Source organism: Scomber scombrus, chromosome 17 (genome assembly GCF_963691925.1).
Source record: "Scomber scombrus chromosome 17, fScoSco1.1, whole genome shotgun sequence".
NCBI lineage: Eukaryota > Metazoa > Chordata > Actinopteri > Scombriformes > Scombridae > Scomber > Scomber scombrus.
Window position 1 is genome coordinate 23009232 of NC_084986.1, and position 121896 is coordinate 23131127.

The window sequence follows — 121896 nt, forward strand, 5'->3', positions numbered from 1 at the left end:
GACTTAAAGTAAGGTTTTGGTGAAGAAGGGTTATTTGAAGGTCTTGTTGGTCTAAGGAGCATTCTTTAAAGTTGTGAAAATAATTGAAAATGAGCCAGCAGATGAAAACTTGTTTCTACCATAAAAATCTAAGTTTTCTATCAAGCATTCAACCCTTTGAAGCTTGAAAGGTGTCTTCATTGCCTTCTGAAAGCTAAAACCTATGACCTAAAAATAATAAGTTCACAAGATGGGTTCTTAAGTCTGCCCCAAATGGATACTGAAACATGTTTTTCCTGCTGTAATCATTCCTCCTGTTCATACTGACCATTAGAAGATCCCTTCATAATGCACTTTCAGTGTAAGTGATGGAGGCCAAAGCTTCAGTCTAGTCTTTTTAATATAAAAAAGTCCCTCTTTGTGTCTCGATGGACAGTTTTCCCTCTTCAGCTGCAGGATCATAACAAAAATTGGGAATTTGGCACATTTTGGCATAAAACAATAAACTTTTACATTTTTGTAGAGAGGGAGGACTGTGGATTTTGTCCCCTATCACTTAACTGAAAGTGCATTATGAAGGGATGTGCTAATGGACTGTATGAACAAGAGAAATGATTACAGCAAGACCTTACATTACATTTGGGTATCTGACTGTTAATTTAATACAGGTTTGGAAAATGTTAAACCCTTCTTATAATGCATGTTCTTTTTAGGCAGGTGTTGCCAAACTCCTCCATAAGAGGATACTACTGTACCTCCACCTTTGCTTTCGAAAGACACAAGATAGATGCAAGAAGTCACTTCAAGTATTTGAACAAATGGCTGATGCTGTGATTTTTCTGGTGATGTCAGTCTCTTCTCAAAAGTTCATAGCCTGCTCATATGTTACAACTAAAGCCTGACCAATAATAGATTTTTTAAATATATATATATATATATATATATATATATATATATATATATATATAAATATATATATATATAAATATAATATATATATATATATATATATATATATATATATATATATATATATATATATATATATATATATATATATATATATATATATATATATATATATATATATATATATATATATATATATATATATAATGCTGCCTATATAACTATAACTATAACTGAGATTTGTTTTTTTTTAAATAGACAGATATCGGCCAACATATACGCCAATATCGATATATCTGTGGTAGACCAATATCGGTCGATAGTATCGGCGGACCAATATATCTGTCTGGCTCTAGTTACAACATTATAATGCATTTCAATGGTGAGCTGGTTTTGTGTCATAAAATACAACAAAAATCTTCACAATAAATGTCATCACCAGTCCTAGAGCATAATCCACTATTGTGCTGTTCAGTTATACACTCCTTCCATTCAGAACACTGAAACTGGGCTTTTTTATTTGGATCTCCAGCTGTCAAGGCATGTTTTCTATATGTGTTTATCTCCCATTCCATCTCTGTTCCCCTGTTTCAATTAAACTGAGGCAAGTGTCTTAATGATTTGTCCTCTCTGTTTGATGTGCAGTAAGCTTGCAGTTGAGATTTGGATGTTTGGGCTTCTTTTAAGGAGAACGTACTCTCTGGAAGTAAGCCCCTTTTATAAATATGTGTGTTTGGTGAAAAGAAACAGATAAAGGTGCACGTATAAAGCACAAATAGCATATGGATACCTTCTTTGTCTGCCTCTGTTCCTTCTGAATATGATGGGAGCTGGTGAAGCACAGAGATTCTACAAAGAGCTGTCAACAGGGTGTCCAGACTATAATAATATCTTACAGACTGTTGCTCTGCTGCAGACTTTTTTATCTTTTCAGTGCGAGGCCCACACACACACACACACACACACAAACACACACACCATACACATAAAGCCCTCCTTTCTGTAAGGACACATTAAAAGGTCTTGTCTCTGTGATCAATACAGGTCAGCGTTAGTCATTGGATGTGATCATCCATGGGTTCCCTCAGGAGGAAACTAAACCGCTTCACTTCTCCCCTGGACAGAGAACATGGATCCATGTATTGCTGCTAATGTCAGGTGAAGCCAGGCAGCACAAAGAAACATGAGAAAATAAATCTGACAGGGGGGAAGCATAAGGCACAGAAGGCTTTTAAGTGACATAAAACATTGTCTAAAAGTGAAATTCGGGTTCCCCCCGGTATCCAAGACGTCTCCAAACGATCAGTAGTTTTATTCCACCATTGGGTCAACCCTTTTAGGGGATATTTAAAGGACCATTTTTATGGCCCTTTTTCATAGAAATTGATTTTTATTTTATTTTTTTAATTAACTAAATACGAGGCATTTTGCTCCACTTAAACAGCAGCATTCGTTTTACTGAGGTTACCCTGAAGTGGATCTTCTACTGTTTCTGTTGTGTTAAATTAGTTTCCAATAGAAATACTTTTGAAGCAACAATTCACCCAAATCATTTTACATTTATTTGCGACACGTATAAAAAGGGCAGTTACAAGTTCAGCACTTGTAAATCACAGGTCAACAAAGTACTTTTCATCAAGTATACGTACAGTTTTGAAGTACTTGTACTTCATATTTTAACTGTATGCTACTTTAACCTCTACTCCACTAAATATTACCCTTTTTACTCTACTGCATTGCCTCTACAGACTGAAGACAGTTTAACCCTCATATACTGTTCATATTGTACATCCTCATAGTATGTTTGGTGTAAGAATCCCCTCATTAAAACTGTCTTTACCCAATTTTAAACCACAGATGTGTTTAGAAAGCATCAATAGTCGATCTGACTGATCAATAAATATGATTAAACCTTGATTCATGTTTCAGAGAGCAGAGAGAGTGTATTTTTAGGTGATTTTTGGAGAAAAACCAGCTACTATCACACAATATCATGTCCTATTTTACCTAAGACATGAAAATATAATATAGCAATACTGATTTAAATGTATTTTATTGAAACTGAAAATTAAAGGAACTTTTTTGGAACTGTGGGGTTTATTGTAGAGCCACCAGAAATCTTCATAACTGCTATCTTATTAAAACTATTCATTTATTTAACAAAAAGACATGTCAGTAGTTACGGGTCAAATTTGACCCAGAACAGCCCCAATGAACAAACATGTAGCACCTATACAAAAGAATAACAGTTCGAAATATTTTCATTTTTGTGCATTTTGGGCCACTTTAGGAGAAGTCATTACATTTCAGAGTAAAAGACATTTGGGGTGTTTTTACAGCTGTCAAATATCAAAACGGGTCAAATTTGACCCAAACACTATGTAAAGGTTAAACCAACACACAATATACAAAGAACTTTAACTTTGGATACTTTTTTAAAATTTTGAATGCAGGACTTTTACTTGTTACATTTACTCAAGTAAAGGATGTGAGAAACGTGTTTTCTAAATCTTACAACTCACAATAAGGAAGAAGAAGAAACAACACTAGCCAATTGAAATAAATGGGTGATAACAGCCTCCTGAAGCTAATAGTAGGTTCTATAGGCTGCACATAGCCCATATATTTGGGACATATATGTGATGATAACGCCTATTGAACATCAATTCAATATTCGCCATCATTGCCAAAATGTTAACTTATCTCATCTCAAAACATTATTAGTTATGTAATTAATTCCATCTGAAGAAAAACAGATTGTTATTTGCACCAAAATATAAACTTTTAAGACAAATTGCAGCTTTTATCCCAAATCCAATCTTTCCAAAAAGTCTTTAAAAATGACTGACTGAGTGCCCCACCCTCCTAAATAGTGTCAATACTTTAAATTAGGACCCATGGCAAATATGAACTCAATAAACAGTTCCATCTATTAAAACTTCATAGGCAGAATTGGGCACTTTTGAACTGGGGTATTCCAAGGACTCCAATACATTGGTATTTTTTAAAAAGCACGAGTTAAACAGAAACAGAAAGAAATGATATGAAGTCATTAAGAACAAACTGATTGAGAAACTCGTGAAAAATTGGAACGATAGAATAAAGAACCTAGGAGATATGACAAAAAAATACCCAAGTCGGTTATCAAGTGATACCATTTTAGAGTTTCCTACCAGACTGAGACAAACAAATGTCTGAGATTAAGATGAAAAAGAGAGTGGCTCAGATGACTCAAGGTATACGTCTTCAGTCCTTAGGGAGAAAGAAAACTGTACATCCTTACATCCATCTCGTCTTTCCATCAGTCCATTTGACTCAATCAATCCTGACAGCCGGCCTCTCCTTTCCCTTTCATCTCCCACTCACTCTTTCTTTTTTTTTCTCCCTCCCCCTTTTAAAGCCGTCAGCATCCATCTCATTCGTTACAGCTCTATTATGCAGAGCTGCCTCAATAAAATAACAAACGCATGAATAAATCATACCCAACCCCAATCTCTCTGATTCATAGAGTTTGGATAATTATTCAGTTTTTCATGAGAGTGCACTCATTGATTCGATGTGACCCTAAACAGTTTCCAAGGTTATGGGATGGGGAAATTGATCGGCGGCGAGTGATGATGGAGAGAGGAACGAACTTGCCGAGCAGCGGAGGAAACGGGGGAATATCCAAATATTCAAATCTCTCTCCTTCTCTCCTCTCTTTCTCTCGCTCCTCAAATATCCGTGACCAAATGGATTTATAATTGGAAGTCAGGGGGCCCAGAAATACTCCTCACCTTCTTTCTGAGTCATCTAGATATTAGTTCTGGTGAGTTACAGGGTTGATATGAGCACATGGGGAGAAGATGAGGGGAAGAAAAAGTCATTAGGAGGAGCTCGTTGCTGGTATTTGTAAGGGACTTTCTCCCTCCTCTCATTTTTTTTCTCTCTCTCTCTTTTCTTTTTTCCTCACTCGTAATTTCACTTTTTCTCATGCACACACAGACACATTCAGTCGTCCATAGTTTCCTCTCCTCCAACAATGTTTCTCATTATAGCCTGTCCCAACACATTTGTCATATTGTGCAGTCACCCATGATGATAGCATAGGGTACAGGGGCACTCTGTGTGTGTACGAGTGTGTGTGTGTGTTCAATGGGTTGCAGCAGTGACTTGGCTTTTCAGAACACCCCTGTGATTCCTCACACGTATGTCCACACACACACACATACACACACACACACACACACACACACACACACACACACACACACACACGTACTGACAGGGAGTCAGAAAGGTCTATTTGCTACAGAGTCCTTATTTCTTCCTGGTGGGAGTTGAGAGTCCCCCATTGTCTGAATTGAGTAGGACATGTCTCTGGATCTATGAATCCTATTATGAAGGGAGTGAAAAGAAGGGAAGGAGAGGAGAGGGTGGAGGAAGATGGGAAGATGGACTTTAAATGCAATAATGAAATGCTGAGTCTGTCCTCACTAAAAAGACAACAAGCATTGGTCATGTGTTATAATGTTCTCATGTCCACACCCTGTCTCCTACCTACAGTTGGTTTCTTTGAAATTAAACTAAATTGTTTACCCAATTACATTGCCTTGGTAAACTTCATTGGTACCTGGATTATGTTCACAGGCTATCCATCCATCCATCCATCCGTCCATCCATCCATCCGTCCATCCATCTGTCTATCCATCTGTCTATATACAATTCTTAACTAAATGTGCTTTGGTAAAGGTTAATGAAACATTGTGGTTTCTCTTGTAAGTGAAACTCCTTTATGGTAACGCTAACTTACTGGGTCGGATTTGACCCATTTTGACTTTCGAAAGCAGTAAAAACATCTTAAATGACATTCTGTTTGCCAGAAATGTGATGACTTTTACTAAAGTGGCTGAGAATAAACAAAAATGGAAACAAAAGTTGTGCAGCTGGTATAAATATTTCTACATAGAGGGTGTTTATTCAAAAGTATTTTAAAGTCACTTAACGTAGTCAAATCAAACTAAATAGAGGTTATGTGGAATCTTGAAAGAGTGAAAATAAAGATTGCCATACATCTGTTTGTATTGTGTCATTTGGACATTGGGGACAGAGTTCAAAGGGCACATCGAAAACCTCCTGAGCTCCCAACATATCGCTACATTTACCAGAGTTCCCAGCCAGGTGGGCATCTGCAACTCCAAACAAGCCTACACAAAGTAACAAATTAAACCCGCAATTAGCAGGGAATCAATATAGTGGTTGCCCAACATAGTCCTGACTGCAGAAGAAGACAGCTTTCATAGGACTATAAAAAGAACCTGATGGCCTATTTCATTTTGGCTGATTTGCTCTCCATGGAGTCATAGCATAGTGTGTGATTGTGAATGTATTTTCTCTATGAACAAATAGTGCCAAACCTAAAGAAAACACTCTCTCTGCTCTCTGAAATATTATTGAAGGATTAATCACCCATGTACTGTATTAATAATTTTAGACATCTATGACTGCAAAATGCATCTGTGGGTGAAAAGTTACGGCCTCCATACTGTAAAGGTCAGAATGTGAACATTACTGTATGTATGTAAAGGTTAATACAAACACAGTAGAACAGCATGTCTGGAGAAACTCCAATAATCTGACTCCGTGCGAGTCCTGGAGATGGGTGAACAAGTGAGCCAACTGTCAAGCACAGCTGTCAATCACAGCTGTCAATCAACACCCACACAGCTGACATCAAAACTACAATAAGCCTTAAAATGATCACCAGCTCACTTGACTGTGAATCCCACCAAAGTCATAACTTGTGGTGGATTGCTGGGATGTTTTGGCTGGGGAAAGGCTTATACTATCAAAAATGTTAACATTCACCTATCAGATGTTATTAACATTGACAAACTTCAGTCATGGGCTTTGTGAGGCACCTTAAATGCAGAATTATGCCTTGTCTATGGACAGATTTCAAAGAATACAAATCTCATTCTGATAACCTCATGCCTGTCAGATCAGACCATTATTAGGTTGATATGTATAGTGAATGGAGGAAAACGTACGAGTTATTTTTGGATTCTGTTGATTTATGCAAGAATGACATAGAAATGTCATCATGATGGACTCAAAACAGGAATAAGAGATGACAGACATGTTAACACTGAGGCAGTTCAATGCTGAGATTATGGCTCTTTGCTATTCTGTAGTTGTGTCTTTTCCTTAGGTTTATGACTGTCGTGTGCTTTTGTCTTCAGTGAATGCTTGTGTGTGCTGGTCAAAATGCATGTGTGTGAACGACAGAGAGAGAAAAGTCCTATATGTTATCTTTGATGATTCTATAATAGCAAGTTAAAGAAAAAAAATGAAACAACTCAGATGCTTTACAGACACAGCCATAAAGAATAGACAAGTCAAAGTGATTATATTTTATACCAATGCTTTATCTCTAAGATCAGACAGAAATGTGGAGGATGAGGCCACATAAGACCTACTGTAGATGTGTGAACACTGACACTGGAGATGCAGTGCCACAACTAAAGTGAATGGTTCAAGGAAAATGTTATACTTTTGCAAAATTCTGGCACTTTTTGGTCAATTCAGTGATAAAGATGTTTTTGCCTTTTGGTTATTTTTTGGTAGATTTGGTTATATTTACACATTGAGGAAATTGTAATATTTGTGGTGATAACTAAAAACTATCATTAAATAGACTTAAGTGTATTCCACTAATTTAGCCTTGCACTCAATTTACTTTTAATTAAAATTAGAGATATCAAATGGTAAATGGACTGTACTTATATAAAGCAATGTATTTGGTCATTAAACAATTAAACAGACAGTTCCCCTTTAAACAAGATAGATTAGTGTCACTTCAACAGAAAAAAAACCCAAAAAACAAACAAACAGTCACATATTTCTATGAATTTAAATTTCCATATCCTACAGGAAAAATGTGATTCAGAGGTGTTTATATTTGAACTTTCTTTCAGTGGTGTCTGCTGAGGTAAACATTTATCCGTTCATCCGCCTTTATGTCTGGAATGAAACCTCTGTGCAGCTTGCATTGCTGCGGTCAAACACACACACACGCACACACGCACACACACACACACACACACACACACACACACACACGCACACACATACACACACACAAACACAAATGGACATGTGTACACAGAGCTCCCAGTGGGCTAAGTGTCAGGAAATGAGATCTGGATCAGAAGGGGAGGAAGTTATTTCTAAAATAAGAAAAACAAATCAGCACCACTGAAACAATCTGGCCTCTATCGTGTGTGTGTGTGTGTGTGTGTGTGTGTGTGTGTGTGTGTGTGTGTGTGTGTGTGTGTGTGTGTGTGCGTGTGTGCGTGTGCGTGTGCGTGTGCGTGCGTGTGCGTATGGAGCGAGTGTAAATTAAATGATCTGCACACTTTGCTTACTTTAATTGCTTTCTACCAAGCAAGTATGCTATTCTTATGACAGAGGGAGTGAGAGCGATGGACAAAAATGACAAAGACAAAGACGAATGAGAGGAAAAATCACTGAGACATAGAAGTGAACATGCCTGTAAATTAAGGCTTATTATTCTGGGAGCGCTTCAGTTGAGGTGCTTTCATCACTTTCAAGTGACTGAACCATTTCTCAGGGTGGAAAAGACCTAAATAGCATGCGATGATGTGAATGATGCAACTCTAGCATCAGAGTTCCTATCAATAATAATAATTCCTTGTTTAAAGGTTTTTAAAGTTGTTATGAACCAGATCAGCTGATACAAATACCAATTCAAGCACTACAGATGATTATTCCAGCTATTCAAACAAATATTACATGTTTAAATAGAACTGTGTCTGATAGAGTGACATCTGTGCAGACGCTGATGCAGTTCAGTATGACAACATGTGTTCTGATGCAAGTTTCCACAAAGCTAAATGTCACGGCTGAAGAGAAACATGTTTTACAAATGTGTGACACAAAGATGATGAAGCCAGTTGAAATATTCTGTGTATAAAAGCTGACAGGAGGCATTTTCAGGTAGTCTGTTACCACTATTCCAAATATATAAAATATGTGTGCACACAGTTTGTGTTCCTCTGCTGTTAAAAAAGGAATTTGGGGAAAATCTGTCTATAATTATAATTATATTATTACATTATTATGACAACTTGACTCCTTCATGATATGTTAATGACACATCAAAATGCTACCACTTTACTTGAGGTCAAAGAATTTCATAATGGTGTCATGACAGTCAGTTTTGGGTATCCTGTCAAACATCTATGACTAAGTAAGTGCTAGAATTGGTCTGTAACCTTGCACATCTAATTATAATAATCATCATATCAACTTGCCATACACACAAGAATAGGTGCATATTTTGTTAATGTCAAGTTGTCATGACAAAGACATTTTCTGGTAATGTCACTTTGATTAATGTCAAGTTGTCATAATCAAGACAACCCAAACAATGTCAACTTGTCATTACAAAAACCGAATGACACTTAATGACAACAGTCACAAACGTTTATGACATTGACATAATGTTTATGACACGTTCATGACTGTGTCATGTAACAGTTATGACAGTGTTATGTCACTCTTATAACGATACCTTTCACGTAAAGTGTTACCAATTTGTTCATAATTTATTATTGAAAACTTTCAATAGACTCTAGTTTACACTTTTAGAATTAACCACAAATTCACTAATTCTGTGTTGTCTCTATTTTCCCCTATAATTAAAACCAAATGACATAGTTATTTTAGATTGATATTTGTTGTTTACATCATTATTTTTGTACAATGTGAAATTTGCCATTAACATATCAAAATTCTGTTTCAGTTGTCAACATGAAGTAAAAGACGTTGTTCCTCCGCAACAAACGAGCATTACACTGTATGTGACAGCAGCATAAAAAGCATGTCATTTTTAGGTAGACATTTGAACAACACTGTGGTTAAGGTCTGGTTGAATTTAGGCACAAGTATTACTTAGGTTTAGTGAAACAATTTGCAATAACATGCTATTTGTTATTTTCAGTTGGGTTGAGATCTGGTGACTGTGAAGGACATAGTATATGATTCACATCGTTTTAATACTCATCAAACCAGTGATCCCTCATGTCCACTGTCATCCTGGAAGAGACCACTCTCAGCAAGATAGAAATGTTTCATGATAGGATAAATATGATCACTCAGAACAGCTTTGTATTGATTTGCAGTGACCCCTCCCTCTAAGGGGACAAGTGGACCCAAACCATGCCAGCAATATGCATCCAAAAGCATAGCAGAGCCACAGGATCCCCCTCACTGTAGGGGTCAACCATTCAGATCTGTACTGGTTGTTCCTTTAATTTGTCACCAGTCTGTATTAGCAACAGTTAATGTAAAAATAAAACACTGCTTTTGTTTTCATGTAAGAGAAATTCCTTCATAGCTCTCACTCACAGACGATGAGAAAATTTCAGATTTCAGGTTTACATCAATGTTGTCATGGAAACCTATGTTACTGTAAGAGTGAAGTTACAATAAGGTTAAACACGAGTTTACTTTGTTCTTATTGAATTTTGCCTGTTATCTTGCATATGTTTAATGATGCAGTGTTTGGGTAATACACTAGTGTCAGCCACTTGGCGGCGCTGTTCAGGCTGCAGGTGATTTTTGGGAAAATAAGAATGGGTAGAAAGGGATAGAAGGGGAAGTAGAAATATAAAGAAAAATGAAGAAAGGATGAACGTGACTTGCTCGAGCTGTCCTCGAACCTGACTAAAGTTATGAGGAGAACCCAGAACGTATTGAGCTGATCTATTCCTCACACACACCCACGTTGCTTACATTACCATGTCATCTTTCCTCCTTTGTGCATCCTCAGACTTTGTGTACTATCAGGATGATTATTTCTTTACCCTGTGTAAGAAGTGAACATTATTTATTCAAGCAGTGTAGCTCGTGGCTCTTTCTGTGAGTTTTAGTGGGCGGACTGTTTTATCTTCAGCTGAGACATCACAGTTGGACAGAAATATTCCGCTCTGTTATGCGGCTTTCAGGTGCACATAAATTCCCCTCACCTGAGTAACATCTTATTACCAGGAGCCGCTTCTCCTCGTGCTTGTAAACATTTATACAACCCCTGTAAGGTTTTAAGGCAGAATTGAATGGTTTGGAGAAAGTGAATCTATTCTCTAAATGTTTTACAGATGCTGTGATTTTGCCAACAAGGTCAGAGCTGCTAAGAGGGGTTGGTGACATACACGAGAAAGAAAGAACCAGGTGAGGAGATAAAGAGAGACAAAGAGAACAGACTTACCTTTTCAACCTTTACAGACAGTTACACTGTCAGCACTCCCTCTTCAACGACAGTCTGAGAACAGCAACCCCGACGGGAAGGTGACATTTACCTTTTTTCTGGCCTACAAAGAGCCCTTGACTTCTCAATAGGCACCGACACACACACAAACTGCACATTATAGCTCCTGACAGGCTCAATGTTTCCATTAAGCACTGAATTTGTGCCAATTTGAATGTCTCTGAAGAGCAGACCGGCTCTTTTCACAAGCGAGGCTGAGAGTGTGCAGGTGTAGAGATAAGATGAAATTTTGAGATGAATGCTTGGTTGCATAAGTGTTCTGAACACATGTATTGAATGTTAAAAAAAAGGGGGAAAAAAGGATGACAACATACATTGAGATATCAAGGTAATCAGAAAGTGTTTAATCAGTGAAGAAAACTTAAGATCGTTTGCCATGTTTGAACTATGTTGGATAGATGGGAAGGAACAGAAGGATTCCCATATTAAGGATATCTGTCAATAGGCTATAAGGTGAAACAATACCACTTTCAGATCAAGGACCAGGGATGAACCAGGGTTAGTTGTCCAGGGTTCGACCCTTCTTTGGGAAATTCACAACAAGTCAGTCAAGCCTGGATTCGTGGTCAGGGCAATTCAGACAGAACCTGAGTGACAACCCAGGTCAGATGCATAAGAATGAGTTGCAGGCTGAACAGGGCCTGGTGAAAAGACAAGAGTTGCACTGGATTTGTCTCCAAAAAAACTATTGCAGGGATTGTAACATGTCCAGTCCATGCATCCAACACCGCTGCTGTTTTTATAGTGATCGTGGACATTGACATTTTGTTTCTTCAACGCCTTGAGTTCCTTCATTTCATGTACACATTTTCTAAAAACTACAGTGCCCAGCTGTTTCACAAAATGTTTTTTTTTACAAACTTTGAATATATTGGTAATCCGTTTTTAAAGAGTTACATGTTGAGTAGGAATGCATCGGCTTGGAACTGAATGCTACAAACAGGGAAGTCATAAAGTAATGAAAAACAGTCAAATACAGTGTTGGTTTTGGTCTTTCCTTGGGATTTGTTGATAGTAAGAAAATATAAAATAATGCCAGCCTTATCTTTGAATTTACACCTCATGTGGTCTCCTTTTTGTCCTTATCTGAGCCACTATTACTGCTATAAGTGACTATTTATTGTCTAACTGATTACAGCCAATCAGTGGTTCAAATCAATATCACAGTAATCATAAAAAGTATAACTATATACACACATGTCTGTGTGTGCACATGTGTGTGAAGTAGTTCTACAAATGAAAAGCACTCCCATGACTAAAATACTTTATTTTGGCATATTTCCTGCAAAGTTAAAGAAAATGTATATATCTATTGCAGCTAACACACTCATCTGTCACACAGGAGTGCCAAATAAGAAACACACTTCACCTCTGACACATGCACACAAACCAACACACACACACACACACACACACACACACACACACACACTCACACACACACACACACACACACACACACACACACACACACAGGAAACTCATCTTAAATCTCCCCATCTTTTGTCAGTTTCAATTTCACCGTACATCTCCTGCACTGCTGAGCAGAAGAAAGAAAGGGAGAGAACTCCAGCTCAATGAAAGAACAAAGAAAAGTGTCACCGTTAAACCCGACTGAAACCTTCCAAATTGAATAGAGTTCTTCCAAATTTGTTTTTACCTCAAACAGGAGCCTCCTTTTCTGCCTTCATCTCCCGTGGGAGCAGTCTGTCTCGGGTAACTTATTCTTCAAGGTGTGAGGGGTTTACTGCTTTATGGAAGTGAATACAACTTCTTAATCTGTTCCATCACAGCCTTAGATTACCATGTCACTACTTGATTAAGGTTTAGAAATGATTGTGGATATAAGAAGACTTCTTAGTGAGAGACAAATGGGGGCAAAAACACAGTCAGTGGAAAACAGGATGCCAACAACAGTTTCCCAAATCAAAGTCCCTGAGTAGTCTAACAATGTCACACTACTTCTGCCTTTGTTCCTTACAGAGAGAGTCATAATCCACATGGCCCCTACCGGTCCCTTTCAGGGAAATGAGACAATCAAAAGTCATTTTAAGCATTTGAACAAACAAAAGAGGTTTTGCACCGCAATGCTCCCTTAACGCCTCAAATTCAGGCTATCAGTATACGCTATAATTTACCCATGTTCCCTAAATGCCTCACATGCAGGCTATTGGTAGACATTACAAATTACCAGTACTCCCTAACATGTGTTTTTTCTATCTTGCTATTGGCTTTATTTTACTCTTACACCTCTTTTTTACTGTCTTTTTATTGTCTGTTGTTTGTTTTATTACTTTCATGCTTACATTCAGCTGCTGGAAACCTAAATTTCCCATTGGGATCAATAAAGTGACTATCTATCTATCTATCTATCTATCTATCTATCTATCTATCTATCTATCTATCTATCTATCTATCTATCTATATATCTAAACGCCTTACACACAGAACATCTGGATACTACAATTTCAAGTTGAGCTGAAGTTAATTGGATGAACCTTAGTGCCAGTTCACAACATGCCAGAAACATAACATTCATTCTCTATGGTAGTTCTTATCACTACTGATGTAATACCATCTCTGCTGTCCATATTTTGCTTGTTGAATCCACATACAGAAGAAGAAGCAGAGGCAACATTGCTTATGTATTTTATGTATTTCTCAAGAACCACTCATTCAAATAACTTCACACATCCACATTGCACTTCCTTGATTCCCTGACAAACTACCTGCTACGTATGAAGGAGACCAGATGAACGGTTCTTGAGACATGCGAAGGACATACATACATACATACATACATACAGAGATTCCTTGCTTTATCTAAAGAGATACTACTAAATTGTTTTCCCTAATATGTTCTGTTAGCAAACATAATCGCTGCTGGATTTTGTTCACAGGCAACATTTTATCTAATGAATTCAGCGTTACATTTATATATTGCTCTGAGGTTGAAGAGAGGACGTCAGGGTGGAGAGCAGTTGTACAAGACTCTGACACCAGAGACCTGCGTTCAGGTTTAGGCTTAGGCAACAAAACTACTAGGTTAAGGTTAGATAAAGATTATGGTTTTGCTTAAATGTTAATAAAAATGTCAAGTCATTTCAAACCTTTTCCTCTATTACACCAAGACCATGATCTTTTCCTAACCTCACCAATTACTACCAGTGTCTAAACACAACCATAAAAAGTTTAATATTGCTGCAGTTACAGCCACCAATCTGCTGCAGATACAACCATCTGCAAAATCACATATTTTGGTGGGGGAAAAAGAACTACGCTATGTTTAGTATCAACAATTTTGCAACTTGCCGAATACATTTTAATTAACATTATGTTGAGAGAAAACGTGATTCGGCCAGCAAAACATGTACGCTGTTGCAATTAAGTGGCGTATGAATGTAATTTCTAGGAGACAGGGTTGGTCGTTTTACGCTGACCATCTGCTGCTTGAATGGGAAATGGGAAATGGACTACACTTATTAGTGCTTTACCACCTTAGGAAACACAGCGCTTTACAAGTTGCCTCATTTACACACACACACACACACACACACACACACACACACACACACACACACACACACACACACACGCACACACACACACACACACACACACACACACACACAGTCAGGCACCATTGGCTGCCATGCAAGGCCATTGGGAGTAATTTGGGGTTCAGTGTCTTGTTCATTGACACTTGGACATGTGGAATTGGGGATTTGACCACCACCCCTGTGGTCAATGGATGAGCTGCTCCTCTGATCTACCACATAAAACTCTAAGATGTTAATTTTGTGTTTGTGCACTTTTTAATTCTGATACACATTTTGACTATTTCTGTTTTGAACTACATTTTATGGAAATTACTTAAACTACTTAGTAATTGACTACTTTTCTTAACACCAACCCCAACACTGCACCATTTCATCTCTAAAGTTAGCTATCAAATTATATTACAATTACATTACAGTAACCTGACATGCCAGACAGCAGAGATGGGAGTAAGTCACACATATGCAAGTCTCAAGCAAGTCTCAAGTCTTAACCTTCAAGTCTCAAGCAAGTCCCAAGTCATTTTTGTGAGAGTCGAGTCAAGTCAAGTCAAGTCATAGCTTAGGTCAAGCAAGTCACAAGTCAAGTCATAGAAATATAATAAGCTGGAAGACAACCGTCTTAATACGCTGGATCAATGTGAAACTAAGTCAACATGATGTGATGCAAACAGTAAGCTCTTGTCACTTTTGACTTATGGAGATGGCATGTTAGCTGCCAGCTAACGTTAGATTAAAAATAATGTGAAGTTAGCTAGAGACATTACTTACTTTTCTTTGTGTAGTCGGAAATGGCGGATGAAATTTGACGTGGTGCTGGATGTGTCGGATATTTTTGCGCTGCACACCTTGCACACAGCGTTTTTTTTTTTTCGTTTCTTTTGTTGAGTTGAATAGTCTTCAAATCCAAATGTAATAATTTTGGGAACACCGAAATTTTGTATTATTATTATTCTTCACCAATTAACCAAGACAGCAATGACTTGTCGAGTCATTTCATGCAAGTCTAAGTCAAGTCTCAAGTCATGGGTAGCAAGTCCAAGTCAAGTCAAGTCTTTTCTCACTGTTGATCAAGTCACAAGTCCTCAATCTGGCGACTTAAGTCTGACTCGAGTCAAGTCACTAGACTCGAGTCCCCCATCTCTGCCAGACAGTTTGTTACAGAAAACCATCTGAGAAGTCGTCCATGGAAACTGTCGGGAAAAACGATGGGCACTTTCAAAAGGTACTCGGCAGGTGATCGGATGAACAATGTGTCTATCACCATTCTAACTTGCAAGGCAGCTAGATTCGCAAGATCAAGAAATCACGTGAGAATTCTCGTAGAACGCTGATTGGTCCAATTGTAATTTGCATAACTTGAAGCCCAACAAGATGGATTCGCCAGTCCAGTTGCCTTGCGAGGTAAATACAACAGTAAATCCAGAGACTTTGCCCTTAATAAGCTGCCTCTCCTGCTTTACTTCCACTCCCCTCCTTACAACCTTTGTTCATTTATTTTCATTTGTGTTTTTCCCCACTTTAATTTTTCATCTGTGATCCCAGGACAACTGAATGGGGAACAATCTCAGATGTACAGCACGATACCAGGCAGCCAATTATTCTGGTCTCCTTTCATGCATTCATACATTCATACATACTTGTAGAGGATGTGAAATTCTTTTTATTCTGTGTTATGGTCAATTGAAGCTCCAAATGATGTTCATTAACATCAGTAAAGCAGCATTACGATGGTAATGATTATGAAGGTGATATTCACTCTTGCTTACAAAAGCTGATGACATATTGGTATTCAAACAAGGCACCAGGAGCTTTAGTTTTGATTGAAGTGCTGTGAGTACATACATACACACACATACACAGACTCAAGATACATGGTGGGTGACAACTAAAAGCAACAGGGGAATTTAATCAGTTTTTAAATTGAAAAGAATTGGACTGTCATCACAGTATAATTTGGATTGTAAACTGTGTCTTTTCGGTGCCCCTACGTGTGTGTGTTTATGTATGGGTGTGTGTTTCTGACACTGATGAGACAGGTTCCTCTCCAGTGTTGTCCCACAGCTTTCAATTTGAGGGTCATTTGTTTGCATTATCCAGTTTATGACAGGCGGGGAGGGAGAATGCCACTGTTGTATCGGATTCTAATTATTTAGCAGCTGTAAAACACTTGTCGCTGCCTCTCCTGTTTGCCCCCTACTCATTTGTCTGGCGTCTTCTTTTTTTTTTCTTGCTCCCCTCCTTCTTTCCTCCTCGTGCTTTTTTAAATCTTTATGTCACCTGTATTTACTGGTAGCAGCGCCTTGTATAGGAATACTCCAGACATTTTTGGGGAAATTTGTGTATTTTCAATGAATACCAGTGAATTAGGTTAGAATATCAAGGGGTTATGTGTGCAAAAATGAGGTCGCTCTGTGACATATTTAGCCCAGCTTTGCTTTAAGAGTGACTTAAAGGCCAATTCATGTTTTCCACATCCATGTGGCCACAAGGGTCCATGCTGGTTGGGTACTCATCTGCCCATCAGCCCAAAATTTGAGGCAAGAGTCCACATGCAAATGGACTTGGAACATCAAAACCATGAATTAGCCCCAACAGCAGTTAACAGTAAACCGTGACATCACTTCTGGGTGTAGTCACAGGTGCAACAGAGCACCCTTCTGACTTGAAAGTGTAACACTGGGTACATACCAAATCCCTTTTACATTACATCCACAGCATTTTGAAGCATACATACATAAAATTAGAATTGTCAATGCAGGAGCAGATAAAAGCATGTACTGTGGTGTCCACATCCTTAACAGAATTTTAGGGGCTCAAGAGTATTTGCTTTAGTCTGGAGGGACAAAAGTTAAGTCCACAGTTTTTTTTGATTTTAGAGAAATGAGACGTCCTTCCCTCTGAACAACCGTGTGAAGTGACATCTATCCCTGATGACGGTCACAAAGCTGGATCACCTGTCAGTCAGCATTAACAGCTCTGTAGTGACTTCTGACGGACTTTGTACCTGCACATACACTCACCGAGCACTTTATTAGGTACACTTGTGCAATCTAATTCTTAAAATCTACTTTTTTACGAAGCTCAAACTGTTTCCGTTTATATCAACTTTGTCAGAAAGGTGATAATTCTACTTTATGTTTATCAATGAGGTCTTAGTGAGTGGTGTACTAGACTGTATACTGAAAAGTCTTCCTAATATTGTGCTGCCCCAGTTCCTTTGTAAATATTCCAGGCACATCCAACGAGGAGGACACACTGGGGCAGACCCAGAACACACTGGAAGAATTATATATCCCATCTGGTATCTGGGAACACCTTGGTATTCTCCAGGGAACGCTGAAGAATGACAGGGTAGAAGGATGTCAGGGTGACTATGCTTAGCCTGCTGCCACCACTGAGATTACGCTTCTGGGTCAAGCTCAGCCACCTTGCTGCATCCTAAGGACACACACACAGTCATTTTGTGCCACGCAAACATACATGCCCACGGAAACGACGGAATCGACAGTCTCCGCCACGGATGCCACCTCTCCCCTTCGCACCATCCCTGTCTCTCTTGTTCCCCCTTTTCAGAAATTAATCAGGCGACGTGTACTTGGGAAATGAGGTGACATTTTCCTATAATGAGAGCGATGGGTGGAAGGCAAGGAATCACTGCGTTTTCCAGGGCCCGCCATCGACAGAGATTGACATTTTCCATTACGGAGTCAAAATGTACATGTGTGGCTCCATCTGAGTTGCTGTGTTTGTGTGTGTCTGTGTGTGTGTGTGTAGTTTAAGGTTGGTTTTGGCAGCAGACGGCAAGGAGGTCATCCATCTTGTTAGAGCCATATCCAGAAGTCTATGTGTGTGTACATTATGCGTATATGTGTGCTGTGGTGTTTGTGCATGTGTGTGGCGCCTGTGTATGCCTGGGTGCAGAAAGTGTGTGTGTGTGTGTGTGTGTGTGTGTGTGGAGAGAGAGTGGTGGTAAGGTGAAAAAGCATGATTTATGGAAGGGAGTGGTGCTGGAAAGCTCTAGGTACAGCGACGCCTGTAAATCCTGATAAAAAACCTGGATAGGAGCAATTTAATACCATCAATCTTCCTACCTAGGGGCTGTGATATATTGGCAGGTAGAAAGGAGTCTGTGTGTGTGTGTGTGTGTGTGTGTGTGTGTGTGTGTGTGTGTGTGTGTGTGTGTGTGTGTGTGTGCGTGCGTGCGTGTCTGTGTGTGTGTGTGTGTGTGTGTGTGTAGGAATTAAAGAGGTAAGCTAAACCCATTCCTCTGGTAGACAAACCTGCTTTGAAGAATTAGTTCAAATGTAAGCTGGTGGCTATTTTTTGGATGTTCACATGACTACAGAGCTGATACAACAGCGGTAGTTTTTGGAATACTCCACTATTGAAATTTAAAGTTTCTTGTATGGAACATTTCAAAGAAGTTAAATCTTGAAATTTGTTTTAACTTAAAAATTCTACTAATTTCTCTGCATTATTAACCTTTTATGTAACATTTTGTGGAGAAGAAAAATGCTGCCTGTCAACAAAATCCAGGCAACAAATAGAATGTATTGCTTTCAAGACACATAAATCCTGTGTCTCTGGGCATCAATCAAATTCGGTTAGATTTATGGAGTCAGAAAGTCAACACGAATGAAGCTCTGACAAATGTCACAATTCAAGATAATGTATCATGTTCAAATGTCATCAGAGTTCATTCAGGTTACTCTCGGGGGTCACATCACTGCACACAATTTCAATCCAATTTACTTAATTTGTTTTGAATAAAATTGTGGAATGGAGCTGGGTCAATTTGGAGACGTTAAGATGTTTTGATCTGGATCAGTGTTTAAAAAAAACTAACAAACCAAAAGACAGAGATGCAGACTAACCAACATCTCCACAATGAAACAAAAACAGAATTAGAAGTCAAAGAACTCTTCACTTATAAGGAAATAATCATAGAGCCCTATATAAGAAAATACAGCAGTGGAAAAAATAAAGGGACCAGTCCAAATTTCCCTAAAATCAGCATCTTGTATGTATCTTGGATGGCAACCATTCCAATCCAGTGTCTGTTGAATACAGAGATTGGCCAATAAGTAGACTTTATTGAGAAATATATGGGTTGAAGAAAAAAAGGTTAATTTTACATATACAGTGGTGTGATGCATTTATTGAAAGGTTGATTGGGGTCAGCCTGTGCATTTGGGGACAAAAGTCGAGTCCCCAAGTGGTAGGTGTGTGTGTGTGTGTGTGTGTGTGTGTGTGTGTGTGTGTGTGTGTGTGTGTGTGTGTGTGTGTGTGTGTGTGTGTGTGTGTGTGTGTGTGAGTGTTCTAAAATATGCTAATGAGCTGGCTTTTATATGTAAATGACCTCCATGACATCACAGTATAATGCATGACATAATAGAATCTTGGAACTTTCAGTAAGCAGATGACTGAAATGATTCTTCATTCCAGTTATTGAACCACAGAAGACAGTCAGGTTTGTGTTCAGTAGCAGGGAATTAACATCCGAAAAAGACAAACTTTAGCTTTTTTATTTTGTTTGGAAGAAAAAAAAAGTGTTTTCTAACATCAGTGTTAGAAAACTGAATTTACATCTTCCATCTTCAACCACAAGTTGGACATCTATCCTGAGACCTCAGCAGCAACTAGCAGCAGTAAGTATTTCTTTCTTTCTACTTTCTTTAAGTAAAATAATCAGAAAATAATGATAATAATGATAAATGACGTGAACTGAACAAATATAATTCCGCTCAAATCAAATTTAATGTCCTAACTCCTACAATTTCAGACATTTTAAGACATTTTTAGACCTTCAATATCAAAAACTAAACTTAAAACATTTTCAGACTTTTTAAGGTTTCATGCTTAATCCTTCAAATTTGCTCTCATTCCATTCAAATCGTCTCATGTAACTTTTACAGTCTTTCATTTTTAACGGTGCTTAAAACAGAAATAATGATCCTGATTTTAAATTCTTTCTTCCTCAGTGAAAATGAACACAGTAACTGAGTTCAGTGATTGCGGACTGCTCCAGGCTTCGTATGCGCTGAAGTTCATTCAGAGGCAGCTGGTGGAGCTCTCTATACAATGCGAGACTACTGTCCAAAGAGAACTGGTCTGTCCTCAGTTCTTCATGGAGCTCCAGGATAAACTGGAGAAACTCCTCCATGAAGTAGGTGTTTTAATTTCAAACATCTTTCTTTTTTCCAAACTGATTTTAAGAAACACACACATCCCTTTGTTTATATTGCATACTTTATTATATTTAGTTGTCTCATTTATAACAGAGATTTTTTGTCTTTTGTGTGTTTGATTTAGACCCGCTCAGTGTGTTGCCCTCCACCCAGAAAACCAGAGGAGGGCGACTTTGTCACAATAAAACAGTTCAGCAGTGGCAGCTTTGGGTGAGTAAGACTTCTTTACATTCTAACAGCCTGTTTGGACTCCACAGAGAGTTCAGTCCAAACACAGAGAAACGTCATACTGAAGAATCTTGTAGTTTCTTGTTAAATCAGAGCTGATGTTCAGTAGTAGAAGCTTCTCATGTTTCCTTTTCCTTCTTGTGCAGATCTGTAAACCTTGTGCGCCACAGGGAAACAAGTCAGGCTTTTGCCATGAAAGTCATCAACTGGCAGAACCTGAGAACGGAGGATGATATTCAGCAGGTGTTGGTGGAGAGAGCCATCCTCTCTTATACCCAAAACCCATATATAGTATCAATGCTTTGTGCATTTGAGACTCAGAGAGACCTCCGTGTTGTCATGGAGTATGTAGCAGGTAAGAAGGTTGTTAGTTTAGACAGGGATAGAACAGATAAATGAGCTTTAAACTGACTTTCCTCTATTATGTATGGAGCCCATCCATGCTACCCACCCAACACACACTGAGAACATGTCTCCTCTTGTCCTTCTAGGTGGGGATTGTGCCTCCTTGCTGGAGAACCGGAGGCGCTTTTCCTCGAAGATGAGCAGGTACTACGTCGCCGAAACCACCATGGCTCTGGAATACCTCCACAGCTTTGGAATCATACACAGGGACCTGAAACCTGCTAAGTGAGTCATCAATCTGTCCCATCAATCTGACATGTAGAGTTAGAGTTTGGTGTGTAATCTAACATGAGATATGTTTCTGCTTTCCTCCGTTGTAGCATGTTGATCACTTCCACCGGCCACATCAAGGTGACCGATTTTGGCCTCTCCAAAATAGGTCCACTGAACATAGCCCAAGATGTTCAGAAAGCACCGGTAAACAGGATCGTGAAGGAGTTCACGGACAAAGAGGTAAGTCTTTGATTTTTCTCTTCTCTGCTTATTTGAGCTCAAACCTGGATGGTTGTTCTAATCATTTTGTGTTTCCTACCTTCAGACAGTGGGCAGTGCTCCTTATATGGCCCCAGAGATCATACAAGAGTCGGGGTATGGAAAGCCTGTGGACTGGTGGGCCCTAGGCATCATCCTCTTTGAGTTTCTGGTGGGTGATATTCCATTTGATGGGAACGACTATGACGACCTCTTCCAACACGTGATTGAAGGTAAGAATCTTTACTTCAGTTCATCTCTTTCTGGGTCGGTGACAAATAAGGGTTGTCAAGATGTGCAATTCAAAAATGTCTAAAAATAGTTTTAAAAGGAGCATCAGGTTTGTTCAAATGTACATTTAGTATTTTTGTTGGTTTTATTTCATTTGAAATGACATTTGCACCATTTTTTTTACCAAAAGTAAGACTGAATGCTCCTGAAAATGTCAAATGTTGTAACCACAAAAGAATGATACATATTATATATTTTATCCACCTACAGTGTATTTAAGTGGACTTATACTTATAATTACTTCATTTAAAAAAAAAAAAAAAGGAAATGGTTCCTGAATGACATGATTCCCTAAATTAAATGTAATATTTATAACAATTGTATTCTATTACCTTTATTTAATATAAAAGGTTATCATGTTGGATCATGCCTAAAAGAATGTCTGCAAGATATTCATGTTTATTTTCAAATTTTAGCCACTTTAAATTTGACTAAACTACATGGAAGGTGGAAAGGTCATTGACCCTTCTATATTTAAGTCATGCTAACAGATCTAAATGAATCTTTCTTTATTTTAAAAGATGATTCAAAATGTGCATTATCCTACTTTGTGATTTTCATGAAAACCTTGCAACATGTGGTTGAATTTCTTGTTTCTTTTACTTTAAACTTGTTTTAAGATTCAGTGTTTTTGTTGTTGTTGTTTTTTTTTATGATGGAGATAAACTTTGAATTCTGTTATTGGATTACTGATATGTGCTTTTTGTTGTTTCTCAGATGACATCGTCTGGCCGGAGGGGGAAGCAGCCCCATCATCTGATGCACAGGACCTGATCAGCCTTCTCCTTCAGAAGAATGCGGAGATTCGTCTGGGGACAGGTTAGTGTCACATTCACTAATGATGAAGACGTGGATAGAGACAGGATGGGAGCTGATAGGAGACTTGTTGTTTCCTCACATTCAACACTTTTTGTTTGGATTTACAACGTCTGTTTGTCTCACTTGTTCTCCAGGAGGATCCGGAGAGGTGAAGGCTCACCCGTTTTTTAGAGGTCTCTGCTGGAGGTTTCTTATGGACGAAGAGCCTCCATTCATCCCCCAGCTGAGGACTGAGGAGGACACCAGCTATTTTAATTGTAAGTGTCAACACACACACACACACACTTTTTTTCTCCTTTTCTTTAACTTAATGCATGATGGTTGTTGCTGTGGTTTCTAAAGCCAATGCAGACCAGCAGTGCCAGGAGGACGAGGGTGACGAGGAACCAACTGTGGAGCTGCCGTACCTCTGCTCGGTGGCCCACCGCTTCACTGAGGTACACTTTTTAAATCCAGCTGCTGTTTGACACTGTAAATCCATTTCTCACCACCAAATACGGACATGCTTTTCTCTTGAAACTGCAGGTTTACAGCAGCCCGGAACATCTGTCAGCTCCAATCGCCTTCAACCAGATCGTGGTGACAAGACTGGTGGAGGAGGACGAGGAGGAGGAGGAGGAGCAGTTTAACTATTATGAAGGTAAGTTTAATGAGTGTTTTGATGAACAGGAACCAGATGAAGGCTTTGAGGAGGAGGAGTCCAGTGAGGACAAGGAGGAGGACCCTCAGGAGGAGCGACAGCAAAGACGTAGAGCGACACCGAGGAGGAGGAGCGAGAGAAAGAAGTGGAGGAGGATGAAGAAGAGAAGGAGGTGTACGTGGAAGAGGAGGAATTGCCTGAGGAGGAGGAGAGGACCAAACAGAGGAGGACAGAGAAAAAGACTTGACACTGTCCTCTCACCATCCCTTCACCGTGTCCAAGAGAAGATTGACACTGGTCTCGTTGACATCAGAGACACAGAGGAACAGAGGCCAGCTGTTGAAGACAAAGAATTGACTTCTTCTCGTCCTCCTACTGCTGCCAACAACATGTGTGGAGAGGTTTTTAGGAGGTGTATGAAGGCTTTGAGGAACTTCATGTGCTGTCCTGTGAGGAGGAGGAGGAGGAGTGTGTAGAGGAGGAGGAGGAGTGTGTAGAGGAGGTCGGAGACGAGCTGCAACAACAGCTTGCTCAAAGAGGAAGAGGAGGAGGAGGAGGAGTGTGTAGAGGAGGTCGGAGACAAGCAACAACAACAGCTCGCTCAAAGAGGAGGAGGAGGAGGAGTGTGTAGAGGAGGTCGGAGACAAGCAACAACAACAGCTCGCTCAAAGAGGCCGAGAGACAATGAGGAGGAGGAGGAGGAAGAGGAGGAGGAGAAGAAGTTTGGATGTTTACTGATACTGATTTTTCTTTTTCTGGCGTGGCAGCAATATACTTCCATAGCTTCCTTTGTCTTGTCTTTTCTTTATCTTTTCTTTCTTTTTCTTTACTGTCCTTGCAACTTTAAAAAAAATAAAAATAAAAAACACACTGGTTGTAGATCGGCTTTTTGAACTGAACGTAGTAAGAGTCATTTAGGACGACAGCAGCTGAATGAAGCAGTGAAATAAAGCGCACAACAAAACAGTATCAGTGATGTAAAGCTGGGGGGGGGCAGCTATGTAATAACATAACTTTCATCTAACAGTTGAATAAAGTTTGAAGAGTTTGTGAATGTGTCCTCATCACCTGAGAACTCACTCACACTTTGATTCAAATAATGAATTCATCAACAGATCAAGTTCATCAACAGAAAAATGTGTCAGTTGAATGCTAGTATGTACAGAACAGTAGTATTTTCAGGAAACGTCTGTGGTAATATCTAAATGTGTGATTCATAGAGAAAAGAAGATGTGATACTGACCCCTGAAGACAATAATGATCAGAGCTTAAAACAGTACATATGATTTCCCTCCACTCCATATTTCCTCTAGTTAAATGAAGCTTGCAATCTTCACTTTACTGTAGGACATTTTCATTGGATCACAAGTTCGACCCAGTCAGTGACTGGAGAAGATGAACTACAGTGCATATAAGAAGAGAAACGGTAAATAAATACAACTAAGGTTCCATCTATCTAATCACAGCTTGTGTCACCGCTCGGATTTGCAGTTCTCCAATAAATGCTAAACACTTAAGCAGCATCTCAAGTAAGAAGATGTACTGGTCGGGATGTTTTTGGGAACTTGTTCGTGCAATGAAAAGCAATTCAAATTACTTTATCACTCATCATCAAGTCAGTCTACCAAATAATCAGTGAATTCATTCACTCCTAATGTTTCTGCTTATGACAGCAGGTTGTTTATTGAATGCTGATAGAGGGTTTCCATTTTTTCACAGGAGGATGTGTGTTATATTATGCAGACACTTTGATATGAAAAGTCATATCATATATCACATATCATAATCAATCAACATACACTTATAGTAATAATTAATCATTTAAAGGTATAATGTGTACAAATTGTCCAGAACTTTAGTTTAAAACATTCCCAAATTAACTAAAATCATCAACAGAATGTGAAGAAATAAGAGTTTTGATATCTATATAAACGGGACGGCTGTGGCTCAGGAGGTAGAGCAGTCCTCCACCAATTGGAAGATTGGCGGTTGCGATTCCCGGCCCTTCCAGTCCACATGTCAATGTGTCCTTGGGCAAGATACTTAACCCCAGGGGGAAAGGTGCCAGGCGGGTGTTGGAGTTCTCCCTACGGAATGAGAGGGTCGCCTCCTTGCAACTTTGCGTTGCTTTGGGGAAGGCTCTGACTGTTGTTTGCGCATATGCACCAAACAGCAGTTGGGACCACCCAGCCTTCGTGGACTCGCTGGGAGGTGCCCTGGAAGGGGTACGGCCCGGTGAGTCCATGGTTCTGCTGGGAGACTTCAATAGTCACGTGGGCAATGATGGAGGGAGGGATGATTCCCAGGAATGACTCACGGGGAGTTTGAGGACCTAGAGTCCAAGTGGACTGTGTTCAAGACCTCAGTTGTGGAGGCGGTGGCTCAGAGTTGCAGCCGGAAGGATGCAAAGCTCTCGATTTACCAGTAGATCTACATCCCAACCCTCACCTATGGTCACGAGTTTTGGGTAGTGAAAGAATGAGATTGCAGATTTGGCCGAAATTAGTTTCCTCCGGAGAGTGTCTGGGCTCAGCCTTAGAGATAGGGTTAGGAGTTCAGACATCTGGGAAGGCTAGGAGTAGAGCCGCTGCTCCTCTGCATCAAAATGAACCAGCTGAGATGGTTCGGGCATCTGGTCAGGATTCCAGGCACGTCCAAGTGGGGGGAGATCCCGGGGTAGACCCAGAGTACGCTGGAGGGATTATATATCTCTTCTGGCCTGGGAACGCCTCGGAATCCCCCAGGAGGAGCTGACGAGTATTGCTGAGAAGAAGAGTTATATTGCTTAGCCTGATGCCACCGCGACCCGGCCCTGAATAAGCGGCAGACAATGGATGGATGGCACAATGGTGAGTAATTGACAGGTCCAGTCTGCCCTCAGTTTAATATTTATAAAGCTTTCCCTCGAGTTGAGAAAGATTTTTTTTAAATCTGTGATGTCATCACAATGTAAAGTCTATGGGCTGAGTGGGAACTTGTGAGCAGAGCCAGTGGGAAAAACACCCACATTCAGTGGACTAGTATGCAACTCTTACAGTACATCCATGGGCTGAATGCTGTCGTAATTTTCACTGTAGGATTTTTGATTGTTTATTAAGTTTTGATGTTTTTTCAGGCAAGAAAGTTACCATGTAGACTCCTAATATGTCATCAGTATATCCAAATAATGCCAATTTGGAAAGATGCACAAATGTTGTCAGTGCAGCCAGCTTCATAAAGGGAGACATCAGCTGGTCATATCAGCTGATCTGATGCACCAGCTCTGTGAAAGCTGATGTGAGCCATTTGGCATTGGTAGTAAGATTGATCCAAATATATTTGTTGAAATATATCAATAAATTAGGTCCCTATTGCCTGCTGGATTAATGTGCTGTAAAAAATGCATACAGTCAATGAAAAAATAATGCTGGTTGGCAGAAAAAGAGCTTTTTTACCATTAGTGAGTTCTGGAACATTATATGATGTACACCTACCCTGGGGCCCTGTGTGTAAATATTTAGTTGTAACTTAGAGTTATGTTGTAACTAATCTCTGTGGTGCAACTGCTTTTTGATCTGTGCAGCTCTTTTGTAATTTACCGCTGGCTCTAATGGCTCTATAGCATTTTGACATGTTGACAACACCATAACCATAGATTCACTGTTAACAGTAAGCTTTACACTATATACAGTGAGTGATATTGGTGATGGGGTGGCCTGTGTATGTGGGGACAGGGTGATATGTTGCCCCCTATTTGTTTGGATTACATGGCCTATTCTTACACATTATACCTTTGACTACCATTTGATTACTGATTTAGGTGTTACTTTAAACATAAAAAATAAAAAAAACGTAATATTTTATTGAGGTTATTTGACTGAGAACAGAGCAAACAGCATTTATTCATTCCAAACATTCACCAGAGAATTATTTTTGTTTTTGGGTGCTCAGAAATTTGTAAAAGAATTTAAAGCTGTTTGCGGTCATAAGAAATCATTTACATGTTATGTCTAATTGCTCAATTTTGTTCCAAACTAGTTACTGTGGTTCCTCCCTGGTCTGCTCCGACAGTGTTTTGTGTGAAGATGAGGCTGCATCGACAGCGTTATCTCTCTATGTGAAAGACTTGACTGGAGAGGCCTTGAGAAATGATTTAATTTACCCCTACAGGCACTACATCACACCCAGTAACAACATCTACTTCACAACACACACACACACACACACACACACACACACACACACACACACACACACACACACACACACACACACACACACACACACACAAACACACAATCAAGAATCCCTGCTAGTAAACAGACATAAACATGCACAGACACACACACATTGTCAAGGCAGTACATCAAACCATGAGCCTGTCCACACTGCTGTACCGCTGATTTGGAAAATTCACACCTCTCGTTTTCTCTCTCTCACAACAGATTTCTACCAGTTATATTCATCAAGTGACACCATCGAGCTGGACAAGAGTGTTCTAACACAAATATGATGCTGCAACTTGTGATTCAAGAGACGGCACAGTTTCGTAATAGCACCCAACACCTCTCCCCAAATACTCATTTACTCCCAGTTCACTGTGGATGTTCTGGAAGTCAGTGTAGTTCACAGCTGTTCACAGTTTCACATTAACAGTGAGCGAGTAAGAACATTAGGGATTCTATGTGGGCCAAATGACCAAAATGTTGCCTTAATGTCTTATCAAAGTTACTATAAGGTTACTACCAGTCCAGTACCTTCAATCACATTATTATTTGTCCTGCCCTGATTGCCCAGGTAGTCTATTTTTCCAGAGAAATCTACAAACAGTGATGTAGTTCCAACACTTTTTTTGATATCTTTACACTCCGATATCCAAATATCTTGTACTTCATTCATGAGTGTCAATTCTGCTGTTCCGCTACTCATGATATGAGCGAATTGGGCAAGCGCCCAGGGCGGCATTTTGTCATGTCTCATGGGGGGGCAGTACGAGTTTAAAAAAAAAAAAAAATCCTTTATATTATTTGCATGTCAAGTAAATCTATGACTGTGTGCCGGGGAATTGGCAAATTGGCGCCCCCTCTGTTCTGCAGGCGCCCCTGCTTACTGAGATGGTGCTGTGCGCACAGAAGCTGTGACAGGAGGGGGCGGGGGGACAGTTCACCTCTGGGTCTCCCTACTGTTTATTCTCAAGTGCTAAATAAACAGAGATGGACAAGAAAAGGCCAAAGCCATTAGGTGCCCAGTTTAGGTAAAAAAGAAAAGAAGAAGAGGAGAAACGAGCAAAAGATAAAGGTATGCATGTTCTCTCAGTATAACTCTGCATGTCATGAAAATAGGGCTAAGGTTAATTAGGCAGGTTGTAACTCACGTTTGCTATGATGCTTGCTATGCGCTACAACAATATTTCGGTTGAACTGAACTAACAAACATAATTTCACCATAATAATGTGTGTTGCAACAAAACTGTGCTACAAGTTCAGTTATTATTTATTTCGATCATTTGGATTAACGTTGGCTCCTGTCCTGTAATTAGCTAACGGAATTTGCAATGCTGTTAAGTAGTTTCAAAGATGAACATTTGCTAATTGCTAAAGCTCTATTTCGTGACAAAGGTATAGCTTAACAAGTCATAACTGAAAGTGGGCCATGCATAGAAGTAGGCAGTAACCGAGGAGCTAATTGTTCCTCCCTGAAAGTTAGATTAATAAAGTGTAATGACAGACATTAATAGCATGTAATGGCATGTTTATTTAAATGTCCAATTCATGGATGTTGTGTATCAGAGATTCAGAGTTATACTGTACTGTGTCTTTTGATGCAATTTCAGGGGCACCTCTAAAATATTTTGGAGCATCCTCTGCCACGGGTCAGGATGAGCCGCCATCTACCTCCTCAGCTACACAGGCCTCTTCTGGAATGGTGTTAAGTGAATGAAGTGTCTCCCTGCAAACATTTTGACCAGACAATTGTGATTTTATGTGATTTTAATATTTCTGATAATTTCTGAGTAGGCCTATGTGTTATGTTCCACTGTTATGTGCTTTGAGTAATGTGCTAATATGCTGTCCGATAGAAATGCCTGAAGCTGAACCCCCACTGAGTCCCACTGCTGAGCATGAGCCTCTGTCAACTAACCCTGCTAATTGGCCCTCACCTCTGACTGACAGGATTCAGACAGAGTTGGTTCGCAGAGGACCAAGTAAGGTACCACCTGACTTTGTTTTCCAGAGGAATGAGAGTGATGGGAGAAGTTGCCACCACCAATATTTCAAGAAGAAATTAGTGGTGAAAAGATGGTTAGAAGTTGGTTGATATATTTAAAGAAGAACAACAGCCTTTTTTGCTTCTGCTGCAAATTGTTTTCAAAGAGGATTGTTCATTTGACACATGACAATAGTACAGAACACCTCAATTGCATGAAAGCATGGAAGGAACTGGCAGTGAGGTTAAAAAGTGGGGAAACTATTGATAAGCAGGAGATGGCACTTCTAGAGGCTGAGAGGGGGAGATGGAGAGCAGTGCTTACTCGTCTCACTGCTATCGTGCAGTCACTGGCCGTTCGGAATTTGGCTTTGAGGGGACACACTGAAACACTGTTCTAACTGTCTAATGGGAATTTTCTCAAAGAGGTCGAACTTATGGCCAGGTTTGATCCCATTATGAAAGATCACCTTAGCCGTGTCCAAAGAGGAACAGCCAGTCACACAAGCTACCTAGGCCATCATGTGCAAAATGAATTGATTTGTTGAGTAGCAAAATCATTTCTGCTATAGTGAATGACATCAAGCAGGCAAAGTTTTTCTCAATAATTCTGGACTGCACTCCCGATATAAGCCACACAGAACAGCTGTCAGTTGTGATTAGAGTAGTGTCACTGGTGGACAAGACCCATATCAGGGAACACTTTATGGGATTTTTGGAGGCAGAGGAGTCCACAGGCCAGCACCTGGCATCCCTGATATTGAACAGACTGGAGGAGTTAGGCATTCCTTTTGAAGACTGCAGAGGACAGTCATATGACAACGGGGCCAACATAAGAGGGAAAAATAAGGGAGTTCAATCCAGGCTCTTAGAGAAGAATCCAAGAGCTCTGTTTGTGCCATGGGGGGGACACACATTGAATTTGGTGGTGTGTGATGCTGCTAAGGGATCTGTTGATGCTACAAGTTATTTTGGCAACCTTCAGAAGCTATATACTTTGTTTTCAGCCTCCACCCAAAGATGGACCATACTGAAGAAACATGTCAGCATCACCTTGAAGATGTGGTCAGAAACAATGTGGGAGAGCAAGATCAAGAGCGTCGAGCCCATGAGGTACCAGGGAGCTGCCGTGAGAGAGGCTTTAATCGAGGTAAGAGACCACACCAAGTACCCTGCTATAAAGGCTGAGGCCCAGTCTTTGTCTGGGGAGGTGGGTTCTAACATTTGCACTGTTGTTTGGTATGACATCCTATCTGCAATACAGCATGTCAGCAGACTCATGCAGTCTCCCACCATGCATGTGGACTTAGCTGTGAGTCTTTTGAAAAAGACAGAGCAAGGTCTCAATGACTACAGGGCAAGTGGCTTTGTGACTGCACAGATGGCGGCCAAAGACATTTGTGCAGACATGAATGTGGAAGCTGTCCTAAAACAAAAAAAGTTGAGGTCCACAAAGCGCCACTTCTCTTATGAGTCGTATGATGAGCCTTTCAGTGATGCGCTTAGGAAGTTGGAGGTTGCATTTTTTAATGTGGTCATTGATGCAGCCATGTCATCTATCAAGGAAAGATTTTCCACATTGGAAAATGTGGGAGAGAAATTCGGGGTGTTGACACATTTCCCAACCCTTTCAAATGAGGAGCTGGCAGAGCAATGCAAGGCACTGTGCACAACACTGCACTTCCAGGGGCACTTGGATTTGGATAGTACAGAGCTTGTGCAGGACATTAAGAACTTCCCCAACCTGCCACCAAAGACCATGAGCCTCCTTGAGCTTATTACATTCTTACATTCTACATTCTTGAGGGGGGGGGGGGGGGGGGGGGGGGTACACTTGGAGCACAAAAAAAGCAGTCTCGTCTGCTAAGAAGTTTTCTGTTGATTCATCATTTCATGAGTATGTGCGCTGTTCTCCAATAGTTTGTGCTTCTACACTGGTTCCCTATTTCATGGTTCTTTAACTTTAAAATCCTCTGGATAATAGTCATAATCCAACTACCGTAGCTTCCTACAACCCCAGATGACAATGACAATGAGTTGTTGAAAGTCAGCTGTGTTCTCCAGTAAATGGCACTTGGTCAATGTTGCAAAACTCTTACCAGGATGTGCCAACAATACTCCAATGTAGTGGGTCACAAGCCCATCCAGGTTATTAAGGTTGACTCTGGAACACTGTAGTCGAGTGTGACACTATGAAGAGAGGGGATCTGTCAAATTAGACCCAAATGTCATGGATGTAGTCAACCTTCCAACTCTGCAGTCATACAACATTCTTGAATTGTTCAGTTATGCAAATTATCAAAAGTCGTAACTATTGGAGTCTATTCAAGCTGTACCATCTGTTTTTGATGTGATGTTAACCCAACTTGATCACTGCATTATGTAACACAGCTGTTTTAAAACAACATCCAGGTGTGCATATGAACATTGAAAGAGGTTTTCCTCGCTGTAATCATTCCTCCTGTTCATACAAACTATAAAAAGATCTCCTTCAAATGTGTTTTCAATGGAAGTGATGAGGGCCAAAATCTAGATAGATATGAAGCTTATATTCAGCTTCAGCAGTCATATCAAGTGGATATCTGACACATTTACAGTCTTTTTAGAATCAAATATTCTCTTTGTGTTTCAGACAGTGTTTCCCTGTTGAGCTGTGGTGGAAGAATAGTAACAAAAAGAGGGACTTTGGCACTAAAAGACTAGCATTGATCCCCAGTGGGTGGATTTTGTCCCCCATCACTTATATTATAAGTGCTTATAAAGACATTATGGGGGATTATGAAAAAGAGGAATGATCATCGTAAGAAAAAACCTATTTCAATGTTATTCTGGTCTCCTAATTGTTGTTTTAAGATTAAGATTTATAGACTAATTAACTGACATGACTTTTGGGGATTTCAGGTTTCAGTATAAATGGACTTTGTTGAATTTACAAGCCACGCTACATTTTATTTGATTTCTGGCACTTTTCTCTGGTATTTAGGGCCACACATTGATTAGTATAATGTACATGTACTTCATTATTTATAATTTTAATTTGTTTTTTAATGTCTACATTCTTATTCCTATCTCATTATCATGCAGTATTCAACTCATAATTTATGTTTTCTTGGCATTTTTTAAAGTATTTCTTTGTTATAATTGTATGTATACTGTACATTTCCCCCAACACATAAACAGACACTTCATTCCCTCCTTGACATCATATAGAGCTGAGGAGAAGGTCCTGTGTAGGAGAATAAAGTGTCATCTGGAAATGTCTGGTGATGGGCATCGGCTATCCAAATGACATCAGTCCAACATCCCGCCAACTTTAAGCCCGGCGTCTACACACCTCATGACAGATAGATTAAGATTTTGACAGCTTTAAGCCTTCAAAGCTCATGCCTCGACACATTCTTCTTTGAACTTTTACTTTGCTGCTCTCTCTCTCTTGACCAGCGCTCGCTCTCTCGCTGAGAATGACAGACCTGTTCGTCACAACAGACCGACTGTCAGACAGATACAACGCTTCTTTTTCCAAACTAACCTTCCATGCCTGTCAGTCTTTCCACACAGACACTCATGACTGAGGTGACCAATTAAAAATGATTCCTGCTGATGTCTGCTTATGTTTATAGCCCTCTACCAGAATAGAAATGATTTGGCTTTTCAATAGAAATACAGGAATCATATTTTAAGGTTAAATAAAGCACTAATGCATGCTGCTTCGGTGATCCTGATCAGTAAGACCTTCAATTATGGCAGTATACAGCTTTGCTATGCATTTATATACATTAGAGTGTAGTGTAGTGGAATATTTGTACTGCTAAATGGATTGTGAACAAATAACCATTGGACAAAATCAACATTTATAGCCAGGGTCAATGACAATTAAAGCCACTATATGTACAATTTCTATGCAATCATCTCAGTGATTTTTCTTCATAAAAAATTAAAAGCAGTCACATCTCCCAAAACCAGATTGTAATGATAAATGAATTAATTAGAAGTTACTAGTGTTTTTGTCACCAACATGTCTTAGCTGGTAACAAACATAGTAAGCTACTGGACTTATAAATAACTTGGCAAACATTATCAATGTCAGTATGGATACACTTCTACACAAACGTCTTCTGTTTGTTGCTATATGTTATTTGGGTTGGTATTTTGCTGTATCCTGGCAAAAGTACGAATATAAGGACAGACAGTGAGTAAGTGAACTGAGAAGTTATTGGGAGTTTTTATGACCTTCTGATTGGCCAGTGGTTTGAGAGGCTACATAAACAGTAGTAGAAGGATTTCACTTTTCACTTTTTTCTCATTCTTTACTGAGTATGGAAACTTCTCAAATACATTTGTACACTTGAGTCAGAATCTGGCTACACAATAGACAGCTATCTGTTGGCATGTGCGAAAACAGTCTGATGTCATCATGAGGAGGAGGTAGAGGTAGCATTGCCAACAAAGCATTCAGAGCAGGTTGAAGTTCTGGCTTCACCTCAAGTTTTGGAAATGTGACTATGTTTAATTTAGACATCCATCATCATAATATAAACATAACAGAAAATTACAAAAATCACGAAATGTCCTCCCATCTTTGTTCCTTGCAACATGTCAATGACCCACACTATTGCAGTGGGTAACATGTTCCTTTACCACGAAGAATATGATCATGTTAGTTTGTTTAGAAATGACTCCAAAGACTAGACTTTGGTAGCTTGTAGTAATACATATCACAACCTCTTGACTGCTACTAGACTGTAAGTCAAGAAATTGTTATATGTAGCACAACAAGCTAATGAAGCTCTGTAAATGAATGCGCAATTGCATCTGCTGAACTACTCTCTGGAGTCTGAAAACATGATTACTGTTATTAGCTTTTGAAGTCATTTCTAAACATACTAATGTGACCAAACTCTTAATGAATAATAATTGAATAAAGGACAGAGGCCTACAGCACAGAGGAATAGCATATATCAGCCTTAACTTGTAAGTAGATCAATTCCTCCTGTAAGTAATTATTAAACAGTGTTTTGCTCCAAATTGAGATAATGAAGCGTTCAGAATTTACCATTGCTCTAACTCTGGTTGGAGTCACCATAGCAACAGCTGCTGATTGTTATGGGTACCTCAATATTTAGTGCCGTTTACAATACTAACAGTAAAAAAATGCGATTTCCAAGAAAGTTGGAATAGGATGGCTATAACTTAAACCTTTAGTACAGGTTCATTTAATTATCCAGAAGACATTGATGTTGCTATGATGATAAACTGTAGTTATCTTTAAAATAAAACTTTCAAATTCCAATTTACAGTGGGAAAAATATGTCTCTAGCCACTATCTTTTACTTTACAACTTAACACACCCTTATCCTGATGGGGGGGGGGGGGGGTTATCTTTATGAACAAGCATCCTGTTGTTTCTACTATTATAAAGGTTTTCTTGTGAGTTTCTCCTTGTCTTTAAGGGTTTCAGCAGGGTGAAGAAGCCTCTCCTCTTCTCTCCCCTGCAGTAGGGAGGGCAGGCGGCTTTGTGATAACCTTGCCCTGTCATTGCGTTCTTAGAACAAATCTGCTCTTATCAGGATCTTGTAGCAGGCAGCAAATGCAATTTCCCAGCTCCCCCGGCGGGTCCCTGCCTCAAATCCTCCACGGGCAATCTGCCTGTGTGATCTGACGTCTTTAAGAGGGACTTGAACCAAGGCGGCATTAGCCCATCTGACAACTAGCTCTGCCTCTGACAAAGTGTCAGCCTCACAGTGCGCTCCCTCAGTCTTTCTCTTTGGTTTTCACACTGATTGCTTTCTGTCTCTTTCATCCTTTCTGTGTATTAGCATCTCTCCCTTTTTCCTCTCTTACTGTCTTCCCTTCTCAGTGGTGCCACTTGTCAGTTCTCAGGCCACAGATCACAGGAACGCATTAGCGACTCCTCTTGTCCATCATGCCCCCCCCTCCTCTCTTTGCATGCCACTTCTCTATTCTCACAAAGTCCCATTCTTCCACATGCAGCAGATGTGTTCAGACAGGCTGCTGCTGAGGTGAGGGTGCGTGTGTGTCTGTGTGCCTGGGTTTGGGTTTGGGTTTTGTGTGTGAGTTATGTTTCATGCTGTGAGCCTTATTCTTCAAATAAACTACCTCTACACTTTATGTCGGGGCAATGAAGCAAAAACAGGCACACTCATCATTTTTGTTCTTGATTGTACCAATTTATTCTATGATTAGTGTCCCAACAGTCTAACTTACAGACCTGTTAAAGAGAAAAGAGCTATTCAATTACATCTAAGAGATCTTAAAGCTAATTGCTGTACTAAATTATAACATGAACAGGACTTATGTTGACGTAAAACTACACAGTGGGGCTGCACGAATCACCTCAAAAGCTTTGAAAAAATGGGCCAAGGAGCAAGACCCACGTCTTTATTATCTATTTCGTTGCCATCTTTGTTGCTTAGTGTCCATTGATTCGTTTTTTTCTGATTGTGTTCCTCGGATTTTCTCTTGGGTTGGGTGGATGATGCACTTCCCTTTGTGTATTTCAAAAGGCTGGCTATGCTAACTGCTTAGTCATTGTTCTTTTATGTATGTAATTAAAAATTAGGCAGAGTTAGAGCCAATGTTGCTTTTTATGAGAATGATAGAAAGGTTAATGTTGTCATGGCTTTTGTAAGATTTTATGATATTGTCGCAATTCGTCCTGTGGGGAAAATCAATGTACCAAATTTAATGACAATTAAATAGTTGAGACATTTCACTCTGAACTAAAAATATCTGTTGGCACTAGAGGAAAAAATAGAGGATTAACAAAGTCGGTAGGATGTGTGGTCTGGAAACCATGGATATGTGTACCAAATTTCATAGCAATCCATCCAATAGTTTTCAAGACATTCCACTCTTGGTCATAGTTTCCAGACCAAATTACAATGCTACCTCCACAATCACATTGGTATGATGGCTATAAACATATAAGATGCTACAGTACATGTTTTCCAGAAGATTTATTCCCAGGACAGCCTCAAAATATACATCATTTCACAGAATTTAACTTTGTGAGTATATCTCTGTTTTATATCCATGCATTTATATCTATACCTTTCATGGAGGAAAAAAAAACCTGATGAAGTCCACAGGAATAAAGCAAACCCGTCATCTCTCAACTCTCTGGTCCTGGCAATAGCATCACCGCAGGAGCCCGACAGGAGCCAGATGAAAGCTGGTGTGACTGAGAGTCACACAGCCCTCAGAGAGATCATGTGGTGCTATTGATGAGATGCCGCTCCATCACTTTACTCCCTTGGTGGTAACGTGTTGTTCTCTGATATGGAACCAAGACAGAAAACCAGAGAATGAATCTAAATATTTTATAGAAGTGTTTCCAGCACATCCTCAGCCTACCCCGAAATATTTCTTTAAGTTGTTGTGCTGTACGTTGTTACAGGAAACAAATCATAGTTTCAGGTAATTAACTATAGGAACTAAGCATTTCTACAAATCATCTACAATCATCTACAGATATAAGTGATGAAATCTATTAAAGAAATGGCAAATGTGTTATATTTACTTTCTTCTGAGAACTGGATGAAAGATCAATGCCACTCAGGGCTCAAAGGTCCAGTGTGTAGTCTGTTAGTGGCATCTAGCGGAATGGACTTGGCTGAAATGGTTACCTTAGAATGAGCCCTTTGTATTTACTTAGAGAGCAGTTCTTCTTTCATGGAGCCTACATGATGCACCGCCATATTTCTACAAACCAAGCACTGGCTCCAGAGAGGGTCTTTCACATTTTTAACGAGCTTCGTGGCCACCATAAGTTCTCTTAAGGGGCGTTCACACCAAAAGCATCTGACGCGAATTGAGCAGCAAGTCTACATAGAAAATCAATGTAATTGGCGCGATAACGCGCAATTTCATATCAGGCGGCGCGAATGGAGCGTCTGAAACGTCTGAAGTGGAGCAAATAAAGTTGGAAAAATTGAACTTTTCAGGCGACATCGCGCCGCGACATCGAGCGAGTTTCTCCCGACGTCACGTGACGCAAGCGCGAATGAAGCAAATGAATGTTACACACTTTATCTGTAAGTATGGAACTACACCAAGTGGGTAGCTTCAGGTCTGAAAAGTGAAGCCAATGTGGAAGTGCCTTAAACCTGCAATTTATCTAATGGTCAGTAGAGGGCAACTCCACTGGCTCCAAAAAGAAGTCTGTTTGTATAGAAGTCTTGGGAAAAGACTACTTCTCACTTAATTTATTACCTCAGTAAACATTTTCCCATTTAGTTTATGGTCTCAATTGCTAGTTTCAAGTCTTGAGCATGATGTTCAATTTGTAAATGATGGTCTCATTTAGAGGAAAATAGATGATAAAGCACTGTTTGCTTTAGGGCTATCTTGTGATTGACAAGACCTTACCATGGCAGTATATGAGGTGCTGTAGTTGTAGGACCGTGTAGGGCTCCTCCTCAGCTCCACACTCTGGTCCAAATATGATCACTTCTCATCATGTTTGGCTCCCAAAAAACAAGTTGGTGACAGTCAAAATGCCAAAAATGAAAAGAAATAGACATAGCTACATTTTATTTTTCTCTTCTCCCAGGTTTTTTTCAAGTAATTAGCTAATTTATATGTTTCATATGTGAACAGCCAACTCAGTCTTTGTGCATCATCCATACAGTAAAGTACAGACTAAATCAATATCTACTTTCATCTTCAAAACCCAGTATTTCATACTAGAAAACAAAATGGAACTCATTTTCTACATCATGTAGACAGCATATTGAATAAATATGCTTTTCTTCTTCTGGATTAAAAAACCATCCATTTCCAACAGTAAGTGGTATAATACCAGATCTCAGCTGGGCATATACTGTAGAGATCTTTGCTTTTTAGTCAAATTATATACAACATAATTACCATTACCATATTCATTTTTTATCATCCTAAATAACAGTTTTCATCCTAAAACGCTGTTTTGGTTGAGTCAGAATACCATTAGCCTGCTGCGGATAACTCTGAGCAAACACAGATTCTCTGAATAAATATATCTATTTCTTTAAATGTTGAAATTTTACGACTTTTTTATAACATGTTTATGTTGGATTTTGATACAAGCATATCCTGCACTGATGTGGTTAGACAGCTGTCCTGATTAAAGAGATGCAATCTTTGTGATGATATATTCTCATCTATGAAATAGAAATAGAAATAATATTTAAGAAAGGCATGATTTCATACAAATTGACCAACAGGTGAATGTGGTAGCAGTGGTGGAAGAAGTACTCAGATCCTTAACTCATATAAGTTAAGCTGTCAAATAAATATAGTAGAGTAGAAAGTACAATATTTCCCTCTGAAATATAGTAGAGTACCTCAAACTTTTCTGAGGTTTTGAGGCTTTGGACTCAAAAAGCAAAACTCTGAAACAAAGTATAACAGGAACAGTTTATTGCAGAATTGCGGGAGGGAGGTTGGAATTTAGTGGCGAAAAGGTGTCCAGGTCTGGTGGAGCTGGGCAGATTGAGGAGGCTGTGTGGAAGGCTGGGAGGGGGGGGGGGGGCAGGATGGCACTGGGGCTGGGCAGACACAACAAAACCAGGGATGCAGGTGAATCTGGGGCACAGAGGGACACAGGTACAAATTGGAAGGCCTGTGCATGACACAAACTTGAGAGAAAACAACAACTTGGCCAAAGTGCTGCAGACTGAACAATCTGACAAAGACTGAAGAGGATAGGCGGGGTATACTGCAGAGGAGCTTGATTAGTGGATTGGTTGCAGGTGTGCAGGTTGACTGACGGCAGAGTGGTAGCACGTTGATTGATAGTCAGGAGAATGCAGCACCACACCCAGACAGAGAACAAACTAGGGACCAACATTAATACAAGGGACGGGGGAAAATAAAACCACTAGGATTGCAGGTGAGAGACCCCCGGACCATAACAGTAAAGAGATAGATTTATCTGACAACAATAAAACAACATGCAGGAATGCATGCACTCAGTTCTGACATACAATCAAATTACTGAGGATAAAAACACAATAAAGCTAAAAGCTTATTTCCATTGTGGTCCTCTAAGCGGAAAGGTAGTATGGCAGATATTCAATTCAGGTAAAAACAAAGACAAAACCAGAAGAATAATACAAAAAGCAAAACAAACTCATAATTGGCTTTCCATTAACCATTTCACATAACATCATCATACTTTCTATCAGCCATTGCCATCAGAGGAGGAACATTTGTAAAATGACAGTAACTGGAAAAAGCTCATTACTAGTTTTTGCTATTCTTCTAACACTTGATACAGTTTTAGAAGAGCATGTGCCTGCAAGTACTATATGGAGCCAATTGAAGAAAAATGTGTAGGACTAATTGGGACAGATACGTACAGATCTGCTTGGTTGCTTGCTTTTAAATGATTAAAAGTGTCCATTTCAGCGGCTGTAATGACAGAATATGAACCTCCTGTGGTGAAACAAGCTGGTAATGGGGAAAGGACGAAATTATTAAAATTTGTTGAACATCCAGCGTGTGCTTCTGGCATATCTTTGACAGGTGCATAGCGCAGGCAGATGGGTGCACTCTACTAAGCGCCATTTTATGTTGTTAATGACATATTCCAAGTTTTTTATGACAATGGCACAAATTAAAACCTCTCCAGTGCATTGCTTTTGTTTTGTGCTGTGGGTCAAGTTTCTGTTAATCATTCTACATTACAGTTGTTCCATTCTGAAGTGTAACTTATAGTGAGATTTTTGTTTAATTGAATAGATAAAAGCAATTTTTGTTTTGTAAAAGCTTTTGTCACTTACTGTTTACAAGGTCAACAATGATTTCAGTCTCAACATTGGAGAGAAAATGGACTAGAAGTATTTAAAGAACATAAAAAAACTTAAATTTGAACATCAATCGATGTTGAGGAAAATCATGTTATATGATCAAAAATCTAAATGCTATAATGTCAGAAATGCTCCAATGGCTATTCTAACATACTGATGCTTAGCAGAAGTAATGTTTACCATGGTCACCATCTTAGTTCAGCTTGTTAGCATGCTAATATTAATAATTGGCTTTAAAGTACAGCTGAGGCTGATGGGAATGTCATTAGTTTTGCAGGTATCTTGATTTAAATCAATGAGACTGTCCCCCCCCCCCAACAAAAATGACACAAGAGATCGTAATGTCAGTCGCACAAAAACGACATAGAGCACGCCATCTAGCAGCTCTAGTAATTATGACAGGTAGAAGTGGTAAAGTTGAGATGATGTATATGGGTTAAAAAAAATGTCCACCTTTGGAGTTGGCAGGTTGGGTGGATAATACAACCCAACAGTAAATTTTTCCGCAGGAGACCGCAAAACTACGATTGTCTTCTAACCTTTACCTAGTGGTTATTACTATTGCCATGATGACAAAGATTGCTACATTTTAAGGGGAATAGTAACTTTATGCCACACCACGTTTCTCTTACCTTAACAAAGTGATCATCTTAACACAAACCATGATCTTTCCTGAAATGTAATCAAGTGGTGTTCGTGCCTAACCATAACCCAATCATTCTGTGTCATTGTGCATGGTCAAACAACATACATGGTCATTGCATTTGGAGGACTTATTGAATTCAATTTTCAGGGCAAAAATGAAATTGTGGCTCTCGATGAAAAGTTAAGGATCATCATGGTGAGCGCTATATATTCTGAGGTTGCCAGTTGTCAAGATGTTTCGGTCTGGACCAGAGCGATGGACCAATTGATCAACCCACTGACAGTCCCATAGAGCCACAACATTGTTAAGACACATTTTACCTCTACACAGCTTTTAGAAAGGTGTTATATGAAATAAGATGTCACAAATCTGACAAATCCAACAAGAAATTACAATTTTGTCAACTTATCTGGTGACTTATGAGGGCAAAAAGTGACCTTTAAAGTAGATTCTTTACCGGTCTACAATGCACGGATAAAACAGTCTAATAAACACACGAAATTGTACAATACATTCACAAGCTGGTCTGCACTGTCAAAGCAAAGTCAACGATCAATTCAGTCATAATTATGGAAGTTATTTTGGCCCCAGAGAGCACTCGCAATGTGGGGAGAGAGAGGAAGTTTGCCCATCCTTTCATTTTAATTAGATCCAGATTTACCTTTCACAATCTTAAAAGGCCCCATGGAGGACTGTAGAAGTTCATTTGGCTTTGTGTTCTGTTTCTGAGCCTCTTCAACAAGGTAACCGACAGGATGTTGGCTGGGAAACGCATCTCAGACCTGAGGTTTCATACTGCCGCTATCACTGTCATGCCTGTAACCTTCCAGGTGCTGTTGTGGATTTTAATTCCAAACACAAATGTCATATTAGAGTGTGTTTAAATTCTTCAGTATATACACTAGACAAAGGTTCTACTATTTCTTTTTTCAGTAATGTATTAAAATGTCATGTTACTGGAGAACATAGCAAGGCCGAGAAAGGTCAACAATGTCAGCTTATTGTCGCTGTCAGCAGAACTCTTTTTGCTGATTTACAAAGATCAGCAGAAGCAATTTCCTCTCTGTGACTAACAACCCCTAAATAAATAAAATATTCCTCTAATAGAAAGATTAGAAAAAAACATAATCAACCACATCGTATCCCCCACTCCCAGCTGCTGCTCTTTTCCCCAAAAGCCTAAACCGGAATTAGCCAGGATTTATATTTTATTCTGTTAAATAAACATTTTTAATTGGCTAAAGAAAGGCGATTGGTTAACCGAGGAGTGTAGCAGTCAAAGGATAGCTTTTACATGTGTCTGTGATATGTGATATGATGTTCAGGGTGTATCTCAGGTGAAATTGAAAATAATTAAATTACCTGCAATTCCAACTGTGACCACTAGGTCAAAATAACAGCACGGTTGGTTGTTTCTTTCTGCTCTCATCCTCATTATGAGATCTTGTTTTGTTTTGTTGTATAGTTTTGACAGAAAACTCACTTATGTGTTTTTTCATGTCAAGAACTATATAAGAAATTGATACTCTGTTGTCTGTTACAGTTAGTCTGAAATGTAGTGGAGTGGAAGAATAATTATCTCCTTGAAATATGGTTTGTCTGTTCTTGCTTTTCCTACATTGAGAAGGTTTTTACTCATCAAATAGTTTTATTTGTTCTCTTTTATAAAGCAATTATTTTTTTTATGATTTATTATGATTTGTGTATTTCGCTGCCTTGTGAAGCACTTTGTAACTGTGATTTTGAAAAGTGCTCTATAAATAAAGTTTATTATTATAAAGTATCTAGGATAAAAAAGGAAAAACTCAAGTATAAGTGCAATACTTGAGTAAATGTATTTTCCACCACTGGAAAACAGCATGCCAAACTTTTTCTTCCCATTTCTAATCATACAGTTACAAAGATGTATTGCAATATTGAACAAATTCTGTAGTCTTCCTCCAAACACTAATAAAATTTAAAAAAAGAAACTAAAATATAAAAAGCAGCGGAAAACAGACAGATGTGTTTACCTGTACCTGTTCCATTTTTCTGTGAATAAAAAAAAATTATGTTCCCAAAAATCTTGATTTAAGTAACAAACCTTGATCTACAAAGGATGTTCCACTGCAAACACATTTTGCTCACTCCCACACAAACACACACAGACACACACACACACACTCGCGCTATTTCAATTAGATTCTATTGGATTTTATTAATTCTTCCTTGAGCTTTCACTTCATGGCAGCATCCATCAGACGAGTATTATTTATCTTGCTGTCAAGAACTGGCAGCTTGTAGAATCCCACAGAGACACAGAGGAATACTTGTGTGTTTGTATGTAGAAGCACTCCGGTGTGCAGATGTTTGTATGTGTGTGTATGTGTTTGTGTGTGTGTGTACTCTTGGATGTTGGAGTTGAAAGAATGGGAAATCATATTCTGGCTAATTGCAGACATTAGCAGAATATATTAGATCCCTGCATGTCTGAATTGTGCAAATATAGTTACAAATGTAAATGTTTTCATTCAGCACTAATCACTGATCTTAGAGGAATAGACAGAAAGAAATAGAAAATAGAAAGCCAACAGTGTAATTATATCACTTAACATTTGCTCTAAGTATCTCATTTGTGGCGACAGTTGGACCATTTTAAATATGTTTAAATATGCAAATAACCATATGACACCCCAGATGCTGTTGACAGAATGTGTGTTAATATTCCTGCTAATTTTAGTACTTTGAGGTGAGGTAAAAAAAACCGGAGAAAAACTCATTCATATAAGTCATTGCCAATTCCACAGAGTCACTATATAATACACTCTCCAGAATCTGCCAAAAAAAATATGTAATTTGTATCTGTGTGTTTGATGTGGAAATATACATTATTTCCTATTTGAAGATTACGTTTGAATCAGAATCTGAATTAGAAACAGGTTTATTGCTAAGCAGTTTTTACACATATAAGAAATTTGCCTCGGTGTTAAAGATAACTGTCCTTTCATGCAGGAACATAGCCTCCCACTTCACCAGTACACGCAGAACTGTAATTGTTGCTCACACCGTCCAAAACTATGCATTACATGAAATAACAGTTGTCTATTTCTATGCTGAAACATTTCTATGCTACCTTGTGTCAGTAAATGGTCCCCACTGACCCACCATTTGTCAGGATTAAATAACATGTGGTTACGCTGGGGCTTGAAGCACATAACGATGCTGGGACTTCAAGTACACCTGAGAAAAGTAACAGGTACAATTATATATAATATTTTTGAAGAAAACCCCCCCCCACTAAAGCTGAGTGTTTTGAGACACTTTCTCTTTCAGCTGTCTACCGTCCAGACCTTTTAAAGGTATTTTAGGCTGTAATCTGCAATTTGTTTCAAACTGCTGGAAAAAAATGTTGAATTCTTCTGTCACTTACGGATGATATTTGATTCCAGTTCCTGAGGTCTGAAAAGTTTCACACCTATCAAGATGTGCTCTCAGAGCACCTTTTTTCTTCTTGTCAATAAAGAATGACATGAGTGGTTTCAGGACGAGAACACTTAGAGAAAAGATGATTTCCGTGATAAGAATCCTCAAATAAAGTCAGACTTCAGCGTCTTTATGGAGGAATCCTTTAAATGTGTAGTAATTAGGATCTCCTGGATTCTCCTGAGGCGGCCCCAGGTTCAACTTTGACTGCTGCTCCCCCTACTGTATGTAAATGCCTCCGCCTCCAGCACAGTGCTGATAAACGGGATCTGCTGGAGCAAATGAGCTGAATCCATCAACCAACCATTACCTAAGGTTAACTGCTGAAGCATTATACACCAGGGTCCCCTTTCTTTCAATCAATTCCCTACATATAGACCTTCCACAAACCCCTGCGGGGCATAACACCAGGCCAGTGTACACTCAGTCACACCTACGAGTGCACACACAGACAGAAAGTAAAAGACTAACACAGACCAGACTGGAAATAACAAAACTAAACACGAGCTAGTGCACCTCTGGTCATAAAACAGTAACTGATGTTGGTGTTGTTGTTTCCCAGCGGCTGCCACAGGTCAGAAGGCAGCTGATGAGAGTGCTGTTCTCCTTTAATTGTGTGTATGTGCAAGCGTGAGCGTGTGCGTGTGCTCCCCTTCAATAGAGCTTGTCATAATGTAGCAGATAAAGTGCTGATCCGGCTGTGGCTGACACTATTATACACCGCCACCAGAGAGACGGATATGGATGGAGAGAAAGAGAAAGCAGGAGGAGGGGATGGATGGATGGATGGATGGATGGATGGATGGATGGATGGATGGACGAACTTGAGTGTATAAGCAATTTACCGTGGCAACTTTGGATGAACCTATAATTTGTCAGAGACTGAGTGAGTATGAGAGAAAGGGCAATATGGATGGAAAGCTGTGGATTTGGTGGCAGCAGTCTCTTACTCAGCAGCATGAGCCACAAAACATGATGAAGAATGCTGCTGTGATAGGATGTGTGTGTGTGCGAGTGTGTGTGTGTGCACATTAACAATCTGCCATGAATTGAGAGGCTTACAGCGAGACAAGTCTGACACCTAGAGGCTGGTCATATTTACTGTTCTCTTACTGCACTAAGAGAAAACTACAGTACTCTCTATAAACTATATTAATATACTGTATGTCTAGTTCTGTGTGTTGCACCATTGCATTGAACCCATCTGTTATGTTTGGTCTTCTTATGCCAATTACCATACTATTACCATTGCACTACCTTTAGTCCCACTACTACTGATGGGAACACATACATATTTGCACTACTGTACAAAGGTTTTAGGCATTAAAAGTAAAGTGAGGAAAAATAGTTCAGCAAACAGAAGATACATGAAGTCAATATTTGGTGTGACCACCCTTTGCCGCAGTTAAAACAGCAGCAGTTCTCCTCGGTAGACCTGATAACAGTTTTTCAGGTACTTGGCAGGTCCAATGTTCCTACATCTTGGAGAATTTGCCGTGGTTCTTCTGTGGATTTCTGTGTCTCAGCTGTTTCTGTCTCTTCATGTAATCCCAGACTGACTCCATGATCTTGAGATCAGGGCTCTGTGGTGGCCGAACCATCTGTTGAAGGACTCCTGGTTCTTGACGTTGCTGCTGATAGTTCTTCATGACTCTTGATGTATGTTTGCGGTTGTTGTCATGCTGTAGACTACATTTAAGACCAATCATATGCTTCCATGATGGTGATGCATAATGGACAAGGATCAAAACCTTTGCACAGTACTGTAGTTAGGTATTGTGTCATGCAAATATAAGTGTTCAGCCCACATGGACTTACTAGATGACAAAATAGCATCAAACATAGACATTATATTTTATTGCAACTAAATAACGTTGTCTTCTGTACCAGGCTGTACAAATAACATCAACCATTAATCAGCACAAAAGGTTCCTGGAACACATAATCATTCATCCCGAAAAAAATGAAATTTTACTAAACAGTGTACCCTTTAAAACATTATATAATAAGCAATAAATCATAAAATGGACTGCATCTTCTGTCTCACCTAAATCACATAGCAAACAAAGTCTACTTTACAGGAAGACCAGTAAACTGAGCAGTTTGTATAGTTAATAGTAATGTACCTGGAGTATAAATGGGGCTTCATTGTTATTCATTGAGGAATCCTGTATTGAATAATGACAATAAAACTGAATCTTGAAACTTAAGATTGATTATTGGTCAGTTATTTCAGTTTGGGAACACAACAAACACATGACTTAGAATATTAGTTCCTATACTTACAGTAGGTCCAGATCCTCCAAGCGGCCGAAATATAAGTTTTATGTTTCCTCTTTTTCCATAAGACATTGGACACTTTCACTTTGTCAGACCTTTACAAAAATCCTGTTAATGAAACTGTGCAAGTAAAAAAAACCTCTCTTTGGTTGAACTGCTCACCACTCAAAGACATGCAACATGTCACAAATAGATAGTTTTATTTCACAGGGTCATGGCCAAAACATCTGAAAACCACTGATGTAGAGACCACCATATTGTACCCATTATGAGAAATGTTTTTGAAGTCTAGATTCCATAAAACCATTGTTTCAACTGAATTTCAATGACTATATTTCAATGTATGACTTTCTTCATACTGACATATAGTCAACTAGATATTGAGACAATGGTTAAATGGAGACTAATCTGTTTTAATATATTATTTTTAACAATATTTGGCCAAATATTACTTATATCTCAAATTGAGATTCCAAGACCACCAGGACCAGTGAGAAGTATGTGAATTGATACCTCAGGTGATCAGTTCCAACACCGGCACAGAGAAATAGTCTCAACCTGAAGAGGCGAACTGTCAAGTTAAAACTTTGAAATCTCTATTTTTCTCTCAGTAAACACAGTATGATTAAAACTGACCATTTTAAGTTGTTCATAAAAAAATTATCAAAGACTTTCTGTCAGCTGCTGGAGTCACAAGAGGTCTAACTATCAAGCGTTTGATATTAGAAGATGACAGAATGAATTTTAAGCAGTTTGTACATCTCGACCCAAAAAAAGAGACACCATCTGGGGTGTGGTTTGTATTTCAAAATGCTTTATTAACATGCTCTTGTACTTCATCAGCCTGTACATTCAGTACTAAAAGGCCTCACCCAACATACACACTTAAACATAGTTATAATGATAAATGCAAACACACACACACACACACACACACACACACACACACACACACACACATACAAAGACACATTAGGTGTAATATAAAAGCTGTTATTTTTCGGGGAGGAAAAGAAACAGTTCAACCACAAAAGCACTCACACTGACAATTTGCACTTTGGATGACGTGTGTGTTGACATGCAGACTGTAGTTATCTATGATGCAGAGCTGCTTTGTTATTGGTTGAGTTGACCTCAGTGAGAGAAGCCTGAAAAACTAACCAAAAAACAGATGTTGTCCCATTATTTTAGCGCACTGATGGAGCGCCGATGTGTCAAACTACTGCAATACAGATGTTTCAAAGCTCAAAGTAGTTGAACGTTTGTAATGCATCCAGTAATGCTCCAATACAAACTTGCCATGGGATGTGACAGATGCCAGCTAATCCCATGTGAATGCTGCCTTGTGACCGAAACTGGAGCTACGATATGTTCCTGCAGTGAAAATGAAGGTACAGTTCAGTTGAAATTGGATTTTTCTCACAGAACTTTTAGTCTGATGAGTCCATGAGGTGAAACTCAACCCATGAGGTTTCTGCTTTCATAGCAGCTCTGCCTATATTTGTAAAAGAACTACAATCTGATGTTAACACCGGACTGGATTTCAAGGTAACAGGATTGCACTGCTAGTTAACTACCAAATAAATAGCTTCAAAATAAGGATTCTTTTTAAACTACTCTAGTCTTAGTTTGGAAGCTTTGTTAAAAAAAAAAAAAAGAAAGACACACTTCTGAACAACGCGTCAGCTAAGTGGGTGATCCTGAGTCATCAAATCCCCCGTTGGCCTGTTACTCCTTGAGCTCCTCAGGTTGTTTTACTTCTGTGTACGTAACCTTTCATCAGAGCTTCTGTGTTCAAGTTACTGCTCATATTTTCATTTATTCCCTTGTAACAAAAATGATATTAAATGTCTGTTGCTTCTTTGAATATAAATAAAGACTGCATATTAAACAACATCACAATATCCTGACTTGAGAGTTTGAGAAAATGATCTTCAATCTTGACAAAGAATAAGCACTGTATTCCTTTGGTATAGCTGGTAGTGCTTCAGTCAAACTAATTTTATCTGGAGTTTGGCAATAATGAGTCATTGGCATTTGACTTGTAGCATTATCTCCACTGTGCAAGCAAAGATGAATGCCATGTAGCTTGGAGTGTTGGCAAAAGAGGCCTTAAGAAAGGTCTGCAATCTAAAACGAAGTTGGCTTAAACCCAAAAATGCAACCTGGCAAAACTACTTTAGAAGTAGGCCTTGGAATCCTGGCAAGTTCAACTCAAATATATAAAGTTTTTAGTTCGCACAGAACAATAGAAAATCTTTTTTTTTTTTTTTTTTTGCAACTTTCTCATCCACCCATTTTAGCAACTTTTGTTCCACAAAAACACACAAACATATACAGAGAAAAGTGAAGACAATATTATAAAAGAGTTAGGGTATAGGTCCACACCACATTGCATGAAGGAATTCATTAAAGTGCTGAAAAAACAATAGCGTGACTAAGAAAAACTAACAGCAAACAACAAACAGAGACAGACTGAAGCTGATATGAAAGAACAGACTTAAAATAACAAAGGAAAGCCATGAGTTCATGGTGAGAATGGCCGCTATCCTGAGTGGAGTTGGCACATTCCGAGGCTGCTCGTAACAGAAGGTCAGTAACGCACAATGAGACAAAGAGATAAGCGGATACACCTTCAAAAAGGCCTTACTCATCATCGGGGTTCATTTAGGGAGTAGAAAAAAGGTTTGAATAAAAGAGTTTTCAAAAAAGCGAAAAGGCATTTGGAGAGGAAAGGAAGACATGAAAGAAAAAGAAAGTAAAAAGAGGTTGTCTGCAGATGGCAGACAACTGTTCCGTCTCTTATAGAAAGCAGGTACGGACTTCCTTTTTGGGGCCGACTCGTACTGTACCACGCTGAGATGAGCTGAGAAATCGTCTTGTTTTTGCATACGCAGGTACAAACATTCGACTCTTCTCACTTCCTTTTTTGGCAAACAAGGTTGGCGAATTAGAGTCGGGCGACTGCAGCTTTTTGAGTCGGGAGTTTTCCTCCTAAAAAAAAGGGACAGGTTGGATTTTAAAGGCCTTGGGAGAACAAAAACAACATATATTTCTGTTTGTAAAGTTAAGGCTCCACTTAGCAGCTTGTGTCTTACCTAGAGTGTCTTCCAATGAGTTCACCATCACCTGGTTGACCTTTAAAGTCGCCTGCTCCGCTCTGAAGTAAGAACATTGAAATTAATGGCTATTTTCAGAGCAAAACAAGTCTCTGCTCACGCTCACTGCAAAATCATAGCTTATGCAGGCAATATGCAGTTCCAACATAATTCAGAGTACGACAGACAGCATTTCTTGAAATATGTTGCAGCTCCTTTCAAAAAACAAACTCGCTGAATGGCTGAATACCATGAGAGGTTAAGGAAGAAAATATTAGATTTTGTCATTTGGGTTTAGTGCTGATATAATTTGCACAAATAACCCTTGAATAACTGAATCAAGGGTTTAAATATAGAGGTTATTATATGTGATTTGAGGCAAATTGTGATTTTGGAATTTTGGCTAAAAACATATAAAAAAATAAATTAAACTGACTTGAGTGTACACAAATGTACAATAAGGCTGCAACTCCCCCATCATGTCCAATAAACCAATTTCTCAACAAAAAGGAAAAAAATGGAACAAAAGGAGCTTAAACTGCCATGTCACTCAGAAATAAGAAAAGAGAAATAAGGTTTAAAAAAGTGATAAACTGAATATGACCACTGCATGATCTCACTGCTAATACAAATAAAAAAACATCTACATCAACACCCCCGCTTCACATACTGTATAATATGTGTGTTGTTATATTATTCAAGGTTCTGGTAGTTTCCAGAGAATTCATTTCCTCATTGATATGCTGCAGAACTATTATTGGAGTGTTGTGTTCTCAGTTGTTGCTTCAGGCTATCAAATCAACCAGGAACACAAGGGTGATCTAAGCCAACATACCCTTTGATTTTCCGTACAGCGCCCAGTCTCAGCAAAGCTGCCAGTGAGTTCTTCTGAAGGTCAGAGGATAGTACCTCACTGTATCTTAGTCTGCCTGAAAACACACACACACACACACACACACACACAACAGAAAATCAGTGTATTTTGTGGAAGGTTGAGTTTAAAAAAAAAACACACACAAAGAAAACAATTTGACAAAGAGAGAAACCTGCTAGCAGATGTTTGATGATGAACTTCCTGACTGCAGGGACAAACTGTTTTTCGGTCAGAGCTTCAGTGGCCTCTTCACACAGGAACCGACACACCACCTGGACACAAAACACACACACACACACACACACACACATATTTAGATCTGATATTAAGAGTTCTGATGCTTAAACATCCATTTCTTAATGAAAAAAAGCTTGATTGAATGCACTTTTACTCCTGTTTAGTGTATTAATGTGTCTTAAGATACATTCAACGGGCCTAAAATTACAGGTAAGACCGATTTAAAAAAAAAAAAAAAAAAAACATCTGTAAAATTGAAAAATACTGCTTGGTGCTGCAGATGAAGAAACTCTATAAGACTTACAAATTCGCATTTAAGCCTTTTAAAAAATCTATAAAGACTCAAAAATGTCCTACATATTTGATGAAAACATTCAAACAATGCCTGATAAAGTCTAATACATTTCAGAAACTTACATAAAGCATGCAAATACTTTTTCCTTATTTTATTTATTACCCTTCACCTGATCCAAATACATGGTTGTGTATGCGCATAAAAAGCCTTCTCTATACAAAACCAACACTACTAACATTCTCTTTCTCACCTGGTATCCTTGTAGAAAAGGGTCTAGCATACTGGTGAGGAAGGTCAGGGTTCTGTGGCCTCTTTCTGTTACAACCACTTCCTGCTGGGTGACCTGCAGAGCTCCAGTCTTCACCAGCAGGAAACAGGCCTCCTCAAAATCCTACAAGACACATGATGAAGGAAAAATGAAAAGTCTAAAAGGTCTGTAGTATTTATTTCAAGTATAACAGTATAGAAATGCTCCTCACCTCTATGGTAGCTCCAGGACAGAGGATGAACTCATTGGAGAACATGTTTCTCAGGAAGCTGAAACTGTTATAGATGTCCTCTGCAAAACACACAAAGATTTACATGCAGGAGAAGCAACACACTTAAAAAAAAAAAAAAATCCACCTGTACCATCTGTGCCTCGAATCAATAATGCAGCCAGAAGTTCCTCTCTTTAAATATATATCAGTGTCATATAGTGGAGCAGCCTTCTGCTACACATTAAGTGTTAAAATATGAAAGAGGCTTATACAAGTCAGGTTAGGACTTTTTTCTTTTTTAATGGAACAAGGAAACAGATCTACAGTGAGATTTGAAATGAAATTGTTTTGGTTGTCATTGTCTTTCTGATGTGAGAGTTTTTTTAGTTCTTGAAATTGATTTGGTGTGTTATTCGCTCTTTTAGGATATCCTTTAGTTTAGTTTCTCATGCTGAATGTTTAGTGCTTCTTTGTGTTTTCTTTCTCTTCTAACATCTTGGAACCATGTTGGAAATAAGTGTGGAAATAGGTGTGATCAGACAGCACAACATTCCTTTAAAGTGATTTAAATCTATTGTATGTTGTGGAATTTTCCATCCATCCTGACACCCTTTTACACAATCTATACATTGAAAGCCACTTGTTATGAGTGGCTAAGAAAGGTTGAACATATCTTTATTCAGGTACATGTTCCACAACAATGACATTTCAATGACTGTGCCTTTTACTTGATAACAGATGCATCAAAAGTATATTTATTTATTATTCTATTGCTATTTATTTGACCTTAGTTATATTTATCTTCATCCTTCACCAACCGTTTGTTTGTTGATCTATTTTTGACATGTAACATATTGGATGTTGTTTGTGTGATTGTGGACGAGGTTAAGCTGCAAATGATCAATAAAGTTGCCTGAATCTGAATCCACAGCAACAAAAGAAATTTAGTTTGCAGGACTTTTCCCCTGTATTTCTTTGTGCTGCATTGTTATATCACATTTCATCACACAGAGAGGAACCTAGGAGTCTCACACTTACGTTTATTGTTGGAGGAGGCAGCGTGGATGGCTGAGGCCAGCAGCGCCGGTCGGAGGAAGACGTGCAACGCTTGGTTCCTGTAGGAGGCGCAGGAGAGCACGACGACCGCCTGGCTCAATAGATCCTCTTCTGGAGTGACGGTGCTGTGAGGCTTCTCTGGCTTCGCTTGTCCTCCTGCTACAAGATGATGTTTTAAAAGGTTTGATGAAGGCAAAACATACAGGAGAGATGATTCGATTTTTTTCCCAGATATTATATATTATTTTTCAGAAGCTGTTAATGTGTAAAATCTTGGTGTTTAACGTTACAGACTGTGGTGGATATATGGTTCTAAGTGCAGCTACATATTATAAAGAGCAAAAAAGTGGCTCAATAGAAGGGTGTGGATGCAAATTGCTAGCCTTTCATCAACATAGATCTTTTTTTTTTAAAAGCTAGATCTATACTTCAAAAAGCAAAAATGTATATATTTAAAAAGCACATCAGCTCAACTTTGTGACACATTTCCTAACTATTAACTCTTTCCTATCACATCTGAAGCGTATTAATGATTTCATTTACACATTTAACATCCTGAAAGTGAAAGTAAGATACCTAAAATACACATTGTAACAAGGAATAAAGAAGAAGAAGAAACAAATCTATAAAAAGGGAAACAAACGAATGAATGAACAACAACCTTGTTCCAATGCCAGCTGGACTCTTCCCTCAGAGATCCTCACTAGACCTTGATGCAGGGAGAGACTGGAGGCAACCACCTCTGATGGAGGCGTGTGGTCTGAAAGAGAAAGTTAAAAAACTGTATTGATAAAAAGGAATTAGCGGGAAAGAGAGAAAGGAAGTGATGTCCTGCCATAATAAGCATGGGACCCAATATGCAACTGTATCTATCAAGAAGGTCTTAATGTGAATATAATCAGATAATCTACTCCATGTGAAGGATTTATGGTTTTAAAGATAAAGTCTCAAATAAAATCACAGCATCAGTTTCATCTAAATTACTTCAGCTCCCACCAATAAGCTCTTTTTAACCCCCGCATCTGAACTTCCAACAAAAGGCCTCTTTGTTCATCAGCTCGCTCGAGCACAGAGTCAACAGTATCCTTGTGACAACACTGCATCAGCCTGAGAGGGAGGAAACCGGCTTCATACTGTACCGGGCCAGTGGAGGAAGGCTCCGTACTGCCTGGAAAGGTCCCGGAGCCACACAGCGCTTTCAGTCAGCTCGTCCAGTGTGATCCCCCCTTTCTGCCCCTCCTCCTGGTTCTGGTGGTGGTTCTGGAGCAGCAGGGAAGCAATAAGGACCCACGGCTTCAGGACCATGTTCTCCTCCTGGGCCCTCACCAACCTGTAGGCAGAGTCATTCACAAAGCTTTGGATATCCTCGCTGGGCCTTCTGGGAATGTGTCTGGAAAAGAGGGAAACTAAGAGTCAGGCCATGTTTTTATAATTGCAGAAAAAATGGTACACCTACTATATTTAAATGTCATATTAAAAGAAATACAATCTTTACTTTAAAAGAAAGATTTTGTAGATTTGTATACCAGGACATCCACATATAATAAAAACACTACTTTAACCTACGTATACTCAGCTATACAATACATGAATTCAAAGTGAACAAACACTTGTGCAAGAGAGCTAGGAAGCTAAAAGCTTACACAAAAATCTCCCCTAAAGACTCCAGACAAGATAAACTGAATTACATTAGATAAGATTAATGAGGGCTGGAAAATATGCAACAAAATAATGTTTTTGAAGAAATGAAATATCAGACCCAGTTCATAGAAATACAGAACATAAATAAAGAAACAAATATTTATAAGAAGTAGCTGCTGGGTGAAATCCAGTTCATATGTGAGTGGGTTCAGAACAAGCATCACAGATGACAGATTTACTGACAGGTCTCAAGTAAATGCCAAAATGTTGCCACATTTTTTGGGGAATTTACTGATGATAGATCAATCCTGACTAGATAAAGTCAAGATATCAAATATATATGAATGTCAGCTGTAGGTAAGGAATGTGTGTGGAGCTTTAAAATGTGTGTGAGCTCATGCAAAGTGAATCATAATAGTTAAAAGACAGAGATTTAGCTAGTTGAGGCCTACTCAGCCTTATTCTCCTGAAAAGAGATAAGAACAGCTTTACTGATGAAGTACATACAAGAACTATTAATGTAGTAAAAATGATGAAACAGCAGTAATCGCACTGGAATTTGAGCATTCCTTTCGTAGTTTAATGCTTGAACATCATACCTTGGTTTCAGGTTGAACTGACAGCGGTTAACTCTGCCCTGAGCTAAACTTCTGACGGAGACGGGCTGACCGAAGTACACGTGGATACTGCCGTAGTCTTCACTGAGGACCTTTCTGGCTTTAAACAGACCCTGCAAAAGGAGAGATGAAGATGTAGTGATGAGCCGTGAAGATCAGGTGTGCCATAAAACTCACCTTCTGTTAGCAGCTCTCTTGTTAGTTCATTTACACCTTTGTTTAGCATAATTTTGCATAATATTAACATGTTGAATCTGTGATGTGAGCAAACAACAGACTGAAGTTGGTTTCCTAGTTTTACAGTGGTGTCAAAAAATACATTACCAGGTGATAAACATTTAGTTGAACTAGTCACATGAGCCACTTTAAAACTCTCCTGCATGTATCACTTTACTTTCAGGCTGTAAAATGACTTTTGACTAAAGGATTGTTACACTTTATTTTGGCAAAAATCTTACAGTGATTGTTTCATTTTTACACTGCTTTGTAATTCCTTCCAAATCCGATGTTTAAGTGACTCACTGAAGTTGACTCCTTGGGTTTGGGCACTCCCAGCAGCTCCCTGGCGTAGAGCGATTCCTCCAGGATCCTCTCATAGCTGATACTGACCGGGACCAAGTTAATATCGTACACCTGCCCTTTGAGGAATGGATCCATCACTATGTTCAGCAGACCTGGATGAAGACACAAAGTCAGAATAGTATTGCTTATAGAATAAAAAAGGTTAAAATGGATTGTACCACTAATAAAAATGTACAAAACTATATTTGAAACATGTTAGAAAATTCTATTTATGATCACGGCTTTTTGTGACATATACAGTATGTTTTAAGAAGATTTAGTGGCAGACAGAAAAAGAAGGTATCTGTTCAAACATCTAACAGGAAATATTGAACAGATGACATGCAGATTATGAATTCCAGTTTTCCATTATTCTTGCTTTTTCATGGGACTTACCTAACTTTGGGGTCAAAGACTTGCATGTTCGGCTTCTGGTCCCCTCTAGGAAGAATTCAACTGGTGCATATCCATTCTGAAGTGAAAAAAAAAGGAAAAAAACATAAAACTGATAGTATTTACTCTTTCCAAGGCTGAGCATTCTTAAACTGTAAGTTGTATGGACTGTGTTTACTCTGGCTGGGCTCTGTGTACTGAAAATATGTCCTTTAACTTTAAACATAAAAGTCTGTGAGAATAAATAACAGTATCTTCACCTTGAGCATGGTCTTAACGTACTCGGAGAAAACAGCCCAGTACAGTTTGTCTCCTCCAAATGATCGCCGGATAAAGAAAGCTCCAGACATGCGAAGCATCTCCCCGACAAATTTCATCGCCATGAAGTCTACAAGGAAATACTGACTGTAAGTTTATGTACAAATACTCTGAAACACCTACAAATATAAATCAGTCTAGAACACAACTAAGTAGATCCTCCAAAAATACCATATATTAGAATTAACGTCTCTGGGCAGTATGAGCATGTACATGTGTATCTAATGAACTTTTACACTTGTTCTTTCCCATGCTTACCCATGCCGGCAGCGATGACAGGCAAAGCCAGGTCGTAGGTGTACAGGATGTATGACATCAGCAGGAAGTCCATGTAACTACGGTGACTTGGCAGCAGAACGACCGGGTGCTCCTGAATGGCCTGCTGGAGCTGACAACGATGCAAAAAACACATATTAGCTGTGTCCGTGTCAGTATGAAGTGTTTTTAACTTTTCACTGACAGTCTGTGTTTACACTCACTCTCTGGATGCCCTCTTCGTTGACACAGATGCTCCTGAATAAATTTTTAAAGACTTTGCTGAGAGTGAAGGCGAAGAAGCGAACGGTGCTGAGCTGTAGACGCTGAGCCATCTCCTCCAAGATGGACGACACCTCCTCCTGGACTTCATCGACAGCCTTGCCCATCTCTTTGGAAACCTTGGACAATCAAAATAACATATTTTCCAGTTCAGTTTTAATGAGCGGAAATCCTCCCTTTGCTGTGTACCTGCTAAAGCAAATACTACATATTTATGAATTAACAAATGAATAATTACAGAGAATAATAGAGTTTACAGTATAGCTTGCACAGAGCTCTTGACATAAGTTCTTGTATACAGACGTTGTAAAAGTAAAGCATAAAAATAGGAATCATCTTCACTAGTCTGCCTTCTATTGAGTGTTATGTTTGCACCACTTCACACACTGACCAGTTTTCCTTTAAAGAACATCCGTCCTGTATAACCGGTATAACCAGATTAATACAAGATTTGAGACTGATATTGAAATTTGATGAGCTGATATTTATATATACATTATATATTTATATATATGATATTAATCTTCTTTGCAAAATCCCTCACATAAATCAACATGTTTTTATAAAGTTCCATTACTTTTTTTGCTTACTACCAAGAAATGTACATTTTACAGTTGAAAAATAGTAAAATAAAAAATAAAATAAGATTATACTATTCTATTAGAAGTTTACATGAGTTTATTACTTTGTTCTAATCAGGATTTTACAATGTAAAATGATGTAATTCTATTTAACTTTAATATTTTTGAGGTGTGTATTTTGTATGATAGGCTGTTTGTGTGACTTTTCACTGAAAAACAAACAGAAAACACATCTTTCTCTATATCAGTCATTTCTATACTTTAATTTGTTGTCATTTATCAGCCTAAATATCCTCCAATACCAACATATCTGCAACAAGTAACAAACATGCAGAACATTAAACAAGTTTAAACAGATATATAAAAATAACACTTTTGACCAATATAGACAGGATGAACAAAGAGATGGACTGGGATAATGTGACAGCTGTTTGTTTGTTTGTTTGTTTGTTGGATTGATTGTTTGTTTGTTTGTTATTGTTTCCATTATTCACTCGTAATGTTTTGAATGCTTGGATATTTATTGTTTTGTTGTATGTCTAAAATATGCTCTCATTTCTATTTTGTTATAAACCACAGTCAATTTAGCTCATATCTGCTGATATACTGGCCTGGCTCCAATCAGCTGTGACTCACCTGATTGATGACATAATGTATCTGTTCAGACTGAAGCACCATGTTCTTCAGCTGGTTGGCTTTACAGGGAGCCAGTCCTTTGTAAACCACAGGTGTGTAACATCTGAGGGCGTATCTGAGGTCACTGGAGTTCCTCCTTTCCTCCAACATGTCTTCAAAATCATCTCTTTTCTTCAGCATAGGATCTCTATGCTGGATAAAAGCAAAACAAACGCACTGTGTTAGAAACAGCTATTGATTCTAGACTAGAAGTGACAGTGTCTTAAAACAACATTTAGGTGTGCGTATTAACAGTGAAACAGGTTTTCCTCCTCAGCTACCAAGACTCGAACTGACGCTACAGACATGTTGCTTAACATTGTGGGCATGTAGTATAATATGTAGTAATAGCTAAGTAATTCTATTAACTGCTTCAATAACGTCCGTAACATTTTCAGCTGCAGTACAGAACAGTGTGTGTCTAAGCTGAGTTGCTATATACATACAGACATACACCTATATGAACGTGTTATTCACTTGTTTGAATGAAATGTCAAATGTCAAACAGTGAGAGCTAAGTTAGCTTAGCTTTCCGGCTAAAATACATACCGAACAAACAGCGCTGGACGTCATATTCCGTCACTCTTCACAAACACATACACGCTGCTTGCAGAGATGTTATAAATGCATGGAGGTGTTTACGGTCCTGCTTCTCGGTTTAAACACGTTTGTAGTTGATGACAGAATCAGAACAACTTCACATGGGCGTGTTACTATTCGCTGACTTTTCCGTGTATTGGTGAGGTGACGTAAAACCTACGGTGGCCGTAAACGACCACCCCCACGTGCTTTCACCGTTTGTTTTCATTCATGCTGTCGGCTTGCTATCAGTAAGTGAGCTTTAGCGAGTTAGCATCTGTTTTTGTGCTCTTTTTTTTTTGCTAACCTGCTTGTACAGTTCCGTTAAAATGAGCTCCAAAGCTAACGGAGAAGAAGACGACGATTGTATGTTTCTTGAACATGTTTTGGACAAACTGTATGACTTTGGTAAGTGGAGTGAACAAGCTAGCAGGCTAGCTTACAGGCCGTCAGAAACGTAATGTATCTTACTTCTTCTTATTTCCTACTTGTTTTAGCTAAATGAAATGAATAAATACACAATGTCAAGTCAAGTCGGTGCAGCAGGGGTAAAAATCTTTTAAATGCATGTTGTTGAACCTTAGTTTTATTAATGCAGGGTGAATGAATAAACCTTTCCCATACAGTTGTATTAACTATTAGTTATTATGATGGTATAGAGTGACATACAGGCATGGTGTATAACCCACAACAACAAAATGTATTCATGTTTCAGTTGCAGGCTTTTATCCATCCGTTAAGAAAGACATACTATCTTAATAAATGATTTAATATAAAGTAGTAACTGACCTGTGCAAGTTCAGGTTTTGTACATTAGTGGTCTGTACTAATCACTGCCTGGAGTTCAGGGATCAACTTCAGTTTATTTACAGTTACATAAGTTATTATTGGTGAATATTGTCAAGTAATTAGTTAAAATAAATAAACAAATAAATGTGTAATTACAGATGCAGATGTTGAACTTTACTGTCCACCTTCTCTTTCCTCCATATGTCACTTTTTCATGCCTATGTATGGCTTCAGTAGCTTGTGTGGTTAATTTTCAGATTTGTTTGCATTTCTATTTATGTATTTAAGTATTTATACTAATTCCACCCATTGTTTTTTTTTTTTAACCTAACAGTCTTTTATTGGTTTTCAGCTTTGTTATCAATAGTTTTTCATTCATTTTTTACTTCTATTTATTGATGCTTTTCAGGATTGCAGTAATAAAGTGATGAAGTTGTATTGAACTGAATAGAATCAGCCAGCAGTTATTTATGCTTAGGAGTCATAGCAAATTGACACTACATGCCTTTAAAAATGAATCAGATTTAATGCTTTCTGTACCTGTGTTGTTGACTGATGGTGCAGGTAACAGACCAGCAACCAAAAATAAGTCGAAGAAGGGAAAACGAAAGAGATGTGAGGAAGAAGAGGAAGAAGACGTAACTTCAGCTGACAATGAAGACAACTTATCAGATCCTTTCAGTGTCACACACCATCAGAAGCTATCAAAATCTGACAACACTACTCCTCAGCAAACAGGTCAGGTCACACCATCCTGTAGTCCAGCACAGTGTTCTGTATGTCTCCTTTTCTCACTTGTTAAAGATATCATGTCTTACTCTGTTTCAGCCGCCCAGCAGATGAGTCATGTGGAGGTCGTGACCTTTCAGGACCCCTTAAAGAAACAGAAGACCAAGCAGACACCAGCACCTGATAAAATATCTGTAAGTCTATCATTGTTTTTAGCTTTTTCTGTATTTCAAAGCACAGCTGAGGCTCACAAGGTCCAGCACTGACTTGTTTTCCTCTGATGCCACCTGCAGTTCAGTAATACATTTATTTGCCTTTTGATCTAAGAATAGAAGCTACGGACACATTACAGATTGCTGTATTCTAGGATGTTATATCAGATTTAGACCATAAGTGTCTGTATTTCCCTGCTCTTTATGCTGTTAAAAACATTATTTACAAATGATTTCCTCCTCAGATTCTGCTTGTTGAATACCCCATTTCATTTATCCTGTTTTCTTGCCTTGTCCACATTATCTCCTGTTCATTCAGGTTGTGAAAATTGTAAAAAAAAAAAAAAAAAGTTGACGACACAAACTCGACTTCACAAAACTGCAGTGAGTTCAGTCAGTCTTGGTATTGTCATAAATATTCATACTGTAATGAGGCTGTGAGGCTTATACAGCTGCATTCTGCTTTCTGTCTTCTCAGAACAATAAAGTCAGAAGCTTAGTGGAAGATTTGCTCCAATCTGAGTCATAAAAAACTAATCAGAAACAACAAATCAATAAACAAATCAGAAGCTCCGAGAGCTCACTTGTACTTGTTTGACATGTCCTTATTGGATTGCCTTTTTCATACAAATCTAATTAGACAGGAACCAATTTGACAGGTGAGGTAACTCATATTTTTTAGGCTTTTGCGGGTTTCATTTTTTTCCTACTCAAACTTCTATCAGCTGCATGAAAATGTAAATTTAACATCGCTGTATTGGCCCTAAAAAATTCAGTATCGAGCTGCACTGTGAAATCCTTCAGCTTTTACCAGCTTATGCTCAGATTTAGTAATGAATCTGCTGAAACTTTATACAGCACAGAGGAAATTAGTTTCATTGCACAGAGAGAAATTGTATTTCCTCACAGCATAAAGGAGGAGAAACGGATCATTTATTGGCTCAAGGAAGAGACGACGATGAGATGTAGATATGACAACATCCTTTTGGTGGCATGAAGCAACAGGGCTAATAGGGGAAAGTAGTTTTGACATTATAATGGACGCCAGCACAAGCAGTTAGAGTGGTATGAGGCAGTTACTAAAATCATCTCGTATAGGATTAATCACTTTTTACAGCAGCTTTACTTTAAGGAGCTGAATCACAGTTAATATCACTAGTCAGCTGTGTGTACAAATGCAGCACCTTCTTATTAAAAGTAGTTTATTTTCTTCCTAGAAGTTCGTTTTTTATTTACTATTTGTACACTCACAGTTAACCTTCTCTGTTTATGCTCATCTACTCACTTTATTCTCCTTCTTCTCTTGTGTATGTGTGATGTCATCACTTCCAGCCCCTTCAGACAATAGAGAAGAAGCAAAGCGACGAACCAGAAGAACTCAATTTGGAAAAGGTGACAATTTTCATCCCACTTTTTAAATATATTGTTTAAGACATTTCTTGTAGCATTTATACTCATGTGGCTCAAGAGCTGATTTACTAAATTGAAACATCTGCTTTAATTGAAGATTCAAGTCAAAGGCAAAATTGTGGCCTCACTATGTGAATATAGTTAAATGATTTCTGCATGTTTTAAAATTATATTACATTTATTTGTGTGTGTGTGTGTGTGTGCTGTATTAGGCTCGTCTGGAGGTCCATCGGTTTGGAATCACTGGCTATAAAAAGGAGCAGCAGCGTGTTTTTGAACAGGACAGAGCCGTCATGCTGGGAGCCAGAGTAAGCACAACTTTCCTCATATTTCCTCTGAAACTGGAAAACCTCATGACTTGAGTCCTGTTAGTGTTTTTCCAAAGTGCTGGACATATTTTCTTCTCTCCTGATCAGCCTCCTAAGAAGGAGTATTTAAACTACAAGATGCTACAGCAGCAGGTCAAAGAGAAGAAGCAGAAAGCAAAGGAGGAGGTTCAACCGGTAAGACCTGCACCTCCAGTTAGTCTGAAGTGTTAGACAGGAAACTGGTCGCCCCAGTTTTACATATAAGTGGATGTATATATCGCTTAATTGTTAGCTATACTTATGGAGATGATAACCTCAGACCTGTGGTGATTTTCTGTTGAATAATACATGAATGAATAAAATGGTAATTAAAAGAAATGTATGAAATTCAGATTCTAAGCATGTGTCCTTGCTCTGTAGGAGCTGAAGAAGAAAAAGAAGAAGCAGAATAATCAAAGGTGGGTGGACTATAAACATTTCCCTCATTACACATCTTCAAGGATCACAGAGCAGCAGCAGGGCGGCGTCAAGTGAGAGTCAAAGGCTCAGACTTCCACCCTGGCAAACATTCTCTCTCCCTAAGTGTCTTTGAATCTGTGTAGTATATAATTATCTTAAATAAGTAGGTCTAAAGCATCACAATCTGTGGATAGAAACACAGCAGCAGTAATTTGCTTTCTTCATATTTGGTATCGTTTGAGCCTTTCGGAGAGTAAAAACCTCACACTGACAGATGTTCACACAGCCTGTCTGGTTACATCTCAGCCGTTTGAAAAACATGCATTTCCATATGTCGCACATCTCAAAGCAGGGACAAGTCGAAGAAGGCGGCCTCCGGTATGGGCGCGGCCTCGGGTCAGGTGGGGCGCTTCAAGAACGGCGTGCTGATCCTCAGCTCCAAGGAGATCCAGAAAATCAAAGGCAAAAGGAGAAGTAAATAGGTGTGTGTTCTTCTACTTCTACAAATGACTGATGAGGAGTTCTGCTTATTAGTAGGGTCTGACCAATACTGGAGTTTTGGGGCCAATGCCAACTGATGTTTTCGATATATTGGCCGATAATATTATATGTCATAAACATATTTTTTTGCAGTGATCACTCAAATGTGGTGATCAAACGTTTGTGACTAGCTCTGTCACAGTAACTACTTTTGTTGGACGATATATTGTCTCAGAAATGATCGCGATTAACGATATTATAATTTGAAGATCATTTCATACCACTGATATAATGATAATAAAATAGCATAATAATAGCAAACAAACTAATGTATAAAATGACATCAGTGCACTGAAACAGTACACTTTTATTGGGAATTTAATAATTATATTATCTATGGGAAAAAAATATTGGAACATATCAGACAATGTATTCACCGATACCAATATATCTGTTATAGCTCAATATCGGCCAATAATATCAGCTGACCGATATATCAGTTGGCTTTTAGGCTAATGAAACTAGTGCAAGTTAAGTGTGAGGATTAAGGGGAGTGCATATGGTCTCTGAGCTCTGTGTGTGTGCGTGTGTGTGTTTGCAGGTGACTGATTAAATCTTCAGGAAAATATCAGCAGACCAGAGCTCCATCAGTGACTCTGCAGCCAAACACATGAGGAGGAAATGGACACGACCTGATGATGAAATGCAGTTTTGAGGACATGTCACCACTCTGCTGTAAAATATGAGACAGTGTTACAGCTCAAAGACTGCTGAGTCAGGAATCCAATCGATCAATCCTCGGACTGGACCCTGATTTTGCTTCTGCAGGCAGGACATTAAATGCACAGAACCGGAGCCTCTGTCCAATCATATTTCATCACAGTTAATTTATTTTGTTTTATAAACAACCCAAAAAAAAAGAAAAAAGAAGAAGACAGTTTCAGTTTCTGGTGTTTTTTTTACACTGTAAAGGCTTTTAAAATGAACGCAGTTACAATGCATTTTTCCTCATATACAAACCATGTAGTCGTACAAAACATTTACAAGTTGGCAGGAAGGGACAGGGATCAAAGGGGATGTCAAGGAGACAGACAATGGTAATTATTACCAAAAAAACAGAAATTTTCATGAAGAAACACACACAAACACTGCACGGTCTCGCCCCTTTAAATAAAACGCCATTTACATCACCTCTCAGAAGCCTCAAGAAGTCAAACTCTAGATCTTAACATCGCAAGTCTTCACAGGAACCACTTCTATCCGTTTGGTTAAAGGGAAAAACAAAAGTGGACGATTGAATGACGATAATGGCGAAACAAAGACCCGTGTGATCTGGCAGTGTGCGGCTGGGTGAGGTCACAAATTCTCACACAGTTTTCTCTGAAGCAGCTTTTTGTTTTATATATATATTTCTATATATTTAAGAAAAAGAGCATGAGGAAATATGAAGCTTATCTGCAGCACGTCACACATGTTTGAAGTTAAAAGTGTCACATTGAGGAGATTTTGTTTTTTTTACCTGTAACCCTTTTCAATCAACCATATACAGTATATATACACATATATAATCAGTAGCCATTCCACTTTATACTTGAAATTGAAAGAGGGTGATATAGAAAATAAAATAAATATATTATTAAATATATTCATACTTAATACAGTAAATAAATGCCTTTTTTTGTCCCTGTGCTGTTTTTTATAAGTAGCTAACCGCGTTGACATGCTTTTTTTCCCCCCAGCACCAGATTTCCAAGTTAAATATCTCACATTCATGGGTGGGTGGGTGAGTGTGGGGGTAAAGGGACATGCCATACAAGCACACTTACAATAGCGCATCTACACAGGAGAGACTACAATGTGAATCATTTAAAATAACGTGATATGATGGTTCCTATCAGCCACATTAAGCGTTGGTATGAAGAATTTGGCCTGACCCCATTTTACCTGACTGGCTTCCCAAACCTCTGCTGAAATACTCTGAGGCAGAACTGCCTAGAGACATGTAACCCCCCCTAATCCTTCCCAAAAAATCATCTAGACTTGCAGAAGAACATGATAGATGTCTCACATTCCTCCAGGGTTCTAAATCTCATACCCGGGTTATATGAAAGTCTACCTTGGGGCACATTTCTCTCCTCTGGTGTATGGAGGTTAGCAGTCAGGATACGCCTAGCATGAAGCAAATGTTACCCTAAGGCGGTAGCTGGCAGTCTGGGGGAATGTTGAAAGAAAGTCCCCCGTGGCAGATAGTCAGATGTTTGGTTTCTGGGTCAAGGGAGTTGGGGGTGGGGGTGTAGGGGGGGGTGAACCGGTTCAAATCCTGACATTTACACTAATGCTGCGTTCATGTCACGAGGTGAAAGGTTGGAAATACGCTACTGGAAAGCACTGCTCAGGTCAACAAGGTCGTAAATACCATTAGAGTATAGTGTTCTTCCTCCGGTGGTTCACCTCTCTGACCTGTAGTCAAGCATAGAGGATGTTACACAGCAGGTACATTATATATGGGTGCAGTAGAGATTTCAACTTTAATCAAATGACTTATTATGGGCTTATTTTCTTGATCTAATGTCAGCACTGTAATGAAATACTTTGGTTGGCATCCATTTTTTTTAACAGCAGACCTGTTGTCCTGATTAAGTTCACCTGGTCCACTCAAACCTTATTTAAAAGACCATTCTTTTTCAATCATTCTCTCACCTTCACATGGGGCAGCAGACCTGGTAAGACAGAGCTGTCCAAACTATTCCATAAATGGCCATGTAGCTGCAGGTTTACATTCCAACCAAGCAGGAGCACACCAAGGCTGACTCATCTAATCAACTGATCTTAGTCTTCAGACAGCTGATTGGTCGAATCATGTGTGCTCTTGATTGGTTGGAAGAAAAACCTGCAGGCACATTACGGCCCTTTATGGAAGAATTTGGACACTGATGTAAACTAGAGAGGAAGATCAAACCTCTTACCACAGGAAAACTCCAAACTATTCAATAATGGCCTGCTTGCCTGCAGGTTTTTTCTTCCAACCAATCAAGAGCACACATGATTTGACCAATCAACTGTCTGAAGACTGAGATGAGTTGATTAAATGAGTCAAGTCTGAAAACCTGCAGCCACATGGCTCTTTATGGAATAGCTTGGATATGACTGGTTTACATCTTATCTTATGTACATTTAGTTTAATTGACATCATTAACCTTATTTTAAGACATGGGATGATTAGATTAATGGTGTAAATTTAGTCTTGTATTTGTTTCTTTCTTCCCATGCATCCTGACCAATGCCCATGATGAATCTCCTACTTTAAACTAACAATGGCCCCTGTTCTATTCAAGTGTCTCGGTAAGCAGGCCACCACAGTTTGTGTAACGTCAGAGTGTCTTCTATGAAAAACATCTATGCTGACCAGGTGAAACCAAACGGAGAACCCGAATAACATCTTCAAGACCTCATACCAGCTTCCCCACATAATCTGAACGCAGCATTCTCTACGGAAAGCCAGGTGAGCCGGTCAGGCTTGTTGCAGACTCGCTCTGTGGCGTAACACACCGGCTGTTTGCTTATTCTAGGACGGACATGTCTTGAACCTGTCATTCTTGATTTAAAATAAAATATATAACCACATGTCCAGCTCCCAAAAAGGTTCAATCATTATTCTAGAATGTCTCCATTCATTAAAGAAAGAACTGAAAGATATCATACCACTCTAGTCCTTTACAGTTAAGTAAATCATTTTAAAATAAGTATTAACGAATGTATAATATTTCTGTTATATTATTGAAAATAGACCTTTTCTAATTTTTAGTAAGAAATACCTGCTTCACCTGGCATATGTAAAGTTTCTGTTGAAGTGGATATTAGAAGAATGAGGGTGTGATAAGTCCTTCCTGCAATCATAAGAACTTCAACATATGTAAAACAAAAGAAAAAGACTGTTTTATGTCCCTGATTGACTGTTAGAATATCATGACATAGATAAATGACACCTTATCAGACAAAAATGTTAAAGGTATGAAAACACATTATGACCAATATGTCACAACAGGATCAGTTTTGAAATGCATGAATCCTGTCATGCCTCCATCTCAACAGCAGAGGGCGAGCTGTCGTAGCGGTTGGCTTTTAACGTCACTCGTTGCAATGAACAATGATACAGTCGACTATTTACAATACAGCTTTCAGATATCTTGTAAACTTGTTCAATGTGTGTAATCCATGCTTAATATCACACGCCATAATCACATGTCGACTATTTACAGTTGGTGGATTACCATACACACACACACACACACGACACACACATACATACATGACCCCAAACATTTGTATGGCAGGTCTTTCTACACTTCTAATCACTTCTCTCTCTCACACTCAGAACATTATAGGGAATAGAAATATGTCAATATCGTAATAAAGATTAAATAACCTTAAATTCATTTAAAAACTCTCCATTCTCTGCTGCATTGAGTTAAGTGGCTTTGATCAAATATACATGGGTAACGCCTGTTTTAAACATTGTTATATCCTTAGTCACAGTGGTCTGGTTGGATTTTGGAGCTACTGTCCTCTACAGGCTGCCGTACCCGATCTGCCTGAGTGGACGTCGGCGAAACGTAGCTTTACCTGATGTGACTTTCTCGAGATCATTAAAGGTACCTGCTGAATATTCTACAGAGAGCCTGGAAGATGAAGACACAATCAAATGACCACGAGACAACCGCTTTTAAAAAGAAAGGTTAGGGTCGGGTCCACGTTTTTAACATTCCTCCCTCAGGGTGAAAATTTGAGTCGCCTCTTCCAGGCCTCTGTAGATCTATCATGTCTCTGAACAATGAAATAGAACCTGGCTTTGAGCTCGTTGTGCGTGTGTAAACCTTTGACAACAGCACCAAAGCGATCTTTAGGCCACTTTTGCATGACGCAGAGAGTTTTGATGGCTGTCAGATATTCCTACCTTACAGACAGGAAGTCAGTTCTCTATTAAAAACTGAGAGGGAGGGCGGAAAGGGGGTGGGGTGAAAAAGAAACAGAAAACAGAGAGGGGAAGTGCTGTTGGAGCTGCAACTGAGATAAAAGTTGAGCTTTTTGAATATTTCATGAGCGAAACAACCCGTGGTGCCATTTAACTCCTAAAAAATAAGACTGGTTCCATCAGTTTTTTTTATCTGTACACACACCTGAGAGAGAAGCAGAGCAACACAGAGCATCGCTGAATCATTTCTCCCTCCCCGTTTTTTCTTTTTTTTTCCCGCCTTCTGAAAGCACCCTATAACTATGAACTTCTAACAAAGACTGTGGTGATGTTTTCTGATTGTATATCTTAACATTGAACAGATCAGGTATCAGTTAGCACAACGAAAAGCAAAAGATAACTTGAGTCTTGAGTCACTGTTGATAGTGTGAGGGCCTCTAGGAGACATTTTAGGCCATTTTGTCCTTTTTTTGTTTGTTTTTCACAACAGTACAAGCTGGAATAATAACACAAGTACTGTTATTATTCTAATGTTCACATGGCAAAGACTGGGATATGAAAAAAAAAAAAAGTATGGCAATCCGCAGTAACTCTGTAGTGACGTCCACAAGCTTCAATCCATATATTTATAGCCAATCATAACTCAGATTTATTCCTTCATGGCAAATGATGGAGCAGGGTTTCACACACTTCCCGAAGTGTATCCAAGACAAAGGGGCATTTGAGGATGGAGGGTGGGAGAGGGTTGAATCCCATCTGACAGGATTTAAAAAGATCCATGTGGGAGCGAAGTGAGGCTGCATATGACACTGTTGGTTTTGTATCCGGGGACGGGGACGGGGTGGGGGGCACGGTCAGCTCCTACTGTTTGATATTCTTTGGCACCTCCAGGCCCGTCAGTAAGGTCACCTGCAGTGGGTGAAAAAAAAAGAGGAAACACAATGAGATCGTTGCTACTGAGGATGAGGACAGACTATGAAGAGATGTGAAATCATGTATTGAGGCTATGTAGTAAAACACAGCTGGATCTGGAGGTGACACACACACACACACACACACACACACACACACACACACACTGACCTGTACGTTTCTGTTGAGGCTGACTGCGGGCATGAAAACCCCTTCCAGGTTCTCAAAGGCAGTTGGTCCGTGCTGTTCCTTGTTGATGAAGAAAGTCACTGTGTGTTTGGTCAGATCCAGCAGGACGCCTACGGTCGAGCCCTTAGTGATGCCTCCCTCCGCCCTGCACACACACACACACACAGAGATAAATAAAAAAAGGTCAATCTGGGGCATATGTTAAGTGAAAATGAGAGAAAATATTATATGCAGTATCTAACCAAATGTGAATTTTAATTGAGAATTTAAAATGTGTCTCTCTCTGATAAATGATAAACTTCCAGCTAAACTGATTTGACTCGGTGCATGAAGATGAAAAAATTTCGCTTTCATCTTTGTTCTGACTGACTCAGTTCAAATACCAGTTACTGACTGTGTAAAACAACAGCGTAAAGGCCCAAAATTCCATCAACATGATAAATCTAAAGGCAGCTTGCATTCATAAGTAGACTAAAACACCTGTCTGCTCCAGATGTTTCAAAGCTTGTTTTATAAAATGACATTAAATTCCCATTTATAGTGATATAGATTTTTATATAGTCCTCAGGACATACTTAAGCTTGATAATTCATAATGCATCTGTTCAGTGGAGTCTATGCAGTAGAGGGTGAGAAAAATGAACCTTACAGAATATAAAAATGAGATACTTTGCTTCTGAAATTACATTTTAACTGTAAAATCTGTGTTTTTTTGCTTTAGAAGCTGAGGTGTGAAACCACATTCATACATTTCTCTGAGCTCTCGACACATTACGCCTGCCTCATGCCTGGACAGTCAGCACTCTGAGGTAGAGAGAGATGAAGAAAATCAATATGTGGTACTTAAAAAAAGAGTGCAGGCATGGGATGATTATTGACATGAAAGTAAATGGCACTGTGATATACGTATATACCTGTAGTCTGGCTGGACCGCGATAAGAAAGTAAGGTGGCAGTGTGCGGGTTTTAAATATTCCTGTGAAGTGTCGCCTTTTCTCTTGTGAAGAATAGACACTTTTCTTGAGAATAAATGTTTAATGAGAGTTTGATAGCTTCCTCGTGACACTGAGAGAAATGGTGCATAGACGTGTTTTTGATGTCTTCTGCAGCCCGCAGTCTTCTTCTACTGCTCCCCGGTGTGTTTGTTAGTGGGTTATTGTATGAGCCCCGCGGTTCCCTCTGTCATCCTGTGTATATATCATTATCCTGTGTGTGTGTGTGTGTTTGTGTGCATTTGCTCGGTTGTCGGGTGGGATTTAACAGCAGAAGACGTAATGATGAATGGATGAAGAGAAGAGCTGCCTCCTGCTGTTCTTGTTGACGTACGGATGTTGTTCATGAATTCAAATGATAGTTGCGTCTTTCTAATGAGGCATACTTTATTTACAGTTAACAAGTTGTAACTAATTAATGGTTCATACATGATTTAAGCAAGAAGACCGTATTACGTAATCACATGACACACTGTCATTTCATCACTTTGTTGTTATGAAAATATCAGTTGTCACCACTTTAAACAAATGGAGACACTTTTGAAAACTGGCCTTTAAAAGCACATACAGTATATCTGTTAATGAGGGGGTTTGTGTCCATGTGCTTTAGTCAAATTTAAAGGGGTTAAAATTTTCAACCACTTTTCTTTTGCAAACTGCTCCAGGTCTTTCAGATTTACAGCTCCCACCTGCTGCTTTGAAATCTCTGCACAGGTGTTCTCTGGGATTCACATCTGGACACATTGTTGGCCATTTCAGAACCCTCCAGCGCTTTGTCTTTAACCATTTCTGAGTGCTTTTTGATGTGTGTTTTGGGTCATTGTCCTGCTGGAAGACCCATGACCTCTGACCTCTGGAGGAGACGCTGCTTTCTGACACTGGGTACTAAATTGCGCCCTAAAATTCTTTAGTAGTCATCAGATTTCATGATGCCATTAACACAGTCAAGGCATCCAGTGCCAGAAGCAGCAAAGAAACCCCAAAACATCTGTGAACATCTGAAAAGACCGTGTTCTTTTCCTTGAAGGCCTCATTTTGTTTTCTGTAAACAGTACCATGATGTACTTTACCAAAAAAGCTCTATGTCCACATTACGTTGTTACAGAAGGTCATCGTCATGTAAGTTTTGGCAAACTCCAGTCTGGTTGTTTTATGCCTTTGTGTCAGCAGTGGTCTCCTACCATAGTGTCAAGTGCAGGGGTGCCAATATTTTTGGCAATGACAGTATTAGAGAATTATGGCGAAAATGTCCCAGTGGTGTAACCATAAAAACTTTGTACCAAATAATTCAACTTAACATTGAACACTCCTGGAAGATGATACTGTCCTGTGGAAGTTTTTTCCTGCTCAAGTGAATGTACACAAGTCAAGCTAAAGAGACTGATGAACTTCAACTTCCACAGTCACTGAGCCATACACGTACCTGTTGGTGTGGGAGTTGTTGTGCATGAACCAGGAGCGGTTGTTGTCCACGTACATGGCCCAGGCCTTGTCATCCTTCCCCAGCATCATGTCTTTCATGGTGTTGATCCTCGCTATGCCGAACGCTGGGTCCGGGTGGTTGTCATAGCGATCGATGCTGACCTCCCAGTAGTGGATGCCCTGAGATTTAAAAGAGTCAGTATAGGAGTAGAGACTAAAAGAAGCCTGATCCTACTGTAAAATAAAAATCACTAGTTTGTCACCTTAGAGAAAGCAGCAGTCCCCAGCACCACGCGGTCATCGTAGCTGTTACAGGAGACTGTCTGGTTTTCATTGGTCAGGACGATGTCGCGGTGAGCTGAGCTGGGGTCAAAGGTGAACCAAGCCACTGTAGGAAAGATACAATAACAAGCATTCATGATGCTACATCCATATACTGTGATTCAGTTTTCAGACAGAAAGATGTTATGAAATACAGAATAAGAAACTGATTGGATGAGTGGAACTTGAGGTTGAACACTGGATTTTTTCCCCTTAAAATGACATTGGATTTGCTCACTTTCTCATTATATCATCAAACGTTTGTATTATAACAGCATCTCTTTCTTATTATCATGTTACAATAAATATATGTTCTTGTTAATATGACATACTAATTTAGTTTGTATAAGATTAGACTTTCATATGCTATTAAAACAAGAAACTGAGCAGCTTTTGTTCATGTGCTATTTTAATTTAATTCATACAAGTTATGATGTAAAAAAAATGTAAATATAAAGTTTTATTTGATACATTTTGATAAACATGTCACACATCAGCTGCAGTTGCATTAACATAATTTGGCATTTTCCAGTGTTGTATTTTGAACATAAGGATATAAAGAAAATAATAAATAAAGAAAAGTATCATCTTGATCAATTATAATAAGCTTTCAATTCAATTCTTATTTCTTGTAATGTAATCTCATAGAAACATCTAATTACAGCTGCAACGATTGGTCTACAACTTGATTAGCTGATCGATAGAAAATTAATCAGTAACTATTTTGATCACTGAATATTGATTTTTGTTGAAAAATAAATGAATTACATAATAACATATATCATAAATCATATGTATTAATAGTTTGTTTCTCCCAGACAGATTTCTGTATGGAAATCAGTGTCTGAGAATATTACAATACAATGGGGAGACTGGCAGTCCAGAACTGTGTGAGTGAGCTTTACTGCAGGGTTAACACACACACACACACACACACACACACAGCCGCAGTCCTTGTCACCACCTCTTTTTTTCTGGTCAAGCCAACAACAGTCACATCACATCATTTCCTTTCTCTACTGTAGCTGCAAGAAGCCTCGCAGTCACGCAGAGAGAGGCAGGAGGAAGAGACGGATGAGTGAGGGATGAGACAGAAAAGAAGGAGAAGAAAAAAGGGAGAGTAGGCAGGAAGGAAGATGACAGAAAGACAGAGAAAGAGGGTGGGAGGGTTATGAGTCACAAAACAGACTATTGTTACTGTGGCTGTAAGAGACTGTGTGTGTGTGTGTGTGTGTGTGTGTGTGTGTGTGTGTGTGTGTGTGTGTGTGTGTGTGTGTGTGTGTGTGTGTGTGTGTGTGGGTCCACCTACCCCTTCTCTTTCTGTCTTTTCTTCTCCTAACCTTTCCTTCTTTCTTTCCTTCCTTCCCTTTCCTCTCCTTTCCTTCCCTTCCCCCTCTTTCTTGTCCACTCTTCTGCTTTTTCTTTTCTGTTACATCTCTTCTCATTTCCTTTCCCTTTCTTTTTCTTAACATTTTTTCCTTTCCCTTATTCCTACACCTTCCTCTTCCCTGCTCTTTTTAATTCTTCACCTCTCTACTCCTTTCATCCTTTATCCTAGAATATTAAGTTATTAAATGTGTCTTATTCTCTTGCCTTTAAGAAAATCCCTACTCTCATCTTCTTAGAAAACGTATAAAACTCAGCTTTACAGAATTTAAATAATTTCAACTTTATTAACATAAAATAGAATCAGTTTAACGAAAATCATCATAAATAACACAGGGTCAATCTTTCTCTCTCTCTCACACACACACACACACACACACATACACACTCCACCTACCATCAGAGGTCTTGAGCACCACCGTCTTGCTGTACGGCCCGACACCAACAGCATTGTAGGCTTTCACTCTGGCGTTGTAAGAGCTGTTAAAGTGGAGGCCGTCCACCGTACACACCGTCTCCTTCCCCACATAAACCTCCTGGCGACACACACACACACATATGCTTGTCAGTAATATCATTTTTGCAAATACAAATACAGATCAAGTAATCATGTTTTACTGATGACACACATATTACATATTACTACACACACACACACACAAACTACCATCTGGCTTTTTTCAGAGTTGAGCAGCATATGGATTATTAATAATGAAAAGAGAGTCACAGAAAAGCTTGTATGACAGAATTTACTGCATTTTGGATCAGATTACAGTCATATTTGTGTTAAGCCTAGTTCTCTGTATGTATGACTGTGTGTGTGCATGTGTATGTGTGCATGTTACACTAACCCTGTACTGCCCTCCGTTGCCATCATCCAGCTCCAGGATGTATCCCTCCATGAGATTGCTTTGGGGCGCGATTACCCTCCAGGCCAGGGTGGCGCTGTTGTTCCTGGTGCAGCATTTCTCCAACTGCAGGAGCGGAGCCGGCGGCACAGAGGGTCCAGACTCCACTGTGGGGTGGGAAAGAGATGAATCAATTTAATGTAATGATTTTTTTTAATGGAGGACGTTCCAATGGGGATATCGGGATGAAGAAGAATTGTAGAAAGAGGGATGAGAGAGATGAAGGGGGGGGGGGGGGGGGGGGGGGGGAAGGAAGACAGACGGGGTGATGTCGTCTGCTGGCTGGTTGCCTTTAAACACACTGAAGGGAGAGAAACAGGAGCTTTAATGTGGATCTAGTGGGACATAAAAAGAGCCTTACGGTGAAAGTTCATTCAGTGGACAGGGCAACAGCTGGGAATCAGTGGAGGCTTATACTAGGCCACGTGTGAGGACATTATACCCACATTACAGGGAGCAGTGCTTGTGGTGCATAGGGTTAAACATATATGAGTGATATATATTTCAACTGAGGCTTCTGGAAACCATTATTTGAACACTATCTGAATAATTTGTTGTATTTAGTATAGATTATGTTCTCAGAAAAAACCTCTCAGACAGTTTAAACCATCATGAGATACTAACTCTACATCAAACGCCAGACTGATGATATATTTTTTAAATGAGTTAATAGCTTAAAGCTGTCTTTAGACTGTGTGACAACAGCAGTAGTGTAGGTTTATTGCATGACACACTGTGCTAGACGCCTGTGGTAAAATCTTAGTCACAATCTGTGCCAGATTGTATAATAGGCTTTAAATTTGAGGCTGTCAGTTTGTGCACTAAATGGGTGGTAAATCACAGCACTATGATGTAAATAGAAATAAGTATATGAAGTCAGAGGTATGTCGTCAGCCCCCATTATCCATCTGCTCCGCTCTGATGTGTTAAGAATTCTCCAAAGTCACACAAACTTTTGTTACACCTCCATCGTTTCAGTTTGTGTATACCATGGACGTATTAAGGAAAAACTACACTTACGAAATGTCAGTTCTGTGTCATTTCATGACTTTTTATGATTGGTTTCATTGTAGAGATGGGTCATAGCAGCAATGACATTGTCAGAAGTTGGTCTTAAATTTACGATACTGCCAGAATTTTGCGTCAGGCTGTCTTTGGTCACCAAGGTTCAAAATCGGCTGTCTGTGGACGAGTCTCACAGTTAGATCTATGACAATCGTTTTGGACTGGTGACCAAAGATTTTGCCACATTTCTCTCACAATTGTAAATTTTCATCTCAGACACTCTAAATCACACATTGTAAAGGGGCCTTTAGGGAGAGCATACTCACTGAGGGCATATGCTTTACAAGGGTAGGACCCAGCATCATATCAAAGGCTTGTATATCTGTCTAACACTTGTGGTGGTAAAACACATACTAACAAATTGTATTCCTAAAGGAGCTGAAACAGACACACAAACCACAAAACAGGGTAAAAAAATAACCAGTGAACACAGAAGTGGAGATTTTGTTTAACACAGTTATGTATTTATAAGCCGGCACTTAAGTGATCTTTCTAAAACGAGAAAAGTGAAGACACAGGGGCAAGGCAGCAGTCAGGACAGAGGGAACCGTGTTGTAGGATTTATGAGTCAGTATCAACACCAATATGTATATTCAATAACATTTAAAACATTTATAGCTGAAGTAGTTCTTTGAATCATGGACATATACATATTTCCTCATATTTTATATTTACTTCCTGTTGTTGCATTACAATACAGCACAACAATAGGAGATTTTCTTTGGATAAACAAATGAAAATCTCATTGGTTGCAAAATTATTATGTAGTCTCCATAAAACTCATTTTAAAAGTCAGTAGACTAGCATTGGAAACAGAAAACTACTTCATGCTACAAATTTCATTAACTCTGGATGTTTTGGAAACGTTGTGTTCCAGTGAAGGCCACGCTATTCTGTACAGGCGGCATTCATTGGAGAGGAGCTGGAAAAACAGAAACCATGCAGAGGAAGGAGACCAGATAGACGCTGTGGGACAAAAAGACCAGTGAGTTTCCAACCAGAGTGGCCGTGAAGGCTTCCAGGACTGAGGGTGGAGGAGGAACGAGGGACAAAATAAATTCAAGGTAGGAAACAAGAGGTTTACTGTGGAAAGTAATGTCTCTTAAATACCTCCTGGTCTCTCTGTCTCCATCTCAGCCTCACCACTGTCTGCTGCCTGCATTTGTTTCAAAAACGGTATCTCCTGCACATCTGGAAATACGACGTTGGTTCGGGAGTTTTAATACAAGACAGAACACGGCACATAAAGCAGCTGGTAATTACAGAAAGTCGTGCTATGTAATAACCAAACACAATGAATAAAAAAGTATTTCTAAAAGGATCAAATTTCATGCTCTTTCATATGCATATGCATGTAAATCTCGTGATTTTCACCATATAATTATGGTATTATAACTCATAACACTTCATAACAGAAACTCAACATGTATATGTTCTTTTTAAAGATGTAAATATTTTACAAAGTTTTACCAATGTAAAATACAGTATCATCAGCATAGTGTGAGACTTTAGGTTAGGTTTTTACCCACATACTGAATTAAGATCCAAAAAAACGTTTAACTATGTATATACTTAAGAGCACCAAAGTTCAGGTTTGGTATGCTTACTGCCCTTTTTAAGTATGAGAAGGCATAACACTACTCAGGGGCCTAGAAGTTTAGACACTGCCTGCATTTGTTTCAATAATGTATTCTCCTGCACATCTAAAAATACAGTTGGTTCAGGAGTTTTAATACAATAGTACATGTACAGAAGATGGCACACAAAACCGCTGGTAATGACAGAAAGTTGTGCTATGTAATAACCAAACACAATTTTAAAAAAAAAAGGTATTTCTAAAGGGATAAAGTTTCATGGTCAGTCATATGCATATAATATGGAAATCTCATGACTTTCACCATATCATATTTATTTGTAGGTTGAGGGTATAAATATTATATAGGATATAAATATTTTAGAAGATATGCATATTTTACAAAGTATCAATGTAAAATACAGAGTCATCAGCATATTAAGAGGTTTTATGTTAGGTTTTTTCACCACATATTGTATTATGATCAGAAAACCCTTCAACCACATGTCTATTTCAGAGCACAAAAGTGCAGGTTTGTTATGCTTAGTGCTCTTTATAAGTATGGGATGGCATGGGGCTCCTCAGTAGCCTAGAAGTTTAGACGCTGACCATGAAACAAAGTGTCCTCATTTCAAGTCTGGTCTGTGACTTTTGGTTTCGTATCATACTCCATCTCCTCTCATTTTCTGGCATCTATCTACTGTCAAGTCACTAACGAAGGCACAAAAATCCCCCAAAATAACTAAGAAATAAGTATGGGACGGCATCTCGGCTTGATTTGCATACATGAATTAGTCATTATGAGAAAAAAACACTCTGACCTCAAGTAAGTAGGACAAAAACAGAATTTAACAATCACATTTGCAACGTTTTTGTAATTAGAGTAGTTATTTTACAACCTGGGAATCTTTTCATTTTGGTTTTTGGTCTTTTTTATGTTGATTTGGAAATTATTCTTATCCTACATCTTATTTACCAACCTATCAGCTGATATGTAGTAGTATTTGTTAATTGCAACCTCAATCATCACATAGTATGAAAAGAGAAAAGACACATTTTTTCCACTTAGCTCTGCAGTATGGAAATATTAGAATGGAATAGCATCCATAATGTAAACACATGCATTCAGTGCAATTAAGAGAAGATGAATCAGATGCATCATGCTGGAATAAAGGTTTTTAACTTTCCTGTATTTTTCATGCGGTGTCATGTAATGCAGTGAGTAAGCACTTAATTACATCAAGTACTTACTCAGAAACATCTAATCCTGAGCAGTATATTCAACTCATAACTTATAATGATGGAGAATAATATCAGGGGTAATTTCTAAACCAAAAAAACCCTCCTACACTGTGTCATTGCTCAGGATGTCAAAGCTTAAGTTCAAAGATGCTGGTCTATCTTTAAACTCTATCACTTTGTTCTGGCTGAGGCAGTGAGATGTGAAGGAGGGGAAATGTACAGATGGGTTTCATGTCACCGGCCTTAAAAGAACAAAGGGGGGACGATCAAAGCCTCTCCCCGATTTGCTTGACTGGAGCTCAAATTAGAGAAAGCCTCATTCAAGTACAACTCCGGTTAATGTCTCCACCTGGGACGTTACCAGCAGATCTGGGTCATATTTTTATTAACTACCTTTAAATTTGTCTCACTTTTGAGGAATTTATTGTTGGAGTTAAACATTTCTTTAGATTTAAACAACTGACTGGACTGGCCCCAATAGGACAGCGTAGGAAGTTATAAGCGTATTATAAACTCATTAAGGGTGCATAATTACTATAATTACACCATATGATAATTATTAGTTACACAGCACCACAATGAATGTAATTTTCATTATCTGATGCTTATGTTGCATAAGCTTTTGGCAGGTTAGTATTAACTGTAATGAATGACATTATAAACTGAATAATGGAGAATAATAAGCATTTAATTAACATTTTAGACAAGGGACTATGTTGACTATCTATCTGCAAAGGAAAGAGCTTCATCTTTGCTGCTTAAGTGGAGCAGTATAGAAATAAAATATGCACACTGCTGATTACATATTTAATGTACAAGAACAATACATCTGGGTAATCTGTGTGACTGCACTGGAATGAATATAAAGGAAGCTGAGTTTATTCATGCACGCCAACCGGTTGCTGGGTAGCATCAGCCAATGAATAGCTAATTAGCTGTGTACATTGTTGTGCATCTTGACGAATAATGTTGTTTATTGTTTAGCAAATGTAGTGCTCATCAGGGGATATCTTTGGGCTTCAGATCAAGGATGTTTGTCTATGTTTGTGTATGATGATTTATTTATAGAGCCCATTTAAAGGGGAACTCCACAGATTTTGCCCATTGAGTTCAGTTTACTGGTCATAAGGTCTACTGCACAGCCTTGGATTACCTTTGAAAAAATACAACTAATGATGTCAGGTTGGGCTTTGAGGCATCAGACTTTTATTAGCAAGCTTGTGTTACAAACTGGGGCATGGAGTTTGATAGACATGGGTGAGCACCAATCAGGGAGGGTCAAAATGCTGCATTTACATAATGTTGGCAGAATGGGAAGATCCCAGAAGATGGTTCCTCCTGATGCTAGTCTTGTAGTCACATCATTTATCCTAAATTAGCTACTTTTGCACTGTTATATATTCATTAACAGGTAAAACCAGATAAACAAGCTACTTAAAATGCCATTTTGAAAACATTTCATTGACGCTTATGAAGTCCTTCTAGCCCTCTGGACCATGCAACTTTTGTCCTCCTGGGTCAAAATTAACCCTGTTTTATTGGACTGTTAATAGTTAATAACTGTTAACCCAATTGTGTGTTAGACCTTTTTAGCCAACTTCATTCCAACCATGGTTGTTCATAATTCCAGTTGTAAAGATATGAAGAAGAACGTGAACACAGCATGATGACACATGAATTGGGAAATGCAGAATCTCATGTTTTTTTTGGCATTTGACCCATAGTAGACAATAAAAGTCAGGTTATATTGTTGCTTCTTTCTTCTAAGTCTTCAGCTTTATGAACGTGCAATAGTAAAACAATGGAATACTCCTTTTAAAACACCAAATGTTAACCGTAGTGCTAATGCAGAGGTCTTAAAAATACAATGAGATAATGAAACAAATGGAGTAGAAATTATTATAAGAGGCATATCACAGAGAAAAACATGAAATAATCTTCATTAATTCTATAGTCTTATAATGGGATTTTAAAACATTAACTGTGGGTTTTTGTGTGTTTACCTTTGCCCTGGCAGAAGTCCAGCTGCAGGATTGTCTGGAGCAGCGAGTCGGTGTTGAGGGTGAGGTCAAACTCGGGGCCGACCTTCGGCTCAAGGGCCCCTTTCACCCACTGGTCTTGAGATGACGTCACCCGCTTGATCAAGGCATCTGAGATCTACACACACACACACACACACAAACAAAGGCAAAGATATACACATGTAGAACAAGTTTAATCAAATGTGTATACAATGAAGAAAGATAAGCACAAGACACACACAGGAAATGAGAGCATCTGCATTGAATATCTACAATCGAATATGCTTGCATGCTCTGATACCCTCACTGCATACAGAGCAGCTTCTCTGTTATGGGGATGTGTTCCATTAGCCTGGCTTTATTACATTGTGTGTGACAAGTGAAATGAAGCACACATTAGTGCAGTTCAAATATTTAAGGATACGAATTAAACCCCTCAACTGCTGGTAGGAACTACACCGCCTCGAGAAAGAAGGAAAAAAAGCTAAGTGAATATATTAAACTACACTAAAGTGCAAATAAAGAAATGTGATCACTATCTTCTGCTGAGCTGCAGGTTTGGAAATTCATCCTCCAGCAGTAAAATGTAGATTTGTTTCCATTTACATGTAGCTTTTTGTCCCAACTTAAAATAGTACAAATAATAAAAATAAAAAAATGCTCTTGAACTTACAAGTAATGTCAATATCCCCCTATCCTCTAGTTAGCATTTAGGTATTGGTAACCATAAAGCACCTCATAATCAATACATCATAAAATATTCAGATCACATGGAGGCGAGGGGTTTTGTGTGTGTGTGTGTGTGTGTGTGTGTGTGTGTGTGTGTGTGTGTGTGTGTGTGTGTGTGTGTGTGTGTGTCCCACAGGAGTGTCTTTGATCTCTATTTCATCTCTCCCTTCCTTTTCACCTTACCCCATGTCTCTCTTGCTACCGTATCTCTCTCCAGGAAGAGAAATCCTTCATCTCATATCATTCAATAGAAATCGAGAGTTGAATTGACTGAATCTAACAGCCATAAATGCAACTACTGTAAGGGGTTGGAGAGTTTAAAAGACCTTCTGACAGTCATCTCCACACTGATGCACTACTGAACTTCTTTAAAAATGGATTTTACTTGATTTTATATATTGCATTTATCCTATTTTTAGCTACTTTTACTATCTACTATTTTTTAAATATTGCTATTTGTATTTTCTATCTTATTTAACATTAATATTTCCTTTTTCTTTCCTCTTTTTTTTTTTTTTTTTTTTAAATATTGCTCTATGCTCCTTTGACGTCCTTTTAATTTGAAGCATTTTATTTTGTTGAAAAGCACTTTGAGCTGCATTTCTTTTATTAAAGGTGCTATACAAGTTATTATTATTTTTTTGTTCTTTAAATATTTTTTTTAAATACCTCAGTAAAACCGCATATGTAGAAAAGTTATGAAGTGGTAGCCTTCATGAAGAGGCCTGAATATTGGAAATGATCATAAAGCATTAGGAAATACATTTTGTTCACAGTAGCATCATTCACAGACAAAGAAATGTAAAGTATATTATCCTACATTATGATGTTCCTCTGGATTTTTTTTTGTAGGGTTTCCTTATTCGGATTGAGTGTGTAAGTACAGAGGATGTTGTATTGCTGTACAGATTGTAAAGCCCCCTGAGGCAAATTTGTGATATTGGACTAAACAAATAATATTGATTGGGATTGACTTGCCTCATGTTTAGGGTCAATTACACCCCAGAGATGTATAAAAATCCAACAAATGTAAATAATCGTATTAGGGGTTTGGGAGGGACAGTGATGCATAAAAAGTAGTGTCAAATCAATGACAGAAAATCTTTTGTATTAAATCATGTTTTACAGTGAAGTTCTCTTAAACCCCAAACAGACATAATGTGTTATTTTCTCTACCAAAATATGAGAGCAGTTCAGAGAAATTTAAGAACTTGTGTCACAATGCTAAGTATGTTTTTGAGCTATTAAACAGGTTTTAGATCAGAACTAAATGAATTAACCTACAGTTCTATTTCTTTCTTCTAAGCAGGTGCACATGTCACATTTGACCTTTCTCAGTTTGACCCCAACATGCACGGATCAAGGCCTATTGATCAGCTATTGAGCATCTGAGCCTGCTGATAACTTGTTTGGTCATTTAAAAATAGATCAGCTGCAGTATTAGTGGAGCAAATCAGTCACATCCTGTGTTGTGTGGGGAGCATGAGCACATGGCAGGTGTACTGTATATATATATATATATATATTTACCTACAGTATGATTTTTATTCTCACATCAGTGATGAAGTCTTCAGACTGTGCAGTGTTTCTACGTTCAGAGACATCAGAGGCTCCCTGCAAAGCTGATTTCTACCTTTAAGCAGCTCAAAGGAACAGAGTTCCAGACTTCCCTATTCCTTTCAACTTTCACATTTACACTTTACAAAATGTTGATTTAAGTAGATTTTTTAAAAGTGAGACCCCATGCTGTGTTTGTCTTGTGTATGATCTCAGTCAGTTTTTAAGGGTGCTGGTGTTATTTTATGTTTTAATGAAGAGACAAAACTCATGGATGAAACGATTAAATAATAATGATGTTCAACTGAATAACAGGATAAATTGATTGAACAATTTAATCTTTACAGGGACAGTGTTCATTATAAAAACAATAGAACAGTGCCAGTCTTATACTTTAATATCTTGCGTGCAGCTTTCCATACCTGCAAGCAGAGGGAGAAACTCATGCATGACCACCTCTGACTACCTCAGGTCTTTTTCCTTTTTTACCCAGTTATAATGCGAAGACTAGACTACACTAGCAGGCATATACACAGTGAGGCTCTCTTAAAGGGTCAGGATGCTTCAGACTAAGTGCTTCTGGGACTGTCAAACACTGTCTGAAAGTTTGGCTATTCCAAACACTTAATAAACTTTATTTAAACAGCACTTTTTAAAACCATTTAAATGGTCAAAACATTTAAGTTCTACAATTAGGCAGTAAAATCAGATAATTACAATGAAGTCATTTTAATCATGCTGAACCCTTCACATTCACACAATCACATAAACACACACACAGAGGGTCCACTACCTGGAGGAAGCCACTGGGATCGTTCTCCTTGAGGACCTCCAGACAGTACTCCATCATGCCGGTGGTCTGACGTAGCTTCATGGTGCAGTGAGTGATCTGGTCGCGCACCACCTGGCAGACACACAAACAGCAAGTCACATTAGTTTTGATTAAAAGTAGTATTACAGAGGAGGGCTTCTGTATTGTTTTGTCATTACATTTGTAGATAAGATGAATTGTTTTTTTCTTTAAAAAAAAAAATCCTATTTATTTAAACTAGGTCACAATAACTGTCAAACAAGCTGTTTTAATATATTTGTGCAAGATGTGAATTTTCCTGCTATTCCCCGACCTCAGAGCATGTATTCATTTCCCATATGTAACAGCCAGTTATATATGGGCTGCTGCACAGAGTTTGCAACGGATAAGCAATGAAAACAGGAAGTAAGCCCAAAGGGGCAGAAGCTAGAGAACTATCAACCATAACAGTTCAAACACTATGGTAAGGATTGCTCAAGAGTTTAGTTTAAGATAAGTTAAGTTACGCCAAGTTACATTAAGTTACGTTAAGGTACATTATGTTCCGTTGTTTTAGGTTACCATAAGTTACGTTATATTACGTTAAGTTATGTTACAGTAAGTTACGTTACATTAAGTAAATTTATGTTAAGTTAGGTTACGTTAAGTTACGTTACGTTAAGTTACGTTACGTTAAGTTACGTTACATTAAGTTACGTTTAGTTACGTTGTGTTAAATTACAATAAGTTATGTTACGTTATGTTAAGTTACAATAAGTTATGTTAAATTATGTTGAGTTTACGTTAGGTTAGGCTAAGTTACATTAAATTACATTGCGTTAAGTTATGTTACGTTACATTACGTTACGTTGTGTTAAGTACACTTATTAGGGATTACATTATGTTACATTACATTTAGGAAAGTTTATCCTTCTGGGAATTCCTTATGTGTCCATGCTGATTGTCAGATAAACAAAACAACAACAAAAGACAGTACAATTGAAGACAGACATCAAACAGCATAGTGGTCTATAATATCATGGAGTGTAATACCCCACCACCACATACACAACAATCAAAATCACAATTTTCATATCACAATCATTTGTTCAACATAACTATACTGGAAGGTATGAAAGGTCTCCGAGCAACCCACAAAGACGGTGCCCTGTACCTTCATCCTGATGGTAACAGCTCATATTCACCATAGATGAACAATGTATAGCTGGAAATGGGCTTATTAGAAAAGCAGCTCAGACTGGCAGCTACTCTGGCTTGCACAGAGCTTGGTGATTGTTAGAAGAGGGTAATCAGTGAAAAGGGAACAGGTGCGTAGGTAAGTGTGGAGACCAGGTGACTGGAACTGGCAGGAAAAGAGTAGAGGCGAACTGCAGGTGGGCTGAAGGATGAAAGGAACAATAGGTGGGACAGGTGCTGGCAGGCAAAATACGACAGTAGAAAAGGTAGAAGAAAAATTAAGAAGCGGCTGACAGCATGATATCATCATTTCACAGTTGGATCACATCTGTCAAGAGTCCCATAATCATCTGAGCTTCAATGGAAAGAATAGAAGAAAAAGAGAAAGATTTAGTAGAGGCAAGTATTTTACAGAGAAATCAGCCTTAACCAGTGTAGACTTTTTTCTTACGCTCTAGCTCTTTCAGCATCACACATACAGACACAGACACACACACACACACACACACACACACACACATCACATGCTATCTGCTGGCTGAACTCCCGGCAGAAGGAAAGTGAGATTTGAACGGGTGTCAGAGCCAGACATTGAGGGCTAATTGAAACTCGGCAAAGTGTCTCCATCTTTTTAGCCATTATTTATGTTTAATAATATCTGCACTACTGTACATTTCAACTAATGAGTGATCTCTAATTATCTGCTCAAACTACAGTTGATCAGTATGTATTTAATATGTACACGAACAAGACTAATACATCAACTTTTTAGAGGTTAAGCAGGAGATTAGACAGAAAACGTCCTGCGATGTTGGCGAATCCAGGACAATTAATTATACCGTTAACCAATGGCTGCTGAGTTTAATCAGGAAGTTAATTAGATGGAGCCTTGGTAATTAGTCGCCCCTCTTTTAATTGATGGTTAATGGGATTACGGTTAATTATCCACCTGTCAACCGCTGTCTAAACTCAAATATGAAGACCGCGAAGAGTCGAATGAAAGAGATACGAAACAATCCTCAATCTGAGCTGAAGATTTGGAGTTTGTTCATTTTCTTTTTTTATTTGTTTGTTTTTATTTGCACTTCGACTTATTTGAGCATTTAATGATTTAAAATCTGTTTGTCTATCTTCATGACTGAAAACATCGAAGTAAGGCTCAGTTGAATTATTAAAAAGGATTTAGGTTTAGAAGAAATGAACCAAAGGTCAGTAAAAGGCAAATAAAAGAAAGATTTGAAAGAATTATGTGATTTTATTGCTATGTACCATCACATAGCTGGAATTCACCAATACAGCAAAATAAACACACACAGGATGCACACACACACACACACACACAAACACACTCAAATAATTAACCAGGACCAAATTTGCTTTTCGATTCCACTTGACAAACTCGACTCTTATCTCCCGTACAAACAACGTGAAGCATAAGGCGTGAAGCCCGAGTAAATCTCAAGATTTATTTCAATTTTCTTCTGTCGTGCCGAGACGTGCCGTCGGCTCCCTCCCGCACGTGCCTGCCGGACTGGTTGAAGGGATTTTTATTTTTTATTTTTTTTCAATATGTTCCACATGCATCTGAAATGAGTTTGAGGGTGTGGATATGGAAACATGTTAATGCGAGCCCAGATCTGAGTTTTGTCACCTAACTGAATATGTATCCGGCAACATGACTCACAGCCTCACTCATCGCACTCCAGAACCACATTTTGGCTCGAGATGCAAGATCGTTTGATGCTGAAAATGACAGTTTCACATTAGTGTGCTATAATGGAGAAAAGCTCTATATATGAGTTTATTTATTTAGTAGTGCAGAGAGGTAATAAAATATTCCATTTATAAACCCATCAAGAAGTTGAATTTGATGTGTAACAACATATTGCTTTGAAACATGTTGTTTAAGATACAATTTATATCTTAATCGAACCCCTCGGTTTACAGTTTATAGGCTAAACTTAAGTCAAATTTAAAGGGGACCTATCATGAACATTTCCAGGTCTATATTTTTATTCTGGAGCTCTACTGGAATATCTCTGCATGATTTACAGATTTAAAAAATCCTATCCCTTTCTGGAGACTTTTGACTTTCAGGGAGCATTTTTAAGTATGTTCCCCTCAAGTGTTTAGAACTTTGACCATGTTTAATATAGACAGCCAACATTATTAAGAGTATAAACGTAGCATAAAACTACAAAAATAGCATTAAATGGGCCCAAAAAGAAAACTATGAGGTTAGATTTAAAAAATATTTTGGCTTTTAAATTCAATTTACAAGATCGGATGACCCCTAATCTCATCCAAAGAGAGACTCAGACACACTCATCTGTACAAGCAGCAGAAGTGAATATTAATCCAATGCTCCCAGGATAGAAAATGACCAATGAATGACCTGGGGAATACAAATATTTCCTCCACAGCCAGCTGCTGGATTACAGCTAAGACTATGTGTGTGTGTGTGTGTGTGTGTGTGTGTGTGTGTGTGTGTGTGTGTGTGTGTGTGTGTGTGTGTGTGTGTGTGTGTTCTTGAATATCTCTTTTTGGGAACAAAGTTATGAGCCTGTAGAGTGAGGACTATATTGAAAGTGAGACATTTTGTCAGATCTGCACTTCTTTGTTCTATCTGGCTTCCTATCAGCTAGACAGTAGGCTATTGGAACAAAGAAAAAAGGGCAGCCCTACCTAATCTAATGTTATGAAAAAGGGGGATAAGAGATAGGGAGTGCATTATGTACTGGTTAAAAACTGGCTCACAAGAGATCAGCTACAAAACCCAGTGACATACTCACACACTGATTCCTACTATGTTACATTACTGAAGGCTACCATATGAACTGCACATATAAAAATAGTATCTCACTATGACTATATAGTATGTAATGGTGCACATACTATACTGCAGTGGTCTCCAACCCTGCTCCTGGAGAGCTACTGCCCTGCATGTTTTAGGTATCTCCTCACTCTAACACACCTGATTCTAATAATCAACTCGTTATCAAGCCCTTTGACGAGCCTCAGCTGCTTGATAACGAGTTAGAGTGAGGAGATACCTAAAACATGCAGGGCAGTAGCTCTCCAGGAGCAGGGTTGGAGACCACTGCTATACTGTATAACATTTATTCATCAATCTTTCATTGATAACAGTTCAAAGATAATGTGAGAATGTGATTAGAAGTAATTAATATACATTTAAATTAGGGTTGTAGGTGAATCTGCTGATCATTTTCTCAATCTAAATGCCAGAATGTCTTTTCTTTAAATGAAAAGAAAAATTAGTTGTGAGCAAATGAGTTCAAGTGATTTCTTGGATGTCATGGTGATGTCTTGATTTGTCTGATCAACTGTCCAAATTCCAAATAACTTTAGTTAACCATCATGTATGACACAAAAAAACCTCCAGTCCTCACATTTGAGAAGCCACAATCAGCAATTTTTTGCATTTAAAAAAATGACTAACACAAGAATCAATTATCAGAATAGTTGTAATTTTCTGTCGACTAATCGTTACAAGTCTAATGTAACCAAATGAGCTCTAAAATTCCAGTTTTAGTAAAGATTCTCAACCAATGGAACTTTTTCAGTTTTAGATATTGACTGTGTAACTGTAAAACTTAAAATCGCATTACACAATACACAGTTGTGCATAAATGGACAAACTAACATACTGAGTATCTTTGGCTGTTCTTTGAAAGACGAAATCAAAATATATTGCTTTTAAGGGATTAAGCTTTGGTGAATTTTAGAAACATCTGCCTTTCTTGGTGTAGACACAATCTTTAGATTCTTCTTTTTCTGTCCTTTGATTTTGTGTGTGGTCCGAGCTATATCTACCAAAGCAGATTAAAAAGGCTTGTAAGTGCGTCAGACAAAAATGGAAAGGGCAAAAGGTGATTTTATAGTCAGAAAATATGACAATCCACTGAAATAGATCATCTTTTACTGTTTGATAGTTGCACTTGTGAACCAAAAAAGCATTATTCTGTCTTGGAACAGCAGTTACAACTTAAACTGTGCTCTTAGTTGTCCAAAAACAAACATAAACTGTGTTCAGACCGATGATGCATTTATGGAAAAAGGCTGTATTGTGTTTTGTGACTTGTGGCAGTAGTGTGAACATTTCTTGATAAGGTGTAAAGATTCCTTAATTTAGAAAAAAGAGATTATGTACAAATTATAAATGATTCTCTTAAAACACCTACTTGAGAATAACTTGTGTCCTATTTATATGACCTTGTAATGGAAAGTGAGCTATCTGGTAATACTTTGTCATACACGTGTCTCAAAGATGACAGCGCACCCTCATATCTGTTGATGTTCTGTACTTAAATGTGCTCAGGATAAGAGGATGCCCGCCGGACACTTAATCTTGTTGTTTGACGTTTGCTGACAAATATCAGCTGGGTGCTGGAAGAAGGCGATGATTCAGGATGCAACCGGAGAGAGAGAGAGAGAGAGAGAGAGTGAGAGGGAGAGAGAGAGAGAGAGCAAGTAACTGACAGATCACAGAGTGTTCAGAGCTCTCTGTGCCAGGCGTGGCTACCGCTATAAGTATAAGTGTTTGGCTGTATTTGGGGCTCTTTGTCCAACACACGGAGTCCGTGTGCATTCCAGAATAAACTCTGAAAGACAATCCTTCTCTTTCTGTGTGAAATCCGCTTAAACAGAAACTTCCATGACAACCTCCTGCTAAGAGAAAGAGCTTTAGACTGAAATGGGAAGAAAAAAATCTATGCCACTATCCCTCACAAATACACACAATCTAAAACAATAGACACTTTATACACTCTTTATTTAATTCAAGATACAATACAGACTCCATTATACTAGAATAAAAAAAACACAAAATCTATCCAGATGTTTCTCCCACATGTGACAGATGCCAATTCAATGACGCAACCTTAAGCCGCAGTTTTTTCACATGTTCTGAGATTCAACACTTTCTATCTGGCATGTTTAATATTACCTCTAAAGACTTATCATCCTCTACGCATCTGGAAAAGAAAGAGAAAAAAATCCTTCTACATTGGAATACAACTGATGTCCTAAACATTAAGATTGACTGGATGACTTAAAGAGGACATTTGTAGCCTTTTCTTTCGTTTATATGCTGTTATGATTTATACACTAAACTTGGTCAAAGTTCCACAACTTATGTAGAAACTCTCTGCAAGTCAAAGGTCAAGGCTGCTCTGAATGAATTCTTCTTCTTCTTTTTTTTTCTGTCTTGCTGACAGGTTGACGTCAGATCGCCACGCATGCCCATAAACGACTGTCTCTTCCATATAATTGGTTGCTAAGGTTGTTGCTAAGGTTTATCCATGTATCTATGTTGTCCACTCTCATATTTCAGATTGGATTCCAGCTAAAATGCGTACAGATGTATTTGTGAAGTTGACATTTTGAATAAAGACACCTTCCAAGAGCTGGCCAATCAGAATAGAGTGGGCTCATCAGGAGGGAGACCTTAAAGGAACAGGAGCTAAAACGGCCTGTTTCAGACAGAGGCTGAACTGAGGGGCTGCTTAGAATTTAAGTCACACAGATATTGAGCACCAATTAAAGTGATTTCCAGTCAACCTACTTTTGTTTATGGAGTTTAAACAGTTTTTGATTTTATTTCTTATGCAGAGTCCAACCAAGCTGCAACATACAGACTACAGTTCACTGATTAAAACCTGAGGTAGTTTAACTGTATTTAAGCACTTATGGTAGGATTTCTGGAAGCACTAATACAGAGATACAGTAAATACACACATCCTGTCCTTGAAACAACATATTACATAGCCTGATAACACAATATAAAAGCACCTTTAGTTTTTGTAAGTCAGCTCACGAATTCTGCTTTTGAGGCCAAGGCTTCAAGATGCTGCTTTTTACTTTTATCTCTATGTGAAAGTGAGCCAGCAGAATGTGAGCCAGCAGTTAAATCATTAAATCAGTTAGAGATACGCAGCAAATTAATATTTATTCATGTAAAAATAATATTGTTTTGCTTATTAGTCGTCTATAAGCAGTTATTATTCTCGGCTTCATCGCAGCCCGCAGCTCTTTGCCCTCTGGCTAAATCTCAGCCTGCAGATAATGACAACAGCTGTCCTTGGGGCTTCCGTCCAAACACACCCTCTCATCCCTCGTCCTCCCTCCCTCCTCCATCAGCCAGACGGTCAGTCGGTCGGTGAGCACGTTGAGGCTGGGCAAGCGTCCATGTGATACACTAAGACTTAGGAAACCCCCGGCGCTGGATTAACAGAGCGGATGGAAACTGAACTGCCAAACAGACGGAAATCATCTGAGCTGAGAAATGAAAAATGAAAAATGAATCTGAAGAAGCATTGAAGGCCCTGAAAATACATTTTCCTAATCAGTTAATTAGGTTCTACATGCGCACGTTATTATCTGCCATGCTGAGAGCGGTGTCGGTTCTTTTACATGACAGATATCTGTGTTTGTGACTAGTCTGTGCTCTTATTTGAAGCGGGTGTGACTGTGATGGAGAAGGTTCATGTCAGGGATTTCCAGTCTAAAAATCAGGCAGGTAACAAGTAGGCCTGTCATTATAACTACTTTTGAGGGACGATATATTGTCTCAGAAATAATCGCGATAAATGATATTATTGTCATTTGAAGACCATTTTATACCACTGATATAATGATAATATAATAGCATAATAATGCAGGGGGTGGGGGTGGGGGTGGGATTGCAGAGTGGGCGCTTCACTTCTGTAAAACTGCTATTATGGGCCAAGACTGAGTTATTTACCTTTAATTCCATATAAGCGGTGCTGATCGCTTCTGCAGTTTCCACTCAGAACGTGCACAAAGTCTTTAGGTCAGGTGTGTTGGATCATAAACTTTTACTTTGAAAGGGGCAAAAAATCCTGCATCACACTGTTGATCGCTTGTACTCACTTTATTGACAATATTTCAGTGCTCAGACCCTCATCAGGCAAGATTCATAAAGTTTTGTTTCTTTGGTCCTTTGACTGTGTAAAACTCAGAAGTCAAATCTGATCAAACCAAATCAACATAATCTTGATAAAGCAGCTTTTTGTCTGTTTTTCTTCTTATTCCTTCAGTTGGATGTTTGCTCCTCACTGTGCAGAATGATGTATGTGCAGTTTGACACTAGAAGGCTGTTTTTACGTTTATCTGCTGAAAGTGGAAATCTGAGTTTAAAGGGTATGCCTCTGAGTATGCCATAACAAATAGTTTGGAGCCAATCATGATCCAGTATTTAATTTCCACAGGGGTGATGTGGAGAGTTGAAGCCTCCAGTGCACTGATAACAGAATATTAGATCCATTCTGTATTTATTCATTTTTAATGAGGTAGAAGGAGAATATGTAATTTTAATGATTTTAACAAGATAATTTTACTTTTTTTGTGGAAAAACCACATCAGATACAATTCATTATTAAAACCAGAGTATTTTTTATACTTCTTAAAACAAGTGTGGAGGGGATCTTTAACATTTAAAACCTAGTTTCCAGAAGCTTCGCAAAATCTAATCTACTCAAGCTTTTGCTGATACTGTAGACTGAGATATATATAACAAAGAGATACAGCAGGTTATTATAGTCATGTTTGGTGGGAGAAGATAGACAGATGGATAAAGGAGAGAAACAGACTAGAAGACAGGTAGGGAACCACATACATCAAATATCCTGCTTGCTTCAGGCAGGAAAGACAGTTAATGACTTTACTTAGTAATTAATTAGAGAAATTAAGAGCTTGGAAAGGTATTTACAGTATTAAAAATGTGCCTTTGGACATGTTTAAAGGCTCCCTGCAGAGTATTACTGCACAGAAAGGTCAGATGTTAAAGGTACTTATGAGGAAATCAATGAAACATTACTGAAAGGCCCGTTCTCTTCTACCTCTTCTTCTTCTTCTTCATGGACGTGCTGCTGATTTCTCAGCTTCAAGCCAAATAACAGAACCACCAGCAGTCTCACCTTTAGTTTGTACTCCTTCTCCTTGGTGACTTTGGTGAGCAGTTTGGCTTTCTGTCTAGTCAGCGCCTCGATCAGAGAGTCACACTGAGCCACGAGGCAGGCTTCGAACTCCACGCCGCTTTCCTGAACACACACACACACACACACACACACGCACAGGGACAAAAAAACAAAGTTAAAAAAGGAAAGTGAACGCTGCGTTTCTGACACCACTTTCTGTGGCACTTGTGTCAAATGAAGCTACTTCTTTAAGGTGCTCCGAAGCCAGGAGTCTAAAATAGATCTGTTGGTGTGTTTTTTCTTCATTTTAGAAATCAAGTAGCACAGAGCAACTTTGTGTTTGTTACTGATATGTTAATTTTTTTTCAGCCGGATCTATTTTTGGATCGTCCGCACAAACATTAGAAAACAGTCTTAATTATTCAAAAAAATAGAGCGCAGACCAAAACATAGCCAACATCCCATCTACCATCTATACAACAAAGAGAGATGCTAAATATATGTTAAAACACATATAACTGATTACTGATTGAACTCATTATAAAGGAGTCATTTATATGCACATCACATAAAAGACAGCACCAATGATAAAAGAGTAACGCCGGCACACTCAAAGATATATTTCATATAATTTGATGTGCTGATATGTTGATCATTCTGTTTCTACTCTTAGAGATGAGATATATTTTTTTAATAATGGTTGATTCATTTGAGATGTTTATGACTCTGGGCAGGTTGATTGATTAACCACACCTGCTAACATACAGCCTGCCAGCCAGTGTGTGTGTGTGTGTGTGTGTGTGCGTGTGTGTGTGTATGTGTGTAACATGTGTGTGTGTTCACTTTTTAATACATTTTGAATTGAAGAAGATCTTTTCAAGGTGTTTATAAGGTTTTTTTAAATCTATTTTAACCTAGTTTTTTTACTCTTATATTCTCTTTTTTTTCTCTTTTTTTTAAACTTTATTTACATATTTTATTTTTTATTTCTCTGTTTTTGTTCCTTTATCGTTTTTATACCTTTTCTTTATGTTGTTCTCAGTCTACATTAGTCTGTCTTATTATCAGCTTGTCAATCAACTGTGAAGCATTTTGAATTACATTAATCTTTATGGAAGGTGCTGTATAAATAAAGTTTGATTGATTGATTGTGTGAAAACATTAAACGTCAAATTGAATTAAATTTAAATTGTTATATATTTGACAGAATTGTGCAAATTCTGTCATATATAACAGAATGAACCATGTTATATATAACAGAGAAACCAAGTCAGACCTGTCAGTTTTCTACAAGATCATGAATAAAGCTTGAAGCTTTGATTTGTGGTCTGCTGCACGTCTCTGCAGTCTCTCTGGGTTAGTCCGTCTCCACTGCAGCTACTTACAGTCTCCTCTCTACAACAGCAGAGGGAAAGCCCCTCTGCTCTGTAGGTCTGTATGCAGTCACTGGCAGTTAATGAGAGAAGGATCCACTGGGGCGTCTGATCTGAGCACAGAGCTCACACGATGAGGAGATGAGGTCTTAGATAGTAGTGATTTCTAATCAAGCATCCTCCACTGAGTTTAAAATCTGTAAGAGGATGAGCGCTGGATATTCTCTCTCTTTATTCCTCATTTTTCTTTCTCTTTATCCATCCATCTCTCCCTCTCTGAGATGCTGCAAAGTACTGCTGAGAGGTTGTTTTTTTTTTTTTTAACTTAAATGCAATCCTCTTCATTGTGCTATAAGATTGTTAATGCCTGCTCACAGTGCTGTGGTTGACAAAATATGACAGCACGGACAGTGTGTGTGTGTGTGTGTGTGTGTGTGTGTGTGTGTGTGTGTGTGTGTGTGTGTGTGTGTGTGTGTGTGTGTGTGTGTGTGTGTGTGTGGCTGCATGACTGGCAGATGCTGCGGGAGAGATCAGCTGCACAGCAATGCTGTCCACAGGGAAAACACACACACGCACAAATACACACACCCACACACATGAATACACACATCCACACACACGTCACCTTTGGCAGACATGGTTTGTTTTAGTATTTGGTGCCAGACTAAAAATAAAGTTATGATTCAGTGGATTTTTGCCTCCCTGCAGCACAAGGTGAGTCAAAATGTTTCCGTGTTACTGATTCATATGAAGCTTATTGTCCATTTGTTAAAGCCAGAGTCTTATTTAACCTAAAAACATCAGTAGTGATATGTAGTTGTACATATGGAGGTAACCCTGACTCTATTAAATCCTGAGGCAGCTGCTTGATTGGCTGCGAGCTAAAAAATGTTTGGCTCTCCACCTCTCTAAAGGAAGTTCTCCCCATATCATTATGTCATCTATCACTGCATTCCAAAACAAGTGAACATTTTCTGACCTGCCACCTCCATAAATAATTTCATTATACATCCTGCAGTTACAAAGCAACATCATCATTCAATTGGCGTCGTGTTTCTGTCCATATGATGAATGTAAGTCCAATATTCCCTCTCTTTTAGCTCTGTTTCTATTCTCTACTAACTCCTGAGGGAAATATCTGGCTCTTTAGCTGCTAAATGCTCCACAGTGTTCACCAGCATTACATTCATCTTTTGTAAAATACTAAAGTAAACATAGCTATTCATTTTGAAAAAAGAAAGAATATATTAAATAAATAAAAAAAACATATTCCTTTGTAGAAATGACCTATTACTGTAGTTTACAATGCAGTTTAAACAACATTATAAAGAGTATTATATATTATAACATTATTTGTCAGGTAGATTTTTGAGGGGAATTTATAGAAAAAATATATAACAACTTTTTTAGTTAAATAATGTTTGTTTGGTATATTTCAGTGTAATTGAAAGCTATTCTATATACAATAAAAAAAATGGTCATGCTAATTTAGCGGAAATCCAATGGTGTCGTAATTTAAAGGACTTGATTTAACCTTTGACCCTCAGAGGTTTTGCAATGCTACAATAACACTGAGCTGCTTCTGCCTTTGCATATGAGAGACTACAGTATTCATTCACACCAGAAGCCACAAGAGCTTACTGGTGAAGAACACCTTAACAGAGGTTGCTGTAAATGTTTCTGTTCTATTTCAAATGAGAACAATCTCATTCTCCCATGTGTATTTTCATTGAGCTGAATTATAGCAACAACACGTTCCTGCTTCAGCATGGAGCCTGGCTCCAGACCTCTGACACCAACACCCACATGGACTGGTGCAGTCTGTGGATCATCTTCAGACTCTCCTGAGCTTAAAAGGTTTCAGTGTCATGACAAATGCACTTTTATTTTGTAGTTGAACTGCATGCTGGGCTACTGAGGCTACTGTAGAAATAGATATCTGCATCTTCAGAGTAAAATTCCACCTATTACATTGATTGTATGTGATTGCTAAAAATAATTAATTCATCCATCAAACTCTACACTACATTATCTTAACATCACATGACATGTTGTAATCTACAGCTGGAAAGATGGATGATTATCGAATGAAATAAGAAAAGTATAAAAACATTGTGTTTTACAGGACAGGATTCATCTGTCAGGTTTCAGTGATAGAAGCTTACCTGTATCTGTTGGAGCATGTTCTTCAGCTGAACCAGGAACTCTTTGGCATCTTTAGCTTTTTCAGAGACACCGTTGAGGGCCTGAGAGATCTGGCACTGTAGGGACACAGAGAAAGAATATATATATAGCAAATCATCTAAAAACTGTTACTTACGAGCCATATCAGTCATCTTAAATACTTTGCTGAGTATTTCATTCGCCCTGTAACAACATTTTCATTCCAGTCAAATTCACACAGAGCAGTACCTTCCATGTGATAAAGTTTAAGACATTTTTTAACACTTAGTTGAAAGAAATAACCCCTTGACAGTACTGGAAGACGGCGACAAAGAGAAACATTTCCAACAAGTATGTTTAATTAATAAAGCTTTGTAGAGTGAATGGAGTGGATGTGTTCGTGTGTGTCTGTGTGTGTGTGAGTATGTCTGTGCCGGTGTGTGTGTAGCTATGTGTTTGTATTTGAGGGCTTAGGGCTTAAAAAATGTTGTCTTCAAAAAAAAAAAAAAAAAAAAAAACATGCTATGAAAACTAAATAGCAAAAATTCCAGATGTATCAAATATGATACAAAACAAAGCTCATATATTCAAAGTATTATTTAATTCATTTTTTTAAAAATATTTGTTAAGGTCTGTTAAACACTCCAGTTTCAAAGCTGATTCAAAAATAAGAAATATTTGCTGTGTCGGGCTTTACCGGGTTAAAAAAAAAAAAGACATAATAATCTTTTATAATCCAAGAAGATAGCAATCATATTTCCAAAAGAAAAGAAATCCATTTTCCAAAAGCAAAAGCTGAAATTACAGACAACAAAATACAAATACTGACATCACTTCCAAGCAATAATTTACACATCACCGCTGCCAAAGCCTACTCATGATAAAGCTTGAATGGCAAAACTGTTCAACCAGTGTAACCACTGAGGGTTTGAGTCTTTACTTACACATCAGTTATGTAATCATTTAACCCAACACAACATTCCCCATGGATGCTCACATGATGCCTGATCCCAGTCTACAGCAAAGTCCCCAATACCCCCTTCTCATAGGCTGAGAATGCTTTTTCTTAATAATGGGGGTTGTCTCTATTAAAAACTAGAAATGTCTGAGTTCAGAAACACTTGTTAGACATTTGGTCCTCCAGCAAAACCATCACAGTGAAGAACTCCAAATCCATTACAGCACTGGAAAATGTTTGAATGCAAACACGATTTAGCAGCTTTAAATGGAAAATATATATATAGCATAAGTGATGCTAATACTGTAAAAATTAGTTGCCAAAAAATATCATTTCAGCATGAGTCAATGAATGTTTGGCTTTCAGAGCAGCAAATATTTTGCCAGCACATGCTGAGTACTGAGACTAATGGGCCTAACTGTGTTTGATCCTCACTAAATAGTTTCTATATATTCTCTCCTAAATGGAGCACTCCCCCCTTAATTGTCTATCTAATTTCCATAGAACAGCCATAGGGGATGCATATTTTGAATGTTTAATATTCTCTATATCAACAGCTGTAGCCTAGATTACAGCACCTATCTGCTACTGATCTGATGAACTTGATGAAATTGAAGTCGGAGAGCACAAATGACTAATAAGACTAGATTAATGACCATATTAAAAAGTCTTGTTGCCTGTAACAAGTTTGCTTCCAGAAATGAAAAGTAAGCAATGGGGACACTTTATATTTGATATTCACACACTTTACATTTTCAATAATAATTTTTTTTAATAATATAAAAAAATGGAATTAATTTGCATCTTGAAAGCTAAAGGAATAAAGTGACAGTGAACAGACAGCTTAATGTAAAGCCTATCTTGGTCCCACAGCTGCTAAAATGGCTAAAATGAAAAGGCAGCAGTTACTGCTATAAACACAGTTAATTAACATGTTTACCCTCTGCAGCCCTGCTCCTCCTCTGCTTATCTGAAAGGCCTCGTTTAAGTCTGGCAGACATAAAGTGCTCCGTATACAGAATAGAAGACCATCAACAAAAATAAATGGTTGTGCTCACATCAGCCAGTCATTTGAATAATGATCCTCATATTTTCAAACTTATTATAAAATGTTTCTGGTGGCATATATAATGTGTCCCTGAATGTAACTTTTACAACATATTTTAAGTGAGAGGGATGAAAAGTTTTGGTGGGAGATGATTTAAAATCTCTGCAATATGTTCAGTTTGATTGAACTGAGATTAAACAACTGAGTGTGGCAAAGAACACATATTTAACATGCAAGCTGAATATTAAAACTGAAGAGGTAGCATACAGGAAAAAGGAAGAGGAAACTGTATGAACTAAGCCACAAAAAAAATCTATGGGATGATCCAGATGGTCTTTAGTTAAAACAGTGAGTGTAAAGGAAAGATATGCATACTCTATATATCTTTATACCTCTGTTTATTCCAGTCAAATACATAGCTCACAGCTTAGGGAGATGGTCTGCGTGTGTGTGTGTGTGTGTGTGTGTGTGTGTGTGTGTGTGTGTGTGTGTGTGTGTGTGTGTGTGTGTGTGTGTGTGTGTGTGTGTGTGTGTGTGTGCGCGTGTTTGTGTGTGTATGTGTGTGTGTGTGTGTGCCCATCAGTCACTGCTAAATCAGAAAAGACAGGACAAAGGAAGCACACACTGTTACACACATGCCAAGCTGTGATGAATCTGCTCCACTCTCGACACACCCACAAGTCCCACCTGCTCCCCCTCCTCCTCTGAATACACACACACACTCTCTCTCTCACACACACACACACACACGCACACAGATAACCAGAGGGCAGTCTGCAGGAGGACAAGTTAAAGCGTTGCCTCCTTTTTTTTTTGTTAGTAGACATCATGAACAACAGCTGTATTTGCCGCCTGGAGCAAAGGTCAGACTCATTGTGATCATCCTATTGTTTGGAATTCTTTGCATTATTACATTTGCAAATGATATGCAGTGTTTATACTGTGAGCATTTGCACATTTTCAGTCAATATCATTATTAAAATCCACAATGTTTCACACTCTAACAGATATTTCAACTAAGAATATATTTTTTTCTTATTCTTTATTCTAAAATGTCATGTGTAGTTCTCTTCTTCTACTTTTTGACTGTTTTGCACCACTACATAAAGGCACATTCCTATATATGCAAACCTACTTGACAATAAAACCTGTTTCTGATTTCTGATTATGATTCAAAACTTAACTTAACCAAGTTTTTCAAACTTAAAATGTGATGCTGAAAAGTATCAGCACTAGCAGATATATAAGATTCCAACAGTCACAAGCTCGTCTTCTGTCTTAAAACTGCATGAAAGTGCTGAACATGTAAATACAGGGTAACAGATGAATCGTTATGTAATCACATAATCATTATTTATGAATGGTTGAGTAGCACTGGTAGCAGTAAATCTAAAAAAAAAAATCATAAAATATCATCATAGCTTTTATTGATTAGCAGGACTTGATCATTTATAGTATCTCACATGCAAATAACACATTTTTATGTATATGACTATGAAGAGATTAGGATTGTGTGAATTACAAAGCATATATATTATAGGAAATGTAATAATTAGTCAAAATTACTTATGTTAAATCATAATCAAGTAATAATCAATTAACCATGTATTAGTGTTGATCATTATAAAATTATTTCCTTCATCTCAAACTCAAATCTATTATAATATAAAATAAAATGTCTAACTGCAAACAGTCACTGAACTGTATAAATAATCCTCTCTCCACATCTCCATAATACACACTCCACCCCCACACCACACAGCCCACACACACACACACACACACACATACTGATCTTATCACTGTCCATCCCTCTCCTGGTGCACGTGCTGTCCGGAGTCAGGAGGAGGGATGTGTGGAGGTCATGGTTCACAAATCAAGCCAACCCCTTCTGTGGAGCTTCTCACTGTTCCTCACCAAGAGGCCATCTGGCCCAGCAAGCTGTCTGGCCTATGTGTGTGTGTGTGTGTGTGTGTGTGTGTGTGTGTGTGTGTGTGTGTGTGTGTGTGTGTGTGTGTGTGTGTGTATGTGTGTGTGTGCCAAGATGCTAACAAGGGGGATGACGGATGTGCCATACGAGGGTTGTCCTCACACATCCTCCTCCTCTCTTAATTGTGCGTTGTGATTTATTTAACTACGCCGCTGTTCATCGGGTCAAAGTTCTGAGCTCCACACCTCCTTCATTTGCTCATTGATTGTTTTGACCCAGTAGTTCCTTTTCAGAGTTGAATGTATAGCTGGAGCATGTCCCAGCATGCATTGGGTGGAAGGCACACAGACACAAAGAAGAGGTCGCCGCTCAGCTTCCACGTGCAGCTCCAGGCTGTGTGGTGGTTTTCAGCGCAGCGGGAAAATTACAGGTTATCTTCTTCTTCCTTTATTAAAGTAAGCGTCACATTGAGATGAAAATATCTGCTCCATGAGAGACTTGGCCAAGCATTTAGCTTTTAGTTTCAACAATAAATAGAATAAATACAACAGACACACACACTACAAAGGAGCAGACATAATCCACAGTTGGCCAGGCTGCACGTATGAGTTTTAAAAGCAACCAAATGAATAAAAAAGCAACAAAATGGAAACAAAGAACAGGGGTGCTATTTATTTTTTGATCCTTTGAAGCTGACTTGAATTCAACAAGACTAATTCACTCTGACAATTTCAAGTCGTTCTGTACATAAAAACAGAAGAGTAGGAGTGCTACCTCAAACTATTGAATAAATTGTCTAAGGACTGAAACAACATTGAGAATAGGAAAACACCAAGGCACTCATTTTGGATAAAATAATAATCCTTCTGTACATAATTATAAATGGAAAAGGCTGAATGTTAACTGTAAAAGTTATTTTTGTCCAACTGTGCCATTACTTGAGGACCCAACTTCATAACCCCCCCAACAGTTGTTAATTCAAAAATGAGGTATAATTTCATTTAAATGAGACCTATTGACCATAATGTTTTTTTTAAAAAGTGTAAAACATGTGATAAGTTGAAATGAAGTTGGCTGAAATGTTCTTAAATAGAATTGGGTGATCATTCATACCTTATGCTTTATAACAATCCAACCAAACTTGGTCAATTTGACAAAAGTTGCACAGTTGACAGTAAGGCAACAGGATGATTAAGAAAATCATGACAGTGATATATTATGTCATATAATTTTAGTTTTTGGCCCAGAATTACAGCAGAAACAATGAATATAAATTTGTGCATCACACACATTTAGACTCTTCAAAATCTTAAAGAGACTGTTCCATTCATACATGTGGGGAGTCAGCCAACTCTGCCATGAATCACATATTCTTTGGGCCCATATTTGGGTCCAAATTGCAGAAGACTGACCAACTTTTTTCAGCATATTTGCTCAGTGACCAATGTTCATTGGAATTGATGGGGTGTCACTTTAGATCACTGCGTCCAGCTTTCTAAATAGATCTGTCGCTACTACTCAAAGATACCCATATTTTAGGGACTCCAATTAACTTGGATGTACTATACATGCAACCTCTGACTGCAACAGTGTACTGTTGACCTGCAGTCATTCTGACCTTGAATACTGTATTAGTCTGATAGCTTTTATACCAGACTTACTTAACATGTAACATATTGTAATGTCGAGTGTATCAGTTGCCTTCAATTTCATATTTAACATTTGTGTTTCTAGCTGAAATGACAGATTCAACACCAAGGAGATATATATATATATATATATATATATGTATTTTATATGTATTTTACAAACATCTGTTCTGGAAGATTCCTTTCCAGCTGCTTTATTTTGACATGAAAAACAGGATATTTTGTTATGAAGTAATTCAATTTCAAATTATTCAATGTCAGGTAGCATAGCCCAGCAGCTAGGCACACTGTCCTGTAGCCAAAACAGCCACATGCCGTCACTGAGGCACCAAACTCATTAAGTCTGGTGGTCTAATTAATGAACTCTAAGTGAGCAGATGTTTAACTAGATTACAGCACTGATCAGTATGTTGCAGACATCAACAGATTGATGCTTTTTATTTGTTAATGTGTTAACCTTAAAGACCATCACGTAACAGCTGTTCTGTTTGCAGAAAGATGAGTTTTTACTTGACCCACAAAACAGTGCTGTGAAATGACATCTTTATTTAAGACATGGATTGTTGTTGTCTTGGTGTTTCTGTTGTTCAGGCTGGTTAAGGAGTCATGGGAATTCAACATAGCTTGTTTTGGATGGTTTCCTATTTAGTTTTATTGAGACAAAACAATGTTCATGTTGAGATACTGCTTTATAAAAGCCAGAGTACACTGCCAGCACAATATCCATGTCTAAATTTGGCCACAGTCTCAATGTGTCAACCTACAGTAGAGCCCAGTGAAACTGTATGTAGTGGTGTTGAAATGTGACAAGTCTACCCTGAAGGAAAAAGGACCAGTGGTCAGCGAGGCACTGAAGAGATTTGGAACAACAGAGAAGCACGGAAACATGAGAAAACCAAGAGAAACAGGCAATGGAAAGCAAAAAAATCAAAAGACGATAAGACACGCAGTTCCCCTCAGCCGGGTTTGACACACCTGCAGAGCAGAAAACGAACATTCAGAAATTCAATTTCTCCAGTCCTTTTGTTTCTTTTGTTCTCCTCCCCTTGACCTTTTTCATTCTTTATTACTCCTTCAAATGGGAGTGTCATTTTTCTCTTTTCCCGCTGTCAGCACCCTTCAGAGACAAGTGCTATTATCTCATTATCTTATTATGGGAGCGATGGAGGAGCATTTATTCAGTCTGTGACATTCAGGGAGCACAGTGACATTCACGGAGGGACAACTGTGTTGGTTCACTGGTGCGTTTCAACTCAACAAATAGCAGGATGCTGGGGAGGAGGCAGGGAAACAAATGCAGGAGGTGAACTGCTCGCGGCACCAGTGTTTGAACATCCAAAGAAGTGGGAATTAAATGTAGTTTCTTGGCCTTTCGGAAACTTTGTTGTGGAGCCACAGTTACCTTGCATGGCAGCTGGATTCACAAGATCACGACATCATGTACCATCGGTGGTTTGGACCAATCAGTATCAGAATCTAGCTTCCTTGCAAGGATAGATTGTGATAGACGGATCCATCGACCAAGCCACCTATCACCTACCAAGTATATTTTTAAACTGTCTGCCCTTTTCCAAACAGTTCCCATGTATGAATTCTCAGATGGTTCAGCGTAACAAACCATCTGGTGCGTCTGGTTCAAGCAACAGTGCTGTGAGTAATCACAGAGAGACAATGGGGGTTACTGTGAGCCACAGGAAAACAATAGGCCAGTTTGTGTGTTTGGCTGTCAGCGTGTGTTAGGCATCAGCCCAGGTTGATGGTGGTGTTGACCTTGTCAAAATGATACCCAGGGGACACCCAGAGGAGCAGGAGGAGGCGCCAGACCAACTCATTTACCTCCCCTTTTTATTTCCTCTCATTTGCATTTATAAGCCTTCACATCCTCTTCAATCTCTGTTTCATTTCCCGTAGACCCTTCTTACCCTCTTATCTGTTTGACCTCCTCAGTTCTGGTTTTGACTTGTATCTGCTATGTTTTTGAATGGATAATATACAGCAGTTGATTTTTCAGCATTTTAAATACTAATTGCAAATAAAAATCTCCTAAATATGTAAATAGTACTCTACTTTTTCCTTTAAATGTCCTGCACAATGGCACTTTTGTGATGGAGAAAGCAAAAGAACTGACATCCTTGTGCACAGGCGCAGAACCTCCATCGAGGTTCCAAGTGAGCATAGCCGATACTAGAGAGCATGTAAAAACACTGTAGATCCCTGATTGGTCACAGTCACAGAGAATCATCGCTTGACATGACACATCTTACAGTGGAAAATGAATGAAGGAAAAGGAGAAACTATAACTGTTTCCAGAGTAAATCATCTGTTGAGTGTTTGATGGTTATTTATTTGTGCTTTAGAAAGTCACCACCATGAAACAATCAGAAAATATCATTTCATTTCTCCCATTCACTGGCTGTTCTCTCTACCGAAATCCAGGAAAGCAAAGCGAATAAGGTCAAGTAAAGTAGAGTTGAGTCGAGCCATTACCATATAGTGGAAACACAGCTTTAATCTGTTTCCTTTGAGCTGTTACCACGGTAACCACCAGTATCATAAAATCAACAGAACTGAACACTTAAGGTTTACAATGGAAACTTTCAATGGCATCTTTGGTTACATGTTGCTCTGGTCATTCAAGATCCATTGCCCGGTGTGAGAGACCGTTGAATCATACCACATGAAGAGCCAAAGAGAATCTGTAGCAGACTGCAGGGTTACAACTAACAGACAGGCAGCTGCCTCCACAATCTGCACTCTGTACATCACTTGGTATATTTACACAGTTTTCTGTCAGATGCCAATCATTTACACCATATCCATGTCTAAAAATATTCATATTTTCTACAGCATGATCCATAAAAACAAATTGTATACTCTGGTCTAATCGAAATTCACCACACTACCACATGCACTTGTGTTGCAAATGCATTTTTTCTCTTAAAACTGATATATGCTAATAAAATATAACTTTAGTCACAAGATATGCACCATAACAATCTTCCTCTCCCTTCCTCAGTGTAGTCAGCCAGTTTTGTTACAGTGGCTCACATCTGGTGGAGGTCAAAACCAATCTCCTTTCCCCTTCCTCCTCTTCATCCTCTCACCCACCAGCGCCCAGCCCCCCAATCCTCTGCTGCTCTACTACACAGCCACTTAGAGGCTAAATGCAACCAGAATGAACTACCACCCAGCAACTACTGTGGCTACACTAGATGCACCTGTTCAGGCATAAACTAATAATAAATGCCACATTTAGCTTTAGCTGCACTGAAACAAAACGAGAATATATCAGCAAAGCCTAAGCGAGTAAAAAAGCAGGAATGAAAAAAATACTTCAAAAATTGGTCACGTTTGGTCATAGCCCCCATATTTACTGTTTTGATAATTGAACAAAAGCAAAGAAATGTGCTTGCTGGTACATAATGCCATGCAAATGGTCATCTGATTGAGGCAAGGCTAATTTGTTATCAACAGATAAAACAGCACAATATCTAATGCCACACTTAAACTGTTCTACAGTTCAAACAAACAATGTAGCTACTTTATATGCACAAAGACTGGAGGAAGGTGGAAACTGTTAGCTTAGCACCACCAGAAGAGCAACAAGACAAAAAGTCAATGCTAGCAGCTCCACGAGAGTGTACTTAACCAGTGCTTTGAGCTAAATGCTAACCTCAGCATGCTAACACATTCACAATGGTAATGTTAACATGCTGGAGTCTGGCAGGCAGCCTATAATGTTTACCATCTTCACCATAATTTAGTTTGTTAGCCAGCTATCATTTGCTAATTAACGATAAACATAGTGTACAGTTGATGCTAATGATAGGTATTTTCTCATAAACCAAGAGTAGTCGTAATTTTGACCTGATGGTAGCACTGGATGAAAAGTCAGGGGATCATCATAGTTCTTACAATTCATCCTAAGAGGACCAGGAATGTTTGTACCACATTTCATGGTGATACATCCAATAATTCAATACAACCTAAACCATGCCAATGCCAACTTCAGAGGTTAAAACAGGGGACCAAAGCCATCCTCTAGGATATATGGTTGTTGGTACAAATTATGCGCTTATCCATGTGGTAGGTTTTGAGATATTTCAGTGCAAGATTTGACCTGCCGTCGGCCCTAGACAACAAGTCAGGGGATCACCACAATGACTGGGATTCATACTTTGCGGACCATGAATGTCTGTATAAAACATCATGACAATCCATCCAATAGTTGTTGGGATATTTCAGTCTGACCAACAGCAGTACAATGAATTTGGCCATCCCTTGAGCCACACTACTACTGTGACTCCAGAAAGCTAACATGTAGAGGAAAAATTCTCCAGAGCAAAAGGCGCTGATGCATCAAGCCTGCTCTGCAAAGCTTTTCAGCCATCTATGTATAAACCATCAATATTTATGTCATAAGATTCAGCGCTAACACATGTGCTGCTGTGCATAAAGGAAGTGTTAAATTACTATTCCTCTGGTATTGTTTTGCAAAACCTACTTCATATAAATGAGGCGGCACATATTACATATTCACGAACATCGCAATTGAGTGTGCATGTCGTTAATGAACCATATTACTAATATATTACATTAAAATGTGAACTTCAAGTTCAACTTTGGGTTTGTTTCATTATCAATAAATCGCAAAGTCCCAGATGTCTCTACACAGTCAGTAAAAAACTTCAGGCACCTCCTCTGCTGCTCGCCTTGATGAGACCTTTCTCAGTTTGCCACCCAACCAGAATACAACACTGTCACATCTTCCCCAGAGAAAGGGCTTCCTCCCCAGTCGACTTAGATAAAGCGTAGCAAGGATCAGTGGTTGCAGCCAGAACTGCCTGAATGAGCTCCAGCAGGAAAGGAAGCATTGTTTTATCACCATGAGTATTCTGCATGGGGGTTTGCTTCTGAGCGGAGAGAGCCTAAGCAACAAAAGTGCTGCGGAGCAAAGAAGAACGGCCGCTCTAATCAATAATTGATCAGGGCATCTTCCATATTAATACATGCAGAGGGTAGGTAGATCGCCGAGGGCGTAGATGTCATAAAACAAGTGCAAATTAGGTTTTTAGAGGATGATAAATCTATTACGGAGTATCATGGGATGTACTGTACATTTTTTCACTGTTAAGACTTCAAACTGCTACCAGTTTCTTCACTGTTAATGCTACAAAAGCTGGAATGCTGCATACTGACATTCACACATTAAAACTTATCTATATATCTATATTATAAGTATGTGATCTACTGTTTAATTTATTGGTCCTCCTAATGAATTACCCCCAACATCACTATCAAAATAGTTTAATAATCCACTTCCACCAGCATTTCAGTAATAATTGTTCCACTATAGGATGTCCACACTCTCCTCAGAGGTCTGGCATCACTGTCACCGAAAATAGATCACAAATACTCCTGCACACACACACACACCCCCATGCATGCACACACTCACACACATTGTACTATATCGGGTCTTTTTCTGCAGAGCATGCCCGCTGTGTTATGGCCAGAGGAGAGGAAGTGCAATAAAGTGTGCATTAACCTACATTCAGCACACAAGTCTGGCAGCACAGCCTTGAGTTACGGTACCACGGTGTGAGAGTGCGTGTGTGTGTGTGTGTGTGTGTGTGTGTGTGTGTGTGTGTGTGTGTGTGTGTGTGTGTGTGTGTGTGTGTGTGTGTGTGTGTGTGTGTGTGTGTTTGTGTGTGCATGCTCCTGACATTGTGGAGACATACTTTCTCAAAGTCACATTTTGGGACTCATTTCCCATTTGGTACCTAAAATGCAGTCCCCACAATGTCATCCATTTATTTTAAGGTTAAAATTTGGTTTTATGGTCAAGTTTAGAATTTGGACCATTCTCTTAAAGCAGCATTAACTGAAATTAATTAAAGAATGATTGAATGAAATTCTAAATATTGTGTCATGTCCAACTTACATGGGCTTAAACAGCACCTCAAATTAACATAAATTAGGTCCAGATAGCTGCATATACATTTTCAAGCAATATTACAAAACATCCTACAATTTAAAAAAAATATTTAAATTGTCAAGATGAACTTCATGTCAACAATGAAATTCTTAAATCCCTGGCAAATCATGTACTGTAGAAATCAGAATAAATACTGATTAAATGCAAATTGTTGCAAGTTGCTGTTTTGACCTGTTTTTAGCGCCTCTAACTAAGCTCTACTAATTTGGTCACGAAGACTTTTCATTTCCTTTAAATTCTTCACCATAAAAGTCTCCCGTTATTTAGTTATTTAAAACCTTTTAATATGAAACAGTAAAACAGGAAATGTTGGGTTTGCATCAGAGGTAACTTAACATGATTCTGATACAGCTGCCCCTCGGTAGGCTTCTTGAAGCAGAACAGAACAGAGTGGGTTCTTAAGAAGCTTAAAGACATACATCATAAGATAAATAAGACGTTTTTTGAACTGTGAATCATACAAAGCTAATCTAGTAGAGTCCCAGAATAAAACTATAGAACTAGAAATGAGCATAATAGGTCCCCTTTAAAGTTAGGGTAAGCCTCCAAGGGATTCAAGTAAGTCAACAGAATGTCCTCATAAGTACAGGGATACAGATTAGTGAGTGCTTCTGTGTGTGTTGCTGGGCCTGAAGGTATGCGGCAAGTAGGGCTGACCTGTCATGGCCAGTGCCATCCAGACTGGGGTTAGTCAGGCCTGGCAAGTCAGCACAGTCCCGCAATCGTTCTAAATTACCTCGGAAAAAGCGTCTCAGAGAGATGAAAGCACGTATTTTTGCAGATAAAATTGTAGTAATTTGTTGTAATACGGCCTGAGGCGCTGAATTCAATTTCAAGAGACATACAGCACCAGTCAAAAGTTTGGACACACTCTCTCATTCAAGTGAATGGGAGGATGTGTCCAAACTTTTGACTGGTGCTGTATTAGACAGTCGAAGACACCACATATTACACTGAGAAAATTAGTACAGTGTTTCAGTCATGTGGTCTTACTAAGACCTGACATGAGGTTACATGGTAATTCTAATGTACCTGTAATCATTAAAATTAAGGTGTTTCAGGTTTACAGGAGATGATTTTTCTGTTGTCTGAACAAGATCAAAAGCTGCTTCTCAGTTTTTACATAACAATCTTATTCATGCTGTTTATTAAAAAAGAAGAGAAAGCATGATTTACGACTCTCGAGCTAACCAAAAGACCCTGGATCATCATACAGAAATACATACAGCACCATCGAGACATACTGAAGATCTGGCAGATGTTCAATATTTCAGTATCGCTGTAAATTCAAAGAGTTTCTGATCCACATAAAAGAAGCATGAACAGATATTAGAGATCACATCAAAAAGCAGCGGCAGCAGCTATCTGGCAGCTCAATAGTAACATACTTGTCAAAATGTTTTGTCAGCGTCCTCGCGGACAAGAAACAAGGAAGGCAAAATGTTGACTGTCAATATTAAATGACACAACATACAAGAAACTGACTACTCTAGAGAGGGAAAGAAATCTAATTTCAGTCTATATACTGGAGTTTAAACCAGTAAAAAATTGTTCTATATCTAAACATGACACATGCAATTGTGAAAAGATGATATTCTGTATGACTAGTCTTCATTATATGTCCTCATGTGTCACAGGTCTCAAGTCAATGAGTCTGATTTCTGCCAATAAATGGCACAGAGTAATGTGGTAAATTAAAAAGCAGGCAAAACGACATGGCCCTCGTTATCATATGGCAAACATCCACCAATATAAATGCAAATTAATTATATTTTCAGAGTGTTTATGATTTTCTGCTGTTGGAGATAAGCTTCAGGCCTGTAATGTGATACAATTTACCGCAGATGTTTCTAAGGAGTGTCTGCATTTCCCAGAATAGACAAAGGTTTGTGTAAACCATCCATCCTGCAACTCCAACTATGTTGATAGTACTCATGTTACCACACCGGAATGAATCTACATCACCTGCAATGGTAATACCAGTCAGTGGCTGTGGCTCAGGAGGTAGAGCGGGTCATCCACCAATCTGAAATTTGGTGGTTCAATCCCCAGCTCCTCTAGTCCGCATGTTGAAGTGTCCTCAGGTAAGATACTGAGCTCCAAGAGTGTAAATGGCTGAGTGAGCATCAGAAACACTGTGAAGTGCTTTGGATAAAAAGCTCTATATTGCTGCTGATGAGCAGGTTGGCATCAGTGTATAAATGTGTATGTGTTGTAGAGTGCTTTGAGTGGTCAGTAGACTAGAAAAGCACTATATAAATGCACTCTATTTGCCATTTACACCCACTGACCATCTGGTTTACTCTCCTTCTCACTACCACACTTAGTAATGCCACATTAAAATTGGACTTTGATTAAGATTTAATGCTAATTTGATACTTATATAGTATTTTTTTCTCCATCTTTGTCAGTAAGAGCCACTGGTTCTATCTTGAACCCCTATAAGCTGATATTTCTCTTAATAACTCACTGAAATATCTAGAGCCCGACCGATGCTGGATTTTTTTGGGCTGGTGCTTAAATTAAGAAAAAGGATAAAATATACATAAAATGCTGCCTGTATAACTTAAAAAAAACAAAAAAACAAAACAATATTAGCACATATCGGACGACATATACCGATATATAACTGTGACAGGTCAATACCAGCTGACCGATATATAGATCGAGCTCTGGAAAAATCCTACTAATGCTTTACCTAACATCTCATATGTTTAAAAAAAAAAAAAAAAAAAAGGTTGAACACTAGCCTACGAGCCAAACAAATGTTGTGAGCTCAACTGTTACAGAGAGATTTCATTTCTGGTTGATTTTCTTAACAAAATCTCTCTGAATTCTGTCCAACGTCTGTCTAGCTGCCAGAATCCAGATGAAAGAAGACAGGAGTTGTTCAAAAAGTAAGAACACTTGATCTCTGAGTCTTTCGCATGCCATGATGCATCTAACCCACCCAAAAACCCCAAAACGTACCTTTCTTACCCTTTCTAGATCACCCCTATGGAAGATGTATCACCCTCAATGGCAAATTACAGTCTCTGCTGATTAGTGGCAAAGACATTAATCAAGACAGTCCTTACAGTGATTCCAAATATGAGGGAAGTTGACAGCAATCCATTGAAGATCAGAGGCACTCACGGGAGATGAAACACATGTTTTCTGTAGGTGCAAACAGACTTAAAACATGTGGAGGAACATATGGGAAGCTGAAACACATTTTGGAAAGTAGAGAACTGACTACACCATCAACAGCAGCTTTGTTTCACCATCTAACACGGTCAACAGCAGCAGCAGCAGCTGCAGGAGATGACTAAAAAAAGGTTCCGAAACTTGAGAACAAATCCCAGCAGAGCAACACTAAGATAAAACCAAGCAGCAGAAGGAACTGTCAGGAGAGACAATACGATTTTCTAAGCAACTCAAAATACCAAGGGAGCAATTAAATATTGGTGCTGCATACAGATCCCGCAGCATTTCATGGTCAGTATGTGGTACCATTTTTGAGGTAACACACACAAAAAAACTCTAAAAGCCACCCAGACAATGGAGAGGATAAGTTATCATCTCGGGAAAAAGGTGGATTTATTTTGATCAGGTCTTATCTGCTAACATACAGACACAAGGGTACACTTGCCAAAAAAAGAAAGCGATTACAGGTAGGCAGGTACATCAATCCGCATTTTGTTTCAGCAGCCAGGTTGAGGGTGTTTGGAATTGAAATCTGTAGTTCCCAAAAGGAGGGAATAAAAGATCTCTGTACACCTGTACATGCTGGAGCTAACAGAGGGGGGGAGATCATTGAACTCAAGCTGCAATCAAAGTCACCGAGGATAAAAATGACTAAAGCTGAAGTTTAAAGGTGACATTTTCCAACCCTCCCAAAAATGACAGTTTTTCCCACACATATAGTACACTGTATGTAAGTGTATTAACATCGTATCCTGCTGTAGACTGCAGCATAAATCAGCATGGAAGTCAATCATTTATTTGTGGATGTTTATTTATGTTTTGGTAAAATCACATGTTTGAAATTGCAAGCTCATGGGATATGGTGGTGGAAGGGGGTTTGGGGGTGGAGGGGGGGGGGGTTACCTAGCAACAGAACTGGTAAATGTTGTCTACCTGTCAATGTTGTCTTTTGCTTCTAAGTATATCTGTTAAAGGGAAAATAACATGCATATTTCCAGGTCTATATTTGTATTCAGAGGCTCTACTTGAATATTTTTGCATGATTTACAGATTTTTTTCTTTTTTCTTTTTTTTAAAAAATGTTATCAATCTCATACTGGCTCTGTATGCAGCTCCTCAGTTCAGCCTCTTTTTGGAAACAGGCTGTTTTAGCTCCTTTCTCTTTAAGGCCCTTCTTTTGATGAGCCCACTCTGTTATGATTGGCCAGCTTTCATGAAGCCTGCCAGAATCATGTTGAGTTACCGCTGATGCAAACCCATCATTTCCTGTAGGATTTTACTACTTTTTCTTGTTTTAGAATTGGGCTAACTTTTCAAATACATCCATACATGTTCAAGCCACAACAACCCATACAACATTAGCAACAAAGACTACAGACCAGATGGCCATTTGTGGGTTTGTGCGAAAAATCTGACATAATTACGAGTAGATAGAAGTAACATTGCAAATGAGGCATTATAAGGAAGACTGAAGCCCTAGATTTTGACTTGCAGGTAAAAAATTTTACATATGTTCACCTCAAGTTTTGGACCTTTGACCATCTTCAACTAATACATTCAACATCAAAACAGTATAAAAATAACAGTAAATCACAAAAAGCATGATATGTCCCCTTTAAATATCTGGTGCATACTTCAAGATAGACCTGACAGTCAGTGCTAGAGAGTTTTTAGAGTCTTGTCTAAATGCAGTTTTAAAGGCTGTTCTGCTTTGGTGAGAATAATACCTACCAGAAACATTTAATATGTTTTCACATAGTCATTGCACACAACAAAAGCTTAAAGATTTATTTTCTCAGCCTTTAAAAGTCTAAAACGATCTTCAGATGACACTGCGAAAAACTGGAGCACACACAGCAGCTCTGGCTATGTGGTTTTTAATATTTAACTTAAAAAGCAGTGCCAGGGCTCGCTGGTCTTTACTGGACTGAGCTAGGTCACACACACACACATATGCACGTGTGGACACACACAGTCAAAAGTTTGGACACATCTTCCCATTCACTTGAATGAGAGAGTGTGTCCACACTTATGACTGGTGCTGTATGTGTATGTGTGCATCCTTTAAATAGACAGTGTGTCTTCTGCTTGACTGATCATAGGAAATTGGATCAGTGTGTCTTCCTGTGCATTCCCTCTGTGAAAGTTCATCCGCTTCACTTATGCATATTTATGCCCTCCAATAGTGTGTGTGTGTGTGTGTGTGTGTGTGTGTGTGTGTGTGTGTGTGTGTGTATGTGTATATATGTGCATTTGAGTGTGTAGCAGTGAGATAGTTACCCCTGAGGCTGCTCCGTGATGTACTTAATGTTTGATTTACAACAAATACAACAATGATCCAACTGTCTTTCCTTGATATCTCTTTGTATTTGTGAATTCTCAAATGCAGGATTCGTAAAGCGTAAAACACACACGTTTATACGCCCAAAAAGCATCAAATACGGCAGCACATACACATTTACACGTAAGCAAAAAGCACAAATAAACACACAAGGACACACTCATACAGCTGCTTCACGTTCGCTCCCTGAGGAATTCGATTGACAACTGGAGGTCTGTTCAAACAACATGAGACATACCGTTACTCGCTGTCTACCACCCTAAGTAACACACACACAAACACACATACACACACACACACAGTACACACAGTATCCTTCGCTGAATCATGGCAACCATGCTTGAGTATGATTCGGAGGTACAGCGCACCAGATGTTCACCCTGCAGTCAAAAGTCAGATATCTTAATACTATTTACATCTATGACAGCTTTTTAGCGACATGGCAGCAAAACAGTAAACACTTCGCAACCACACATAAATGAATATTAATGTGGCGCTTCATTCATTCGAAAAATCGTTGCCTGTGGTAAAACCTACTACTGAATCATGATTTAGCCTCTTTTTACTTGATGAAAGCTCTTTTAGCGCCCACTATCCTGAGAATAAGCATTTCGGAAACCAAGCATGAGAAGTGGAATGACGATGGCAGGATGCTGCAACACCCACTAAAAACTGAGTAGACAACAAAGGAGAAGAGTGCTACCCACTAAAACCAAAAATCCAGCCCTGCGGTATTGATCTCACTGAATGACACTTCAAAAAAACTCAACAGCAATTTCTGCTCTGCAACAAAGATACACTCCATGTTTGGCTGCCTGCCTCAAGTGCAGGCTCGAGAGAGAGGAGAAGACAGCCAATCATGGACCCCTCAACCCACCCCCCCTTGACATGAAGGACACCATATTAACTAAGTGGCGGCCATCTCTTACTCATACGCTGCTCATTACTTATCAACGCCCTCTCACTCCTGTACTCTGATGGGATTTTCACGGTCCATTTATGGGACAGGACGATAGCGAGGAGGATGGAGGAAGGGCAGGAGGAAGAAGGGGGAGGTAAATTAGGGGGGAGGGGAGAGAGTGTAAATAAGAGATGGAGATGGAGAGGTTAAAGGAGAAAGGCGTAAAGAAGGTGAGTGATGAGCGAGAAGCCAGAAAGAAGGAGAAAGAGACAAAAACGTGTGAGTGCCTAAATGATGAATGGATGACTGGAGGCTTACAATCACACACAAAAAACCGAGAGACAGGCAGAGAGATTAGTCCCAATGACCCATTTAGCAGGAGACAGACAAAAATGGCATTTAATTTGCACTTAGGAAGTGTGGGTGTGATGATGAGGATGATGATGGCCTTATGAAAGGCTGAATTAAACACTGATTGTCCAAAATCATACACCAGTCCTGCACCCCTTTGTTTCCTTTTTTAACATATAAAAACAGTAATGGTTGTCAAAATGTTAAAATAATGACAAATTCTGCATATATCAGGATTTTCTTCAGAATAAAACTGATTGGCGAAAGAGAAAATACAGAAAAACAAGCACTACCCTCTATTTTCATCTTCTATCTTTTGACTTAACAGCGAAAGTCGGGTCAAGGCGAAACCCCTGAGGAGTGAACTTGAATTGACCTCGACTCTGCAGCAGACTCCTCTTTTAAATTAATGAAAGAGTTATTAAAAAGTGAATTAAAGCATAAATCACTTTAATCTGCCTTTCATGAAATAGGCATGCAGGGGTAGAGCGACAGAGGGATGAAGTCGGATGGCGGAACACGATGCTATCACCAGGTTTTACTCCAAATCTTCTCCACTTGAGTGTTAAATGAATGAATTAATTAAAGTTTTATTACTGTCATGCATATAATGCAAATAATGCATGACAGTATGCACTCCAAGCCACATACAGAATGCTCCGCATACATTTTCAAAGAAGGCTACTTGTCCAAAATTAAGGAAAACCATTTTAAAATTATCACTTGTACTGATTAATATCAGAATATATACTAATTCAATTATTCATCTTGTTTTTTCAGGCTTTTGAGACAAAGTTAACAAATAGACAAAATTAGACAACCATTCCCATTTGTTGATCATCTATACACGAGAATATTTCATGGGGTTTTTTCAAGCCATTTCATGAAACATTTACTATTAAATCATCGTAATATGAACAATATTCAAGCTGCAACGGTTAGTTGATTAATCAATTAGTCATTCAACAGAAAATTAATCACTTCAGGCTTCTGACATGTGAGAATTTTATGCTTTTCTGTGTCATATATGATAAACTAAAGTAAACTAAATACCTCAGGGTTTTGAACTGTTGGATGAATAAAATGAGCAATTTGAGTAAGTTATGGTTATTCATAAATCCACATTAAACCCTCATGCTTCGAAAGCTGCAATGATTTGTTAATTTGATGACTGACCGAAAATTGAATATATACTGAATAATGGTTATAGTCATTTTTAAGGAAAAATGCAAAACGTTTGCTAGTTTTATCCTTTCAAATGTGAACATGTGATGGTTTTTGTGTGATATATTTATCTATATACTTTATTTAATCAGGCAGTCTCATTGAGATTAAGATCTCTTTTCCTGAGAACAAGAAACATTCATAAGACAAGAACATAATCAGCCGACAGAAACAACACAACTACACAAGGAATTCATTAATAAAAGTTTATGAAGAGAATTATGAAAAACATCACGTAATAAAGCTTTAAAATCTTTTTTTATTTTATTTTAAGGCTGGCTTGCAGTTCATTCCTTATACAAAGGTGTGAACATGAAGGATATCTAAGGTTAAATAGTTACTGGTTACTCATGTGCTGTAGTTACTAGATTTAAATGAAAGAAGAGATGTGAGCTTCAACAGTAGAGTTTTCTAGATGAATAACATGAGATGTTATTGCCTTCCTGACTGTAAGGAAGTCCAACCGACCTTGACATACAGAGAACATTGATGGGAACGAAAACTGACATTTGTGATAAAGCATAACACACTAAGATGCAGGGTTTAACTGCTGAAGTGTTGATGGAGCAGCAAATACAATACAGAATATATCCATAGTCAAGAACAGACATGAAGGTGGACTGCACAATAGTCTTACTATGGAAAGAAGGTAGACAACCTTTAATTCTACATAAGAAGGCTTGTTTGATTTTAAACTTCTGAGTCAAAAGTTGAATATGAATCTTGAATCATGTCAAGTCAAATTTCTGAGAATTTGTATGACTCAGCAAGAGTTACATGGGTGCCATTTAAAGTTTTAATGACGGGATGGTCAGCGGCACTGGTGGAGGTGGAAAATACCATGTTGTTGGTCTTCTATATATTTAAAACTAGTCTATGATAAAGGTGTGACAATTAGAAAGCATCAAAGGCAGACTAAAGACAGGCGTGTGCTGGGGTAGAGTCTGATGTGTATAAAACGGTATCGTCTGCAAAGAAATGGACATTGAAATATTGATTAATGTAATCAGCAATGGACCAAGGATGGACCCTTGTAGCACCTGGTTTTTGATAATAAGACGGCTTGACTGAGTACCATCAGCAACAACAGTCTCAGTTCTCTCTGTAAGGTAAGTTTGGAACCAACTAAGCATGGCTTTGTCTTAACCTAGAGACTGTAGTTTATCAAGTAGGGTTTTACGATCAACAAATGCTCATGTATCAAATGCTTTTGAGAGGTCAATGAAAAGAGCAACACAAAATTCTTTTTTGACCAATGATTTAGGATTTTTGATAAGAAAGGGTGTTTAGATATTGGACGGTAGTTGTTAAGGCGCTTTTTTACGAAGCTGCAATCATGCCTGTTAAAAAGGTTTGGTTAAAAATATACTAAATGTGGACAGATTAAGGGGGCAGTTAGATGAAGAAGATACAGGTCAAGATTATCTGCCCCAGTGTTTTTGCATGCTTTTAACCTAAGCAGAGCTTTGTGAAAATCTGCACTGCTTACCAAGCAAAGCAGTAAAAGAAATTTTCCATCAGAAGAAGCTGAGGCACTGGGGACCCTCTATTGGACGGATATTCTCTACAGTTGAATCTGCAAACATATTTATTGGAAATATGTCCAGATACTTGTTTGATTATGGTGGGAGTTGTGACCATGATGAATTCTTCAGATATGCTATAATGTTTGAAAATGTAGTTGAACTATCACAGGCAGAGAGAGCTGACTGATAATATTTTGATTTAGGTTTCCTAATCTTGGTGTTGCAGATGTTTCTTTGTTGCCTAAAGGTTATCCAGTTCTCATGGGTGCCACCGGATCTAGCCTTGGACCAGGCTTTGTCTCTGTTGTGGATGGCATTGGAGAGTTGTGGGGAGAGTCAAGTAATGTGCCATGACAGGATTAGTAATAGAGGAAGTGGAAGCATACATGACAATAAACTGACTCTTTTGATTTTGCAATGCTGACCAGGCAACCTCAACCTTGTTTTAAATATACATATGCACATTTGGTTTGACATGTTTTTAAAACCATTTTTCTTCAAATTTGAATAAAATCTTACTTTTAATGGATTTATCATTTAGAAAAAAGAGACATGATTATACAGTACATCCTCTACGCAGTTTGTGACCAGACACCAGGAAAAGGTTGCAATAATGACTTCAGCTTACATCCTCCTCATCCTGCCCGAGGAACTCCACTGACCTCCTCCTCCTACACAGTCACTATTCACATTACACACACTTACATACAGATGTGGGCCACTAACATAAAAACGCCAAGACAACACTACATGACCTATTCAGGTGATGACTCACATATGCAGGGGCACACACAACCACACACACGCACACACACACACATTCCTCGGGGGGGTTTTACCCTTACAGTAATTATTTTACGAGTGAATACTGATGAATCAGGCAGCGGTGCTCATTTATAATTTGCCCCACAAAACAGTAAACTCAACACAGGAGAGCAAAGGTGTTTCTCTTTACTGTGACTAACATTTCATTGTCGCATCCTTGCGCTTTACAGTGGCTTGAAGCAAATCCTGACAAAGCAGTCTGCTTAATTTCCAGCAACAAGCAAACAGATGGAGAAGGATTTGGTTTGAAAGCATGTTGACTGATAGCTAATACACATGAATATATTGTTATAAAAACACTTTGGAATGAAGACTGTGGTTGGCAGGTGTGACTGTGTGGGTGTCTGTTTCCGCTCATAACAGAACGCAAATGTATAAATGGATTGAAGCCTTTGGGAGGGGGCGGGGGGTTATGAGTCTTTGCCAGTGTGTGTGTGTGTGTGTGTGTGTGTGTGTGTGTGTGTGTGTGTGTGTGTGTGTGTGTGTGTGTGTGTGTGTGTGTGTGTGTCTGTGTAAGAGACAGAGAGAGAGACTGTATGCAATAGTGTATAAGCCCTACAGCTCATTAGTACTCAACAAGTAGCACTAGTAGCTTAATTATTAGTGTAACAGGCTTCATGTAGGTAGGATATTTAATAGGGGGGGGGGGGGGGGGGGGGGGAATCAATACAGCATAGTATTGCGATATTTTGCACAATATTGTATCGATACAGGGATGTCAAGTATCGATCTTGGAAGTTTTTTTTTCCTTTAGGGACATAATTTGCAGGTTAAAAAAGGTAATGAATTGCAATATATCACAGCAAATCGCAATATATTTAAAATCGCAATAATATTGTATCGTGACACATGTATCGTTGTGATTCCCACATCTAATATTTAGGTGACTGTGTGTGCGTGTGTGTGTGTGTGTGTCCCTTCATCACCCACCTTGTGTTGCTTCCACATCACAGCCAGAGGTTTAACATCGTGCTTGGCGTGTTTTCCCTCCTCCAGACACTTCATGCATACCGGAGCCTTGCAGCTGCAGCAGAACATGTTGAAGTTTTCGGCTTCGTGATCCACACAGGTCGCCGGTTTCCGGGCGGTAGCTGGCGGCTGCTGACCGCTGCCTCCTCCTGCACCTTTATTCCGCGGTGGTACCAGACGATGCTTGGCCAGCGGACCGCGGGACGGGTGGCACCTCTGCTGGCAGGCGTTACAGTAGTAAACATCGCACTGCTCGCACATCACAGTAGCGTCCACCGGGTTGCGATCGCACAGCTGGCACTTCACCGAGGTGGATGAGGAGGAGGAAGAGGAGGATAAGGTGGCACGGTTCTGCTGGTACCGTGACACGATGGCTTCCAGCAGTCGGTTCCGAGGGAAACCCCGGAGCCCCCGCTCATCCAGGGAGACGCTCCGGTGACACAGCGGGCAGGTGAGGGAGCAGTGACGGTGGGCGATGGCCGGAGGAAACACCCGCACCCCGTTTGGAGACTTGAGCTGGCACGGTGTGTAGGAGCCGTATCCGCTGTCCGTCTCGCTGTACAGACTCATCTTGTCCATGTCCAGGTAGTCGTAGTCGGAGCTGCCCGAAGCCCGGCTCTGCACCGGGTTCTCACCCTCCGGGGTCTGCACGGTGATGTTTCGAGCGCAAGCCAGGCAGACATTGTGGGAGCACGGCAGCAGGATGGGGTCCTTGAAGAGGGAACCGCAAACGGGGCATTTTAACTCTTCCTCCATCGCTCCCTTCGGTTTTGGGCGCACCGGGGAGAGAAGCAGCTTCAATGAAAACACTTCAGCACCGACTGACACGGACAGCTCCCTGCGCTGTTCTGCGCAGGCGCATAGAAGGGGCGGGGAGTGTGGGGCTTGTGGTTCGAGTTGATTGATCTGGTTAATTAGGTTGCAGACTCTGAACCCCCTCAGGCCCCCTTTTCTGTCATATCATGGGTGAACATTTGGGTATGGACGGTTGGGAAATGTCCCAACCAACATATCAAGGTGTTGCGGGATTGTCACCTACTCATATTTTACTACATATTTTCACATTACCTCCATATTCCTCTTCCACATCTTATATTGTATTATCATTTTCTATTTTCTGTGTTTTTATCTGTATTGCACTGTTAGTAGCATCATTCACAATTTCGTTGTATAGGTGACTGTACAATGACAATTAAGACTATCTTATCTTATCATGACAGTCTATTTCAAATATTAATTTTGGTTTTAGGTTTAGAGTTAAGTAGTCTTTGAATAATGCAATATAAATATTAGAACAATTCTTTGAAAGGGTTGTGTAATTTGGTATTATACAGGAAATATGTTCATTGTAGAGTTTTTAGGAAACAATCTAATATACTAATATGTAGTTTCACACACAAAACTACACATGGAAAACAGCTAAAGAAGGTTAAAGAATTGGTAAAGCCTCATTTACTAAGAAATTTAGTAAATTAACACCCATGTATTAAACCAAATTTCATGAATCAGCACTTACCAACATTTTTTTTTTTTAATTTTAAGTAATTTGGACCGCCTTGTAAAATATTCTAAAATGTACCTTTACAATCTGCAATTACTCAGGAAATTAGTATAAAATTAAAGGTCCTGTAAAATTAAGTGTTACCAATCAGTGAACAGCAAATTGTACTAGTCCAATATCTTGTTAATCATTTGTTGTGGCTCTAAGTTCATCATTCTTTCATAAAATAGTCATTTCAGTATGAGGGAGAAATAGATTCTGCAAGAAAAATATTGTATTTGAAATCAGATGTGGAGGAAGTAGTCACATCCTCTCCTGCTGTTCTGTTGTTAATGTTGTTATGTGTAACTTCTCTTTGTCAGTTCTTTAATCTATGTAAAGCATGTTTTAGTGCCTTTAACAGTGCGGTATAAATAAAATTGATTATTTTTATCCTTTAGGTAAAGGCTAAAAGTAGGAAAACTACAAAATAAAAATAATCAGTTACAAGTAAAATAAATTGCATTGTCAGCAAAATGTACTTAAATATACTTATATTATTAATATTATTGATGCACTAACAGATAAGCATCATCTAATGTTGCAGCTGATTGACAAAGAGCTCATTTGAACAACTTCATGCTGTACTGTATGTAGCCTATACATATTATGTCATTTTAGCTGAAATATGCCCTCATCAGCTTATCATATTTTATGTGTATGCTGGTTGTTTGTATTATACAGTATATAAAGTAGTACTTATGATATGTAGTCTAATAAATATAGTAAAATAGAAAATGCAATATTTCCCTCTGAAATGTAAAAGTATAACATAAGAAAATGAAAACACTCAAGTAGAGCAGGCTTACAATCTCAAAAATGTACTAAACTGCATTTATGTATTATTAACAACTGTTTTTAATATAATAATTTATTTAATAATATTTCTAGGACTTTAAAAAATGCCATTAATTACTAATATTACAGATTTACAACCATTAACTAACCCTTCTGGCCAACTGCTCAGCATAAAAATAAATGTATTTCATTTCTTAAAGAGCAAAGCTGCTTTTCTATCAGACCTCCTAAATGTTGTTACAGAGAACAGAAAGGCCAGGACTGTCAATCATGATGTCAACAGTAATGGTGGCGATTATGTTGATAATGATGATACTTCATTATGACTTCCTCATACTGTGCAGTTGTTCT

The 121896-nt window shown here is 38.7% G+C and overlaps 3 protein-coding genes across 7 annotated transcripts; 1 reads left to right on the top strand and 2 right to left on the bottom strand.

Moving 5' to 3' along the window:
* Window positions 1-50061: 50061 nt before the first annotated feature.
* On the bottom strand, window positions 50062-59286 carry gnpat (glyceronephosphate O-acyltransferase). 3 transcript variants are annotated; one of them, XR_009927297.1, is made up of 16 exons: window positions 59117-59286; window positions 58529-58720; window positions 57254-57430; window positions 57033-57162; window positions 56717-56844; window positions 56460-56535; window positions 56025-56176; window positions 55485-55615; window positions 54384-54634; window positions 53906-54004; window positions 53227-53400; window positions 52189-52268; window positions 51960-52100; window positions 51139-51449; window positions 50304-50365; window positions 50062-50199 (listed from the first exon to the last, which is right to left on the bottom strand). XR_009927297.1 is itself a non-coding variant. In XM_062437022.1 (14 exons), the coding sequence occupies exons 1-14, from the start codon at window positions 59138-59140 to the stop codon at window positions 51276-51278; spliced, it is 1932 nt and encodes a 643-aa protein (XP_062293006.1). In that variant the 5' UTR covers window positions 59141-59286; the 3' UTR covers window positions 51079-51275. The 3 variants fall into 3 exon arrangements, 1 of the variants encoding a protein (XP_062293006.1); XR_009927296.1 differs by having other exon boundaries at window positions 53227-53403; XM_062437022.1 differs by lacking the exons at window positions 50062-50199; window positions 50304-50365 and having other exon boundaries at window positions 51079-51449; window positions 53227-53403.
* Window positions 59287-59443: 157 nt separating this feature from the next.
* On the top strand, window positions 59444-64443 carry c17h1orf131 (chromosome 17 C1orf131 homolog). Its single transcript, XM_062437567.1, has 9 exons — window positions 59444-59554; window positions 60500-60673; window positions 60764-60858; window positions 62209-62268; window positions 62499-62594; window positions 62703-62789; window positions 63015-63052; window positions 63403-63535; window positions 64135-64443. The coding sequence occupies exons 1-8, from the start codon at window positions 59476-59478 to the stop codon at window positions 63533-63535; spliced, it is 762 nt and encodes a 253-aa protein (XP_062293551.1). The 5' UTR covers window positions 59444-59475; the 3' UTR covers window positions 64135-64443.
* Window positions 64444-69366: 4923 nt separating this feature from the next.
* LOC133997520 (E3 ubiquitin-protein ligase TRIM9) lies at window positions 69367-119963 on the bottom strand. Of its 3 annotated transcripts, none has more exons than XM_062437132.1 (11): window positions 119169-119963; window positions 96304-96399; window positions 92766-92888; window positions 83614-83724; window positions 80529-80670; window positions 74577-74740; window positions 74123-74261; window positions 72282-72406; window positions 72020-72198; window positions 69589-69751; window positions 69367-69414 (listed from the first exon to the last, which is right to left on the bottom strand). In XM_062437132.1, the coding sequence occupies exons 1-11, from the start codon at window positions 119961-119963 to the stop codon at window positions 69367-69369; spliced, it is 2085 nt and encodes a 694-aa protein (XP_062293116.1). The 3 variants fall into 3 exon arrangements, with proteins under 3 accessions (XP_062293116.1, XP_062293115.1, XP_062293114.1); XM_062437131.1 differs by having other exon boundaries at window positions 80523-80670; XM_062437130.1 differs by having other exon boundaries at window positions 80517-80670.
* Window positions 119964-121896: the final 1933 nt, after the last annotated feature.

What these genes read in the sequence shown, in the direction of transcription:
- gnpat (XM_062437022.1), bottom strand. Translation starts at nt 59,140, where the DNA reads ATGACGTCCAGCGCTGTTTGTTCG. An exon ending in TACATTATGTCATCAATCAG is followed by an intron (nt 57,431 to 58,528) that starts GTGAGTCACAGC and finishes TGATTGTCCAAG; the next exon opens with GTTTCCAAAGAGATGGGCAA. An exon ending in AGCCTTCCTCCACTGGCCCG is followed by an intron (nt 54,005 to 54,383) that starts GTACAGTATGAA and finishes TTTCTCTTTCAG; the next exon opens with ACCACACGCCTCCATCAGAG.
- c17h1orf131 (XM_062437567.1), top strand. Translation starts at nt 59,476, where the DNA reads ATGAGCTCCAAAGCTAACGGAGAAGAAGACGACGATTGTATGTTTCTT. An exon ending in CACTACTCCTCAGCAAACAG is followed by an intron (nt 60,674 to 60,763) that starts GTCAGGTCACAC and finishes ACTCTGTTTCAG; the next exon opens with CCGCCCAGCAGATGAGTCAT. An exon ending in AAGAACTCAATTTGGAAAAG is followed by an intron (nt 62,269 to 62,498) that starts GTGACAATTTTC and finishes GTGCTGTATTAG; the next exon opens with GCTCGTCTGGAGGTCCATCG.
- LOC133997520 (XM_062437130.1), bottom strand. Translation starts at nt 119,963, where the DNA reads ATGGAGGAAGAGTTAAAATGCCCCGTTTGCGGTTCCCTCTTCAAGGAC. An exon ending in AGAAGGAGTACAAACTAAAG is followed by an intron (nt 83,725 to 92,765) that starts GTGAGACTGCTG and finishes TGTGTCTGCCAG; the next exon opens with GTGGTGCGCGACCAGATCAC. An exon ending in GGACTGCTGCTTTCTCTAAG is followed by an intron (nt 72,199 to 72,281) that starts GTGACAAACTAG and finishes TTTAAATCTCAG; the next exon opens with GGCATCCACTACTGGGAGGT.